Here is a 144,179-nt window from a genome sequence, read left to right as displayed (position 1 = left end):
GGGCAGTTCAGAATCAACCACATTGCTGTGGGTCTGGAGTCACATGTGGACCAGACCAGATGAGGATGGTAGATTTACTTTTCTAAAGGACATTCGCTAACCTGATAGATTTTTTTACAACAGTTGAGAATGGTCATCATTAGACTGGCTTTTAATTCCAGATTTTATTATTGAATTCAAATTTCACTATCTATGACTGTGGAGTTTGAACCCATGAATCGAAAACATTAGCTAACACCTCCCCAGTGTGTGTCAGGATCTGTTGGGGAACAATCTCTCACCCACTGGTGTTTACTTCAAGGAGCTTTGAGCTCCTTGAGATTGATAGCTACAATGACTCAGCAAATGCATTGTCCTGCCATCATGTGACTAACTGAGTAGGGGAAGTATTGTGGTGCAGTGGGTGATACCCTGCTTCTGAGCCAGATGCTGTGGGTTCAAGTCCCACTCCAGGTCTTGAGGACTATGGAAGGGGTGTCAAACTGCAGCCGGATAAATTGCCTATCAACCTGCAAATCCTTCCTAGACACGCCGATAGCAGGCGGTAAGATGGGGAGAGATTCCTGGCCAACTACTGACAGAAAGAAAATTGGAGCGTCTCCCATCACTATCCATAGCTCCAAGTTGCAATGTATTTCCATCCCAAATGGATTTAACAACAATCAATGACTGATATTATCTTTTTTAGTAATCCATCTTTATTAATTGAATTTAAATTCCACTAGCTGCCATTGAAGATATATCCCTAAACCATTACCTTTGTTACTAGCCCATGGACATCTCCAAAAATGTCCAAATCTGTGGAGAAATGGTACCCAGGTTCATTTAATAACTGGCTGAAACCGGCTGGCCCCAGTACAGTATACAAAGGAACCTCAATTACTTGGCATTCGATTATCCCAATATCAGATTATCCGGGGAGATTGCAAGGTCCCGATGCTTGGCTAAATTATGTTACCCGGCATTTGATTATCTGGAATTCGATTAACTGAAGGAAATATTCTCCATCCGTGCCCTTCGGATAATCGAGATTCCTCTGTACAGAGTGTCATTGGCCTGCAACATTCAGTAACACAAGGTAACAAAATATTTATAATGGTTGCAAATCACTGCAGATAATTTCTGTAGGAAGGAGATTGAGACACAGTGTGGTTAAATTAAACTAATGCCGGAACTCATTTACACCACCATAAACATTTCTGGGGTACTTGGTGTAAAACAAAAACTATCATGTCACAAGGAAAGATCCAAAAATGATTGACAAGAATTCATTCATGTCAGAACTAAGAGATACAGTGGTCAGGAATAGACTGAAAAGGTTTGGCTTGTTTTCTCCAGGTTGGTAGCATTGGGCTCTTGGAAATTGCAATTTCTGTTTTGAACTTTTGTTTTACCTTTTATTTTCAGTGAAGTCAATTAAAATGAAATTCAGGTACAGTGTAAAACAGCACTCCATTCCAACTTTGGTTATTTATTCCAAGCATTATAACACCTTTTATCTTTCCTGCTGTCCAACCTATCACATCTCTTCTCTTTTGCTCTTCCTTCTATCACTCCCTTTTAACTTTGCTCAAATCCTACTAGATTTCCATTGTCCCTCAGGTTCTAAAGGAAGTACTTTGACCTGAAACATTGACTTACGAAATTCATTGATTATTTCCAGCATTTTCTGTACTTATTGCTTGTGCTTAAACCTTGAGGAATTAGTGCAACTAATGTTGTCACCTCGAGATGCAAAATAAAGGCAGTAGGTGCAGTTATGCCTTGACCTAACTAAATGGTGGAATAAGTTTTAGGGACTAATGGCCTGCCCGTGTTGGTATTACCATTATGAAATGGTTACCTACCTCTTAGCCTATCTACCTGGCTATGTAGATGGACTACAGAAAAGACAATTACTCTCCATTGAGGAAAGTTATAGAGTCATTGAGACATACACTTGGAAACAGGTGTTCAGTTTTACCAGTCCATGCCAACCATAATTCCAAACTAAACTAGTCCCACCTGCCTGCGCTTGGCCCATATCCCTCCAAACATTTCTTATTCATGTACTTGTCCAAATGTCTTTTAAACATTGTAATTGTACCCACCTCCAACACTTCCTCTGGAAGTTCATTCCACACACAAACCTGTTAAAAAAAATCACCCCTCATATCTTTTTTAAATCTTTCTCCTCTCACCTTAAAAATACACCCCCTAGTCTTGAAATTCCCCACCTTATGGAAAAGCCATCGACCATCACCTTATCTATACTCCTCATTATTTTATAAACCTCTATAAGGTCACCCCCTCAACCTCATACACACCAGTGAAATAAAGTCCCAATCTCTCTCTATCAGACAAATTCTCCATTCCCAGCAACATACTGGTAAATGTCTTCTCAACCCCTTCTGCTTAATAATATCCTTCCTATAATAAGGTGAAGTAAGACTTGATTGAGGTATTCACTATTATCGAGAGCAGTCAGGAGAGAGCAGATAAGGAGAAGCAGTTCCCCTCAGCAGAAATATTGAGAACCAGGGAACACTGATTTAAGGTGCTTGATAAAAGAACCAATGGCAATAGGAGAATTAATAATTGAAATGTTTAGGAGCTGAAATGCACTGTGTGAGAGCAGGGTGGAGGCAGATTCAATTCAGCTTTCAAAAGGGAAATGGATAATTATCTGTAGAGAAAGAAGATACAGGCTATGGGAGAGGAACAGTGCTGTGGGACTAGTGTGATGATGCTGATCCTTTAACAAGGTTAGGTTGTCCTTGGGGTTTTTTTTTCAGAGTGGTCATAAACACACAGATTCCAAAATATCTGGGTTTATCAACTTGAAGAAGCTCTGGAGTTTTTTTTAAAAAAACACTTGTACAATGAAAGGGGAGTGGCCAGTCCTCCTAGCTCAGCTTCTCTCTGGTTTGGTTTGGTTTAGTTTAGTTTTATCAAGTGGTCTGTCTATTCAGAGGCTGCTGGTCAAAGAACCAGCTGATTGGGAGAAGGTGTTCCATGCTGAATCTCTCTGCCATCTCTCTCTGACATCTCTCCTGTAAGACCCTGTGTTTGGTTGCTAAGGGGTGATTCTGGGGATTGTTGCAGGAATTTGGAACAGCATCGTTAAGTTGGGATAGTCCGTTAGGTTTTCGGATGGGTTGAGCTATTCTGTACTCTGTTCTCTCTTGTTTTGACCAGCTGTATCACTCCTGGAATATCACTTTACACCTGCTCAAAGCAATTAGAAAAATGAGGGTCTGGCCTACCTTCTTGCAATGTTTTGAGGGGAACTGGCCTGGTCTAAATCCTGAGATTGCTCCTGGCAACAGGCTTTATGGGGTGAATGGACTCTTTTGTGCTCTCGCAATTCCAGGACTCTTCTGAGTACCCAAACATGGACTGATTTCTTAACTCCACGTGGCTGCCTGTGCTAGCTCAGTCCAAAAACCTGCTCCTGGTTAAACTGTATCTGCATAAACATCTCATGTCATTGACAATCACAGCCTCAAGGTCGGAAAACTGGAAGATAGTGCAACTTAAACAGACGTTCTTAATCAATCCAAGTATTTCAGCACAGTGGAATAAAATATCCATCTTAAGCTGCATAATATATCAGCTTTGTATTTTGATCTTTGTAATTGGAGATTTTTGTTCAGCGACATTAATCGAGCCAACATTTCTGCTTGAAGCCTGAAGTGCTGACGTTAAAAACATTCCCTCACATAAACCAACTTGACTCCTGACCAATGGAATGTAAAACAATGTAAGAATTTTCGCATCTGCTAGAGAATGGTTTATAAATTACTTGATGGTGAAATTGCTTTTCTTACTCATTTAGAATAACCTTGTCGATATAATATGTACCACATTTGGAGCACTTCTGTGAGGTTCAGAACTGTTAGCCAAGACCGGATACATCAGCCACAATTACAGATGAAAGATGTGATCAATGTGCCAACCCATCTGGTCCTGTCTGGCAGCACAACATGGAATTCTGATCCATGAAACATTCAAAGGGCTGGGGAGAGGCTTTGCCAAGACAATAAACTTGTAGAAACACCAGTCATGTTCAGCTCAAGACCCTAATCACTGCAATCCTGTGAACAATCATTGTGAATGTTTTCACCCAGAGAGTGGGGAGCCCATAGAATACTCTGCCACAGAAAGTGGTTGAGGCCAAGACATGTTCGTTTCATTGTTTCCACCCGGCATCTGCTTTCTCCTGACAGCAAGTCTCGACCACCTTCCCGGATACTCCTCCTCCATTTTGGATGGGCTCGGGCCAGTGATTTCCAGGTGTCTGTGGTAATGCCACACATTGCCAGTGAGGCCTTGTGGGTATCCCGGAAGCACTTCCTCTGTCCACCTGGGGTTTCCCTGCCATTTCAGAGATGGGAGTAGAGCTTCTGCTGGGGGAGTCTCGTGTTGGTCATGTGGACGGCATGCCCAGCCCATCGCAGCCAATCAAGGGCCTCGATGCTGGGGATGTTAGCCTGGCTTCCTAGAGGATTTGCAGGATGATGCGTAGGCTGCATTGGTGGTACTGCTCCAGTACTTTGAGGTGTCTGCTGCACACAGTCCATGTCTCAGAGCCATATAGGAGGGCAGGAACCACCACAGCTCTGTAAACCAAGATCTTGGTGTCAGAACACCCTTTTCCTCAGGTGGCTGAAGGATATGCCTGCATCCTAAAGCACTTCATTGGGAGTGATGAGAAATGGGCATTGAAACAGAGAGAGACAGACAGAGGATGCCAGAGGTGAGGTCATAAGTGAGTTTTAAGGAAGGATCCTGGGAAGAAGGCAGAAAGGAGACATCTTTTGTAGATGAGAGCTCCATAGGATGGGGCTTAGATATGGCCAGTGGTAGGATAAATAGAAGAGAGGGTGCTTTTTGATATTCTTTCACAGGATTGGTGTTGCTGGCAGCACCAGCATTTATTACCCACGCCTAACTGTCTTATTGAACGATCATGTGCTCTAGGGACACCCACGGTGCTGTTAGCAAGGGAGTTCCAGCAACAGTGAAGGAATGACAATACTGTTCCAAGTCGAGATAGCATGTGGTTTGGAGGGAACTTGGAGATGGCTGCGCTCCTATGCGTTTGTCCTTCTCGACAGTAGAGGTTGAGAGTTTGGGAGGTGCTATTAAAGGAACTTTGGTGAGTTGCTGCAGTGTACCTTATTGATGGTACAGACTGCTGTCAAGATTAAAGTGGTGCTGGAAAAGCAGAGCAGGTCAGGCAGCATCCGAGGACATCCGTGGTTAGCACTGCTGCCTCACAGCGCCAGAGACCTGGGTTCAATTCCCGCCTCAGGCGACTGCCTGTGTGGAGTTTGCACATTCTCCCCGTGTCTGCGTGGGTTTCCTCCGGGTGCTCCGGTTTCCTCCCACAGTCCAAAGATGTGCAGGTCAGGTGAATTGACCATGCTAAATTGCCCGTAGTGTTAGGTAAGGGGTAAATGTAGGGGTCTGGGTGGGTTGCACTTCGGCGGGGCAGTGTGGACTTGTTGGGCCGAAGGGCCTGTTTCCACACTGTAAGTAATCTGATCTAATCTAAAAAAGCCCTTCATCAGACTGCTGTCACTGAGTGTCAGTGATGGATGGACTGGATATCGAAGATGTTGAGAGGACTTGATCAGAAATGATGAAGAGACTGTAAATGGACTTTTGTTTAGGGTAATAGTGTTGAGATAACAAGGACAGGAAAGGAACTATTGGTGATAGGCACTCTGCAGATGATCAGAGAGGTAACCTTTGATCAAAGTGAGGGTAGGAAAACCATTGTGACCCTGGGAGGCGAAGAGTCTGATCATCATGTGATTGGCTGCTGAGAGACCAAAGAAGAATAATATACCACAAAATTGGTAATTTTGGTGAGGCCTTTACATGGTGTAATGAAAGGGTTGGAAACCAGGTTGGAGGGATTCAGATATGGAGCTATCAGAAAGGGACTTCTCGCTGGGAGATAGCAACATGTTCAGGGATTTTCAATCAGAAACAAATTAAACAAGTTAATTGCAGTCAGAGTTGCAGCAAGGCAAAAGTGAGGACTGCAGATGCTGGAACCAGAGTTTAGATCAGAGTGGTGCTGGAAAAGCACAGCAGGTCAGGCAGCATCCGAGGAGCAGGAAAATCGACATTTCAGGCAAAAGCACTTCATCAGGAACATTCCTGATGAAGGGCTTTTGCCCGAAACATTGATTTTCCTGCTCCTCGGATGCTGCCTGACCTGTTGTGCTTTTCCAGCACCACTCTGATCTAAACTCAGAGTTGCAGCACACCAGTTTAGCTCTCATATTATATTAATGACATTAATATTTCAAATCATGGATTGAATATTGAATAATGACTATGATTCCCAGTCAAATTGAGTCGTGATACTAGAACTCATTTCAAACACTCACTGTTTGTGGTAATTATTCAAGTATCACAATCATAGCTCCAATGGTATCAATCATGGCTCAGTTAACGAATCATAGAGGTACACAAAGGTCCTTTTGTTCCTCTGTACTCCTCAGGGGCTTACTTCATTGTGCCTATCCTTCCCCTATTAGCATGGAAACAGACCTTTCAATCCAACTAATCGATGCTGAACAAGTTGCTCAAAGTAAACTAGTCCCACTTGCCTGCATTTGGTCCATATTCCTATAAACCTTTCCTACTCATGTACTTATCCAAATGCCTTTTAAATATTGTAACTGTACTTGTATCTACCAATTCCTCTGACAATTCATTCCACATACAAACTACCCTCAATGTGAAAAAGATGCATCTCAGATCCCTTTTATATCTTTCTTCTCTCACCTTAAAAATATGGCTCCTAGTTTTGAACACTCCCACCCTAGGAAAAAGTCCTTTGCTATTCATTTATCTATGCCCCTCATGATTTTATAAACCTCTGTAAGAACAAAACAAGAACAAAGAAAATTTATAGCCCAGGAACAGGCCCTTCGGCCCTTCAAGCCTGAACCGATCCAAATCCACTGTATAAACCTATCGCCCAATTCCTAAACATCTGTATCCTCCTGATGAAAGGCTTACGCCTGAAACGTCGATTCTCCTCCTTCACCTTGGATGCTGCCTGACTTGCTGTGCTTTTCCAGCACCACATTCCCGACTCTGATCTCCAGCATCTGCAGTCCTCACTTTCCCCCAGGTTAAAATCATTCCCAGGTAACCAAGAGAAAGGTGTTCCTTGCCCACAGATTCAGTTGTCAAATCATTTCTGACATTTATGGTCATTGGCAAATTATACATCACTTCCAATTAGTCTCTAACAATCCGAATGGAAATGCTGTCAAACATTGCACTCCAGTCACCTCAGACCCCTATCACAGCTTCAGTGTGATCTCCTTACTCAAAGCCAGCTCTTCCTCCCAGTGGACTACACTTGCCAACTCAACTGATTCCTCACTGCAGTCCCCAACTGATCCAGCCCACACGTGTCTCCATAATGCACAATGTTCTTCTCTCTAAATGCTCCAGGACAGAGTGGGGTGGAGTAAAAAATACTGCTATAATCATCCAAAAAATCATTTACTAAAAATTGATACCCATGCCCCTCTGGAACTTCCTCCCCTCCCTTCTTCCTCTGACTCCATCCCCTCTCCCAAACACACCTCCTATTATGTATTTACTATCCCTTCTAACTTTCCGGTGTCCAATGGTGGAAGTTCCATAATCAGCAAAGATCTGAGTTTCATCCCTTTACGTGACCCTACCTCTGTGCCTATTTCTTTGCACAACGGTCGTCTCCTCATTCCACAGACCCCTTCATCCACCTCCAACACTCTCCCTGTTCCTGGACCCCCTCTCTGTTCATTGAGAACTACCAACATAACGATGGTCATCTTAAATTCTCTGCCTCCCTCCCCACTCACCCATTCAAACCTATCTTGTACTGAACTGACTGCACTGTGTGCTCTCAGGTCCAGTCCTGACTTTGTAATCAATCCTGCTGACAAGGGTCATGTTGTTATCATCTAGATTGCAGAGGCTGAGCGCCAGTTCTTGGATTTCTCCTCCTATCTCCCCCTGGACCATAACCCAACCATGAAATATTAGACCATTGCGTTCACCACGGTCACTAACCTCGTTGTTAGTGATGATCTCCTCGTCACTGCTTTCCAGCTGATAGTCTCTCAACCCCATACAGTTCGCTTCTACCTCGTTCCCAAAATACACAGACAGGACTGCCCGGGCAGACCCATAGTTGCTGCCTCCTCCTGCCCCAACAGAACTCATCTCTTCCTACCTTCACTCAGTCTTTTCTCCCCTGGTCCAGTCCCTTCCCTCTTACATCTATTATTCCTCTCATGCTTAATGACAGTTTCAGAATTTCCAGTTTGCAGGCTCCAACTGTCTCCTCCTTCCATGTCCATCCCCCACCAGAATGGTCTCAGGGCTCTCTGCTTATTCCTGGAACCGTCCTTATCCACCACCACCCTCCTCCGCCTGGCTGGGCTTGTCCTCACCTTTTCCTTTAACTCTTCCCACTTTCTTTAGGTCAGAGGGGTGGCCATGGGCATGGTTTTGCCTGTCTCTTTGTGGGGTATATGGAATATTCCTTGTTCCAAACCTACTCGGGCCCCCACACACAACTCTTTCTCTGATATATCAATGACATCATTGGTGCTGCTTCCCTCTCTCATCAGGAAGTGGAAAGGTTTAAAGATTTCGCTTCCAACTCTACATGTCTCTCACCTTCACCTGCTCCACCTCTCACTCCTTCCTTCCCTTCGTCAACATCTCTGTTTTCATTTCTGGGAATAGGTTGACAACAAGTATCCACTATAAACCCACTGACTCCCACAGTTAACTTGACTATACATCCTGACGTAAAAACAATGACTGCAGATGCTGGAAACCAGATTCTAGATCAGTGGCGCTGGAAGAGCACAGCAATTCAGGCAGCATCCGAGGACAGGCAAAATCGACGTTTCGGGCAAAAGCCCTTCATCAGGAATAAAGGCAGAGAGCCTGAAGCATGGAGAGATAAGCTAGAGGAGGGTGGGGGTGGGGAGAGAGTAGCATAGAGTACAATAGGTCAGTGGGGAAGGAGATGAAGGTGATAGGTCAGGGAGGAGAGGGTGGAGTGGATAGGTGGAAAAGGAGCTGGGCAGGTCGGACAAGTCCGGACAAGTCAGGGGATTGAGTTGCTGGAGGTTAGAAACTAGGATGAGGTGGGGGAAGGGGAAATGAGGAAACTGTTGAAGTCCATATTGATGCCCTGGGGTTGAAGTGTTCCGAGGCGGAAGATGAGGCGTTCTTCCTCCAGGCGTCTGGTGGTGAGGGAGCGGCGGTGGAGGAGGCCCAGCACCTCCATATCCTCGGCAGAGTGGGAGGGGGAGTTGAAATGTTGAGCCATGGGGCGATTTGGTTGATTGGTGCGGGTGTCTCGGAGATGTTCCCTAAAGCACTCTGCTAGGAGGCGCCCAGTCTCCCCAATGTAGAGAAGACCGCATCGGGAGCAACGGATACAATAGATGATATTAGTGGATATGCAGGTAAAACTTTGATGGATGTGGAAGGCTCCTTTAGGGCCTTGGATGGAGGTGAGGGAGGAGGTGTGGGCACAGGTTTTACAGTTCCTGTGGTGGCAGGGGAAAGTGCCAGGATGGGAGGGTGGGTCGTAGGGGGGCGTGGACCTGACCAGGTAGTCACGGAGGGAACGGTCTTTGCGGAAGGCGGAGAGGGGTGGGGAGGGAAATATATCCCTGGTGGTGGGGTCTGTTTGGAGGTGGCGGAAATGTCGGCGGATGATTTGGTTTATGCGAAGGTTGGTAGGGTGGAAGGTGAGCACCAGGGGCATTCTGTCCTTGTTGCGGCCTGGATTACACCTCTTCCCACCCTACCTCTTGCAAAAATGCCATCCCGTATTCCCAATTCCTCCGCCTCCGCCGTATCTGCTCCCAGGAGGAGCAGTTCCACCATAGAACACACCAGATGGCCTCCTTCTTTAGAGACCGCAATTTCCCTTCCCACGTGGTTAAAGATGCCCTCCAACGCATCTCATCCATATCCTGCACCTCCGCCCTCAGACCCCACCCCTCCAACCGCAACAAGGACAGAACGCCCCTGGTGCTCACCTTCCACCCTACAAACCTTCGCATAAACCAAATCATCCGCCGACATTTCCGCCACCTCCAAACAGACCCCACCCCTCTCCGCCTTCCGCAAAGACCGTTCCCTCCGTGACTACCTGGTCAGGTCCACGCCCCCCTACGACCCACCCTCCCATCCTGGCACTTTCCCCTGCCACCGCAGGAACTGTAAAACCTGTGCCCACACCTCCTCCCTCACCTCCATCCAAGGCCCTAAAGGAGCCTTCCACATCCATCAAAGTTTTACCTGCACATCCACTAATATCATCTATTGTATCCGTTGCTCCCGATGCGGTCTCCTCTACATTGGGGAGACTGGGCGCCTCCTAGCAGAGCGCTTTAGGGAATATCTCCGAGACACCCGCACCAATCAACCAAATCGCCCCATGGCTCAACATTTCAACTCCCCCTCCCACTCTGCCGAGGATATGGAGGTGCTGGGCCTCCTCCACCGCCGCTCCCTCACCACCAGACGCCTGGAGGAAGAACGCCTCATCTTCCGCCTCGGAACACTTCAACCCCAGGGCATCAATGTGGACTTCAACAGTTTCCTCATTTCCCCTTCCCCCACCTCATCCTAGTTTCTAACCTCCAGCAACTCGATCCCCTGACTTGTCCGGACTTGTCCGACCTGCCCAGCTCCTTTTCCACCTATCCACTCCACCCTCTCCTCCCTGACCTATCACCTTCATCTCCTTCCCCACTGACCTATTGTACTCTATGCTACTCTCTCCCCACCCCCACCCTTCTCTAGCTTATCTCTCCATGCTTCAGGCTCTCTGCCTTTATTCCTGATGAAGGGCATTTGCCCGAAACGTCGATTTTGCCTGTCCTCGGATGCTGCCTGAATTGCTGTGCTCTTCCAGCACCACTGATCTATACCTCCTGACATCCTACATCCTGTAAAGATTCTATCCCATTCCCCCAGCTCCTTCATCTCCAACATTTCTGTTCTGATGATGCCAATTTTGGCAAGGAGGCCTCCGAAATGTCCAACTTTTTCCTCAACCAAGTATTCCCAGCACCATGGTTGACAAGACCCTCAGCCATGTTTGACACATCTCCCGCACTTTGGCCCAGTATGCAGAAATAGTGTGTTTTTTTCCATTGGGGCAGATGTAACGCAACAAGTAATTCTCCTGACAGCTTGTGGAGCAGCATCTTTGCCTGTTATTAGGAGCTTAACCTTCCCTGACGCACCAGGCAGTAAAGCCTTTCAAGAGTTGACGGATTTAGTTAAGGAATATTATGACCCCAAGCCTCCACTAAATTTGAGTAGCTATCAGTTTTACTCAGCAAGAGGTCAAGGGGAATCCGTATTGGGATTTTTGATCTTTTTTTACTTTATTAAACAAAACACTGTTTACAAAACAGTTAACATTAACAGCTATATACAGAGAAACAGCAATTTTACAAGGGAGAGGAATGGCAAAGCCAGGCCCCAAACCCCAACATTCAACCAGTTTCCAGGGAAATGAGGACAAACTTCAAATCCCACTTTCATTGGGATTTTTGATTAGGTTAAGACGACTGGAAGAGGCATGTGACTTTGGTTTAACCCTTAATGAGATGCTAAGAGATCATTTGGTTTGTGGGATTAATTATGCAACCATGTAAAAGTGCTCAACTGGAATTCAGACAGGCTGTCCAACCAACTTTATCATTGGAAAATGCAGCAAGTGGGGCAAATGAGTAACAGGCCATTCCGATGCAAGTGGACACTCTTCCAGCTCGACTGAGCTTGAGGAACAGCATTTGAATGAAGGCAATTGCATAGTCTCGCTCAGGATATATCCTGAACAGAGGGACTCTCATCAGTCCACAGCAGACACCCAAAACAAAGCCAAGCCTCAGCCAAATGGTCAAAATGTTCTTCTGGATCGGGGCTGGAGGGCCATTGTAGTTGCTGCTAGTATGTGTGGGCTTGAGACAGCAAAAGAGTCGCACTGAGAGACCTAAACTGAGTAAGAAAACTCATAGGTTGGTGTCCAGGAGTGTGTACACCCTGGAAAATCCATCTACATCTGGTTTGGAACAGTTACATTGTTTAACAACATCAAAACCAGAAACAATCAAAATAAACATCTGGTTAAATGTTCACCCAGTTCAAATGGAGATCGATACGGGTGAGGCTGTTTCAGTAATCGCAAAACCAGACTTTAACAAAATTCCAACCTTTAAGTTTATGCAAGACCTCAGCTAGACTGCAAAACTATACCGGAGAACCTTTACAGATTAAGGGTCCAACTTTGATTCCGGTCTCTTATGAGAAGCAGTTGGTTCAGTTCCCACTGATTGTAATAAAAGGTTCAGGCCCAAGCTTGATGGGGTGGAATTGGTTGGGAAAGCTTTACCCAGATGGACTCAACATGTTTTGATTAGAAAATGGCTGCCTGAGTGGAGTCCTAATCAAATAACCAGATGTTTTTCAGGAAGGTCCAGGGATTATTAAAGGAGACAAGCCCACCTTCCACATTGACCAGGAAGCAATTCCATGACTCTGCAAGGCCCACCCACTGCCATTTGCGTAATGGACAAAAGGAGAGGCAGGAATCAGGAGACTGGAAAGTGAGGAATCATTGAATCAGTGCAGTTTGTGAAATAGGCAGCACTGGTCATACTTATTGCAAAGCTTTATGGGGATTTTAAACAAATGGTAAACTACTTTTGGCAGCTGGATAAATACCCAAACCCTCACATAGAGGATTTATACATAAAGCTGCTGGGAAGGTGGTGCTGTCCCTCACAAAACTGGACATGAGCCTTGCGTACTTACAATTACAGTTAGCTGAGGATTCCCAGAAATATGCTACAATTAATACCCATAAAGATTTATACCATAATACAAAACTGCCACTTGGGGTATCACCAGCCTGTGCAATTTTTCAGCGGACAATGGAGAACACTTTAGAAGGCCTACCAAGGTCAACATTTGTATAAGTGATGTGCTAATGACAGGGAACACCAATAAGGAGCACTTAGGGAACTTGGACATAGTGCTTAAATGTTTCTCACAGGCAGGCAGCTGCCCTAGAACAGAGAAATGTGTATTCCCGGCCACACAAGTAACCTACCTGGGCTACAGAGTTGACAAGACCAGTTTACACCTATTGGAAAATAAAGTGAGGATGATGAAAGTTGCCCCGTCTCCTACATTAATCCCAGAGCTTAGGTCTTTCCTTAGGCTGGTGAATTAATACAGATAGTTCATCCATAACCTGGCCTCCATTCTGGTACCTTGTTATCAACTCTTAAAAAAGGGTCAGCCTTGGAAATGGTCATGTACCCAAGGGAAGTGAAGAAACTGCTACCATCCTCTAAGGTGTTGGCACACTGTGATCCCAAATGAGATCGGGTATTGAGATGTGATGCCTCCTTATATGGCATGGGGTAGTATTAGCTCATAGGTGGCCCAGTGGAGAGGAATGCCCAGTAGCAAGTGTAATTAGGACTTCAACCCCAGGGCATCAATATGGACTTCAACAGTTTCCTCATTTTCCCTTTACCACCTCACCCCAGTTCCAAACTTCCAGCTCAGCACTGTCCCCATGACTCGTCCTACCTGCCTATCTTCTTTTCCACCTATCCACTCCACCCTCCCCCTGACCTATCACCTTCATCCCCTCCCCCACTCACCTATTGTACTCTATGCTACTTTCTCCCCACCCCCACCCTCCTCTCACTTATCTCTCCACCCTTCAGGCTCTCTGCCTGTATTCCTGATGAAGGGCTTTTGCCCGAAACGTTGATTTTACTGCTCCTCAGATGCTGCCTGAACTGCTGTGCTTAAAGAGGATAAGACAGTGCCTCCTGTAGCTTCATGCCGAATTCAGCTTTGGGCTCTAATACTAAATGCATATAATTGCAAGTTGGAACACCATCCGGGAGGCAAAATGGCATTAAGCCGCCTCCCCCGGCAGCTGCATAACTGGAAGCCTCTATTATGGTTTCAGTTTTCTGAACACAGGCAGGTGTAAAGAAACAGCTTACAGCTTCACTAGATATCAAGCTGCCCTGTGACTATAGGACCACTCCTCATGCAGTACAGGGATAGCTCCAGCAGAGTTGCTAATGGGGAGAAGATTCCATACCAGGGGAGTGAAATGGCATAAAGGTAGACCTTCACCTATCCCCCGTTGTCCAGGAACTCCCCATATACATTTGAGACACCACCCATACCCTCCACCTCCTCCAAGACGTCCGTTTCCCCGGCCCCCAATGCCTCATCTTCACCATGGATATGCAATCCCTCTACACCTCCATCCGCCATGACCAGGGCCTCCAAGCTCTCCGTTTCTTCCTCTCCCGATGACCCCAACAGTACCCTTCCACTGACACTCTCATTCGTTTGGCTGAACTGGTTCTCATCCTTAACAATTTCTCCTTCGAATCCTCCCACTTCTTCCAGGCCAAAGGATTAGCCATGGGCATCTGTATGGGCCCCAGCTATGCCTGTCACTTTGTCGGCTACGTAGAACAGTCCATCTTCCACAGTTACCACCGGCACCACTCCCCACCTCTTCCTCTGCTACATTGATGACTGCATCGGCGCCACCTCGTGCTCCCGCGAGGAGGTTGAGCAGTTCATCACCTTCACCAACACATTCCACCCTGACCTTAAATTCACCTAGACCATCTCTGACACCTCCCTCCCCTTCCTAGACCTCTCCATCTCCATTAATGATGACCGACTTGACACTGACATTTTTTACAAACCCACCAACTCCCACAGCTACCTGGATTACACCTCTTCCCACACTACCTCTTGCAAAAATGCCATCCCGCATTCCCAATTCCTCCGCCTCCACCGTATCTGCTCCCAGGAGGACCAGTTCCACCATAGAACACACCAGATGACCTCCTTCTTTAGAGACCGCAATTTCCCTTCCCACATGGTTGAAGATGCCCTCCAACGCATCTCATCCACATCCCGCACCTCTGCCCTCAGACCCCACCCCTCCAACCGTAACAAGGACAGAACCCCCCAGTCCTCACCTTGCACCCTACCAACCTTTGCATAAACTGCATCATCCGCCGACATTTCCGCCATCTCCAAATGGACCCCACCACCAGGGATATATTTTCCTCCCCACCCCTTTCCGCTTTCCGCAAAGACTATTCCCACCGTGACTACCTGGTCAGGTCCACACCCCCCAACAACCCAACCTGGCACTTTCCCCTGCCACCGCAGGAATTGCAAAACCTGCTCCCATACCTCCTCCCTTATCTCCATCCAAGGCACTAAAGGAGCATTCCACATCCATCAAAGTTTTACCTGCACATCCACTAATATCATTTATTGTATCCATTGCTCCCGATGCGGTCTCCTCTACATTGGGGAAACTGGACGCCTCCTCGCAGAGCACTTTAGGGAACATCTCCGTGAAACCCGCACCAATCAACCAAACCGCCCCGTGGCCCAACATTTCAACTCCCCCTCCCACTCTGCCGAGGACATGCAGGTCTTGGGCCTCCTCCACCACAGCTCCCTCACCACCCGACGCCTGGAGGAAGAACACCTCATCTTCCGCCTCGGAACACTTCATCCCCAGGGCATCAATGTGGACTTCACCAGTTTTGTCATTTCCCCTCCCCCCACCTTACCCCAGTTACAACCTTCCAGCTCAGCACTGTCCCCATGACCTGTCCCACCTGCCTATCTCCCTTCCCACCCATCCACTCCACCCTCCCCTCTGATCTATCACCTCCATCCCCACCCCCATTCACCTATTGTACTCTTTGCTACCTTCTCCCCAGCAAACCTCCCCCCCCCCCCAAATTTAACTCTCCACCCTAGAGGCTTCCTGCCTCCATTCCTGATGAAGGGCTTTTGCTTGAAATGTCGATTTCCCTACTGAGCAGTATGTCTGACACTCCTATCTGTCAGCCAGATTTCCCGACAAAGAGATGGGCATAGCTGGGGCCCATGTGGGTGCCCATGGCTACCCCTTTGGTTTTGCAAAAGTGAGAGGATTGGAAGGAGAAGCTGTTAAGGGTGAGGATCAGTTCAGCCAAACAGATGAGTGTATCAGTGGAAGGGTACTGGTTGGGACAGCATGAGAGGATGAAATAGGGGGCTTGGAGGACTCCATTGTGGTGGATAGACCGCACTGCCCCGTGGCTGAACTTTTCTACTCCCTCTCCCACTCCACCAAGGACACACAGGCCCTGGGCCCCCTCCATCACCAAACCCTAATCACCCAATGCCTGGAGGAAGAAAGCCTCATCTTCTGCCTTGGGACCCTGCAACCCCAAAGGATTAATGTGGATTTCTCCAGTTTCCTCATTTCCCCTCCAGCCCACCTTATCCCAGTTCCCAAGCCTCCAGTTCGGCATGGTCCTCTTGACCTGTCCATCTTTCCCATATATCCGCTCCACACTCCTCTCCAACCAATCACCTTCTCTCCCACTTTCATCAACCTATCACATTCTCAGCTACCTTTCCCCCCAACCCCAACCCCCCCTCCTATTTATCTGTCAGACCCCTGACCCACAAGTCTCATTCCCGATAAAGGGCTTATGCCCAAAATGTCAATTTTCCTGCTCCTCCGATGCTGACCTGCTGTGCTTTTCCAGCACCACAATCTTGACTCTGATCTCCAGCATCTGCAGCCCCCATTTTCTGCTGAAGAAGTTCTGACCCTGATGGGAAAGATATCTTCTCTTATTCTAATCAGAAGAGGTCTCTACTCAGGTTTACCGTACGCAAGTACAAGGGATGGTAAGACAGGACATCTCCTGGGACTTTACAGATATCACTGTGATATATGTCCTTCCACGTATGCACAGTAGCTATTCTTAGAGTCGTAATATAGTCAGCTCATAGAATCATTGAGTCATAGAGATCTACAGCATGGAAACAGACCCTTCGGTCCAACTCATCCATGCCAACCAGATATCCCAACCCAATCTAGTCCCACCTGCCAGCACCCAGCACATATCCCTCGAAACCCTTCTTATTCAAATACCTATCCAGATGATGCAATTGTACCAGCCTCCACCACTTCCTCTGGCAATGCATTCCATACACGTACCACCCTCTGAATGAAAAAGCTGCCCTTTAGGCCTCCTTTATACCTTTCCCCTCTCACCCTAAACCTTTGCCCTCTAGTTCTGGACTCCCCCACCCCAGGGAAAAGACTTGTCTATTTATCCTCTTTATTTCCACATTAATATTCATATATTGAAAGAGTTTGTGCCTATAGGAAACTAAAACCCCAAAAGAAGCCTTTGGTGTTTGCTGAAGGTACACTTAAGCCTTGGAGAAGAATATAAAGAGGTCAATTGCTAGTAACTGATCTTCCACAATCTTGCAACTCCACTTGCCCCCATAACCTTTCTTCTCAGGGATATGGAAGAGTTTATAGCCATGCAAATACTTGTATTGTGGCCTGCAGTGTGTTGTGTGATCTTCAAGGACATTTCAACTCAAGACCTGTTGTACCAATTGGAGCTGAAACAATGCATAGAAACTCTTTGGGTTTAATACTGTCATCTGAACTCCTTTCTTGAAAATGTGCACCATGTAATTTAACATTCTGTTCGTTCTTAGAGCTTAATTATCAGCGCATTAGTGGGATTTGGTTTTTGGCACTTTGATCAAATGTTAGCACTTATGACTGTTTGAGAAACAACTAATTGATATCCTCAGGCATTAAAAACATGGACATTTGATACCAGCTGTGATACTTGAGAACTAAGCTGAGTGATGTGTTATTGTTTACTGTACTTTTTCTTTCCCAGATCTGAGCTTTTACTGGATGTGTGCCAGCCATGTGAAACTAGAGCTCGAGCTTTTTAAAAGAAAGCAGTGCAATCAAAAAGCTACATTTTCTCACAGGATTGACACTAGCCGTACAAAAATTCAGATTGGAGTCCAAATGAGCAAACGTTGGTCACTTAGTTAGAGTTTATGTTTTTTTTTAAGTGATCGCCCTGTGCGGTCTGTGTATTAGTATGCAAGCCTAGCTGTTCCAAGGGACCTGTGAAGGAGATTAGTGGTTGAGTATAACCACTGAAGAGTTTGGGTTCCTTGATGATGAAGATTAGCAACTCACAGGCCTTGAGGATATCACCAGGAATTATTGTGGAGAGCATTTATTTCCCAGAATTCAACTCTCAGCATTTACCATTAATGCTTTCAGTGATGTCATCATGGTCTGTTGCTCAGGGGATATGGGTAAATATGTCAATCAAACTCTGCGACTTGAGTGTTTATTATAATGCTTGCCTTTTTCAGGTAAAGTGGCGTCTCCTGACTCACTATTTGGACTAGAGTAGTGCTGGAAAAGCACAGCAGGTCAGGCAGCTTCCGAGGAACAGGAAAATTGACGCTATTCTAATCTTGACTCTAATCTCCAGCATCTGCAGAACCCACTTTTGCCTCACCATTTGGACTCTTTCGTCACCATCTTATGTTTAGTTTTAAACTTTTTTGTAACTGGTGACGTCTTTCTTTTTATAGATATTTTTATTAAGAAAGAAGATTTTTAACATTTTTTACAAAATTACAGAAATAGTACAAACTAGTGTATTATATTTACAATATAACAACAACACAAATATAAAATTAAACAAAAAACCTAACTATTAATCTATTCTACAAACAGCCAAAACATAAAATAGGATATTATACATTACTAACAATAAACAAAAAGATAGATAAATAACTAGATGCATGCTCAAAATAGATTTATATCAAGTCATAACAAAACCCATATATATATATATACATATATATACGGGAGACCTCCTCCTGGGTGGGATGGGACCATTCGCCGCCGCCAATTGGCCACTGAGGACTATTCGCCAGTTCGCCACCGCGCCATTTTTGGTTTTTGGAACAGGAATGTTTAGTATGGAAACAGATATTATTAGCAAACGTGGAAATAAGAAGTTTTACCATGATGGTTTTATATATATTTTTGAGAAACTATCCAAGAATGATTCAAGTATTAAGTTTTGGCGATGTGAACAAAGGGGCCGATGTAATGGACGGATCCACACCAAGAGTGGCACTGTGATAAAAACCATTAATGGACACACACATTCTCCTTCCGCAGCAAGTGTCCAAGTTGCGAAAGTGAAAACATGTTTAAAACGTCGTGCAGAAGAACCGCAGGAAGTATCTAGTGTTCTTATTAACAAATGTGTTGCTGATGTCCCTCATTCAGTCCTGGCATCTTTACCGACGACAAGCAGCATGAAGGAAATAATTCGACGAAAAAGGAATGATATTAGTTTAGCGCCACCAAACCCTACTGATCTTCAGCATTTGGTGATTCCAATTAGATACAAAGTATATAAGCCGGATAACGGAGCAGAAGAAAAATTTCTTTTGGCGGATAGTGGTCAGGGAATTAATCAAATAATCATATTTGGTAGGGAATCTTGGATACATCATTTATCAGAACCCACCTGGTTTGTGGATGGTACGTTTAACATAGCCCCTATTTTATTCTCTCAGGTATATTGTATTTTAGCAAAAAGACTTGATGGGGTTCATCCAATATTGTATATACTTCTACCAAATAAGCAGCGTTCAACATATGTATGCATGTTTGAAATGGTGAAGTCCTTGGTACATAATCCCAGACCACAGTACATCCATTGTGACTTTGAGCAGGCAGGTATCAGTGCTATGAGAGAATGTTTTCCTGAAGTTAGAATTAGGGGCTGTGTCTTTCATTTGGTGCAAAGTATGTATAGACATATTGCTGCAGCTGGAGCAACTTGTCAATACAACACCGATCCTGATTATGCTTTAAAAGCAAAAATGATAATTGTTTTGGCTTTTGTGCCACTTACTGACCTTGATAACTATGTAGAAGCACTCGCAGATTTTTTGCCTCGAGAACTACAACCACTACTAGATTGGTTTGAATTTAATTATATTGGACTCTACAATAGACGTGGCAGTAGCCGAAGGGCACCTTTGTTTCCCCATGATATGTGGTCGGTCCATGAGACAGCAATAAACGATGAAGATCGCACAAGTAATCACGCTGAAGCCACTCATCAGAGAATTGCTTTTGAACTCGGAGCTCACCACCCAACCATATGGAAATGTATTGGAACGTTAATGAAAGTGCAAAAGGGCGTGATTTATATATGGAACAGCTGATAGAGGGTTACCCACCACAAATAAAGCTAAAAAAGTATTGAAACACAGACGATAGAATAAAAAAAATTGTTGTTGAATACGGTGAAAGATTGTTTGGAATATCTTAGCGGAATAGCGCATAACTATCAAATGAACTGAAATTTCATTGTTTAATATTAATGTGAGATTTTACTGCCATTATAAAGATTTTTAAAATATATTTCCTTTTTCTGGTTAAAGTTTGTAACTCATTTTTATATATAAACCAATAAAATGATATTTATTTTACCTCTTTTTTTTATCAATATGGAGTATGTAGTTGTATAAATAAAGGGGGTTGAGAAGTATGAAAGAACAGGCGGGAGGGAAAACAATCAGTACATATATATATTTCCAGTGACTAATAGTCTCCAGAGGTCAAATGACCCCAGTGGAGAAACGCTGGTGGTGGACCGGCAGTGGCTAATCATCGGCAGCGAATCATCACCAACCCCTCCTGGGGGCCCCTGAACCAGCCGGAACCATCCTCATGGCTAAGCAAAAGCCCTGGACAATATGGCCGAAATATCTGTGTCAGTGTAGTTCAAAAAGGGCTGCCATGTTCTGTAAAATAATTCCGTGTTTTGGTGCACGGTATTCATAAGGAAGTCAAAGGGAATATATTTCCTGTGTGCCAATTTAAAAGTTCCAGGAACCTTCGTATATTCAAATTCATTAAATATTTTCCCTCGCACAAAAGGAAAGGATAGTAAATAATTTTCTCCCGCATATATCCAGAGAGGGAAAATTTGGGGAGCCTAAAAGTAGGGACACTGGATTCAATCCAATCTCCATACCCAAAATCTTTGTCAAGGCATTCGCTACTCTATCCCAATACCTGCGGACCTTATGGCATGTCCATAGACAATGCGTGAGAGTGCCAACTTTGATTTTGCATTTGGGACACATTGGGGATGCCCATGCCTTGAATTTTGCGAATCGTTCAGGTGCCATGTGAACCCTGTGAAGTATCTTCAATTGAGTAGCCTGAGGTCTGTTACAGATAGAGATCCTCCTGGCATTTTCCCAGATGTCCTCCCACATTTCTAAAGAAATTTCCAACCCTAATTCTTGATTCCAGGTTTTATACAACCATTCCATGTCCTTCCATACCTTATTGCATAGTGAGTGGTAGAGAGTACTGACTGAGGGCGGCCCCATCTGCCAAAGCACTCTCCTTTCCCGATCCAATTTATAAGGATTGACTATCAGTGTGGTCTTCTTTTGTATAAAGTCTCATATTTGGAAATACCGGAAGAGGTCCTTGCTGGGCAGTCCAAACCTCTGGCGCAGCTGCTTGAAGGACATCATGACCTTGAACAAGTCTCCCAAATAGGAGATACCTCTGGACTCCCAAATTTTGAATATAGCATTGGTCAACCCTGGCTGAAATCCCAATGTTCCCACAATGGGGGTGTAAGGGAAGGGTTTTTGCAGGTTATCCTCATTTTGTTGCATTATCTACCAAGCTTTAATTGTATTTAAAACAATAGGGTTTTTACAATAGGCTGTGATGAATCTCATCTTGTCCATAAATAGTAGATTGATGAGGGGACAGTTTGCTTGGGAAGTCTCAGTATCTAGCCAGGTTGATTGTGGGTCACAGGAGACCCAATCAGCTACATAAGATTACAGGGAGCTCAGTTGGTACCTCCTGAAATCCAGAAAGTCCAGTCCTCCTCTGACTTGTGGAAGCTGCAGCTTTTCTAATTTGATAAGGGGCCGTTTATGATTCCAAATAAAGGAGCTGAGCCAACCATAAAGTTTATGCAACACCTGCCTTAGCAGCATCAAGGGGAGCGTTCTTATAGGGTATAAAAGACGAGATAAAATATTCATCGTAACTAAGGCTACTCTGCCTAACCAGGATATTGGGAGATCTTCCCAGCGTTGATGGTCCTGTCTTATTTTAAAAATACCTGAGTACAGAAAACCTTCTAGTGATCACCGAAAGGGGAAACAAGATCCGTTCGGAAAATTGGATATACTGGCAAGGCCTCCCAATAGCATGGCCTCCGATTTCAGAAAATTGACTTTATAACCTGAAAATATACCAAATAAATTGACCACTTGAATTAAGCGGGGCACAGATGTCAAAGGATCACGTAAGAAAAGGAGGACATCATCCACATTGAGAGTAATTTTGTGCTTCCCCGATCCAACCTCCGGAGCCGTTATGTTAGGGTCAGTTTGTGTAATTTCCACTAGTGGTTCAATCACTAGCGTAAATAATAATGGTGAGAGAGGACATCCCTGACTATGTGAATAGTTATACATATTTATGAGTGGCCCAGCCAGTTCCCCTATTAATTCTTTATAGAACTCAGCCAGGAATCCATCTGGTCCAGGCGCTTTGCCACTCTGAAACTGCCTAACTGCCTCCTGTACTTCCTGGGTTGTCAGGAGGGCATTCAAGAGCGACACCTGCTGACCCCGGGAGGGCCAGATTTTTAAAGAGAGACTCCATCTTCCTAGTTCTAACCTCACAGTCCTGTAACTTATACAATTCAAAATAGAATTTTCTAAAGGCTGTATTAATCCTTTATGATTACAAGTCAGGGTACCAGCAATCTCTCTGATAGACGTAATGGCTTGGGAAGCCTTTTTCTTTCTGGCAAGGTATGCTAGATACCTGCTAGGCTTGTCACCGTATTCAAATAATCTCTGCTTCGCAAATAATATCTCCCTCTTTGCTGTTTGAGTAAGTACGGTAGTCATGGCTGCCCTAAGGGCTGCGATCCTCTGTAGCTTAGTAATGGAGGGCCTCTCAACATACAGTTTCAGCTGCCTTCAGGGGAACTTTAAGCAAATGCTGTTGCTCTTCCTTTTGTCTTTTCCTGGTCGCACAATATGAAATAACCAAGCCTCGTGTGTATGCCTTAGCAGTCTTCCACATCGTCGATGGGTTACCAGCCGTGCCTGAGTTGATATCCCAGAAGGTTTTAAATTCCTGCAAAAAATATTTTATAAACCTGCTATCCTTCAATAAGAAAGGGTCCATACGCCAATGTTGGGGACCTGTCCCGTCATCACTAGTCTTAACTTCCATGTATACTGTGGCATGATCAGAAATAGTTATATTCCCTATTTTACAAGACAGTATCGAATTCTAAAGCGTCGAGGAGGCAAAAAACGTATCAGTTCTGGTATGACATTTGTGGGGGTTAGAGTAGAAAGTAAAATCTCTGCCCTCAGGATGGAAACACCTCCACACATCTACCAGCCCCAGCTCCCTGTTCAGATCTGCCAATTGCTTAGATCTCAGAGATATGCCTGCAGAACTCCTAGGTGTCCTGATCACCTCTGGATCAATGATACAATTAAAATCTGCTCCTATAATTGTGTGGCAGACCCCGAGAGCCATCAACTTAGAGAACGCTTCCATTACAAATTTAAAAGGATGTGCCGGGGGGCAAAAAAGATTGAAAATCCAGTATTCCTCTCCATATATTAGGGCTTTAATAAATATATATTGTCCAGACTCATCTTTTATCTGACATAGCATTTGGAAGGGAAGACTCTTCTGAATAAGATTGGCTACTCCCCTACTTTTTGAGCTGAAAGATGAAAAGAATACCTGGTCAAACCCACCCTGTTGCAGCTTCGAATGCTCCTCAGAGCCACATCAACTCTTTCTTTTTTAATTCTTGATAATATCTTTTTTCTTTTGATTGGCGAATGAATCCCCTTGACATTCCAGGTGCACCACCTAAATGAATGGCGAGCCATGATCATCCAAGCAAGCCCAAGACCCCCCAGGATGAAGAACCCCATCCAAAAGATGTTGAATAAAGACCAAAAAAAATTCACATATAAAAGAACTCTTTAAAACAGTTAAGTCAACACAATTAAGAACTACTCCTAAGTAAAAAAAAACACAAAACATGTTTAAAAGGAGACTTTCCCCCCTTGCTCCCAGGGAGCACTCCTACCTTCCAATACCCTCACCATAACCTCCACCAGCTAGTGCCCACCCCTTGGCCCAGGCATTACAAAATGGAGTAAATAAATTCCAGTATCTTATAAAGCAGGAGTTAAAAGGGGGTGACCCTCCCCTCCCCACACTATCACCTAGATACGCTTAATAAAACAACACAAGACAGAAATATGTAAGATTACAAAATTACAATCCTATCAAGCATTAAGCAATTAAATAAGAAAAAAAGAAAGAAGACCCCACTCAGAAACATCCCCCAAATGATCAAATAAGCCGCGCGAGCTATAGGTGACAGACCAAAGAGAGAGTAAAGAACAGGACCCCCCCTCCCCGGGGAAAGATGGACAAAAGAAAGATGGAGAAAGAATGAAGGATAAACAAAGAGAAGGGGGGGGTGCAAAATAAAGTTGTTATCCATACAGTTCAAGTCCCGCAGTCTATTTGAGAGCACCCAGGAATTCTTTTACTTTCTCCGGTGATCCAAAGTTATGTACGGATCCTCCATGGCTGAAGCGCAGCGTTGCCTGATATCGCATGGAATATTGAATATTTAAGTCTCTCAGACGCTTCTTTGCCTCATCGAATGCCCTCCTCTTGCGGACCATGGCCGGAGAAAAGTCCTGAAACAACATTATCTTGGAGTCCTTGTACAGCATGGCCTGGGATCCTTCCCTAAGACTCTGATGATTATATTAATAAAAGATTACATCTTAATTAAATAAATTGTGTTTTGATAACAAATCACTAATGTGTTTTTTTGAAGATGCCTGTCTGATAAATCTCTTTATTTCAGCCTGACACGGACCAGATGGTCTGTTGTTCTATATATAAATGACCTCCCACAGAATGGAAACAGCTCTTCTCAAAGTTCCAAAAGGCAAACCTCTTAGTGTTTCTTGACCTGTCTGTACCCTTTACACTCTTGATCACATAGTCTCTTCATCCAAATCATTTCTACAAATTAGAAAAAGCTGAAGGCAAACGCTCTGAGGCCTGTGACAAACCTCTCATTACATCTTGCCAAACAGCAAATAGACTCACTTATGCCTCTTCTCTGTTGCCTGTTAGCTAGTTAATCTTCTATCCACGCCAAGAAGGGGCCGATGTGGTGCAGTGGCAGTGTCCCTACCTCTGTGCCAAGAGGCCTGTGTTTAAGTCCTATCTGTAATAACCTCACATAACAGATTGACTCAAAAATATCTCTCCATGTTGATACATTAACAATGTGTTTTTAATTTCTGCAATAACCTTCGAATTCTACACGTAAAACACCTGAATGTCTGAATTAGATTGCAGTATGTTATCCACACTTTCATATTGAGTATATACAAATCACACTCATGAATACTCAATACACTATAAATATCTCTCTACCACTGATTAAATGCCCAGCCAGGGTTTTGTTCACATTTTAATAGTAGAAGTAACAACTTGTGAAACTGTTTTTCTCCAGTTGATTTCCAATGGTTTTTCCAGCATTTATAGATTATTTTCAACCTTTATGGAAGCAGGTAGAACAGGTGAGGAAGGGTAGAAGCAAGAGAAAAGGGTTTCGCTGAGAGCCCTTTGATAACCACATTCTAACATATGCAAAATTCCTTGTTGCAAAGGTTGACTCTTCCCATGTTGGTTAAATGCCCCAGGTAAGATACTGATTTCCTCTCTGTGTGAATTGATTGAAGTAATCAGACAAATGATTGGAACTGAGGGGAGAAGTCTATACCTGCATAATAAATAGACCATGCAGTGCATTGTAAACAGAAACTGAAGAGGTAATAAATAATTCAGAATCAACCTGAGAACTTTTCAGGTGCCTCCCGCCCTGTGAGTTATACTTGTGTGAGTCAGTCCAGGTAGTTCAGTGATTACACCAGATCCCTGGACAAAATGCATCAAGGCTGTAAACACACAGAGAAGGAGTGAGGGCTGCTGATTCTGATGACGCGTTAATTGAAAAGGGGGTGTTCACATCCTGTGGACTTTACAGCAGCATGATCCTGCAATGGGGGATGGACTGACTTGGAATTTTCAAACCCTGTTTAAGATTCTCTGGATCCTCACTCCTCTGGCCATTGGTAAGATCTATGGGTATGCCCTGTCTGTTCTGCAAACTCATGGGGAAGTACTTTTAAAGTTACAGACTTATAGAACAAAATATAATTTTAAAGCTAATATTTCTAATTGAGTGGTTTCATTGCAAATGATGAAGTGTGTAAATGTATCTGAGCTGCTGCAGGTGAATGTTCTGCAACGTTGTTTGTGTTTGAAAATTTTTAGACATATGATAATTTGGTTAAAGGATGTTTTGAAGTATGGGAAAGTAGTGTGGCGCATTAGGTAAAAGTTTCCCTTTTGCCAACTTTCACTTGAATTGGAGTCTAGCTCAGTGTTGAGTCAGTTCTGTGTTGGCCATAAGAATCGTGGGATAAAGAGATTGAAGTAACAGGCTTCAAGGGGAACTGGTAATGAATGAACATTCTGCTTCCTTAGGAACCACTCTGGGCTGTGACATTTTTCAACTTTGAACATTGCTAAAGATTTAAGTTCCTCCTCTAATTTTATCCCTTCCTATTTCTCTCCTCCTTTCCTGTGACATTGTCAGAATCCTATTCCTTAGTGAAGACAGATACAAAATACTCTTTTAATGTTTCAATGATACCTCTTCCACCAAAGCCAGAACTTGGTGGTTTTATCCATTTGATTCCAATCTGTCAAATCTCTTTTTAATTCACTGAAGTTACCCAGTCTCCCATTGATTCTTATAAGATTTGAATTTCCTTTGTTTCTCATAACTATTCAAAACCTAATTATATGTTATGATCACTATTTCCTAAATGCTCCCTCTTTGAAACATGCTAAATAGCCCCATTTCCTTCCTCAGATCCAAATCTGGCACGATTTCATCTCTTATTTTACAAGAAGCACATAGACCTAGAAGGTTTTCTTGGAGACATATTCAAGAGGGAAAAAATTCTTCATTCCTGAAGAAGGGCTCATACCCGAAACGTCGATTCTCCTGCTCCTTGGATGCTGCCTGACCTGCTGCGCTTTTCCAGCAACACATTTTCAGCTCAGACATATTCAAGAGCCAAGGAAACTCCCTACTGTTTTCCTTCTGCACTATTGTTTTCCCGGTCTATCTCGGAATAATTAAAGTCACCCATTTTTATTCTTCTGTTTTTTATGCAATTTTCTAGAAAATCTTTTTCACTGTACCCTTTCTGTGATTTGTTGGTCTGTTGCGTCCAATCTGCGTGTGACTCTGGGAATAATTCAGGACTCGATATGAGATTCTGCCCATAACCTCATCCATGTCTTCTGAAATTCTGACTCAGCCCTTTACTGCCAATGTCATCAGGGATGGGTAACAAATGCTGACTCGGCCAGTGGTGCTGACATCCCAAACACGAATATAGAAAACAAAACTGCAGTTCTACACATGGCCCTGGTGGTGCTTTCCAAACCAAAAGCCCTTGAGATGCTGTTCCCAGAGTAGAAACTGGGTTTCAGTGTGTCACAATTCTGGAAGAGTCATGAACTGCCTGCCTCTTCTTAACCCGCTGTGGGTGATCACCCCTTCAAACATTCACTGCAAGAAATTCTCGGCCTCCCGAAGATCTCGCAATGATTCAGGCTTGAAAACTCTGAGTTCAGTTTCAGGGAGGTAGAGACACCTCCTACCTGTGTGATTATCAAGGACAAATAAAACAGACTGGTGCACCCAGAACTGCAAATAGCACCTTTCAGCGATCCCATTAATGCTTATCAGTATATCAACTTAATGCTTTATCCATACACTTATTTTAGTGTCACCTTAATAATTGTGTTATTTATTTATTATTTATATACACCACGTTGTTGTTTATTGCAGTTCAACTTGTTTTAATGTTGCTATCTGCAACATGGTTAATTTTAGTTTTATCCACTCAGAATTAGTTATTCTAACGATTTATTTATAAATGAACAGGTGACTGGTTGCAAATTGCAGCTGAGGTGAAAGTCACAGCCCTTGACGTCAAGGCCACATTTGGCCAAGCGTGGCATCAAGGAGTCCTCATAAAACTGGAAACAATGTGTATTTGCGGGCAAATTCTCCATTTGTTGGAGACATACTGGACACATGATTATGGTTCTTGGAGGTCAGTCATCTCAACTCCAGGACATGTCTGCAGGAGTTCCTCAGGGTAGTGTCCCAGGCCCAACCATCTTCAGCTGCTTCATCGATGACCTTCCCTCCATCAGAATTGAGGATGCTCGCTGATGATTGCACAATGTTCAGCACCATTTGCGACTCTTCAGATACTGAAGCAGTCCATGTTCAAATGGAACAAGTTCTGGACAATATTCAGGCTTGAGCTGACAATTGGCAAGTAACATTTGCGCCATAGAGATGTCTCCAATAAGACACAATCTAACTGCTACCCTTGACATTCAATGGTATTACCATCACCGAATTCCCTACTATCAACCTCCTTGTGGTTACCATTCATCAGAAACTCAGCTGGACTCGCCACATGAACACAGTGGCTATCAAGAGCAAAGGCTAAGACTAGGGCGATGTGGTGGCTCAGTGGTTAGCACTGCTACTTCACTGCGCCAGGGACCTGGGTTTGATTCCAGCCTCAGGCAACTGTCTGTGTGGAATTTATATATTCTCCCCGTGTCTGCATGGGTTTCCTCCAGGTGCTCCGGTTTCCTCCCACAGTCCAAAGATGTGCAGCTTAGGTGAATTGGCCATGCTAAATTGCCGATAGTGTTCAGGGATATGTAGATTAGGTGCATTAGTCAGCGTTTAATGTAGAGTAATCGGGTCGGGGAATGGGTCTGGGAGGGTTACTCTTTAGAGGGTCAGTGTGGATTGTTGGGCCAAATGGCCTGTTTCCACACTGTAGTGATTCTATGATTCTATGAATACTGCAGAGAGTAACTCACCTCCTGACTCCCCAGAGCCTGTCCACCATCTTCAAGATACGAGTCAAGAGTGTGATGGAATACTCCCCACTCCCATTGATGAGTGCAGCTCCAACAACACTCAAGAAGCTTGATACTATCTGAAACAAAGCAACCCACTTGATTGGCACCACATCCACAAGTGTCCATTCCCTCCATCACCAACACTCAGTAGCATCAGTGTGTACTATCCACAAGATGCACTGAAGAAAGTTCACCAAAGACTCTTAGACACCCATGACTACTTCCATCTAGAAGGCCAAGGGCAGCAGATACATCAAAATATCACCACCTGTAAGATCCCCCTCCAAGCCACTCACCATCCTAACTTAGAAGTATATCAACATTCCATCATCGTCGCTGAGTCAAAATCCTGGAATTCCTTCCCCAGTGGTATTGTGGGTCAACAGCGGTTCAAGAAAGCAGCTCACCACCAGTTTCTGAAGGGCAAATGGAGAATAAATAAATGTTGGTGGCTGCTCTCACCCATGTTTTACAAATGAATAAAAAGAAGTTGCACCATCTTAATCACGCCTGTATTGAATTCCTGCTCTCACTGAATTCTCATTCTGTTTAGCAAGTTGCTCAGCTCTTTGTGTAGCTCACAAATGGATGGGTCTGTGAGGGGAGAAGGAATCATGAATTTTTAATGTCCATCACACAGGACCTTTGTTCTCCATCTGAGGTTTGGGGTAATGGAATAAAGGCACAATTGGAGTTTAGCAGCTGATCGAGTTCTAACTCTGAATGCTCATGGGTTAATATAAAACTGTTTCTGTCCCAAGAACTGCACATTTCCATTGTTTAGGATTACTCGGTTCCTGTTACATCCTCAAATTTTTCCAAATCTGCTGAACAGTCATGCACCTGAAATGTTGGCTTGGATTTATACCTCTCTAGATGTGAATGGGATGGTTCCAGGAGGCAAAATAATCAGGTGGTTTGGCATTAGAGAGCTACATGCCCACTTGCTGACACTTCACCAACTATGTGGTGGGGACAGATCTGGGGGTAACATTCCTGACCCATCACCAATGAAGGCCCTCAAGCAGAAGGTTAATGACCAGTTAAGAGCTTTCATTGACCATTAGCCTACTGTCCTGCTTTCTGAGTGGATAGCTGCTCTCCTGACTGGGAAAGCCTGGTGGAATGCTTGTGGGTTGTTTATGGTGGGGGTGAGGGGTGGTCTAGTTTGCCCCAATCCAAGAATAATTGGGGGCAGAGATGGGAGCTCTCTCACTCTTGAGGATGTACTTCCAGATTTGCAGTGGAAGTAAGGAAACCCTGGCAGCTCATTCTACTTCTCTCGCCAATGAAGCTGTCTAGCTTGCTGAATACTTCCAAAAGAAAATTCTCCGATTGTATCTGTGAGTCTCTTTCTCACTCAGGTTTGGTCATCCTGGATCCTGAGGAGGTCACATACATCGAGAGCCAAGTGAAAGGGGTCATAGGTCGGTCTGTGGTACTGGAATGTGGCCAGTCTGTGCCCACCATTTACATCTGGGGCTTTACCCGGCCTGGCTTCAGTGACATTCGGGCAGTCCTGTACAATTATGGGATGGGTGCAAAGCTGCAGAAAATGGCTTCCATGTTTGGAGATGTGAAAGTCCTCTCTGACGGTGCGGCCCTAGTGATAGACAACCTACAGCTCGCAGCTGAGGGACGATTCACGTGTCAAAGTTTGTACGATACCAACGATGGGGCAAAACTCGTTTACATCTTTGTGGATTTACACGTCCTGGGTGAGTTATATCTCAATCTCAAGAGGGGCCTGCAGGAGCCTATGGTAAAAGAGGAAATTGCTAACCTAGTGAACCCTTATTGACCATCTACACTATTTACAGAGACATTTAGTTGCATCCATTCGAATGATGTTCCTGTGGGTTCCATTTCCATCTGATCTGACATTACTGCTTTGTACTCTTGCAATGAGTATCACAACTATTAATCCTTTATACTATCAGTTATTCATTTAACTCAAGAAACATCACTGTATCTACATGATGGGCCAAATGGATTCCTTCTTTGCCATAGAGATTCTGTGAAGTGCACAATTTTAATTCTTCCACAGGCAGTTTGGAAAATGCAGCCACCTCCCTCCCCAGCACTGCCTTGTGCTGTCACCACAGTTGTATTTCACCCCCATGGACCCAGCAGTTTGGAGCCATCCCTTGACTGGCTGCTCCTGAACTGAAACAGAGTGAGCAGTCTTTCTGTGATTTTGCATGAACTATTTTACAGAAAGAAAACTCAATCTGAGTAAGCCCACCGCACCATCCAGGGTCTCCCTCGCTCAGTTGCATCATGAGACAGGCAGATATTGGTGAACGGATCACCCCAGCTCATGGTATGTCATAGGCTGGTTTAATCAGGACTGGGATGGAATGTACACGTTCATCTGATGCTAAGTGTGGTCTGTGTTGCCATGAAACTTGTTGATTTGGGTTCTATTCTTAAATTAGAGAAAGGGCTATCATTCTTTCTACTGGTAGTTTGTGGCTGATAATAGTTGTCCCCTTTACCTACAAGTGACTGCTGCCCGACTCTGACAGGTTTATGTAATCGCTTCTATTTACACATTGTACATAATCCTATTCTCTGTGAGTACATCTCCCGGCAATACAGACCATTCCATCCTTTTTTCTCATGCGCTCACCCATGATCGCTGACATCGCTCTTACATTATGATAAACATCACCATCTCGTTATCATATCCAACCTCTTCATAGTATAGTTTGGAGATGCCCCTTCATTTTTGCAAATATGTATATCCTAAAGCCAAATAGTGTTTAATTGCTGAGGATTTAATAGGTGAGTAGATTCATTAGGAGCCTGTAGATATTCTGGCTGTAGTGTTTTGTGTTCTGGGTGGGTTTTGAACTTTTGTCCACTATTGATTCCCTATACACTTCTACAAATGACACAAACAACTGAGATCATGAAGGTCACGTCCGTGATGTGTTCATAAATTACTAGCAATGCAGCCACAGGGTGACTCATTGTAAGTCAAAAGATCTGATTGACAGGAACATCATGCGATAATGGGCCCCAAATTCATCAGTGCTGGAATAGGAAGAGCATGCATATTGTCCATGGTTTAACTGTGGACGAGTACACCAGTCAACATTAAGGTGTTTCAAAAAAACTTGCATGCAGGCTTGTTCCAAGCTGTCCTTGGTAATGCTAGAGGTGTCCATGATCCCTACATGGGGAGAGAGAGAGATAAAGTGATCCAAATCAGAATGGGGAACACACCATGTCACACCATTGATCGAAGATTTGGAATTGGAGTGACTGCAATAAAGGTGGGAGATAAGTAGACTGACCAGGTTCTGTCAAATATGGAATCGACGAGTGGAAATTCACAGAAACTTGTTCCTTGTGCTCTCAGCAATGACAAAACATAAGGGAGTCATCCACACAAATGATAATGAACTGTCTTGGAAACAAATAGTCTTTAAAGTCATTTGAAAAATCATACAGTGGAACAGACTGGAAAAGGAAATAGACACAATCCAATCACTTCAAAAGCCATCATTAGATTATCTCCATTTATATTTTGTTTTAGTGATAAGGATTGCCAGCTAGCAGGTTTAAAGACCACGAACTGTGTAAATGCTGGAGGAATATGTAAGACAATGTATTGTTGAGTAAGTTAATGTTTTAGGAGTTAATGTTCATCTTACCTTAGCTTCACCCATTTTACTGTCAAAACACTGAGTGTATTCAAGAGGTGGCTAGAAAAAGCACTTGGGGCAAATGGGATCAAAGGTTATGGGGAGCAAGCAGGATTAGGCTGTTGAGTTGGACAATCAGCCATGATTGTGATGAATGGTGGAGAAGCTCGAAGGACCGAATGGCCTCCTCCTGGTCCTATCTTCTATGTTTCTATGTCTCACACAATCTATGGGGTGGACACCAGGAGTTTTACTCTATCTTTTAGAGGGAGCAGGTGTATATATACAAAGTCCCTACGGTCCCAGTAATTATGCCTGACCAAATGTAGTTGTACTTATTGCTGTCATACAATAAATTTTCTTGTGACCTAAGGACAGAACCTCTTCTTTAGATAATCTATGGTGGTGTATTGTCCATCATGAGTCACTCAGTACCCAAAAGACAAAGCAAAGGCAAAGGGAGAATCGGTGCAGCATCCCTTAGCCAGCATCACGTATTGGTCAAGGGGTCAAATACCACCAAGTGGCACTAGTGATCATGTTTTTGTTATTCCTTATCTCTCACATGATGTGGGCATCATTGGCATGGTTGATATTTGTTGTCCACTCTTAATAGCTTGCTGTACCATTTCAGAGGGTGATTAAGAGTGTGCCTGGAGTTACATGTGGACTGGAAAAGGTAACAGGTGGCAGATTTCCCTCCTTAAAGGACATTAGTGAACCAAACATTTTTTTATGATATCAACAATGATCGTTTTATTGCCACCATTACTGAGATTTAAATTCCAGATATATTGGTTAAACTTAAACTTAGCCAGCTGCAGTGATGGGATTTGAACCCATGTCTCACAGAATCATGAAGTTGGGCCTACGAATTCTAGCCTGTTGATATTACTCGTACATTGGCTTCTGGGAAAATAACCAACTTGTTCAGTAGTGTGGGTCTGATCTCTACCATGAAGACAGGAATTCAGGGAAAAAAGACAAAGGAAGCGAGTGAGTTTATCACTTGAAGAGCATTTCCACTTTAAGAAGACACAGACAGTGAGTCAACTGCTGAAGGATGATTACCAATGGAAAGGAAGAGAAAACGGCCACCAGGGAAGGAGTCAATAGGCAAGCTCAACAATCTAAAGACAAGATCTCATCCAGAAGCTGGTAAGAAGCACTGGGGCAAGGACATGGGCTTAGACAAGAGAGAAAAGCCCACCACACCTAAATGATACAGAGGCCTGAGTGAAGGAACATCTGTGAGGAACAACTGAAGGCTTCAAGGGGTAAGGTTAGAGATCCTGAAGGGACAAGTGAATAAAAATGGAGCAAAGACCAGAAAACATATGCATGAGAGTGTATAACAGAGTATAACAGTGTTATCATTTCTTATAGTAACATTAGGCTTCACAAAACTCAGTTACAAGGCTCTGTGAAATGTCCAGAAATGAAGTGTATGTCAGGGTTATTGAGTTAGGAAGATCTCAGAATTTATATAAGTTAAAAATAAGCAACTTGGAAGATATATAGTGAAAAGACTAGCAGTAGAATAATACTTATGAAAAGTTAAAGATTTAAAAGTTTAGCTAGGCCACATTCGGAATTTTGAATACAGTTCTGGTCACCAGACTACCAAAAAGATGTAAATGCTTTGGAGAGGGTACAGAGAAGATTTACCAGGATGTTGCCTGTTTTGGTGGGTTGTAGTTATGAGGAGAGGTTGGATAAACTGGAATGTTTTCAGTGAAAAGACAGAGGATGAGAGGAGACCAGATGGAGGTATACAAAATTATGTGAGCCACAGAGAGGGTGAATAGTCAGAGGCATTTTCCCAGGGTGGAAAGGTCAGCTACAAGAGGGCACATGTTCAAGGTGAAAAGGGGAAAGTTTACAGGAGAAGTGTGGGGAAAAAATTTTTACGTCGAGGTTGGTGGGTGCCTGGAACACTCTGCAGCGGAATTGGTTGAAGCCGGCACATTAGCAACATTTAAGGTGTATTTTGATAGAATGGGAGGCAAACAGAGAGGTAGATGCTGCACATTGGCAGTGAATTGTGAGTGTAATTAAGGATTAGGATGGTGTAGGCTTGGCAGGCTGAAGGGCCTGTTCCTGTGCTGTATTGTTCTTTGTTCTTTATAAAGGACTAGGACTCAATAACGAAGTTGTGATTTTGACAGGAGGATTTATAAAGCTCATAGCCTGAAAGCAGTATTTAAAACTTGCGTCAAAGAAGATGCTAAGTATTTTAGATTGTAAAAGATGGGAAAATACCCATTTTATCAGGAAGTACCAGGAAACCACCACCTTGGCCACAGAAGGTGAAGAAAGCCCTCATGGAGAGGGTAGCCACCATTTTGATGATTATAAAAGGTGAAAGATTTACTAGTATATTCATGGACTCAGTTGCAGGTGATGTTGTGAATAGATATGTTTCAAGATACCCTAAAAGATTTTGGTAATTATTTCACTTTAAGAACAAATAAATTTGGTAATTATTTCTATTTAAGTATAAATCAATTTCTTGAAGGAGAAAGATTTAGAAGAGTTCAACTTCATTAATGACTTCCACAGATAGATTCATAGAATCATAGAGATGTACAGCACGGAAACAGACCCTTCGGTCCAAGCCGTCCATGCCGACCAGATATCCCAACACAATCTAGTCCCACCTGCCAGCACCTGGCCCATATCCCTCCAAACCCTTCCTATTCATATACCCATCCAAATGTCTCTTAAATGTTGCAATTGTACCAGCCTCCACCACTTCCTCTGGCAGCTCATCCCATGCACGTACCACCCTCTGGGTGAAAACGTTGTCCCTTAGGTCTCTTTTATATCTTTCCCCACTCACCCTAAACCTATGCCCTCTAGTTCTGGACTCCCCGACCGTAGGGAAAAGACTTTGTCTATTTATCCTATCCATGCCCCTCATAATTTTGTAAACCTCTATAAGGTCACCCCTCAGCCTCCAATGCTCCAAGGAAAACAGCCCGAGCCTGTTCAGCCTCTCCCTATAGCTCAAATCCTCCAAGCCTGGCAACATCCTTGCTTATCTTTTCTGAATTGTTTCAAGTTTCACAACATCTTTCTGATAGGAAGGAGACCAGAACTGCACGCAATATTCCAACAGTGGCCTAACCAATGTCCTGTACAGTCGCAACATGACCTCCCAACTCCTGTACTCAATACTCTGACCAATAAAGGAAAGCATATCAAACACCTTGCAGCTTTGACATGACAATCCATGAGAGACAGAACTGTTTTCAGAATTGATGGTGAAACATTGTCAGATTTCTTCTAGTCCAAGGAAGATTTAACTTTGTAGAAAGCTATCCAGTTCATGTTTGAAGCAGAAGCCATATGGACTCAAAGACAGATCCTGAGTGGAAAATATCAATACAACCCAAAAGGACAGAAGAATCAACTCATTTTATAAGATATGGACACCACAGAGGCACGTGACAAGTCATCACAGAATAAGTCAAACACCCAATGCTAAAATCCAGTGACAACACTGTGGGTCAATAATAGCTTATAAGCACAGGCAATATCCGGTCATCACTAAGTAATACTATATCTGTAAACTGCAGTTCACTTCCAGTTCATATATTAATGAAAGACACAGGTTCAGAACAGTCGAAGGACTAATGGTGACACATAAAGAGGTCTACACAGTAGAACACCCACCTCCATTTGGAAAGATATTTGTAATATCTGAGATACCTCCTTTGGAGAAGACACCTGAGTAATTTCTGGAGGAACTCTCTATTCCAGGCCAGCCTGCAGAGAAAGACTTTTGTCTATGCCAATGGCCATGCTGTTAATTTTGTGTTTGATAAGAAGCAAGTGATAATGTCCAATTAGACCAGTTACCATGGCTGAAGAAGCAGACTACAGAGATGAGACTACATGGTGCATGTGGAATGATTGTCAGGAATGTTGTTATACTATGATGCAACAAATATAACAGAACTGAAAACTTGTGACTTATTCACAATCAACAACGTAAATGTCACCCTGGCATATGCGCCAACCTCAAACTGATCAGAAGGATGGGCAGATCACAAACCATCGGGAAAACTACTGGTCCAGAAACAAACCACTATTGACCAACCTGTCAAGAGGCAATGAGATTTCATTGGGCTTCTCCGGCTCATGGGTTAGGTCCTAATGTATCATACTGTGGAATCATGGGATGGTTCCAGCACACATGAAGACCATTCAGCCAGTTGTATCAATGCTGGCCCTCTGTAAGAACAATCCACTCCCTTTTTTCTCTTCAGTTGCATATTCAATGTTGCTTTGAAAATCGCAGTTGAATCCACTTCACCACATTCCCAGGCAGTATATTCCAGATCCTAACTATGTGCTGCACTGTCAATCACTTTCATCTGTGTTTTCTAGTTTTTGCTCCTATCACCAATGAGAATGATTTTTCTCTATGTAGTGAGCCCAGATCTGTTTTGCGTTTGACCACTTCTAGTCAACTGCCTCCCCCATCCTTTCATAAAACTTCCTTACAGCTTCCTTGCAGTTTACCTGCAGTGCCGAGACGTTCAAAATGCTTGTTCTCAAACCTGTGGTCCTCACAGCACTCTAGCCAACACAATCAGGTGTCTGGCCAACAGCACACAATAGCACAGTGTTGCAGTCAGTTTTTAACTTTACTTTTGTACTGTCCTAGAAAGTAAAGTAGAAATGTTTGCAAGTGGTGGCTTCCTTCTGCTGAGTGGATGAGACCCTTTATTATCGCTTCTTGTTAAATCTCGACCTGTTTGAGGTTTTCCTAGTAAGTTACAGGCGTGACATTCCCTGGACATCATGGTAGCACTTTTTCCAGTTAGTAAACGCACATATATTGATGTTTCCCGTAGCAGTCATAGAGTCATAGAGTTGTACAGTACAGAAACAGACTCAAATCATCCATGCTGACCAGATATCCTGAATTAATCTAGTCCCATTTGTCAGCATTTGGCCCATATCTCTCTAAACCCTTCCAATTCATACAGCCATCTAGATGCCTTTTAAATGCTGTAATTGTACCAGTCTCCATCTCTTCCTCTGGCAGCTCATTCCACACACGCACCACCTTCTGCATGAAAAGATGCTCCTTAGGTCCCTTTTAAATCTTTTCCCTCTCACCTTCAACCTGTGCCCTTGAGTTTTGGACTCCCTTACCCTGGGGAAAAGACCTTGGCTATTCACCCTACCCATGCCCCTCATAATTTTATAAACTTCTATATAGTCACCACTCAGTCTCCGATGCTCCAGGGAAAATAGCCCCAGCCTATTCAGTGTCCCCCTATAGCTCAAACCCTCAAACACTGGCAAAATCCTTGTAAATCTTTTCTGACTCTTTAGAAGTTTCACAATGTCCTTCCTATACCAGGGAGACCAGATTGAACATAATATTCCAAAGGTGGCCTCACCAATGTCGACTGTTTTTTTAGAAAGAAAAACCGTTTGGAATTAACAATAACAATACTGTTATTGTTAGGAATAATAATAGGCAGGAATCCTCCAAGATGGAGAAATAAATGGGGTGGGTGGGGGTGGGGGGGGGGGGGGGGGGGGGGGGGGGGCAGGGGAGAAGGTAGCAAAGAGTACAATGGGTGAATGGGGATAGGGATGGAGGTGATAGGTCAGAGAGGAGGGAGGAGTGGATAGGTGGGAAGGGAGATTGGCAGGTAGGACAGGTCATGAGGACAGTGCTAAGCTGGAAGTTTGGAACTGGGGTAAGGTGGGGGGAGGGGAAATGAGGGAACTGGTGAAGTCCACATTGATGCCCTGGGGTTGAAGTGTTCTCCCCAACAACCCACTCTCCTGTCCTGACACCCTCCCCTGCCACCGCAGAAGTTGCAAAACCTGCGCCCACACCTCCTCCATCACCTCCACCCAAGGCCCCAAAGGAGCCTTCCACATTCATCAAAGTTTTACCTGCACATCCACCAATGTCATTTATTGTATCCGTTGCCCCCGATGCAGTCTCCTCTACATTGGGGAGACTGGGCGCTTCCTAGCAGAGCACTTTAGGGAACATCTCCGGGACACCCGCACTAATCAACCACACTGCCCTGTGGCCCAACATTTCAACTCCCCCTCCCACTCTGCCGAGGACATGCAGGTCCTGGGCCTCCTCCACCACTGCTCCCTCACCACCAGACGCCTGGAGGAAGAACGCCTCATCTTCCGCCTCAGAACACTTCAACCTCAGGACATCACGTGGACTTCACCAGTTTTGTCATTTCCCCTCCCCCCACCTCACCCCAGTTCCAATCTTCCAGCTCAGCACCGTCCCCATGACCTGTCCCACCTGCCTATCTCCCTTCCCACCTATCCGCTCCACCCTCCTCTCTGACCTATCACCTTCATCCCCACCCCATTCACCTATTGTACTCTTTGCTACCTTCCCCCACCCTCCTCTCTGACCTATCACCTCCATCCCCACCCCCATTCACCTATGGTACTCTTTGCTACCTTCTCCCCAGCCCGCCCCCCCACCATTTATCTCTACACCCTGGAGGCTTCCTGCCTCTATTCCTGATGAAGGGCTTTTGCCCGAAACGTCAATTTTCCTGCACCTCGGATGCTGCCTGACCTGCTGTGGTTTTCCAGCACCGCCCTGATCTAAAGTCCATGTAGTAGCTTATTCGGTGAATGTGGATATTCTAATCCTGTGCTAATTCCTAAGAACCTTGTTTGCTTCTACTTTCCTTTAGTTGTTTAACCTTTCTGTGGGAGTTTGATGTTGTACTGCTGATTGATGGAGCACTAAGTAGAAGATTAAGCTTCAAACACTTAACAAATTCCTGCAGATGCTGGAAATCAAAAATAGGCTAATGGTTCTGAAAGGTTTAATGCTGAAGATCCACCCAATCTGATAAGGATTGTTGGAGATGGCAGAATATCTTAAGATCTAAAAGGGAGCAGGGATATTACTGAGGCCTCACTATTGTCTTAGTGACATACTTCAGAAATATGTATTTGGCTTTTGAACACCCCAAAGTTGTGAAAAACGCTTTAGTAATGCAAATCTTACTTTTATTTTTGTTCTTTAATATAATTAGGGTGGAACTAAGTTGTGATCACTTCTATCCAGATTCCTCCCTCATGTTAGTTAATTTACCACTTGATGCATTGCTGTTGGAGTGATACACTGTAGAAATGCACAGATAAATTTGCAATGTAGATATGATTAGATTCTCTACAGTGTGGAAGCAGGCCCTTTGGCCCAACAAATCCACACCAACCCTCCGAAGAGTAATCCACCCAGACTAATGCACCTAACACTATGGGCAATTTAGCATGGCCAATTCACCTGACCTGCACATCTTTAGATGGTGGGAGGAAACCGGAGCACCCGGAGGAAACCCACACAGACACGGGGAGAATGTGCAAACTCCACATAGACAGTCGCCCGAGGCTGGAATCGAACCTGGGACCCTGGTGCTGTAAGGCAGCAGTGCTAACCACTGAGCCACCATGCCACCCACTGTAATAACTGCAAAATCATTGATCTTTTGTTCTCCTCTGAATTTTGTTTTCGTCAGATTAAAGTTTTAGTTGTTAGAGGATGGGAAGAGGAACTAGCTTTATTTCAGTATTGTGAGAGATTTGTGCTCACACAGTGCCCAGCAGTGTGCCACAAAGAGCAGTGCTGGGACCGTTTCTTTTCAACAATTATATAAATGATTTGGATGCATATATAGAAGGCATGGTTAGTAAGTTTACAGATGACATCAAAACAGGTGGTGTAGTGAACAGTGATGCATATTATCTCAGAGTTCAACACGGCCTTGACTAGATGGGCTAGTGGGCCGAGAAGTAGCAGATGGAGTTTAATTTAGATAAATGTGAGGTGTTGCATTTGATAAGACAAACAACTGTAGAATTTACAGAGTTAATGGTAGGACCCTGGGGAGAATTGCTGAATAAAGACCTAGGAGTGCAGGTGTATGCTTCCTTGAAAGTGGAGTCGCAGGTAGACAGGATGGTGAAGAAGGCATTAGACACACTTGCCTTTACTGGTCAGTGCATAGAGTGAAGGAGTTGGGACATCATGTTGCGACTGCACAGGACATTGGTGAGACAATGTTTAGAATACTTTCTACAGGAAAGATGTTGTTAAACTTGAGAGGGCACAGAAAGGATTTACAAGGACATTGCCGGGACTGATGGGTTTGAGTTATAGGGAGAGGCTGAATAAGCTGGGGCTGTTTTTCCTTGAAGAGTCAGAGGCTGAGGGGTGACCTTAAAGAGGTTTACAGAATCATGAGGAGCATGGATAGGGTGAATAGCCAAAGTATTTTACCCAGGGTAGAAAGTCAGGACTACAGATGCTGGAGATCAGAGTTGATAGTGTGGTGCTGGAAAAGCACAACTAGTCAAAGATCAGGAACATATGCTCGAAACATCAATTTTCCTGCTCCTCGGATGCTGCCTGACCAGCTGTGCTTTTCCAGCACTACACTTTTCCCCAGGGTAGGGGAATCCAAAACTAGAGGCCCAGGTTTAAGGTGGGAGGGGAAAGATTTAAAAAGAACCGGACAGACAACATTTTCAGACAGATGGTGGGTGTGTATATGGAATGAGCTGCCTCAGGAAGTGATGGAGACTGGTACAATGACAACATTTAAAAGGCACCTGGATGGGTATATGAATAGGAAAGGTTTCCTGTTACTTGGGCTTACATTGACCATCATTTGAACATTATAGGAGGAGTAATTTACTTATGGTCAGGAGCTGGAGAAGGCTTTAGATTTGAACTTGCAGTAATGGAAGATGTCAGCTTGCTCTGTGGAAATGACCATGTTCCCTTTGTTTTAATAGTTCCGATTACCAAGCCATCCATTCAGATGAGCGTCTCTGCTCCGGTTGAAGGGTCTGCGATTTCACTACTGTGTTCTGTGGAGAATGGAACTAGACCACTGGAGTACATTTGGAACAGGCAGGCAGCTTTGTCCACAGGTCCCATCAATGTCTCTGAGACCACAGATAGTCTGCTGAACCTGACCTCAGTAAACAGGAACCACACAGGCTGGTATACCTGCACAGCCAAGAACGAGGTCAATGAAGTGACCAGTGACCGGGTTTGGCTCGATGTCATCTGTAAGTTCTTTTAACCACTCAGGCTGAAGCTTGTGAGATGATGTTTTTATTGTAAACACTGTAGTGAACTTTGGGTTCTGCACAACCAGTTTCTTTCAACTCTGGAACAGAAATAACTCCCAGGTCCAGGGGAAATCCTCTATCCCTGACATACAGTGTAATTGGTTCTAACTAATAGAATAGAATATCCTTTACTGTCACATGTACTCAAATGCAGATGTACAGGAGTACAGTGACAAAGTTTACAATTAGCGCGCTTTGAAAAGATTTGTAGCTCAGGTTGAGGTTCTAGGTGTAGGTTTGCTCGATGAGCTGGAAGGTATGTTTTCAGACGTTTCATCACCATACCAGGGAACATCATCAATGAGCTTCCGGATGAGGCACTGGTGGCATGGCCCACTTTCTATTTATGTGTTTAAGTTTCCTTGAATTGGTGATGTCATTTCATGTGGTGATGTCATTTCCTGTTCATTTTGGTTTGCTGCTGGCTTCTCTTGCTATTGGTGTTGATTGGGTAGCACTATCACCTCTATGTTGATGTGTGTATGGATTGAATTCCCACTCAAAAGGGAAACCTGATTTGAGAATGTGTGTTGCAATTCCGTGTTATATATAGGTTGGTCTAGATTTGAAGTGATTACTCAGCTGTTGGTATGTTCACACAATAACTAGTTTATCCTATATTAAGGAATTGCCTGCAGCTTTCCATTAGTGTGTCCAAGTCTTAGTCAAGTGAGTTCTCATATCATCATTGTGGAATGTGTTATTCACACCAACCTAGCCATTAATCATTATAACCCTCATGCTGCACTGTGGGAGTTTCTGTTTTTTGGATGAGATGTCAAATCAAGGCCCCTTCAACTCTGTCATGTGAATACACACAATCCTATGGTATTATAGGAAGATAAGGAGGAAGCAATCTCCACAGCATCTTGGGGAATCTGCATATCACAGCCAAGAAAAGATGATTTGTTTATTACTTTACTGGTGTATGTGGAATCCTGGTGTGAGAAAATGAACTGATATTTTTCCTATAGTACTGTAGTGGTTTTACAACCAATCAACCCATTGCCTGAAAAGGGCACTGGGATATCCAGAAGCCATGTTTAGCATGGAATCACAGAGATGTACAAAATCAAAACAGACCCTTCCGTACAACTGGTCCATGCTGACCTGATATCCTAAATTAATCTAGTCACATTTGCCATCATTTGGCCCATATCCCTCTAAACCCTACCTATTTCTGTACCCATCCAGATGCCTTTTAAATATTGTAATTGTACCATCCTCCACCAACTCTGGCTGCTCATTCCATACACGAACCACCCTCTGCATGAAAAAAGTTGCCCTTAGGTCACTTTTAAATCTTTCCCACTCACTTTAGTTTTGTACTCCGCCACTCTGGGGAAAAGACCCTGGCTATTCACCCTATCCATGCCCCTCATGATTTTATAAATCTCTATAAGGTCACCCTCAGCCTCCGACACTCCAGGGAAAATAGTCCCAACCTATTCAGCCAGTTTGTAACATTATTGGGCTAATTCTGGCATTGTCCTAACATAACTCTGTTCAACTGGCAATGTGGGAAGAGAATAATTAGCCTTTGACCACAATTATATTTGTTCAGTTGTCAATATTACGTAGTGTTCGTCAATGAAGTTCAATCTAAAAGTGCAGTTGTCACCTTTAGCAACACATGGTGAAGTTAGTTCATACCTTTTCTTTTCTAGATGGTCCTGATCAGCCAGCCATCAATATCACTCCTTATGCTCTCAACTCTGTTGGTTATGCAGCAATTGAACAGGACACTGTCTCCATGACCTGCTCAGCATCTTCCAATCCACCCAGCCAATACATCTGGTTCCATAATAACTCACAGATCTACACAGGACAGCAGTTTGTCATTGAGAGAATTGCTCGGAGTCAGACAGGAAGCTACATGTGCCTCGCATACAACACGGTGCTCAACGCCAGGACGAAGACTACCATCATACTCACTGTCTACTGTGAGTAGAATTTAATCTCAAATTGTTTGGCTTCAAGAAACTTTCGTTTAGCCTCAACTGTTTCTCTTTGATTTTGCCATAAACTGCAATATTTCTTGATCGGTTTTCAGATTGTAGATTGTCTACAAGATATTTTTAAATCTATAAGGTGAGATTAATAAAGATCTGAGTGCAAGGTGCTGTCTGTATATTGTCGTGATGTCCTATACTAATTTATGATAAAGTATGGAAGCAGTTTACACAATTTCGACAGTCTTCTAACACAATCAAACATTTTGTTCATATTTATAATTATTGATGTTGCACTTTTTTAACTGAAAATTTGTGGTCTTTTTCATTTAATTTCAAACAGTTGTCAATCAGCCACACTCTTTGTAACATCTTTCTCCAGCATACGATGCAGTGCTCAAAACGTACAGTTGATAACAGAAAACAGAATGCAGAGGATTGCGTAGTAGCAAATGTTGTCACCTCTGCCTCTGCCCTACCTAGGATCAGGAACAGCAGCTCACAATGGGACATGGTCACCCAGGCTGCCTGATATAAAGGGACAGAAGAGGGTTATATTCTCCTCTCTATGTCCTCCTGATATGGTCAACATTAGAACAGTGTATATGAATTGGTCACTCCTTTTAATACCATATCTCCAACAAGCTTAATCTGACCCCAGGCAATCGTTTGACGCCTTTGAAGAGCATAGGAATAGAGGACTTAGGAGCAAGAGTAGGCTATTCAGCCCCTTGTGCCTTTTCCTCTGTTCATTAAGATCTGATTGTGGTCTCAACTCCACTTTCTTGGCTGACCCCCTAAACCTTTGACTGGCTGAGTTCATTCAATCGAATAAAATCTTTCCAAAGTTAGTCGCCAGTGACATAAAAATTGTATAACTTGATAGTGTGCCTCCCTCATTCTGCTCCATATTCACTGTTGTCCTACTATTACCCTCGCTAAATGGTTTGGACAATTGGATCATTGAGCAATTCTTTTCTCAAGTACTGCCTCCACTTCAGATGCTGCCAGACCGAGCAATCAGTCCAAGTGAGGTCAAGAAGTCCCAGGCGACATGTCACTCCAGGTTTTGCATAACCTGGAACATAAAGAGGATGCTGGGAAGAGTGACCATATGTGAAGAATGATTAATGATTTGGATAAGTAACTGGTGGAATATTCGAGACAAAAATATTGTGTCCTTTGGAATGGGTCTAGACGTTATCTGAGAATAATGAAGATGAATTTCAATGGGATATCATGTCCATGGATTTTCTTGGTTCCTTAAAGATGTGGTTTCTCCCTACTTTCCCATTTTGTCACTGTAGAAAAATCGATTTCACCGACTCCTTGATATTGAAACCAACATTCACCTTAAAAGTCAAAGAGTGAAGAAGGTTATCTAAGATTGCAAAGAGATTCTTGATCAATTGGGTCAATGGGCTGAGGAGTGCCAGATGGAGTTTAATTTGGATAAGTGTGAAGTATTCCATTTTGGTAAAACAAACAAGGGCAAGACTTATTCAATTAAAAGTAGGGCCTTGGGTAGTGTTGTAGAACAAGAGAGAGACCTAGGGGTTCAGGTACATAAACGTGAAAGAATTATGTCACATGTAGATAGAATGGTCAAGAAGGCATTTAGCACACTTGCCTTCATTGCTCAGATTTTCAATTATCGGAGTTAGGATGTCATGTTGAGGTTGTAGAGGACATTGTTGAAGACTCTTCTGGAATACTGTATGCAGTTCTGGTCGCCCTACTACAGGAAGAATGTTATTAAGATGGAGAGGGTTCAGAAAAGATTTCCAAGGATGTTTCTGGGAATGCAAGGTTTGAGTTATAACAAGAGGCTGGATAGGCTGGGACTTTTTTTAACTGGAGCATAGGAGGTTGAAGGGTGACCTTTATATAAAATCATTAGGGGTATAGATAGCTGAATGACAGGTGCCTTTTCCCTAGGGTGGGGGGGTTTCAAGTCTAGGGGGGGGGTATTTTTAAGGTGAGAAGAAAAGATTTTTAAAAATACATGAGGGGCAACTTTTTTTATGCAGTGGTTCATGCATGGAATGGACCTTCAGAGGAAGAGATGGATATGGGTACAGTTAAATTTAAAAGACATTTAAATAAATTCATGAATAGGAAATGTTTAGAGGGATATAGGCCAAGCATAGGTAAGTGGGACTGGTTTACTTTGGGATTATGGTCATGAGCTGGTTGGACTGAAGGGTCTGTTTCCATGCTGTAAAGGCACCGAGAATATTGGTGGACACCACATTCTCCCTCTCCATGGCCACCTGGGCATGAATGTAATCAGGGAAGGGAGGGCAGGTATCAGCAACCATGAGCCCCTCCAAAGCCGGCCTTCTGGACATGTTAATAGCTAACTTGGTTAGGCCGAGGAGCAGACCCACAAGGAAGTCCTGTGACTCTCCTGTACCCTCCACATTGGACTCCAAAGTTCAGGAACGTGGTGTTGATATGCAACCAAAAACGCAATGAAAGATTTTGTGAATAACAATAAAGAGAGTGAAATTGTCTTCAACCAACAGAAGCCAGCTGTTAGATCCAAATTCCAACCAGTATCACTTGCTCTACTTCAACATCCCTGCGAATACCATTGACCAGAAACTGAATTGGAATGGCCATATAAATACAGTAGCTACAAGAGCAGGTTAGAGGCTAGGAATCCTGCAGCCAATAACTCACCTCCTGACTCCCCAAAGCCTGTCCACCATCTACTCAGCACTTGTACTCCCCAAATGCCTGGATATGTTCATTCCAACAATACTTAAGAAGCTTGACATCATTCCGGACACAACAGCCCACTTGATTGGTACCACATCTGCAAGCATTCACTCCGTCCACCCTAACGCTCAGCAGCAGCAGTGTGTTCTATCTACAAGATGGACTACAGAAATTCACCAAAGATCCTTAGATAGAACCTTCCAAACCCACTTCATCTAGAAGGTCAAAGGTAGCAGATACATGGGAATACTATTACCTGCAAGTTCCCCTCTGAACCACTCACCCTCCTGACTAGCAATTGTATCATGGTTGCTTCAGTGTCAAAATCTTGGAACTCCCTCTGTGGGTTGTGGGTCAACCTACAACAAACAGACTGCAGCGGTTCAAGAAAGCAGCTCACCAGCACTTTCTCAAGGATAGCTAAGAATGGGCAATAAATGCTGGCCAGACAGCAACTCCCATGTCCCATGAGCAAATAAAAATAAATAAGCTCTGAATCTGCTCTGGCTGACCCTTAAAGGAAGCTGCATTTCTAACACCGACAATCATTGCATTCGACACTCACATCCCACCAGTGAATAAAACAAAAAGAAGCAGGTCAGAGAAGGTTCACTTCACAGATTGCTGGGGTGAATGGGGTTTGTTTTCTGAGGAAGGATAGAGTAGGCTGGGCCTATATCCACTGAAATGCAAAAGAATGATGTTGTGACTTTGTTGAAACGTGAAAGCTCCTGAGCTGCCTTGACACGGTGATCGCTGAAAGGATGTAGGAGGAGTGAGAATTAGGGAAGACAATTTAAAAATTAGAAGATGGAGATGAGGAGTTTTTTTTCTTCCCCAAAAGGGTGATGAGTCTGAATTGTCTTCCCCAGAGATCAGAGGAGGCAGGATCGTGGAGTATCTTTCAGGGCAGAGATAGATAAATTATTGTTTAATCAGATCAATCTCATCAAATGGCGAATAAGGCTTGAAGGGTCTAATGTCGTACTCCTGCTCCTGATTCATCTGTTTGTACATGGCTCCATTGGAAACAGGTTGTCCACTGGCTAATTATAAATGGGAAGAGGCGGCTGAAAAAGTGAAGGTAGGATCCGAGGTTCAGCTTTATTCACCGGGTTTCCTCACGTACTCAGTTACTAACCTCTTTAGTCCTTCCTGCCTTGTACAGATCTACCTGACGGGAAGCCCATCTGCACTGTGCTATCTGTTAATGATAATCAGGATATAGCTCTGTGGTGCTCATGGGAAGGTGGGAACCCTCCAGCAACTCTGCAGTGGGTTGACACACAAAGAGATGGCGTTGATGTCGAGGGTCTATCCAGTATTTCAAGAGTAAAGGCGGGATGGGAGACCTCCAACAACAGCACGTACTCCTGCCGAGCCTCTCACCCAGCCCTGAGAGCAGACTGGTCCTGCCGAACCACTGCACGTGAGTATAATTCATTCACAAATGAGGGTCTGGGCAGAATATGTTCATTGCTCTTCTCTCCTACACCATCTCCAGTTCTTTCCCTCTCTCTAGAACGCTGTTAATAGAATCATAGAATCCCCACAGTGTAGAAGCAGGCCACGCGGCCCATCAAATCCACACTGACCCTCTGAAGAACGTCCCACCCAGACCCTTCTCCCGACCCTATCCCTGTAACCCTGCATTTCCCCACAGCTAATCTACCTAGCCTGCACATCCCTGGACCCTATGGGCAATTTAGCATGGCCAATCCACCTAGCCTGCACATAGAGTTGTAGAGATGTACAGCATGGAAACAGACCCTTCAGTCCAACTCATTCATGCCAACCAGATATCCTAAATTAATCTATTCCCATTTGCCTGTATTCATATATCCATCCAGATGCCTTATAAATATTGTAATTGTACCTGTTTCCACCACTTTCTCTGGAAACTCTTTCCATACACCCACCATCCTCTGCCTGAAAAAGTTGCTCCTTAGGTATCTTTTAAATCTTTTCCCTCTCACCTTAAACCTATGCCCTCTAGGTTTGAACTCCTCTACCCTGGAGAAAGGACCTTGGCTATCCATGCCCTGACTGTGGGATCCACACAGTTGAGATTGATCCTGATCCCAGTCAAAGCATTTCACTCAGAGTTCCTAGACGGCACCTTCCAAGCTCATGACCTTTGACACTCAATAGGACAGGGGCAGCAGACACCTAGAAATACCACCAACTGCAAGGTCCCCTCCAAGCCACTTACTATCCTGGCTTGGAAATATATCTCTGTTCTTTCATTGTCACTGGGTCAGAATCCTGGAACTGCTTCCCTAGGGGCAAAGTGGGTACATTGACACCCTCAAAGGATTGGATCGGTTCAAGAAGGTGGTCCTGACTCAATGGACCTAAAGGCTTTTTTTGTACTGTGTGATTCTATGACTCACCATTACATTCTCCAGCGCAATTGGGAATGGGAATAAATAGCCAGTTATGCCTGCGTTCCTTATAAGAATAAAGCCAAAAAGTAAAAGCCACCAACTATTGATAAAGATTGGCAGCCCCTATCTGATATTCTATAATACTGTACCTTAACAAGTCCATTGCTCACTCTCAGAAATGTTCCTGGTTAGTACTGTATTATGAAAATGATCATGAGCTCGCAAAAGCAACTGCAGATTTCCAAAAATCAACTGAATAGCTTACACTGTTCTTCTGCATTACTTTTGCAACAATGGATGAAATCCTGCTGGATGGGGAGCATCTGGCTCTGAGGGCTATTGGTTCAACTGTGCCTTGCACATTTCAATTCCAATTTATTTTGCAGCATGGCTTACTGGAGGTGTGAGTTGAGAATGAGTTGAGTGGGGCTCTAGGGCTTGAGTTAACTGGGACGAACATTACATCTCCTTTCCCCCTGGTGAGCATTGCTCAAGAAACAAGGGAATGACAGAGCAGGAGCTGAAGCAGAGTTAAATCAGAGTAAAATAAAGAGAAAAAGTAAGATTGTGGGAGAGGGAAAACAGGTATAAGATTTTGCACATTTCCGACAGCAATTAACCAATTGCATACATGAGACTTGAGATAAAGTTGTTCCCTTTCTGGGATTCAGTTTGACATTATATTGTCACTTTAAGAGAGTTGTTAAATCTGAGACTGAACTTCCTGCAGGATGTGCAATTGCTTAACAATCCAGCAAGTGATTATTCACAATAGGAAGACATAGGATGTGATCCTCTCAGTCTGGTACATGATGTAATCAATCAGCAAGATCTGGAGATTCTCAATCGATAATGTATCTCTTAATACCCTGAGCTTATTATGGAAGCAGCACACAAATAACCCTCTGATATTCACACAGGAAAATTGACCAAATAATAGAATGAATAAAAGACAAAAACAACAACTGTATATCACTTTTCTGAGGATTGTTGATATTTTATTACACAATTTTATAAGAAAATTCCAATGTGTCCAGGACAAAATTTCTTTTGAAGTATAATTTGTTGTACAGCCACTGGTACAGGAGACAAGACAAGATTGTCATTAGAAATGCGGAATAAGCCTTAAAATACACATCAATTTAGATCTTTGAGAAATTTTTTTTCGGGATACACATGACAATAAACTGGACTTGTGTTTTACAAGATATTTTAGATTCATTCAAAATTACTTTTCTGTTTGTCCTTTCACCCACCGTGACTTTCAGTAACTAAAACTGTTTTATGTTTTCAGTGTTGCCTGAAGGGGGACCTAGTTGTTCCGCTACTGCAGTGAAGAGTTTGGAATACACCATGCTGTCGTGTAATTGGGAAGGAGGCCTACCTCAGGCCTCACTGCGTTGGGCAAATTGGAGAGGCAACGTCCTGGGTAAAGCTGAACGGTCTATCAACAATCAGGTGCTACAGTCTAGTCCAACGTACAGTGGCAAGGAGTTTATATGTCAAGCAACACATCCTTTAAGCAGGAGCAGGGCATGCAGCATCCAACTGGGTATGGAGTCTTGCAGAAAAGTCTTCACTTTAAAGTATTTACTACTCTTAGGCCATCAATCCTGAACATCATACTTTTATTGTCATGTAGGAGAGTAGCTGTTGTGCTTAACTCATCAGTTTTGTTAAAGATGTCACCACAGATACTGAGATAAGCAACCAAAATGGTCTGGTTATCAAGGATCTCAATTATGAGGAAAGATTAGGGTTGATGGCATATAGGCAGAATGCCAATTTGGTGGTCATTTGGAATGAAGGCATAATGTGACAGAAATACTCAGAAGGTCATCCAGCGTCAGTCGGTAGAAATAGCGTTGTGTTCAGATTTCCATTGGAGCTGTCTGATGTGCTGAGTTTTACCAGAATTTTCCAGTATTATTAATAATGTTGGGCCTGTTTACTGATCTACAAAAGAGGTTTGAAGGTCACCTAACTGAGTTTGTCAATATAATGAAGGGATTTTGCTTGTTCACTATGGTAAAATGTTTAGAAACTAAAAATTGTTATGAAATAATGCTAAGCTCTGTTTGAAAATTAGAATCCATTATGTTCATTCTGATTTCAGAGGCACCAGATCTTCTTACCCCGAGAAACAGTGTGACAGTGTTTGAGGGAAGTGATGTCTATGTGACCTGTATCCTTAAGGCTGCATACCCAACTTCGGAGATTGTCTGGCACAATAATAGGAATGAAAGTGTCTGGCTCAGGCCCAAAAAGTACCTGCTGCACCAGGAGACCTCTTGGTCGAATCTCACCATTCGGGAAGCTGATGGAGACCATGACAATGGAACCTACTGGTGCACAGCAAGCAATGTCGTGGGGAGTTCAAGACTCAGCATCCAGCTCCTTGTGAACAGTGAGTGATTGTTACAGTGCAAATTAATGTTTGTATTGTGTACTCTTCAGTTATACATTACATTGAGTGTGTGGATGACTGTATTAGTGTATGTGTGTCCTTGTGGGTGTGTGACTGTGTGAGGGGATGAGTCATTGTGTGGTTATTTTGGTGAGTGAGTGTATCAGTGTGAAGCTGTGGGTATCTTTGTGTGAATGCATGGAATTTTGTGTGTGTTTCTGTGTATTTTGTGTGTGTGAATCTATGTGGTTTTGTATGTGGGTCTGTTGTATTTTTGTATGTGTTTGTGTATGTTTGTGTGCGCATCTGTGTATATAATGTTTGCATGCGGTTCTGTATGGTTTTGTATATTAGTGTTCATGTTTTGTGTATATATTGTGCGTGTGTGTGTGTGAGTGTATTTTTATGTATGTGTGGAATTGTGTCTCTGTGTGCCTGTGTATATTTTGCGTGTGCATTTCTGTACAGTTTGTGTGTGTTTCTCTATTCATTTGTGTGTTTGTGCATGTATGCACACATGCCATTATATATACTATAACACATACCACACAAACCATCACATGCACTACATAAGACATGATATGAACCAAGCATCTATTATCTGTTAATGTATATTTTTATTTCATAACTAAGAAACCCTTAGATGTCTCTTTAAATTTCCCTACAGAAAACCTGGCACTTTCCCTGACTGGAGCTGTTCCTCTCAGGGTTGAGATGGAGATTTGTAGAATGCTTTCATGTAAATTTAATTCAGTGGTATTGAAAGCACATCTTCATCATATTCCCATACCTGGCTGGGTCACAGCCTGTACCTATTCCCCTTCTGATTCTGTTGTAAACCCTCTCTATTCTTTTTAAGTTCATTCACAGAACCTGAGCATCATTGCCTAGGCCAGCATTTATTGCCCTCCTTAAATACCCTTGGAAAAAGTGGTGGGGAGTTGCTGCCTTAAGTTCAGTTGAATGGTTCACTAGGCCACTGTGTGGATAATTGAGAGTCAGTAACATTATTCTGAGTCTGATAGTTATTCCATGTTCTAACCTAAAATGGCACATTTAGATACTTAACCAGAATCAGAGAATCCATACAGTGTGGAAGAAGGCCACTTGGCCCAACAGGTCCACACTGACCCTCCAAGATCATCCCACCTAGAACCACCCCTTTACCCAATCCTTGTAACCCTGCATTTGCCATGGCTAATCCACCTGGCCTGCACATCCCTGGATACAATGGACAATTTAACATGGCCAGTCCACCTAAGTTGCACATCTTTGGACCGTGGGAGGAAACCCACGGGGAGAATGTATAAACTCCACACAGACAGTTGCCCAAGGCTGGAATTGAACCAGGTCCCTGGTGCTGTGAGGCGGCAGTACTAGCCACCTTGCTAGCCCTTCTCCATAGCATCTTTTGGCTGTGGGAAGTTTCATAAATACTCTATGATGCTTTTGGTTTCTTTATCCTTCATGTGATATACTGTAACACTCTTATTCATATCTGTACATTGCAGATCGCTAAGCATAATTCTCAAATGTAAGTGTCTAAGACCTCTCTCTTTACCATACATCATTTAGTCTGATGTCTTCTCTTGGTCTACCTTATGGATATTAGAGTCACATATTTATCTTCACCTTCCATTAAATTATAAGATGTAGGCCAGACTAGGTAAAGATTGCCTCCCATAAAGGGTGTTTGGTGGTATAGTGGTAATGCCATTAGTATTGAGAGTGTGGTGCTGGAAAAGCACAGCAAGTCAGGCAGCATTGGACGAGCAGGAGAATCAAAGTTTCAGGCATAAGACCTTCATCAGGAACCCAGTAGACTCGGAATCGACTGGTGCAGGTGAGTTCTCTGGGGACAGAACTTCATACAGCAATTGATGGAATTTAACTTCCATTGACAAAAATTTGGAATTGAATACTAGAGTCAGTGATGGTGACCATGAAATTGTCATCATTTGTTGTAAAAATTCATCTGGTTCGCTAAAGTCCTTTAAGTTATCTGCCTGGTCTGGTTTATATGTGACTCTAGACCAATAGCAATGTGGTTGAATCTTAACCGCTCTGTGAAATGGGCCTGAGAGTTATTGAGTAGCATCCAGCAATCACAGAGCTGAAAATGTGTTGCTGGAAAAGCGCAGCAGGTCAGGCAGCATCCAGAGAACAGGAGAATCGACGTTTCGGGCATAAGCCCTTCTTCAGGAATCGTGATTCCTGAAGAAGGGCTTATGCCCGAAACGTCAATTCTCCTGTTTTCTGGATGCTGCCTGACCTGCTGCGCTTTTCCAGCAACACATTTTCAGCTCTGATCTCCAGCATCTGCAGACCTCACTTTCTCCTCCAGCAATCACAGAGTCTGATAAAAGAAATGAAACTGGACAGGCTGCCTGTCATCCAGCAAGACACCAGAAATCACAACGGCCCACACAACCCTGGAAAGTCCTCCTTACTAACAAATGGGGGCTTGTACCAAAATTGGGAGAGCTGTCTCACAGACTGGTCAAATAACAGCCTGACATAGTCATACTCATGCGATCCTACCTCACAGACAATGTCACAGATGACACCAGTACCATCCCTGAGTAAATACTGTCCCATTGGCAGGACAGGCCCAGCACAGTGTTGTAAATATTCATCTTGTTCACTCGTGTCCTTTAGAGAAGGAAATCTATCTGGGCTGGCCTACATGTGACTCCATATCCACAGCAATGTGGTTGATTTGGTATGGCCCTCTGAAAAGGCCAGTCCACATGGAGCAATTAAGGATGGTTAATAAATTGCCAGTGCTGGCTAAAACCAATTTTTAAAAAAATGTGTTGCCCGTCCGACCAGTTTCCACCAAAGGTTTTCCTGCATGAAGCTGCTTGATGGCTCTACATTTGTTTGTTGTGGTAATCATGTGTTTTTCTCCCTTTCCATGATAGAGTATCCAACGCCCCCGAACGTGACCATCAGCAAGCTCTTGTACGGCCGCCAGAGAACGGAGGTGGTTCTCGAATGGATGACTCAGGGCTCTGGTGACTTAACAGGCTTCATGATACAGAGGAGGCCTGCGAGACGATCCCTTAGGGTCCGGGGTACAACTGAGCTGGAACAATCCAAGACCGACCCATACACCCCCTGGCAGATTGTCGCCAGTTCCATCGATCCCGCCATCAGAGGTCACAAGCTGGGGGGCATGGACCCCATGGTCTTATATGCTTTCCGAATTCTTGCTGTCAATCACAAGACAACAGGGTATCCTTCAGAAGTAAAAACTCCAGGTAGGGCATGACATCTTTTGGAAGAATTGAAAATGATTTCCTGGGAGAGGCAACCTATTATCTCTGTGGTTTCTATTTTGTACATTACTGAGATAAGGCTAATAATGGTGAGGCACATTTGCTGAGACATTGGTGGGACATCTCAAATTGTCCTTCGCAATTGTTCTTACGAAGGTTTCCTGGGCCATTGTAGGTCACAGGAATGTTTGGACGTGTGGGTCAGCGCAGGCCCACGCTCTTCCTGAAAGACACTAGTTTTTATTTGACACTCTGGCAGCAAACCCATGCTACAAGTAACCAATTCAACCACAACGTGCCATTGAAGCTCTGGTCCAATGATGTACCAATTATTCCAAAAATAAAACTGACAAGTTAACTTCAAGGCAGCTCAGATGGGATTGGCATTATGCTGCGCTGTGTATAGGCAAATGGCTTTGTTCAAATATAAACCCCATAGGTGTTAACACAGCATCAGAAACCATCCCAGGTCCGGAGGTTACTTCCCTACTGTTCTATTGAGGGATTTGTGATGTTATACTGTTGGAAACTGGGTTTTGAGAGTAACATTGAAAGAAACTAATTAATACTGACAGCGGTGGCAGAGATCCTACCTCATCATTAATATTCGTCTCATCAGGTTAAAGACGTTGTCTATAAATTGTACACAATATTCCAAAAGTGGCCTCACCAATGTCCTGTACAACTTCAACATGATGTCCCAACTCCCATAAAGAATACTCTGAGCAATGAAGGCAAGCGTGCTAAACGCCTGCTTAACCACCCTGTCTACCTGCAGTGCAATGTTCAAAGGATTATGTGGCCAAACCCCTGAGTCTCTCTTTTGACAACAGTACCCAGGGCCCTACCACAAACTGTATAAGATCTACCCTTGTTTATTTTACCAAAATGCAATACTTCACATATATCCAAATTAAACTCCATCTGTCACTCCTCAGTCCATTGACCCAATTGATTGAGATCCCTTTGTAATCTTTGATAACCTTTTTCACTGTTGACTATACCACCAATTTTGGTGTCATCCACAAACTTACTAACTGATCCTCTTAAATTCTCATCCAAATCGTTTGTATAAATGACAAACATCACTAAGTCCAGCACAGACCCTGCGGAGCACTCCTCAAAACTCTTCCAGCCACTTTATTGGTAAAGCAAGTATCTTACTATGTAACTGAACCCTCTGCACAGTTCACAGGCTCAATCTCTCGTCTTTACAGAGTTAGCCTCTCTCAGCTGTAATGAGTGGATGAGGAACTTTGTGACACTGCACACTGTGGTTAGACACTGAGAAAAATGAGTCAAGGTTCCATCACTCAGTCAGGTTCCAGTCACTCCTGCCTATTGGGTGTAAATAGCTTTAAGATTTCAAGTGGCACATCCCATTGTGAATGGTTGGGTGGCAATCTTATTGATAATATATGGCAGTCTTGTGAAAGTACTGCAGGATATCCGATATCCCATCAGGCTACACATCTGAGGAAATGAAAGAACCTTCCAGAGAGAAAGAGAAACAAGAACTGAGAACTGCATAAGCACAAAACAAAACAGCAAATAGGGTGAAGGAGGCAAAAGAGGTAAACAGGCAAAATTAATGAATACTGTTTACTTAAATGTACATAGTATTTGGAATAAAAGAAATGAGTATGAGCTTATTAGCACTACTGCCTCACAGCGCCAGGGACTCTGGTTTGATTCCAGCCTCAGGCGACTGAGTAGAGTTTGTACATTCTCCGTGTCAGCATGGATTTCCTCCGGGTGCTCTGGTTTCGTCCCACAGTCCAAAGATGTGCAGGTTAGGGTGAATTGGCCAAGCTAAATTGCCTGTAGTGTTCAGGGATGTGTAGGTTAGGTGCATTAGTCAGGGGATGGGCCTGGGTGGGATACTCTTCGAAGGGTTGGTGTGGACTTGTTGGGCCAAATGGCCCGTTTCTATACTGTAGGCATTCTATGAATTACAGAGCAACCATTACAAGGAGATCAAAGCTGAGAACTAAATAATCCGGGGAATGTGAGTTTTTGAAATGACAGGCAGGAAGGGAAGAGTGGAGGGCTAGCATTGTTAGCGTGTGATGGAATAAACACAATCACAAGAAGTTATCTTGGATCAGATGATGTAGAATCCATTTGGGTGGAGGTAAGAACTTACAAAGGAAAGAAGACATTAGTGGGACTGATCTATAAGCCTGTTAACAGTAGCAGTTCTTGTAGAACAGAGAATGAAACAGAAAATAATGAGGGCATGTGAAAAAGGCAGTACATTAATCATGGGTAACTTTAATTTGAATATGCCTTGGGAAAATCAAAGTGGCAGAGGTAGGAACAAGGAAAATATGTTGTGAATTCAAAGAGGGATCAGGCTGTTTTGGATAGACTCAGAGTCATACAACGCGGAAACAACTTCAATTCAGCTCGTCCATGCCAGCCAAGTTTCCCAAACTAAACTAGTCCCACTTGCCTATGTTTGACCCATATCCTTTAACCCTTTCCTATTCATGTACCTGTTTAAATGTTGCAACTGTATTTGTATCTACCACTTCCTTTGGCAGTTCATTCCACATATGAACCACCCTCAGTGTGAAAACGTTGCCCCTCAGGTCCCTTTAAATCTTTCTCTCACCTTAAAAATATGCCTCCTCCCTTTCAACTCCCCCACCCTAAAGGAAAAGACCCTTACTTATGCTTTTATGATTTTATGAACCTCTAAGGTCACCCCTCAACCTCCTACTCTCCAGTGACAAAAGTCCCAGCCTGTCCAGCCTCTCCACTTAACTCAAATCCTGACAACTTCCTAGTTTTTTTTTCTGAACTCTCACCAATTTGATAATATCGTTCCTATAGCATGACAACTAGAACTTGTATGTCATATTCTACAAGGTAGCCTCACCAATGGCCTGTACAACCTCAACGTGATATCCAAACTCCTACATTCAATGATCTGATCAATGAAGGCAAGTGTGCTAAATGCCTTCTTATCCAGCCTGACTACCTGTGACACAACTTTGAAAGAAGCATGAACCTAAAACCCTAACCTTTCTGTTCGACAACACTACCCAGGGCCCTACCATAAACTGTGTAAGACCTGCCCCCGTTTGCTTTACCAAAATGCATCCACCTGCCACTCCCCAGCCCATTGGACCAATTGATCAAGAACTTTGTAATCTTAGATAACCTTCTACGCCAATTTTGGTATCATCCACAAACTTACTGACCGCTCTTCCCTAAATTCTCATTCAAATTGTTTACATAAAATGACAAACAACAGAGGACCCCCCGCCCCAGCACCGATCCCAATGGTGAAATAAGTGATCTGAGAGTAAAAGATTCCCTAGGAAATCAGTGGGTTATGGACCAAGTGCAGGGAAATGGGATGAGTTGTGTTGGTTGACATTGACGTAGGGGCCGAATGGCCTGTTTCTATGCTGTATGACTCTATAACTCCTTTGCTCAGTTTGTGGAACAGATTACTCAGCAGATCTAATACACCCAATGTATGTAACACCCATTGAATCATTTTAGTGATGTATAAAAGGATACTCATAAGGAAATATGAAATAAAAGCACAGGAGGCCATTCAGTCCCTCACACCTGCTCTGCCATTCACTAAGATCATGGCTGCTCTGACTGTGGTCCTTTTCTGCCTGCTCCCCCCATAACTCTCAACTTTATTGTCAATCCAAAATCAATTTAATTCAACCTTGGATATGTTCAATGAACAAACCCTTAATATTCTCTTGGGGCAGAGAATTCCAAAGATTAATGACTCTCTCTGAAGAGATTCCTCCTCACCTCCTCACCTTAAATGGGAGATGCCTATTTTTAAACTGTGTTGGCTTCATCTAGATTTACCTCAAGAGGAAGCATCCTCTGAGTAGCTACCTCATCAGCCGCCCACAGAATCAGAGACAGTAAATCACCATCAGCCATATCACCTACAGGTTTGGTGTTGAGCGGAGACTCGAGCCAGCTGAGGATGCCCTTACGTAACCTGATTTGTCTAAGGCAAAAAATCTCAAACCTTATGGAAACACAATGATGAAGTAAATACATAAGAAATCATTATTTTTCATTTGGTTGGTATTTACAGTAACCTGACATTTACAGCAAAAGTCATTGTTAAATGCTGAGAGTTAGATTTGGAAACGTTCAGTAATCTTTTTCTGCTGAACATGCTGTTTCTGGGCACATTTTCCTTGTTTCTGTGGTGTGATGTAACATTGCAGAACTTCCTCATGGTCTTTGTGACTGCAGTGAGGGTAACAGGTGAGTGAGTGAGCAGGCATTCACTCCTCTTGCTCTTCAGAGCGATGATCTGCCGTACCTTCCTTCAATACATTTTGTTCACTTTCCTGTTGTTCGCCTCCAAATGCTGGAAGTCACCTCAATGGTTGTCTTAGCTTTGTACAGAAAAGGTAGTGTCTCGACCTTCACAAAGCCATAGAGAGGTAGGGGAAAGGGGCATGGTGGCTCAGCAGTTAGCATTGCCGCCTCACAGTGCCAGGGTCTCAGGATAAAATCCGCCCTCGGAGTTCTGTGGAGTTGCACATTCTCCCTGTGTCCTCGTGGCTTTCTTTTGGATGCTCTAGTTTCCTCCCACATTCCAAAGATGTGCAAGTTAGGTGGATTCGCTATGTTGCATTGTTAGAGTGTCCGGGGATGTGCAGGATGATTGGATTAGCCATGAGAAATGCGGGTTTCCAGGGATAGAGTTGGGGGGTGGATTGGGGTGGGATGCTCTTCGGAGGGTCAGTGCCGACTCAATAGGTCGAACGGCCTGCTTCCACACTGTAGGGATTCTATGATTCTATGACTTTCTTGGACTGTTTTATAACAAGAAGCAACAGCGTTTTGTTGCCATCCACATTGGTACAGACCATCACAGAAAGACACTCCTTGTTTCACTTTTCACCATTACACATTTTATCTTTAAACATTAGATGACAATCTGGTAAAAGAACATTCCAGCTTCATCCATATTAAAAATGACTCTTGCTGTAACTCTGCTGAGGACATGGGCTGAGACCACTGCAGCCATTACTGTAAGGCAAGTGTGCGCACCCGTAGCTACTCCTGAGTTACCAGTCTGGAACTTCTACTTTTCATGGACATCCTTTGATTAGATGTCCTGTCCTTCCAGTGGATGATACCTTCACTAACAGCTGGAGTTGTGGGTTAGCCAAATTTAACTTGTAGTGATTTCACAGTATGTTTCAATAATACCTCCCTTCATTCTTTTAAACTCCAATGTATATAGGCCGAATGTTCTCCACTTTTCCTGATGTGACACCTCATAATTCCAGCAATCAGCCTAGTCAACCTTCTCTGATCTGCTTCCAATGCAAATATATCCCTCCTTAATTAAGGAGATGAAGACTGTACAAAGCTATCAGGTACACTGTCCATATTCCATCCCACATGCAATTAAAAAAAAAACACACTTTCTTAAATACCTGATAACATTTTGTGGCATGTACGAGGACATTCAGATCCCTCTGCACCACAACATTCTGCAGTCTCTTTCCATTTAAATAATTGTCTGCCTTTCTATTTCTTCTACCAAAATGATCAGTCTTGCACTCTTAAATGTTTGCCCACTCACTGAGCCTATCTAAATACCTTCGTAGATGCTCACAATTCCCACCGTGGAGTTGGGTTTCAAGATGGGGACCATTTGATTGATTGAATGCCAGGAACTCTGCCACCTTCCAATCTCCCCCACTCCCCCCTCAATTAATTGTAGCATTGGAAGGCTTGGGTGTGAACTGTGGTCCAATTGAGCAATGAATGCACTAATATCCCCTTCCAGCAGAAGAACTTGCTCTGTGGGAGCCCATCAAGCAAACCCTGTCGTGTGGCCTTCAGGGAGAGGGTGGGGGAGGAATGCATCATTCTAGAGGAATATGTTGGTGAAAAAACTCATAAGTAAAAACGAGGTGCTACAGATGCCGGAGATTTGAAACAGAAATGGAACGTGTTAGAGATGCGCAGCAGGGCTGATAGGATCAGTGGAGAGAGAAACCATTTTGAGTCCAACATGATTCTCCTTCAGAATTGACAAAGGGAAAGTTTTGTGGGCCATACATATCATATGACCAGAGCTCAGGTGAGGCTCACCAAGTTGTTACAGATCTAGATGGGATACCCTGAAATTGTTGGAACTTGGCCGAGCAAGGATAGCTGGATTCTCCTTCTTTATTCTCCTTCAGTTGGTAACAACAAGGTTAATTTCCAAACAATTCCTTCTTTGTGGAGACCATTTTCCCAGACCAAATGAAGCTATATTTTAAAAGGAGACATCAGGATGGTGTGTTGCCTCCCAGCTGCCAGGGTCAAGGATGTCTCAGAGAGGGTGTAGGATATTCTGAAAGGGGAGAGTGACCAGCAGCAGGTCATTGTGCATCTTGTTACCAATGACACAGAGAGGGAAAGGGATGAGGTTCATTGCCATTTCATAGCTGACATAGGAAAGTCTAATATCCAGCCTCACATGCAGCTGCAGAATTATCAGTGATTTCAAAAACATTGCTTGCTGAAACTACAGGAGAAGATAATGATCTTTGTTTTTTGAGCCTGATCAGCTAAGTGTTTGATTTTAAGACTCCTAAAACCTCTAAACCTTAATCTGTTTTGTTTTGTAAATCTATAATAGTGAGTAAGGTGAGGGAATTTTTAAAATTATGTTTATACTGGGATATGCCTCTTGATTGACTTTTAACATTTAAGGATTGATATTAGGTTATCCCAAAGCAGTGTCTTTCAGCAGTAAGACTGTGCTATCGCTGCGTACTTGAGCAATGTGTAGTGTGTTTGTTTTTAGGTAATTTCTGGGTCTGTTAAAGGCACAAAAATGGCTTTAGTAACATAATGTGCTCTTCTTGTCAGATCTGGAAAATCGGGGAGAATTTGATTATTCCTGTAGACTATGACTGCAGGAAGTGTGTTTGGTTGCGAATCCTGTTGGACTGGATGGATCTATTAGAGCAGCAGTTAGAGACAATGAGGATTTTACAATAGCAGAGTGTTGTGATGGATGGCATTTTCAGGAAATTGGAGACACCGCAGATACAGTAGATGGTTGACCCCTAGGAATGTTATGAGACATAGCCAGGACTCTCCTGTGATTATCCCCATTTCAAAACAGATATGTCACTTTGGATACCAGCAGGGGATGGCCTCTCAGGGGAGGATATCACTGACAGCCAAGTTTTCTGGTACTGTAACTGGCTCTACTGAAATAAGGGGGATGTCAGGTTCCAAGCGATCGATTGTATTAGGGACACTCTAATCTTGGGTATAGACAGATGTTGCTGCAGCCATCAGTGAGACATCAGCATGGTGTGTTGCCTCCTGGGTGCCAGGATCAAGGAGGTCTCTGAGAAGGTGCAGAATATTCTGAAAGGGGAGAGTGACTAGCAGGAGGTCGTTGCGGACGTTAGTACCAACAAAGAGGTAGGGAAAGATTAGGGAGTTCTGCAGACAGGAAACTAGGCAGGAGGTTACAAAGGAGGTTCTCGAGGGTAGAAATATCTGCACTACTCCCAGTGTCATTTGCTAGTGAGAGTAGGAATACTTGGTGCAGGGGGCAAGGATTCACATTTTTGGTCTATTGGGATCACTTCAGGGGTTCCACCTAAGTTGGGAGGGGACCAATATCCTGGAGGAGAGACTAGCTAGAATGACTCCGGAAGATTTATCCTCATAAGGTTGGGGGCCGGGGGAATCAAGGTGATAGTGATAAAAGAGAAAAAGCGGAGGCTGATACAGTAGTTAAGAGGAACAAGTCAAATGGTCACGGCAGACAAGAGCTTGACAAAGAACAAGGTAAGACTGGTCAATAAAACTGCATTTACTTCAATATAAGAAGCCTGACAAGTAAGGCAGATGAATATAGGGCATGATTGGGACCATGAGACTGGGATATCATAGCTATTATAGAAACATGCCTCAGGGATGGACAGGACTGGCACTTAATATTCCAGGGTATGGATGCTACAAGAAGGATAGAAAGGGAAGCAAGACAGGAGGGGGAGAGGCGTTTTTGGTTAGAGGCAATTTTAGGGCTGTACTTAGGGAGGATATTCCTGGGAGATTATATGGATGGAAATTAAAAATAAGAAAGGCATGTTCACCTTTGGGAATTGTATTACAGCCCCACTAATAGTCAGCAGAAAATTGGGAAACAAATATGCCAGGAGACATTAGATATCTGTAAGGAAAATGGAGCTGTAATGGGAGGGGATTTTAACTTTCCAAACATAGACTGGTACTTTATAGTCAAATAGTGTGGCACAGGTCAAGCAGCATCCGAGCAGCAGGAGAATCGACGTTTCATAAGCCCTTCATCAGGAATGTGGAGGGGGGAGAGGACTGAGAGATAAATAGGGGAATGGGGCTGGGGGGTGGGGCGGTGGTATCTGAGAAGGTGATAGGTAGATGCAGGCAGGTGGTAATAGTGATAGGTCGCAGGGGAGGGTGGAGCAGAGAGTGGGAAGGAAGATGGACAGGTAGGCCAGCTCAAGAGGGCGGTACTGAGTTGGAGGGTTGGATCTAGGAATGAGGTGGGGGGAGGGGAGATTTAGAAACTGGTGAAGTTGATGTTGCTGCCATGTGATTGAAGGGTCCCAAGGCGGAAGATGAGAGATTCTTCCTCCAGTCATCAGGTGACATGGATTTGGCAATGGAGGAGACCCAGGACTTGCATGTGGGAAGGGGAGATGAAGTGGTCGGCCACAGGGTGGTGGGGTTGTTTGGTGCATGTATCCCAGAGATGTTCCCTGAAACACTTTGCGAGTTGGCGTCCTGTCTCCCCGATGTAGCAGAGACCACATCAAGAGCAATGGACACAGTAGATGAGGTGGGTGAATGTGCAGGAAAACCTCTGCTGGATGTGAAAAGATCCTTTGAGACCTTGGTTGGAGATGAGGGGGGAGGTGTGGGTCCAAGGTTTACACTTACTGGTGCGACAAGGGAAGTTGCCAAGTGCGGAGTGTGGGTTGGTGGGGGGCATGGACTTGACAAGGGAGTTGCGGAGGGAAAGGTCTCTGTGGAATTCAGATAGGGCTGGGGAGGGAAATATATCTCTTGTGGTGGGGTCTGATTGTAGGTGGCAGAAATGTTGGAGGATAATGCGCTGTATCCGGAGATTGGCGGGGTGGAAGATGAGGACCCAGAGGGTTCTATCCTTGTTGCGGTTGGAGGGTTGAAGTTCAAGGGCGAAGGTGCGGGAAGTGGAGGAGATGTGTTGGGAAATGGGAGGCCTTTTAAGAATGAGATAACGGGAGTTAAGGAATAATATGTTCCTATTAGTGTGAAGGGCAGAGCTGCAAGGTGTAGGGAATGCTGGGGGGGTGGAGGGAATGCTGGATGACTTGACAAATTGAGTCTCTAGTCAAGGAAAAGAAAGTGGCATATGTCAGGTATAGACAGCTGGGATCGAGTGAATCCCTAGAAGTGTATGAGTGCAGTAGGCTTATACTTAAGAGGGAAATCAGGAGGTCAAAAAGGGCACATGAGATAGCTTTGGCAAATAGAGTTAAGGAGAACCTAAAGAGATCCTATAAATACATTAAGATCAAAAGAGTAATTAGAGAGAAAATAGTTTCCTTTAAAGATCAACAAGGCTGCCTATGTGTGAAATCACAGGAGATGCATGAGGTACTAAATGAATATTTGCATCAGTGCAGTATTTACTGTGGAGAAGGACATGGAAGCTCAGTAATTTGGAGAAATAGTGATGTCTTTAAAAGAATTAATATCGCCAAAGGAGAGGTGTTGGTGGTCTGAAAACTCACAAAGGCAGATAAATCCCTAGGTATATTCCGGAACTTTGCGGGAAGCTAGGGAAGAGATTGCTGTGCCCCTTGCTGAGATGATTGTATCATCAACAGCCATGGGTGTGTTGCCGCAAGATTGCAGCTTGGATATTGTGCCAGGGTTCTGCAGACCAGTCAGCCTTATGTCACTGGTAGGTAAGTTGTTGGAAGGGATTCTGATGTACAGGTTTTACGTGCATTCGGAAACACAAGGACTGATTAGGGATTTTCAGTACGGTTTTGTGCATGAGAAATTGTGTTTCACGAACTTGATTGAGTTTTTTGAAGAGGAGACAAAGAAGACTAATGAAGGCAGAGTAGTAGATGTTGTCTATATGGTAAAAACAATGACTGCAGATGCTGGAAACCAGAGTCTGGATTAGTGGTGCTAGAAGAGCACAGCAGTTCAGGCAGCATCTAAGGAGCAGTAAAATCGACATTTCGGGCAAAAGCCCTTCATCAGGAATAAAGGCAGAGAGCCTGAAGCGTGGAGAAATAAGCTAGAGGAGGGTAGGGAGAAAGTAGCATAGAGTACAATAGGTGAGTGGGGGAGAGGATGAAGGTCAGGGAGGAGGGTGGAGTGAATAGGTGGAATAGAAGATAGGCAGGTAGGACAAGTCATGGGGACAGTGCTAAGCTGGAAGTTTGGATCTAGGGTGAAGTGGGGGAAGGGGAAGTGAGGAAACTGTTGAACTCCACATTGATGCCCTGGGGTTGAAGTGTTCTGAGGTGGAAGATAAGGCGTTCTTCCTCCAGGCGTCTGGTGGTGAAGGAGCGGCGGTGAAGGAGGCCCAGGACCTCCATGTCCTCGGCAGAGTGGGAGGGGGAGTTGAAATGTTGGGCTACAGGGCGGTGTGGTTGATTGGTGCAGGTGTCCCGGAGATGTTCCCTAATGTAGAGGAGACTGCATCGGGAGCAACGGATACAATAAATGATATTAGTGGATTTGCAGGTAAAACTTTGATGGGTGTGGAAGGCCCCTTTAGGGCCTTGGATGGAGGTGAGGGAGGATGTGTGGGCGCAGGTTTTACAGTTCCTGCGGTGGCAGGGGAAGGTGCCAGGATGGGAGGGTGGGTTGTAGGGGGGCGTGGACCTGACCAGGTAGGCACGGAGGGAACGGTCTTTGCGGAAGGCGGAAATGGGTGAGGAGGGAAATATATCCGTGGTGGTGGGGTCTGTTTGGAGGTGGCAGAAATGTCGGTGGATGATTTGGTTTATGCGAAGGTTGGTAGGGTGAAAGGTGAGCACCAGGGGCATTCTGTCCTTGTTACGGTTGGAGGGGTAGGGTCTGAGGGCGGAGATGCGTGATGTGGATGAGATGCATTGGAGGGCATCTTGAACCACATGGGAAGGGAAATTGCGGTCTCTAAAGAAGGAGGCCATCTGGTGTATTCTGTGGTGGAACTGGTCCTCCTGGGAGCAGATCCGGCAGAGGCGGAGGAATTGGGAATACGGGATGGCATTTTTGCAAGAGGTAGGGTGGGAAGAGGTGTAATCCAGGTAACTGTGGAAGTCGGTGGGTTTGTAAAAAATGTCGGTGTCAAGTCGGTCGTCATTAATGGAGATGGAGAGGTCCAGGAAGGGAAGGGAGGTGTCAGAGATGGTCCAGGTAAATTTAAGGTCAGGGTGAAATGTGTTGGTGAAGTTGATGAATTGCTCAACCTCCTTGCAGGAGCACGAGGTGGCACCAATGCAGTCATCAATGTAGCGGAGGAAGAGGTGGGGAGTGGTGCCGGTGTAATTATGGAAGATCGACTGTTCTACGCAGCCAACAAAGAGACAGGCATAGCTGGGGCCCATATGTGTGCCCATGGCTACCCCTTTGGTCTGGAGGAAGTGGGAGGATTCAAAGGAGAAATTGTTAAGGGTGAGGACCATTTCGGCCAAACGAATGAGAGTGTCGGTGGAGGGGTACTGTTGGGGACGTCGAGAGAGGAAGAAACGGAGGGCTTGGAGGCCCTGGTCATGGCTATGGAGGTGTAGAGGGATTGGATATCCGTGGTGAAGATGAGGCATTGGAGGCCGGGGAAACGGAAGTCTTGGAGGAGGTGGAGAACGTGGGTGGTGTCTCGAACGTATGTGGGGAGGTCTTGGACTAGGGGGGATAGGACAGTGTTGAGGTAGGTAGAGATGAGTTCAGTGCGACAGGAGCATGCTGAGACAATGGGTCAGCCAGGGTGGTCAGGCTTGTGGATCTTGGGAAGGAGGTAGAACCAGGCAGTGCGTGGTTCCCGGACTATGAGGTTGGAAGCTGTGGGTGGGAGATCTCCTGAGGTGATGAGGTTCTGTATGGTCTGGGAGATGATGGGTTGGTGATGGGGGTTGGGGTCATGGTCGAGGGGCGGTAGGAAGAGGTGTCCTCGAGTTGGCGTTTGGCTTCAGCGGTGTAAAGGTCAGTGCGCCAGACTACCACTGCGCCCCCTTTATCTGCTGGCTTGATGGTGAGGTTGGTATTGGAGCAGAGGGATTGGAGGGCTGCACGTTGTGAGGGTGAGAGGTTGGAGTGGGGGAGGGGGGTAGACAGGTTGAGGCAGTTAATGTCCCAGCGGCAGTTGGAAATGAAGAGGTCGAGGGCAGGTAATAGGCCAGTGCGGGGTGTCCAGGTGGATGCAGTGTGTTGGAAGTGGGCGAAGGGCTCCTCGGAAGGTGGGCGGGATTCCTGATTGTGAAAGTAAGCTCGGAGGCGGAGGCAGCGGAAGAAGTGTTCGATGTCACGGCGTGTCTTAAATTCATTGATGCATGGGCGGAGGGGGATGAAAGTGAGTCCTTTGCTGAGGAGTGATCGTTCGTTCGTCCTCAGTGAGGGGAAAGTCTGGAGGGATGATGAAAACTCGGCAGGGCTGGGAGCTGGGATCTGGTGTGGGTATGGAGCTGGGAGTGGGGGCGGAGCCAGTAACTGGAGTGGGTGTGATGGTGGGGGGAATGGGGTAGAGTCATGAACAGGGGTGGTGTTCTCCTCAGGGTTCTGGGGGGTGGAGATAGTGACAGTGGGGTCTGTGGGGGGCGTGTCAGCAGAATGCAGATGAGTAGCGTTGGTGGTGGCAGACACAGCAGTAGGGGTGGCGGAAGTCACTGAGCGTGTGACATCAGCGATGACTGATGGGAGGAAGTGATGTCACGTGTGATGCATGAGGAATTGTGGGGGTGGAAGTGGTTGTGGGAGTGGCTATGATGGGGGCGGAAGTGACATCATCAATTAATGTGGGGGTGGCAGCTGCACCAGCCGTATGGCTAATGGCGTTCAACCAGTTCCAGAGGCCAGGGGAATCTTCTGGAATGTTTGAGGAGCGCTGGTTATGGAGGTGGGTAGATAAAAGTTTGTTGTACTTACAGTTTTTGATGCTTGAGATGAAGTTGAAATACTGTTTGTTGAGAGTATGAATTCTCCTGAGGATGTAGTACAGAGTGGGTCCTTTGCAATTCTGAGAGAGTGTGGCCCTCAGCTGAGGCAGGGCTGACTGTAGAGAGGTTAGGTGCTGGCGCATTGCTGCAAGCGTGGAGCGGAGGAGCTTGAAGGAGAACTGTTGCTGGTGTTTTTGAATCTGTAGTCTGTACTGTTTGTCCTGTTTGGGTCCGAACTGTGCTGGTTTAAAGGTGGTCCGGAGTCTGTGTGGGATGAGTTGGTTACGGAGGCAGGCACTGAGGAAGCAAATGTGGCTGTGGTAGCGAGTTTGTTTCAGGACATGATTGAAGAGCTTCAGGGCAGAGGAAATGACCTGGGAGTTGCAATGGGAGAGGGACTCCCTGAGATTCTTGTAGAGACAGGAGGAAAACTTCTTCAAGGCAGGCGTCTATATGGACTTCAGTAAGGCATAATAGACTGGTTAGTAACGTTAGATCAAGGGATCCGGGGAAGCTAGCCAATTGAATACAAATTAGCTTGAAGGTGGGAGACAGAGGATGGTGGTGGAGGATTGCTTTTGGACTGGAGGCCTATGGTGTGCCTCAAGGATCAGTGCTGGGTCCACTGCTTTTCACCATCTAAATACACTATCTGGATACGAATATGAGAGGTATGGTTAGTAAGATTGCAGATGAAACCAAAATAGGTTGTGCAATGGATGGTGAAGAAGGGTTTGAGCTCTAGGGAGAGGCTGAATAGGCTGGGGCTTTCTTCCCTGGAGCATCAGAGACAGAGAAAATCATGTGGAGCATGGATAGAACAAATAGGCAAGGTCTTTTTCCAATGTTTGAGGAGTGCAGATCTAGAGGGCATCATTTAAGATGAGAGGGGAAAGGTTCAAAAAGGACCTAGGGTTAACCTTTTCACGTAGAGGGTAGTGCGTGCATAGAATGAGCTGCTAGAAGAAATGGTGGAGGCTGGTTCAATTACAATATTTAAAAAAATATCTGAACAAGAAGGGTTTAGGGGGATATGGGCCAAATGCTGGCAAATGGGACTAGGTCAGATTGGGATATCTGGACACCATGGATGAGTTGGACCGAAGAGACTGTTTCTGTTCTGTATGACTACGACTCTTGTGAGTCAGTTTAACCAGGGTTTCATAATTTAACAGAAAACTGATTTATTAGTTTCTAAACATTAGTAGAAATAATAACACAACACGCACACAGATTGCGAATGAGTAATGAATCCAAATAGATAAAAGTTAAAGGATATATGTTTCAATCTGGAGCTTGCTTGTGAAAAGTTCTCAATGGAATGTAAACATGGTCACGTATTTGATTTCAGGATTCCTGTCTTTGAAGGTTAATTGAAACTCTTCTGTTCTGGTTCCTTTTCATGGTGGCTGGCTGCCAGCGCTCAGAGCAATTGAGTCTTTCTTTCATCATGTTCCTCTTTGCCAGGCTTATTAGCTACTGAAAATGTGTTGCTGGAAAAGCGCAGCAGGTCAGGCAGCATCCAAGGAGCAGGAGAATCGACGTTTCGGGCATGAGCCCTTCTTCAGGAATCTGAATTCCTGAAGAAGGGCTTGTGCCCGAAACATCGATTCTCCTGCTCCTTGGATGCTGCCTGACCTGCTGCGCTTTTCCAGCAACACATTTTCAGCTCTGATCTCCAGCATCTGCAGTCCTCACTTTCTCCCCCAGGCTTATTAGCTAGGTGACTTAAAGTATTCAGAGTGAATAATGGTAAAACAGGGGTGACTAGGGATGGTTCTTCAACTGAGATCTTCAGAGGACACTAGAGCTTGAACCAAGCTAATACACACAAATACCTCAGCTCATTAGCCCATCTTCTTCCACTCTCACACACAGGCCAGGGTTGGCCTGGCGTTTTAACATTGTTCTTGTATATTCTTGAAAAGGCACGATTTAAACAAATCTCATGTCCAGACTGTGGTCCTTTGTTCCATCATATTCGCAGTTTGAGAGAACTCCCACCAGGTTACAGTTCAGTTTGTAGTACATTTTTCCCTTTATATGTCCATCCCTTTGAAATGTCTTTAATACTTCTTCAGGTGCAACATTCCAGCCTCCCTCCATTCTCCCTAGACATCCACTGAATTTACATCCTCACTTAAAATATATGCCCTTGCTTGGAAAAATACAGAGTAATCTATGATAATTCCAGGACTGGTAAGGAAAGCCCAAAGATGTGCAAGTTAGGTGGATTGGCCATGGGAAATTGTCCAGGGATATGCTGGCAAGGTGGATTAGCCATAGGAAATGCAGGGTTACAGGGGATAGGGTAGATCTGAGTAGGGATGCCCCTACGAAGGGTCAGCTTGGACTCAATGGGCCGAATGACCTGCTTCCACACCGTAGATATTCTAAGATTCATCAAGAATCTATCTCTGCCTTAATTTAAAGAAAAGATTTAGCATTCATGCCTTCTGAGGAAGGGAATTCCAAAGACTCTCAACCCTCAGAAATATTTTTTCCTTATCGCTGTCTTAAATGGGTGACCTCTTATATTTAAACAATGACTCCCTAGTTCTCCCATAAGAGGAAACATTTGTTCTACATCCACCCGGTCAAATCTCCTCAGGATCTTATACATTTCAATTGAATCATAACTAATTCTTCTAAACCCCAGAGGATACAGGGCCCAGCCTGTCTAGCCTTTCTTCATCAGGCAGTCCACTCATTCCAGAGATTAGCCTGGTACAACCTGCTCTGACCTGCTTCCAGTGCATTAACATCTTTCTCTAAGTACAGTACACAGTACTACTGATGAGGTCTCACTAATGCCCTTTTTAACTGAAACTTATAGAAGGATAAACAAGTTTGTCCTGAACTCATGATTTGATTTAATGGTGAGTATTGTTATGTTCCCAGATCTTTGAACAATTGGATGTCAGATTCCAGAATTTATGATAGCATGTGCTTAAATCCAAAGATGTGCAGGTTAGGTGAATTGGCCATGTTAAAATGTCCATAGTGTTTCAGGGATGCGTAGGTTAGGTGCATTGGTCAGGGTAAATTTGGATAATAGGGTAGAGGCATGGGTCTGGACGGGTTACTGTTCAGAGGGTCAGTGTGGTCTTGTTGGGCCGAAGGGCCTGTTTCCACACTGTAGGGATTCTATGATTCTATGAAAGGTCACTTTTGATAAATTTGACCAAGTTTTTTGGGGAAGTAACTAAGACTGTTGATGATTGTGTTCCATAGGGACTTTAGCATTACTTTTGATAAGTCCATCATGCTAAACTGGTCAAGAAAGTAAGAGCTCATGGGACCCAATGCAAATTAGCCGAGAGACAGAAAGCAGAGGGTGATGGTAGAGGATGTCTGTTTCAAGTGGGGTTTCTTAAGGCTTAGTGCTGGGGTCCTTTCTGTTTGTAGTGTACATTAATGACGTGGAGGTAAATGTAGGTGGTATGTTCGAGAAAAGTTTGTGGATGACACAAAAATTGGTGGTGTGGTAAATATTGAGGAGGATAGCCAAAAACTGTAGGGGGAAATTAATGGATTGATCAAATGGGCAGAGCAGGAGCAAGTAGAATTCAATCTCAAAAAGTATGAGGTTGTGTATTTGGGGAGAGCAAGACAAGGGAATATATTGAATGAAAGTTCAGAAGATTGTGAGCATATCCACAGATCCTGAAGGTAGCAGGGTAGGTAGATAAAGTGGTTAGGAAGGCATAAGAGATTCTCAGCTTTATTAACTGAAGCATAGAATATTTTGGAAATGTATTAAATGCTGGTTTACCATAACTACAGTACTGCATGTATTTCTGGAATCCACGCTTTAGGAGGGATATGATTGTATCACAGAGGGCGCAAAGAAGATTTATCAGGATCCAGACTGGGCTGGAGGATCTAACGAAAAATTGGAGAGGCTGGGCCCATTTTCTTTGGAGCAGCAAAAGTTGAAAGGGGATTTGATAAAGCCAGATAAAGTCTTGAGGGGCATGGATTGGAAGGCACTTTTTCTATTAGTAGAACATAGAACATACAACGCAGAACAGGTCCTTCAGCCCTCGATGTTGCGACAACCTGTGAACTGTTCTCAGCTCGTCCCCCTACACTATCCCAAAATCATCCATGTGCTTATCTAAGGATTGTTTAAATCTCCCTAATGTGGCTGAGTTGACTACACTAGCAGGTAGGGCATTCCACACCCTTACCACTCTCTGTGTAAAGAACTTACCTCTGACATCTGTCTTAAATCTATCACCCCTCAATTTGTAGTTATGCCCTCTCGTACAAGCTGGCGTCATCATCCTAGGAAAAAGTATTTCACTGTCTATCCTATCTAATCCTTTGATCATCTTGTATGTCTCTGTCAAATCCCTCCATAGCCTTCTTCTTTCCAATGAGAACAGACCCAAGTTTCTCAGCCTTTCCTCATAAGACCTTCCCTCCAGACCAGGCAACATCCTGGTAAATCTCCTCTGCACCTTTTCCAAAGCTTCCACATCCTTCCTCTAATGGGGAGACCAGAACTGTACACAATATTCCAAGTGTGGCTGCACCAGCATTTCGTATAGTTGCAGCATGATATTGCGCTTCCGGAACTCAATTCCTCTACCAATGAAACCTAACAGACCGTATGCCTTCTTAACAGCACTATCCACCTGGGTGGCAACTTTCACGGATCTATGTACATGGACTCCAAGATCCATCTGCACATCCACACTACCAAGAATCTTTCCATTGACCCAGTACTCTGCCTTCCTGTTATTCTTCCCAAAGTGTATCACCTCACATTTAGCTGCATTGAACTCCATTTGCCACCTCTCAGCCCAATTCTGAAGTTTATCCAAGTCCCCCTGCAACCTGTAACATTCTTCCAAACTGTCCACTACTCCACCGACTTTTGTGTCGTCTGCAAATTTACTAACCTATCCACCTATGCCTGCGTCTAAGTCATTTATAAAAATGACAAACAGCAGTGGTTCCTAAACAGATCCTTGTGGCATACCACTAGTGACCGGACTCCAGGCTGAATATTTTCCATCAACCACCACTAGCTGCCTTCTTCCAGAAAGCTAGTTTCTAATCCAACTGCTAAATCACTCTCCATTCCATGCCTCTGCATTTTCTCCATCAGCCTACCATGTGGAAGGTTATCAAAGGCTTTACTGAAGTCCATGTATACCACATCAACTGCCCTACCCTCATCTACATGCTTGGTCACCTTCTCAAATATCTCAATGAGGTTTGTGAGAGACAACCTGCCCTTGACGAAACCATGTTGACTATCTGAAATCAAATTATTGCTTGCTAGATGATTATAAATCTTATCTCTTATAATCCTTTCCAAAACCTTTCCCACAACAGACGTAAGGCTCACTGGTCTATAAATACCTGGGTCATCTCTGCTGCCCTTCTTGAACAAGGGCACAACATTTGCAATCCTCCAGTCCTCAGGTACTAAACCTGTAGACAATGACGATTCAAATATCAAAGCCAAAGGCTCTGCTATCTCCTCCCAAGCTTCCCAGAGAATCCTCGGATAAATCCCATATGGCCCAGGGGGGACCTGTCTACTTTCACTCCTTCTAGAATTGATAACACCTCGATGTGTGTAACTAATCTCGATCCTTTCTAGTCTAACATCTCATACCTCATTCTTACCTCCACAATATTCTCCTTTTCCTGAGTGATCACCGATGAGAAATGTCCATTTAGCACCTCTCCGATCTCTGCAGGGTCCACACTCAACTTCCCACTTCTGTCTTTGACTGGCCCGATTCCTGCCATAACCATCCTTTTATTCCTCACATACCTATAGAAAGCTTTAGGGTTCTCCTTTACTCTATTTACTAAAGACTGCTCATGTCCTCTCTTTGCTCTTCTTAACTCTCTCTTTAAATCCTTCCTAGCTGATCTGTAACTCTCCATCGCCTCATCTGTACCATCTTGCCTCATCAACACATAAGCCTCCTTCTTCTGCTTAACAAGAGATGCATTTTCTGTGGTAAACCACAGTTCCCTTACCTTATCACTTCCTCCCCGCCTGACAGGGACATACCTATCAAGGACACGCAATATCTGTTCCATAAACCAGCTCCACATTTCAATAGTCTGCATCCCCTGCATTTTGCTACCTCATTCTATGCATCCTAATTCTTGCCTAATCGCATTGTAATTGCCCTTGTCCCATCGATAACTCTTGACCTGTGGCATGTATCTATCCCTTTCTATCGCTAAACTAAATGTAACTGAATTATGGTCACTGAAGAGTTACTGTTTTTAAGTAAGAAGCAGAAGGGTAAGAGGAGAGTTGAGAAGAATTCTTTTCATTCTGAAGGAGCTTAGAGTCTGGAACTGACTGTCTGGAAGAGAGGTTGGGTCAGAAACTCTCTTAATATTTAAATAGTATTTAGAGATTCACTTCCATTGACATAGCCTCCAGGGTTATGGACCAATTGGGTTAACGTAATCAAATCTTTGTCAACTGGTGTGAACATAATGGGTCGAATCGCCTCCTGTGGTGAAAATGTCTGCATCTATGAGAAACTCATACCATGGGCATATGCCAGTCCCTCAGCTCGCTAGCACACCTTCTTTCACTAACACTTACAGAAAAGAGTTTGGAGTTGGTTTAGCTCAGTTGGCTGGCTGGCTGCCTAGTTTGCAATACAGAATGATGCTAACTGTGTGGTTTCAATTGCCCCACTGCCTAAGGTTATTGTGAAGGATTCTCCTTACCATGTGGTGCCCCTCAGGTTAAACTACCAGTTGTCTCTCTCTCTCGTGAGGAAACCGCCTATTGGTCTGGTAACACTATGGTGATGCTTTACCAGATTGAAATTGGCTTTTAACACATATTCTTGACAAGGAAAGAGACAAAACACATCTCTCACTCAGACCGCTTTCTTCTCTTCCCATCATATTCATGACAACTCTCAGAGGGTTACAGTTCAATTTGTAATACATCTTTCTCTTTTAATTCCAACTCTGTGAAGCTTCCTTGATATCTCACCAAATGTGACATTCCAAGTCTCTCTCTTTCTCTCTCTCCATATCTTGCTGTGTCTCTGTTTTACTCTCTCTGTGTGTCTTTCTCTCTCTAGACAGACACTAAATTTATATCTGAAACCATCTCTTGGCTATCTATCATTTTCTTTTAAAAACACATGCTATTATTACAAGTTCAGATACCGGTAAATATTTTGAGGTCCTTCCATTGCCATGACACATAAAGTAAATAAAATGAAACAGATTCCAGTGATTGAAGGATGTTATGCTCCCGGATGGGACCACTAAATTTATGTAATAGTCTGGCAGGGATCATAAACTTTTTTCAAAGTAGACGAAGACTGAAATCGGAGGTACTTAGAGAACAAAGCAAACAAAATAAAGTTTACTATAGGAATTGAGCTACAGGGAGAGGCTGAGTAGGCTGGGGCAGTTTTCCCTGCAGCGTCGGAGGCTGAGGGGTGAACTTACGGAGGTTTATAAAATCACAAGGGGCATGGTTAGGGTAAATGGACAAGGTCTTTTCCCTCGGATCGGGGAGTCCAGAACTAGAGGGCATAGGTTTAGGGTGAGAGGGGAACAAGTTAAAAGGGAGCTAAGGGGCAACTTTTTCATGCAGAAGATGGTGCGTTTATGGAATGCGCTGCCAGAGGAAGTGGTGGAGGCTGGTACAATTACAACATTTAAAAGGCATCTGGATGGGTATATGAAAAGGAAGGGTTTAGAGGGATATGGGCCATGTGCTGGCAAATGGGACTAGATTAGGTTAGGATATCTGGTCAGCATGGACGAGTTGGACCAAAGGGTCTGTTTCTGTGCTGTATATCTCTATGACTTTCTGACTCTATACAATGCTGAAACAGCAAAGAATCTACTATAAGCATCACAAATAGAATTATCACAAGGTAAATGTGGGTAAGATACAAACTGTGGTCAAACACCTCACCGAGACATCATAACACAATTACAGATCCCAGATTTTAGTGATCCCTGACTTTCGTGAGAGTATGGGTCACCAAATTTCAGTTGAACTTTACAAGGGATTCTAATTCTTCACTTTTTAAGACCTAGTGTGGGGAGTCCCTCAAACGCCCATTCCATCATAGACTGCCTCATGGTCTGCTCAGATCCTGGCAGTTAAACTTTCCTTTTCTGGGACCATGCTTCTCAGGACGCTGAAGGCAGCATTTTACACTTACTCATAGGCATAATTCTACTAAACTGATTCTGCCCTTGGGTTTTGCCAAACTTGGATATTTCTCAGTTTCACAAAACACATACTGTTTCCGGGCTTCCTTCCCCGACACTGCTTGGAATTATTAACAGTTCAAAGGCTCCTGACCCATTGAAGCTCAGGACAGCTTCCAGTTTCTTTCCTGAACCCTGTGTTCAGTACTCAGCTGTATTTATGTAATGGGCCAGACCAAACTCCCTCAAGATATATAAAGGAGGTAGCCTAGACCTTAATTTTTTCATATTTTAAAGATAAAGTGCTGTGTTCCAGATGCAATCTGATTGGTCAAACTACTCAATGTTAAGCAAAACACAATTTATTCATACACTGTAGTTAATATACACCAAAAGAAAAGAATTGACTTAGTTGGAACTTTCGAAATGCTTAGCAAAATAATAGATACAGTAACTATTACTAATTGTTCAAATATAGTAATATCCCATAAACACACTCTTCCTGATGGAGGGCTTATGCCTGAAACGTTGATTCTCCTGCTCTTTGGATGCTGTTGTGCTTTCCCAGCACCGCACTCTCGACTCCTTCACCCTTGGCAAAAGGCAAATTCGGAAAACAGATGGTCTCACATGCAACTCTAGCAGGCCAGAAAGTAAAACATCAAGAGAACTCGAGAGTGTGTAGCAGGGAGAGATATACTGCAGCAACAGACCCAGCAACAACAGCTACTGAAAAAGTACTAAGAAACTAAAAATCAGAGTTTTGTGGGAGCTTGACAATACTCACTCAGTCTGCTTCTATCAGTCCAACTTTAAGAAAAAAATCCCCAAGGCCTCACACGTTTATGAGTTTCAGTAGACATCTTGCTCCTCTGTCTTAAAACCTTTCTTTATTTTTTAAAAAAAGGGACAAAGTAGACCTCTTAAAGCCATAGTTCATACACTTATTTACTTCAGGACATCTCAGCGGTCTAATGGCTTGGAGCATGCTACAACAGCAGCCTTTCTGGCAATGAGACTTTACTCACTGCAGCGGACTCTCTCACTCAAACTCTTGAACAGCTCTTCAATCACCCTGAACTATATTTGAGTGATTGATTGAAAACCTTACAGTAAAGGCTTACCCTTGTTCCTAGGCAAGATCAAATGTAGCAACCACTGCTGCTCCACATTCCCTGCTGTGTACAGTTCTCCAACTAATGTCACCTTGACAGCTGCTGCCAATTCAGAGCACATCACAAATATAGGGGGACACAAATAAAATGAATTTTCTCACAAAGATCTGTAACCAGACAGCTGAGACTTAAGACGATTGGCGAAAGAAGCAGATGAGTCGTAAGAGAAAGGTTTAGGATTTAGACCATGTTGTCCAATAGAGCAGCAGAAATAGATTCAATACCACCTCTTAAAAGAGAATTTTTGATGAAGCTATAGGTGCAGGGTTATGGAGAGAAAAAAACAAGGGAGTGGGAGTAACATAGGAATCAGGAGCAGGCGTAGGCAATTCAGCTCTTTGAGTTGACTCAGCCATTTAACATGATCATGGTTGATCTTATCCTGGCTTCAATTCCACTTTCCCGCCTGTTCCCTGGAGCCCTTTAACCCATCAGATATGTACCATTAGATATGTTTATTAGATTAACAAGGTTGCTGTACAAGAGACAAAGCTAGCACAGCCCCGACAGGCTGAAAAGTCTCTTGTTGCCAATCTGGTATCTTCCCACAGGAACTGCATTGGATACTAAGGTTTATTGGACTGATCCAAAGCGGGAAAGCGGGATTTCTGCCAGAAACCCAAAAATTGCGTTGAAAATTCTGAATCTGCAAAATAATGGATCCCGAAGGGATATTGGTTTTGCTGTGGCTCAAGTTGTTGTTTAGCTTCTCCATGTGATACCTTGTTGGAAGCCATTTCATTCTCTAAGATGCTGCCTATTTCTATTGTTTGGTTTGTGTGGTAGAGTTTGCTGTGATCACCAAACAATGCCACTTGTTATTGATTGTAGTTTAAGAAAGGGCCATTGTTCTATTTAGGCCCTAGTAAAAGGACAATTGCTAAGTGTTTGGAGAACTGTCACTGTACTGCTTGTAATTCAGGCACTCTGATCTAACCCCTTTTCCCACTTATTCCAGTTTGCAGCTGGCCATTGGACTGCCTGTTCCCAGCGGAAGGGATGGACTTCAGTGTCGTGCCTCTTCCCACTTGCTGTTGGTTATGAGTGATAACCATAGTAGCCATTTGACAACCTGTTAGCCAGAAGCTGAGTGTTAAAACCCATTACAGGGAGTGCTCATAGACTAAACAGCAAACGGAAGGTTCTGAAGGGGATCTATGCAAAGGGCTTCGATCACAAGTTATCTGCAGTTGAATACTAATGGCCCAATGGGCTGAATGGCCTCCTTCTGTCTCAGACTTTCTTCAATTTATGAATCACAGAGTCATACAGCATGGAAACAGATCCTTAGGTCTAACCATCACATGCCGACCATAATCCCAAACTATACTAGTCCCATCTGCCTGCGCTTGGTTCATATCCCTCCAAACACTTCTTATTCATGTACTTACCTACGTGTCTTTTGAAGAACCAAAAATGAATCAAAATAAAAATTTATACGACTGGAAGTAATAACTAAGAAATCCAGAAGTAAGCTTGTAATCTCAGGCGCAGCTGCAAGATCCACGCTACTCTCAGTCCACCATTTTAGTCATGCAGAAAATTATGTGTTTGAGCTAGAGTTCTCACACTGGCTGTGCTGAATTTTGATTGTGCTTTGTGGAAATCTGATTTTTTAAACTCTCTCAGTGCAAGTATCTCCTCAAAAGACAAACATTGGGCCACTTTGCCAGCCCAGAGGCAATGTGTGAGCAGCAAAGACTCACACTGGTCTCTTGAAAGATTCAGTTACTTGCTGCAAACTCTGAGTTGATAATAATGAGTGACTGCACATTAATTATGGTTTAGGTCTTACTTTGTGAGATTTCTAGGAATAATGCTACCTGAAGGTGAGTTTGAAATAGAACAGGTTGGAAATGAGAGAATCTGGTCTATTCTTGCCTGTGAATTGTACTTTTTTTTTCTTCAGATTTTGTGGTTAAGCTGTTGGAAGTTGTGTAAAAGACCAGAATACTGACCTCAAACTATTTCAAATGTAATTCAGCCGGACAATATGAGGAATCCCTCTCTTTGATGCAAAACCATATACTCAGTACACTGTATAAAATATCTGTGCACGGATGAGACTTGATAATATTCTGGGTTCAAATGTTGTCCAGTTCAAGCTGCTGAGAATCTGTTGCCTTTGATTATTGTTAACGAAGAAAGGTCAAGAAAATGCAACATGGCCTGTGGAAACTCGCCTTTCAATTATTTCAGTCCTCTTGTACCCCACCTAGTGGACATCTTAACTAGCCAGTACAGTAATTCTTTTTTATCCCGGTGTCTAAAATTCTAACTAATTAATTCACAAATCTCAGTGGTTAAGTATCTTAATCTTGTGATACATTAACTAGCCTGTCCCTTAATACTCCTCATATCATAACAACATGGTCGCTTTAATCCTTTGTCCCCCTCACGAAATTATATCATAACCAGTTAAGAAGCTAACTTTCAGCTACACCAACTGGAAGGATTCCTAATCTTCAGATACCCTATTAATCTGTTAATTTAAACACAGTCTATATTATTACTGTAACTCCCAATTCTCATGTTATAATCAACCATCTGCATTTTGTACTGTACTATCTTGTAACCCCACTGTCCCTCTTGGCAATAATTTCAAAACTCTTGCCAAGTCAGGAAGTTTTCCTGATAATCCTTTTGCATGATCTTTAAATCAGATTACTCATTCTGATGACTAATAATTCAATATTTAGTTTATCTCTTTCCCTCTCTCTGTGTCTCTCTCACAATGTAGCAGATGGTGGGCAGCACGGTGGCACAGTGGTTAGCACTGCTGCCTCACAGCGCTAGAGACCCAGGTTCAATTTCCGCCTCAGGCGACTGACTGTGTGGAGTTTGCACATTCTCCCCGTGTCTGCGTGGGTTTCCTCCGGGTGCTCCGGTTTCCTCCCACAGTCCAAAGATGTGCAGGTCAGGTGAATTGGCCATGCTAAATTGCCCGTAGTGTTAGGTAAGGGGTAAATGTAGGGGTATGGGTGGGTTGCGCTTCGGCGGGGCGGTGTGGACTTGTTGGGCCGAAGGGCCTGTTTCCACACTGTAAGTAATCTAATCTAATCTAATCTAATGAGTTGGAGGAGTTACTAAACAGTGCAGTGGGAGGAAGTCAAGTTAACGTTTACAAAGATGCTATCATTAACTGGAATGAGCTGCAGAACATCCTCAATCAAATATTGATATTCCCACTTTGTCGATCATCTTTGTGCAGCACTGCACTGATCTTCTCTGCACTTGATTCAGAAGCTCAAGAGATCAAGCTCAGCTCCTCCCTGTTGATTCAATTTTGCCTCAATTCTGAGTCTTCGGGCATTTGTCCCTTCTGCTTCTCCTTATTTGCTCTGTCGAAATACTTTACCACTTTGAACACTCCATTAAATCTCCCTTTAGCCCAGTCTAAAGAGAACAACCCTAGTCTCTCACATATATGATAACCGCCATCTACCCATCCCCCATCTCTTGTCGTTTGTTTCATTTCCTCTGCGCCCTCTCCCTAAAGCATGGATCCCAGATTACTCCCACCAGCAATAAGTCACAGAAGGAGGCCATTCAGCAGAAACAAATAGAAGGCTATGTCGATAAGTTCAGACAAAGAGGAACGGATGTAAGCTCATGTGAAGCAAAAATGTTAGCATGATCCATTTGGGGAAGTGAGGACTGCAGATGCTGGAGATCAGAGTCAAGAGTAGAGTGTTGTTGGACAAGCACAGCAGGTCAGGCAGCATCCGAGGAGCAGGAAAATCGACGTTTCAGCAGGAGTCCTTCTCATTCCTGATGAAGGGCTTTTGCTTGAAACGTTGATTTTCCTGCTCCTCGGATGCTGCCTGACCTGCTGTGCTTTTCCAGCACCTCTCTAATCTTGACATTTGGGGAAATTGTCTGTTTCTGTGATATTGGAGCTGGATGACTGTGGAAATTGAGATGGTCTCCAATGGTCTCTCCAGCCTCCAGTCCCCCTTTTCTAACCTTGCATCCATCAGACTTTTTCTAAAGTTTAACCACTTACTTAACAATCCTATGCTTCCACTCTTAATATCAAAACCCCTCTACTGCAGGTATGTAGCTCACCTCCTTCTTGACACAATGTACAACTGCTCATCCTGAATATTCAGATCTGATTTTAACTCTGTAGAAGTGGATGGTGTTTGATGCGTTAAAATCTCATTCTGGATGTCCAATTTGGGCATGAACTGAGTTTCAAACAGTTCATTCAGTCTCTCACAAAGATTGGAATTCACTGCTCTATGTCCTGACCTCATCCACATTATGTAGTTACTACACCATAGTATAGACAGGATCTTCCAGCACAGAAAGGGGCCATTTGACACAAAAGGTCCATGATAGTGTTTACATTCCATATAAGTGTCTTCCATATCCTGTTATTCCGTTCTCTCCGATATATCTTTCTAGCTTCTCCTTAAATATATCTAACTTGCTTCCGCTCGTTCTTACGCTCTAAACTTTACCTTCTAACTACTCTCAAGCTAAAGAGAGCTATAAGGAAGGAGCTGTGATTCCCATCAATCCTGATGAAGAGCTTATGCCCAAAATGTCGACTCTCCTGCTCCTCAGATGCTGCCTGACCTGCTGTGCTTTTCCAGCACCACACTTGCAACTCTGATCTCCAGCATCTGCAGTCCTCATTTTCTACTCCCTGGATTATCAGAACATCTTTTATTTTACATTATCCTAAAATTTCATATGAGGCCTCCATCAGTCCTGTCTTTTCTGGATAGTTTCCCTCCTACCTCCTCAGGTAATTAAAGCCACTCTAAGACATTATATAGACCAAGTGCTACTTGTGAATCCAACAATGGGACCTTTGCCCCAGTCATGCATTAGTCCAATTCCCTCCTAAAGGAGCCAGCACCAACTGAAAATTCAACTATTCTATACTAGCCCTTGTTCACTTATCATTCCCTCTGTTGACAATCTTGATTCCTCACCCCTCAGCAATATTCAGTTCCAAATCCTCATCATTGTCTCCAAATTCCTTCATGACTTCACCTCTTGATAGCTACAGCCCACTTGCCATTTTCCCCACTTTAGCTCTTGGATACACTGTGTAATAATCGGTGTCCTCGGTGACAGCTTTGAACGTACATGGAAGCCACGCTCTGTGATTCCCTCTCCAACTCTCCTGCTCAGGCAGCTTCTCCCCTCTTCTTTGTTGAAGTGCACAATATGATCGATATATTCACAATTACATTTCATTAATAACATTTCTAATGGAGAAATTTCCCATGTTGACTGTTCATATAGATCTGAATAATTTCTGTTGTTGTTTAAATTCCTGTGCATGATTTTTAAAAGAGTTTTTAAAAATTGAGTGAACAATTTTGTTTCAATCATTCCACTTTAAGAAGGCACTACTAAGTTGCCATCTCTGTCTATTTTCAGCGGACCCCCCTTTTAGTGCCCTGCCAGCTGTGATTGGTGCTGCGGTAGCAGGAATGCTGATAGCTGTTGTAGGAACTGTCTTGATGATTCAGTACATTATAAGGAACCGTGAAAGCATTCCATGTAAGTAATTCCCAGCCCTTCCTCATCAAAATGGCACTTCAACTGTCGCCACACACTGGCCTGTGAAAGTAGGCACTTCTTAAAGGGGGGAGCACTTTATAATTTGCTCGAGACCCCAAAAGGCAGAACAGTGGCTCAGTGGTTAGTACTGCAGCCTCACAACATTAGGCACCTGGGCTTGATTTGCACATTCTTCCCGTGTCAGTGTGTTTCCTCTGGTGCTCTGGTTTCCTCCCACAGTTCAAAGATTTTCAGGTTCAGTGTAAAGAAGGAGCTTAACTTTGTACCTAGCCTATGCTGTACCTCTGGGACTGTTCATTGGTGTACAAGAAGATTAACTCGATGCATTAGCCATACTAAATTGCCCATAGTGTCCAGGGATGTGTAAACTATGTGGATTCATCGTGGGAAATGCAGGGATAGGGTATGGTGTGGATCTGGGTGGCATGCTCTTTGGAGAGTCAGTGTGGACTCAATGGGCCGAATGACCTGCTTCTACACTTGATGATTCTATGAATTTCAGCTTAGGGTCTTGAGCCCCAGTTTGTGAAGCCCTGCATTCTAGTGTCCCCATCAAATATCCCAGGGCAGGTACAGCATAGCGTTAAATACAGAGTTAACCAATCTCTACACTGACCCAACAAACCCAGAGCATGTACAGCAAGGGTTAGATGCAAAGTTGATCTTCTTGTACACCGACCCCATTAAACAGTCCCAGAGGTACAGCATAGGTTAGGTATAGAGTAAAGCTCCTTCTTTACTCTGAAAAAGATCAGAGTTTATATTGTGCCTTATCAGACCTCTGATAAATATCTTCCATCCAATACATCTCTGTGAAGGGCAGTTACAGTTGTCTGTTGGCCATACACTAGCTGGTGCCCTGAAACAGCAATGAAATGAATAATCAATTGGTGCCTGTTTTTGGCTGAAAGTGAAATGTGTGTCAGAATATGAGAGAAAGCTTCTTGCTCTTCAGTTAGTACCATTGATATTTAACAGCCATTTGAACAGGCTAAAAGACAGCTCTACTGACAATGCAGCCCTCCCTCAATCAGCACTGTTCTGGAGTGGCAGTCCTAATGAGACACACTCAAGATCCAGAAAAATCTTTGAGCCCTCAGCTTTCCAAGTGAGCCAAGTTGACTATTGTTCCACTGCTCAGACCCCAGGCAATGCAGAGTAAAGCTTCTTCTACTCTGCCTCAAATATGTTTTAGCCTTAATCTCAGAAGGCCTGAATTGATCAGTTAGTGGTTTGCTCTATAGTATGACTGGCTGAAAACTCAATGTCAACAACATTTTTACGATTGGTAAGGATAGCTGCTAGATCTAGAAAATCACACATGTCCACTTTTGGGGTGATAGGGTCACAGTATTCATGGTCAATGCCTAATTGAGTCAGTGGCACCCCCAATCTCACCAATCAGAGGGCTGGCAGCAGAGCAGCCTCAGACATGCCACTATTAGCAGGCACCCAGAGCTAAAGGATGTCCCAGATGCCCTCAATGACAGCTGGGGTGAGTTGGGTGAAAGACTGGCAGTCAGTGTACAGCAAGTGTGAAGGCTGGGAGGGGTCATGGGCCGCTGTTGTCATGGGACAGCCATTGCCAATGAAGAGGTATTCGGTGGGGGGGGTTACTTGGAGTGCACTCAAAGGGGCACTTCTTGCCGCTACCCTGAGCCCTGCACTCCTCACTTTCTCCTCCCTCAAGGAGGTCACCAAGTTTCACTGGACAAACTCCCCAGGAACCTGCCAACATGGGCACAGTGCCTGTGAGGTGGGACATCCCTAAATGACCAAACAATTAATGCATTTAGCCACCTGCCAGGCAAATGATGGTCATGCCCTGGCTCCACCTTCTAGCCTGTCATTAAAGGCCCCAGGAAATTCTGAGTCAATGTCCAAGGTGGGACGGTGTGTCGCTTTGAAGGGAATATGGAAGTGACAGTGTTCCCATGCACCTTGTGCTGCTGAGGTCAGGCCAGTTAGGATCCAAGACAACGCGTAGCCATTGTATCACACAACAGCCAGTATAAATATGGTCATTAATCCAAGATTCGTGGAGTTGATGGGTTCAGATTGCAGGAAATGTATCTGTGACACGGCCTGAAAGGGACTCTATCATCCTGAGCAGTGAGGGAGAACTGATGGAAGAGGACGCTGTTATGAAATCCTGAATAAGGGAGAACTGATAATTTAAAACATTGCATTAAAAATTTATGCTGTGTATCAGAGGAAGTATATTTACTAAAATAACCCTGCATAACTATTGTGTTGTCCTTGGTTAGTTTCTGAGGGAGCTACGGCTCTGTTTTAATGTCCAATTGTCTCTCTTTCTTAGGGCTGCACGATCTGCTATTTCAGCGGTAAGTACTGAAAAATACCATGACCAGGTTTCCAAGGTTTCTGTAGGGGAAATGTTCAGCATTTCCACTTGTTCCTGAGAGCTCACCTTTCACTCCTGACACTGCTTAAAGTGCATGCCTGTCTTGAGAATTTTAATGGCTCCTCTAGCACCAACAGCCTTGACTTTTTGGAGTGAGTTTCAGAAGGCCATTAGTTTGTCTGGAAAATTATCTCCCAATTGCATTCCGGAATGGTATAACTCAAAATGTTAAAATGGTGCTTCCCCACCAGAAGCTATAGTTTCTCATTATAGAAACATAGAAAATAGGTACAGGAGTAGGCCATTCGGCCCTTCAAGCCTGTACCACTATTCAATGTGATCATGGCTGGTCATACAATCTCAGTATCCCATTCCCACCCTCTCTCCATTTCCCTTGCTCCCTTTTGCCACAAGGGCCACTTCCAGCTCCCTCTTGAATCTATCTAATGACCTGACCCCAACAGCTTCCTGTGGGGGAGAATTCCACAGCTCTCTGAGTGAAGAAATGCTTCCTATTCTCAGTTTTGAATGGCTTACCCCTTATTCTTAGACTATGACTCCTAGACTTCCCCAACATCAGGAACATTCTTCCTGCATCTAACCTGTCCACTCTCATCAGGACTTTATAAGCTTCTGTAAGATTTCCCCCCACCCACCCCAGTCTCCTAAATTCCAGCGAGTACAAGTCCAGATGATCCAGTCTTCTCATATGCCATCCCAGGAATTAATCTGGTGAACCCTCACTGGACTCCCTCAATAGTGAGAATCTCCTTCCTCAGACGAGGAGACCGAAAACTGGGAAAGTACTCACATTATGTGTCCAATCCAATCCCAGTGTCATTTCACCACCTCAAACTCAAAGCTTAACAAAACAAACGTATGCAACCTGAAAACTTAATGTAACATTTCAATCCCTGGTGAAATTCTTGAGTTTTCAAAGCTAGATGTGGCTTTGAAATTGGTTTTATCAATGCCAGTAGGTGGTTGAAACCAATGATGTATTGATGGTGTTTGTTTATTCCAAAACCTGCTCAGTACTGCCCTTGGTGAGTCGTTCACTGCTCTATAACAAAAGGTGTCTTACGTTTAAAGTTGAATATAGCACTCACAAGATGAACATATCCAGATATAGACAAATATCATTATAAACTGAAAATGTGTTGCTGGAAAAGCGCAGCAGGTCAGGCAGCATCCAAGGAACAGGAGAATCGACGTTTCGGGCATAAGCCCTTCTTCAGGAATATCATTATAAATATGACCATTAGGATTTATAAAGGAAGAGGGTCAGCAGATTTTTAATCTATTATACAGTTAGCATGAGAAAGGAACTGACCAGCTGAGCTGAATCAATTTTATTATTCAGTGGCTTCTTATGGGGAACGCACTGAGTTGGGAAATGGTTTCAATGAACTGAGATGGTAATAATCAGAACTGTCTCACCTTCCTTTTGATAGACCGACCAATGAATTGCAGGAGCAGATTAATTTTCCAGAGGATGCTGATGTTACTTCCCCAGCTGAGGGTGAAGACGTTGTGGAAAACAGAGAACAGACAGAAGGTATCAGATTTATCATTACTGGCTTTGTTCTCTAAAGGTCTCACCCGGTCACAATCCAAGAGCTGAGCAAATAGCCTCAGTGCTCTCCCTGAACTGACTTCAAAACCTCAAAGATGTCGTCTCTTTGGCTCTCTCATCCTGATTGATTCCCCCACCCTGACTGGCTCCCTTACCCTGACTGGCTCCCTTACCCTGACTGGCTCCCTTACCCTGACTGGCTCCCTTACCCTGACTGGCTCTCTCGGCCTTATTGGTTCCGTCACCCTGATAAGTTACTCCCCTATCCCTGTGGGGAATGCTTTGCATTCCTCCCAACCCTAACTCTCTCCACCCTTCAGCTGCGAGCCCTGGCAGTTCCCATTGAGCTCTGAAGCCATTATTAGGACATAACGGGCTGAACATACATCTGATGCTCAAAGACCATGTACCTGGGCTGTTGAAGTCAGAATAGTGATCAAACTTTTTAATTTAGTTTGTCTTGAGTCACATTGGTCATAGTAACATAGAACTGGAATTCTAATCAAGCTCATGTTTGGAAAATCTATCATCCAGTTCTTTTAGTTCTCCAATGTCATTTCCAAATTTCTAATGAGGGATGGCTCAATGGTCTGTTGAAGGACTAGATAAACACACCATGAAGAGTGTGGTGCTGGAAAAGCACAGTCGGTTAGGCATCATGCGCGGAGCGGGAGAGTCGACATTTCAGGCAAAAGCCCTTCATCAGGAACAGCTTGTTGAAGGCCTGGGGCCTGGTTGAAGCCTCTCCACTGACAAGTAGAGCTTCTCAATCTTTGTGATATTTTAAGGTCAGAAGGGATGCTGGTAAATTCTGGGTCTCAGGATGTGGTTGGGGGTGGATGTGGAGGCATGGGGTGGAAATTCCCTGTTATTCACTGCATCAAATTAACTTCAAGGAAGACACATTCAGAAATTTTGTCAGCACGGACGAGTTGGACTGAAGGGTCTGTTTCCATGCTGTACATCTCTATGACTCGATAGTTGGCCAATGTTTCTCTGAAGATCCCTTCTTGTTTCTTATCAAAGCAAGGGTAACATTAAATCTCTAAATTATATCAAACTTCTTGCAATTATGAGCTAATTCTAAAATGGGTCACTTTCAGGAGTTGTGTATATCACTGAAGTTAGGATGGTATCTTCAACAAACGCTAAACTATTCATAGCCTTCCTGGAAGGAAGATATCAAAAATATATTTTATGCCATTATCGACAAACACAGATTCATAAAGGGGCTGTTGCCTTGTGTTACACTCCAGTCACTGAATGCAGGCCCTGTGTCATTGTATACTTTAATGCCTTCTTTTGACATGGGCATTGCTGGCTAGGGCGGTTTTTGTTGGCCATTTAAAGGTGCTGGGGAGATGTTTTTTTGCTCTGTGGCATTTCCCTTTCTGTGATGTTGCCATTTCAGAGCTTACTGCTGAAAATGTGTTGCTGGAAAAGCGCAGCAGGTCAGGCAGCATCCAAGGAACATTTCAGAGCTTACACCATATTGCCTAGGCCTGGGGTGGGGCCTCATGTCAGTTAGACCAACTAAAGATAGTAGATATTCTTCCCTAAAGGAACGTTAGCGAATCCATTGGGCTTTTTAACAATATTTGCTTAAAATTTCCATTACAGCAATTGGCTTTCAAATGCAGATGTATTAATTGAATGACTCTACATGCCGTGAGCTGCTGTGTTGGGCTTTGAACCTGTGTCCCAAGAGAATGGACATGGGCTTGCTAACCCAGTGACATTACCATTATGTCACCATCTCACCCAATCCTGATAGTGGGAGTTGTGCTTTGTTGAGGAAATCAATCGGTCTCTCATGTGCTGCGAGGGAAACTTGGGATTGCATTTCTCAGGAACATGGGACTCATTCCCAATAGCTGCCTTCCCTCTTGCAGAAACCAGCCCAGATGCTTCAGCTGAGGAGACTCTCACCACTACGGCCACCACCGAATCACCGTCTGCTGGCGCTGAGCAAGGAGATAGCACAGCCCCAGAATCAACCGGCACCTGAGAGTCTGAGATGGAGCTTGAGGAAACAGTGGAGTTCTCTCTCCAGGAGGATAGATTCAAACTTTGATCAAGTCATATTGATGCTTGTGCTTTCTGAAAACATGAAAGGAACACTGGCCCATTGAGCTCCATCGTTTCTGTTCGAGTGCTGAGCAATTTTAGGAAATGATTATATTAATATGTGCTGCAATTGACTGGACTGTGAAAGATATATGAATTTCATTGCAAATGACTTTATGGCTAACAGTGCATGGCCACCTGTGTCACCTTCTCCTTCTCCTGCCACCCTCCCTCCCCCCATTATCTGAAGCTTCTCATTCCAGTGAGATTTCCAGCTGTTGTTCAGGCTGCTGCATTCAGAGGCTGATCCCACAGTGCTTGAATTTAGACCATCATGAGTATCAGTCATTATTGTATTTTATGGCCCTGTACCATTACTGGCAGCATCATCACTTTGGATTGGGGTCAACAATTAATAGCGAAGTCAAGTACAGTACAATAATAAAGCTCTATGCTTACTAGACTAGATATCCAGAGGTCTGGATTTATAATTCAAAGAAATGAGTTGGAATCTTGCTGTGGGTGTTCTGTGGGAGTCTAACACCAGGGGGCACAATTTTGAACTAAGGGATCTCCCATTGAAGATGGAAATGAAGAGATGTTACTTCACAGAGTTGCTAATCTTCCTCAGAGAGACATGGAGTCGGGCAGATTTTTCATTGGCAGGGCAATAAATGCAGCATATTATTTTCCTTCCTCTCTGCTCACTGCACCTCATGTTAGTTTTCAATAGTTTGGGAAAGGCACCCAGACCATTTGGACGTCAACAATTGCCAAAGACATTCACCATTTAAGAAATATTCTACATTTCTCTCTTCCTATATCTTTTTTCACATTATATTCCATCTGTAATGCCCTTACCCACTCACCCAGCCTGTTCCAATCCCCTTGAAGCCTCCTTGCATCCTCCTCACAGCACACATTGCTTTGTGTCATCAGCAAATATAGACATATTGGGAATTATCTTGTATTGGTCTGAATGCTGTGGTCTCAGAGTGATTTGTGACAGAATCGGGTAAGAAATCTGACCAAACCCACCTCGATCTTAAGGTTATCATCTTTCTTTTTTTCTGCACTAGCAGTGAGGCAGGTTTTTCACTGGGCAGCGGTGAGTTGCTGATTAAGGAGGAGGATTCTTTGTAAAATGCCTGATTGTCATAACTCACCTCAGTAATATTCAACTTCCTATCTTAGCAAGCACACTGGACCTTGAGGAATCTCAACATGGAAGTCAGAGTGAGTACTGAGTGACTTCGACTGACTGTGAGGAAGCTCCATATTGCTCAGCATCAATACCTCAGGGCATGAGTCATGGGCACCAGCTGTATGCACCCCTCATCTGGGGGCATTGGCATCTGAGAGTTGCCAACCCTTCATTGTCCTCAAGGCAGCTCTCCGATCCACTTGCCTTTGGAAGTGCTGAGCTGCTTCGCAGGGTGCACCAGCATCTCGTCTAGAGATGGGGGGCACCTTAATCGCAGGGACAGGGACCCAGCTCATGGATCAGACCAGGCTGTACCTCAGGGATAGCCGCTTCCTCCCTTAGCCAGGTCTTGTCGTGGCCTTTGCTGGCCACAGTCCTCAGTCAGACGGACGGACAATCTCACTCCTGCACCATGTACCAGCAGCTAATGCGGCAAAGACACGGCATGTGCACAAAGCAGGCAGCCGCGTCTCCAAGTCTATACAGAATCGTTCTCATCAAAGTCCATGCAGTTATCCATCAGTCATAGAGTCACAGCGCAGTCAGTCCAGGACAGCCTGTGATTCCAGTCCAGGGGATTGGCCACAGTCAAGGCATTCTTTAGATTTAGATTACTTTCCAGTGTGGAAACAGGCCCTTCGGCCCAAAAGGTCCACACCGACCCTCCGAAGAGCAACCCACCCAGACCCATTCCCCTACATTTACCCTTTCACCTAACACTACGGGCAATTTAGCATGGCCAATTCACCTGACCTGCACATCTTTTGGACTGTGGGAGGAAACCGGAGCATGCGGAGGAAACCCACGCAGACACGGGGAGAACGTGCAAACTCCACACAGTCAGTTGCCTGAGGTGGGAATTGAACCCAGATCTCTGGTGCTGTGAGACAGCAGTGCTAACCACTGTGCCACTGTGCCACCTTGCCGCCCACATTCTCTGTTACGGGGTCTGCACCTCTGCAATACAGAGAGCAGGTTATGGTCAGTCCTGTGGTTCTAGAGCAGATAGTCCAGGGGGTAGGGCTAATGCAGTTGGGGAGATGTACAGCCATCAGTAAGGGCTCTGGGCTGTTCGAGCGGCTTATGGTTAGTCCTCTGGGTGCCAGAGGACTGAACTGTTGCTTCCTCAGCCAGATGCAGAACTGAGAGTGCTCACCAGTTTGTGACCCTGTCCCCTAGCCTGTCTACGGTTTGCCCTGAGGTGGCAGTATCCAGGCTTGTGGGGGTACAGGAGGCAGTATTGCCAATGCTTGGTACTCTCATCCTCTCAGAACATGGGTGACCTCTGGTGCAAGCAACCATTTCCCAACAGACAACATGGCCATCCCACTGACACGTGAGTACAGAAGAGAGAGAAACCTCATACCCAGTGATTAGAGGTAGAGCATATAATCAACATCACTGACACTACAGTTAATGGGTGGCTGGCAATGCAGTAAAGAGTGGGACTTGGTCAGTGGGACATTAGTGGAGAGAGTGAGGTCTGCAGATGCTGGAGATCAAAGTTGAAACTTTATTGCTGGAACAGCACAGCAGGTCAGGCAGCATCCAGGGAACAGGAGATTCGACATTTCGGGCACAGGCCCTTCTTCAGGAATCAGCCATTCCTGAAGAAGGGCCTGTGCCCGAAACGCCGAATCTCCTGTTCCCTGGATGCTGCCTGACCTGCTGTGCTGTTCCAGCAATAAAGTTTCAACAGTGGGACATTAGTGTCTCTGTATCCCTGAGAAAGTGGGTATCAGTCTTCTCCTGTGAGTGACATGGTCCTCTCCTCATTGGGAGCGAGGAATCTGATGTCGGGTTCCCCTCCATCTGCTTGCCTGTTGTGGACTGAGAATGAGAGGCAAGAAAGGATTGAGTGAGATAGAAATGAGTGGAAGAGCCATTGGTGGGGGAAAAGTGGTGAGGTGTTCCTGGGGAGTGATAAGACAGCGCAGAGGGCACGCAGGGTTTGCATTATGGGAGGTTTGTGAGTTGGAAAGGGGGGGGAAGTGAAAGAGCAATGGGGGTGGGGGGGGGGGATTACAGGGAAACAGTAGAGGTGGCAGAGCATGGACCTTGATGGGAAGTGGATGCAGTCGAAGAGATAAGTGTGGGGTAGCAGGGTGATGATTATGGCACTTACTCTGGCAGAGAAGGCCCTTGATGCTGTTGGCCAATCCTGCAGACTATGGAAATCGCAGTGTCTCAGGTAGCAACCTCAGACCAGAATGCTTGGCTCTGGGATCATGGCTTCCTCTGACACATCTCGTCTGCACCATCATCACCAGGCTCCCACCAGCAAACTCCGCCCCACCCCAAACATCCAGGTCCATGTTGGGAGAATAGTGGCATCACCTTCCCCTTCTCTGCCATCTTCAGACTGTAGGTCTGTCAGTGAGCAGGGCAGCTGTGGAGCCCCAGTCCTTATATAGGTGCCCCAGTTCTCCTACTGGGTGACCCACTGACAACTATTTTCAATCATTGACCTTTAGCAAGTAGGAGAATAATACTCGAGTGAGCTGTACACTTGAATTTCTCTCATGTGATTCTGTTATCAAGTCATTGAGTCATACAGTATCGAAACAGCTCCTTCAGCCCAATTCATCCATGCTGGCCAGGTTTCCCAAGCTTAACTAATCCTGTTTGCCAGCATTTGGCCTATATCCCTCTAAACCCTTCCTATTCATGCACCTGGCCAAATGCCTTTTAAGTATTGTCATTGTACCTGCCTCCACCACTTACCCTGGCAGTTCATTCTGTAAATGCACCACCTTCTGTGTAAAAAGTTACCCCTTAGGTCCTTTCTTAATCTTTCCTCTCTCACCTTAAACCTATACTCTCTAATTTTGAACTCCCTTACTCTAGGGAAAACACCTTTACAATTTGTCTTACCTATGCTCCTCATGATTTTCTAAACTTTGATAAGGTCATCCCTCAGCCTCCTATGCTCTATTCAGCTTCTGCCCTATAACTCAAACTTCCCAGTCCTGTTGCTTGGAGATCTGAACCAAGATCTGTAGCTCAGAAAATCGATTTACTTACTGCAGCCTTTTGACTCTTGGTGTGGTCTTTCAACATGAGCAACAGATATTAATTACACTTCAGCTGTGCTGTGTCTCTCGAATCCAGTTTTGCAATCATTGCCACATTGATGACTTAACGTATACATGTTTCTTTCACTAAGGAATTACCGCTAAAGTAAACTTAATAACATTTCAGTAAAGCATAACAATGCGTTATTTGACATCTGTGAGGAATCTTTCCAGGAGATCTTTTGTTGCAGTTGGCAGTGTCACTGCCTCCGAACCAGAAGGCCTGGGTTCAAGTTCCAGCCAACGGACAGTATTTTCATAACACAGCCAAACTACAAACTGCTGTCGACTACAGGCCCTTCCAATGTATATCCCTGCCACGCAGAGAGAGAGAGAGAGATTCTTCATCAGCCACGTTCAATAGAAAGAATGGGAGACTCTACCCTCACTATGTTATTATTATTAAACTATATTATTAAACTGACGAAAGTTCAGAAAAGATTTACCAGGACATTGCTGGGAATGGAGGATTTGAGATATAGAAATAGACTGGAACTTTTTTCACTGAAGCATAGGAGGTTAAGGGGTGACCTTAATGAGGTTTATAAAATCGTGAGGGGCATAGATAAGGTGATTGACAAGAGTCTTTTCACTAGGGTGTGGGAGTTCAAAATTAGGGGGCATATTTTTAAGGTGAGAGGAGAAAGACTTTAAAAGGACTTGAGGGGCAACTCTTTTCCAGAGAGAGTGGTTCGTTTAGAATGAACTGCCAGAGGAAGTGGTGGATGCAGGTACAGTTACAATGTTTAAAAGGCATTGGGATAGGAAAGGTTTGCAGGGATATGGGCCAAGCACAGGCAGGTGGGACTAGTTTGGTTTGGGATCATGGTCGCTGTGTACTGGTTGGACCGAAGGGTCTGTTTCTGTGCTGTGTGACTCTATGACTGTATCTCGATCACCTCATGTGTGTAAAGGCAAAGAAAACTGGGACACAGCAGCAGCTGGAAATCTGTTCCTCGACATTTCACTTCGAGCAACTTGGCATCCACTCCATCTCACTGTCAGGTTGTAGGCCAAGGGGAGTCAAAATCACAGCACATGCCTGAGAGAAAGTGCTTTGTTCAGAAAAATTGGTTTGTTCCCAAGAGGCATTTTGCCGCTCCTCCTGTATGTTCAAGGCCAGATTTCCAGTCTGTGGTGACGGCCTGCAATCCTGTTCGAACACGGGTCACCACAGCTCATGACCATCCGCCTGAGCCCGGCAGCAGCCTGAGCTTCCATCACCACAGGCAAATATGTGTGTGGCTTCTGCTTACGTTCCAACAGAGTCAGAGACTCAATGCTGCACCGTGGCTGGGGCTTCAGGTTTTCTCCTGGTGTTGGCTTGGCACATCTACTCCATCAAGAATGAGCTTCAAATGGTGCGGGGTGCCCTGCAACTGCTGGCCTCCTCCAGGCTTTTTGGGGTAACCTGCAGACCAAGCATTCCATTGTGCATACACATCACCCTTAGTCTGTATGCCAACCCATCAATGGGCCTATCTGTATCACCTGGACAGTCCGTGCTGATGATCTTGCTCTCTAGTGAGGTGATGTCTATGTTACTCTTGCCCCCAACATTGTCTGTAGTGCCCTCAAGTCTAGTGGCTCATAACATATTGCTAAGCATGTGTAATGTAAGTATCAGTGTCACAGTGAATGACCTTGTTCCTTACTCACTCTGCCACTACCCTCCCACTCCTCCATTTTTGTCCTTCCACTGACTGGCTCTGGCACAGTCCTTTGGAACCAGAAAAAGGGAGAATGGCTCAAAGATAAGGTCCAAGCTGAGTTGGAGGAGTTGGAACAAGAGGTCCACACTGGTACCCAAATGCAGCACTTAGTGTGGCTGAATGGTTACTTACTGCTCTGAATGTACTTCCTGGTACCCAGCTCAGTTCTCCAAAAGGCCAGTGAGATCTTAATTATTGCTCCCCAATGTGCCCATTCCATTGTAATTACATTTAGATTTTTCTTAACTCGTGCATGAAATGTGGGTATTATTGGCTGGGCCAGCATTTATTGCCCGCCCCTAGTTGCCCCTTGAGAAGGTGGTGATGAGCTGCCTTCTTGAACCACTGCAGTCCCTGAGCTGTAGGCACACCCACAGTGTAGTGCAGAGCGAGGGTAAATATTTATCAAAGTTTCATTGAAAGCCAGGGTTCAACACATGCAGCAGGTAAAACACTGCACATCATTTCTCTACCCACTACATCAAGGGAACAGAGGAAGTGAACTTTCTCAGAATTCAAACACAGTAATGCCAGCCACCCAAAACATTTTGACAAATATATTTTGTGACCGCTGAGGAATTTCTAGCAGAGTCAGTGTGAACTATTCTGAAGAATTGTCTGGACCTTTGGGATGATGTGAGTTCCCTGTAAGTTTAGTTATTGTGATCTTTTACCCTTTGACCTCTGAAGCTGGTGCTCAGGAGGTGCACTGTTTTCTGCTGGCTAACTATCACAGAAGCCCCATATTGTCTCTCAACAGCTTTGTGCCGTGGAATGGAGTAACTGAGCATAACGGCATCATTAATTCTCATGGCTCAATGCAGAGCTCCTCTTTAAGAGTCTTGGAAATACAGAAAGGACAATAAGAAAAAGAAAACTTACGTATATGTGCATGTGTTTTGTGTCTGTGTGTGTGTATGTGTCTCTGTGTGTGTGGGTGTGTCTGTGTGTATCTATGTGTGTGTTGTGTGCATCTGTTTGTGTCACTATGTTTCTGTGTGGTGGTTGTCTGTGTGTGCGTGTGTTTCTCTGTCTCTGTGTGTATCTTTATCTGTGTCTGTCTGTCTCTGTGTTTGTTTGTATGTGTATTTTTCTGGCTCTTGTTCTATACATTTTCCAAATCGATTGAGGTAAAGAAAGTATTAACTTTATAAAAGAAACATCTTGCTGCAGCTTCATCCTGTCACAAGGCTGCGAGAGAGAGTGACTGAACATTAAATCATTCCCTCTGATGATGTGTACCAACTCATTAACATATCACACAGACAGATGAGGAAGCTGAAGGGCATACATAGGCTGAAATGGAGAGATCAAAGTTCCCCAGATATTCTCCCCATCCTTCTCTTCCATGATACACATTCAGGTAAGTTATTAATCCTCTGGCTTGGCAGGCAATCCCTAGGCTTGGGTTTCTGAGTGCACAATTACAGCTGCCTTTGGGAAAGCCAATCTGGAGAGGAATTCTCAGTGAGGCCTTGGGGTTTCTAAAGATTGAGATGGCTGCTTGATGTGATGTTAGCTTCACATGGGGTCAGGAAGGTGAGATCACCTCCAGAGTGAGACACAGCCCAAGTGAGTACATAGTACAGGGAATTTGGAGGCCCGGTGAGAATTCAGTACAGAGGGGAAGAGATACTTTCTGCTTGTTTGGTTTCAGATCATGGTTTGTAAGGTTTTTTTAAAACAGGATAAATTGAAGCTCACGTTCAAAGCCCACCACAATAGAGTCACATTACAGGCAAACTGTAATTTAGTTGGTTGGTGGTAGGTGCTAATTTGACTATCTATTATAGGTTACTTTCAGATTGAAGGTAAATAGGGAAAATATTTACAGGCTACAAACCAAAAGGCCAATACAAAATCTTTAAAAATAAAATTAACAGCTAAGTAATTAAAACAGAGATGCAGGGTCAGGTGATGTGTTGGACGTGGAGCTGATGGACCCCATTGTAATTCATAGTGATCGCATCTGCAGCAAATGTTGGTTGCTTGAGAAACTCTGGCTCAGAGTTGATGAGCTGGAGTCTGAGCTTCAAACACTCCAACACTCCATTGTTGAGGATGAGATTGAGGAATACTCGGAAGTGCATGGTAAAATAGGGTTGGGTCAGCATGGTTTCGTCAAGGGGAGATTGTGGCTAATACATTGGTTAGAATTGAAGAGTGTGTTGCTGGAAAAGCACAGCCGCTCAGGCAGCGTTCGAGGAGCAGGAGAATCGACGTTCCGGGCATAAGCTCTTTATCAGGAATGAGGCTTGTGGGCCAAGGGGACTGGGAGATAAATGACAGAGTTGGGGCTGGGGGTAGGTAGCTGGGGATGTGATAGGTAGATGAAGGTGGGTGAGAAAATGATATGTCAGAGAGGAGGGTGGAGCAGATAGATGGGGAGGAAGATGGATAGGTAGGACAGGTTAAGGGAGCGGTGCCGAGTTGGAAGGTTGGGACTGGGATAAGATGGTGGTGGAGGAACTGAGGAAACTGGTGAAATCCACATTGATCCTGTGTGGTTGGATGGTCCCAAGGCGGAGGATGAGGCGTTCTTCCTCCAGGCTTCAGGTGGTTACTATTTGGCAAGGGTTTGGCCAAAATGTCGATTCTCCTGCTCCTCGGATGCTGCCTGGCCGGCTGTGCTTTTCCAGCGCCACAGGCTTTGACTCTAATCTCTGGCTTCTGCAGTCCTCACTTTCTCCAAATCAGTTAGAATTATTTGGGAAGGTAATGAACAAGTTAGTGAAAGGAGAGCCAGTGGATGTGGTTCATTTGGATTTCTAGAAGCCAGAGGTGCTGCACAGGAGGCTCCTGAATGAAAAAGAGGCTGTGGTGGTAGGGACAAGGAACTGGCATGGATAAAGGATTGGAGGTTGCATGGAAGGAGGATTGGCTGACTGGCAGAAGGTAGATACTAGGGATAAAAGGGTCTTTTTCAGGATGGCGGCTGGTGACTGGTGGAATATTGGGACCACAACTACTCACGTTATGCATTGCTAAGTTTGCAGATGACACCAAGATAGATGGAGGGACAGATAGTGTTGAGGAAGCAGGGAGGCTGTAGATGGACTCGGACAGTCAAGAGAGTGGGGAAAGAAATGGCAGCTGGGATCCGATGTGGGAAAGTATGAGGTTCTGTAACTTAGTAGGTTGAATACAGGCATAGATTATTTTCTAAACGGAGAAAGTCTTTGGCAATCTGAAGCACAAACGGACTTGGGAATCCCTAGGTCAGGATTCTCTTAAGGTTAGCATGCAGGTTCAGGTGGCAGTTAGGAAGGTTAAATGCACTGTTAGCATTCATTTCAAGAGGGTTAGAATACAAGACCAGAGATGTACTGCTAAGGCTGTGTAAGGAGAAAGTGAGGACTGCAGATGCTGGAGACCAGAGTTGAAAAATGTGGTGCTAGAAAAACACAGCAGGCCAGGCAGCATCCGAGGAGCAGGAGAATCGACATTTCGGGCATAAGCCCTTCTTCAGGAATCTGTATAAGGCTCTGATCAGACCATATTTGGAATATTATGAGTAGTTTGGGGCTGTTTATCTAAGGAAGGAGGTGCTAACTTTGGAAGGTGTCCGGAGGAGGTTTACAAGAATGATCCTGGGGTTGAAGGGCTTCTCATATGAGGAGTGATTAAGGAGTGGTCAATGAATTTTAGAAGGATGAGAGGGGAAGGCTCAGATTGAAACTTGAAGAATACTGAGAGGCCGGCACGGACTGGATGTGGAGAAGATGTTTCCACTAATAGGAGAGTCTCGGACCTGATAACACAGCCTCAGAGTGAAGGAAGTCCTTTAGAACTGGGATCAGGGGGAATCTCTTCAGCCAGAGGGTGGTGAATCTGTGGAACTCATTCCTACAGCAGGCCAATTCATTGGGTGTATTTAAGACTGAGATGGATAGGTTCTTGATTGATGAGGAGATCAAGATTTACAGGGAGAAGGTAGGACAAGGCAGGGTTTGAGAAAAGTATCAGCCATAATCCAATGGTGAAGCAGATTCGAGGCCTTATTCTGCTCCTGTATCTTATGGTCTAAGAACGTCTCAGGGTTGTCCAGATGGTATGAAACATACATACATTATCGTCCCGCCATTTTAGGGCTTTAGTGGGTCAGCAGTGATTGGAAAGTGAGACTAATTTCTAGACTATGCTGCTTTCCACATTGAAACACTGACTAACACAATTTTATAATTGTAACAGAACTAATATGAGTGCTGACGCAAGCTGCGTTTTGCTATGGCCACTTATGGTAATGGCATGCATTATTTTTCAGGGCAACTTCTTGCACTGAACACTTGCTCAATGAGAACCTGATAGTGATGTAAACAGTTCACACATAAAACTGTTTGATTCACAGCAATTACTCTAAAATGGAGATTATTTGGTGCATTGTGTCTCTGCCAGTGACATGTTATAGATGAGCAGAAGCATCTGTTTATCATCAGATACTGGGCTCTCTACACTCACACCTTCAGCTCCATGGTTTTTGAATTGCTAGGCTGCAACCCGTCCCCTGTTTCTTGTTTGAGTTTTACACCAGTATTTAGATAAGTTCTGCATCTGTCTCTTGTCAGTCGACTGTTTAATAATGAACCTGACTTGTATTTGAGCTGAATGTTACTGTGAGCTGTGGGATTGCAACGTCAGGGTGAGTAAACTGGACTGAGCCCAGCCAGGGGAAAGATTTGACCATTTCACAGCTTAGGGTGCCCTAATCGGCTCAATCAAAGGGCAACCTGCCTGAGGCCTCAGCAGCACCATGGTGAGAGGCAATCACTGAAGATCACGGGCTGGAGATCACGGAAACTTGGGACAACTAAGTCAAAAACCAAATGAAACGTTCAGGGCGCTGAGAGTTGGAAAGAGAAATCCCCCTTGGGCAAAGTATGGAGGTAGAGGAGGGCATTTTTTCCTGAATATGGACCAGGGAATTTCTGTTTCTGATGGACCCCTGGGTTCCTTTGTGCTGCAGCTTCTCCACATGACGAAATAATGGCAGCTCTGCAAAATGGCCCTTCCTTCCTCCTTTAAGTTTTCAAGTGGGCTGACAGGCTCCTCAGAGGTGTCAACCAATTGCTTCGCATTCGGTTCTTGGGAAACAGTTTCTGGAATCAGCGAGCTATCCTGATTCATCTCCTCACAATTTCACTGCTCCCTCCCATGTCCCCATCTCACAGGCCAGCTGCAGCAGCCTAGTCAAATTCTGCCACGCCCACCACCTCAGTAACCCCTATTCCTCTGAAGTATCTGCACCACATATTCCATAGTTCTAGCTGTCAAACAAATGGGAGAAAGGTCCATTCAGTCAGTGACATCTTGGACAAGGCTTCAAGAGATTGAACCTGAGATTTGGATGCTTTTGTGATATATGCACATGTACAAGCGAAGTGTGTGAGATAGACAGGAAGACTGGAATAAGAAGGAAATTGAACTCCATATCCCGCAAATTTAACTCATCAAATTCCAACTGAGTTTGGCTTCTAGCCCTTTTCCCTGCTTCAGCTACCTTGAAGTTTCTGTATCATGTGCCAGTTTACCCTGCTGCTTGATTATTATCTGATGGCTGCTGGAATTTTCTGATCAACCTTTAAAGGTATGTTAATACACACCCTCTGGAGCAGGTGGGCCTTTAAACCTGCCCCCCTGGCTCAGAGTTAGGGATGATACCACAGTGCCACCTACAGGATGTCCATGAGGTCTCTCCTGGAGTATTGTGTCCAGTTCTGGTCATCCTGTTGTAGGAACGAAAGCATTAAACTAGAGAGAGCTCAGAAAAAATTTACAAGAATGTTGCTAGGTTCGGAGGGTTTGAATTATAAAGAGGCTTTTTTTTTCTCGTGAGGACGTAGGAGATTGAGAGGTGACGTTATAGAGGTTTATAAAATGGTGAGGGGTATAGATGAGGTGAATGGGAGATGTCTTTTCCCTAGGGTGGGGGATTTCAAAACTAGGAGCATGTTTTTAAGGTGAGAGGAGAAAGATTTTAAAAGACACGAGGGACATTATTTTTACACAGAGAGTGGTTTATGGGTCGAATGAACTTCCAGAGGAAGTGATGGACGCAGGTGCAGCACAATCTGGAAGAGAAATTTGGATAAGTTCGTGAATAAGAAACGTTTGCAGGGATATGGGTCAAGTGCAGACAGATAGGACTAGTTTAATTTGGGATTATGGTCGACATGGGCTGGTTGGACTGAAGGGTCTGTTTCCTTGCTGTATGACTCTACAACCTTCTGGAATTCTGTATGCTTGGTGCATCTTTGTTCTACCAAGACCTTCACTAACATCCATGGAATCACAAAGCACAGAAGGTGGCCATTCATCCCATCGTGCCATGCTTGCTCTTTGAAAGAGTAATCTATTTATTTCTGCTTTATTTTTCTAACCCGACAGATTTTTCTTCTCTTTATCAGGTGTAAGATTTTAGAAAGTATTCTTGAATATGTTTTCATCACCCTTTCTGGCAATACATTCCAGATACATCTGGGAATACATCTGGGAATACATTCCAGATCACAACAATTTATTGAACGGTTTTTACTCGTCTTGACCCTGGTTTGCTCCATTGACTCCCTTCACAATCTAACCATCGGAATGACCAAATATAAGTAATTCCAGCACACTTAACAATTGCTACACTGTGATTTCTGAGTCACCTTGGCCATCATTTCCCAATTATCCCTATTATGCATCCACCCATTTCACCAATTAATCCAATTTATAATTCTGTCTCAGGTCCCGAGAGAGAATCTCGTCAGACTTACCACTCTGCCTGGGACCTTCTGAAAATTTTGATGCAAATCAAGTTCCAGAAAATTTCCCAAGTGTGTCACGACCTTGAAAGAATTTAGAAAAATCTTTGCATGACCTGCCTTTCAAAAACCTGTCACTTTGGATTTAACGCTGATTAAATGCTTTGAATGGGCTCTTTCAAGTTCAACCCCAGCACTTTTCCAGTTAGACATGTCAATGTAATTGACTGATAATTCCCAGCTTTAAGTTTCTAATTTTGTGGCAAGGGAACAAGGAGACAAAAGTCTCGAGGGGAATCACCATCCCATTAGTGTCATCACTGTATCGATGAAATTTGTAAAACTCCTGTTATTGTTCATTTCATACATTCCAATGCAACGACTTTACATTTAATGTTAATACAGAGGCTGGTTGGTCTGCTGATAGACCAATAGTTGTCCATCATTTGTGGTTGCGAGATGTCTTTTCAAATACTTTGATAATCAGGGATCTCCTAAGTAAATTGCAATGCTATACAATGGCCCTGAGGGAGTCTTGTAGCACAGTGAGTTGTGCCCTTGCTTCAGAATTAGAAACTCTGGAATCAAGTCCCATTCCAGCACTTAATGACCAAGGGGACTGCATTCCCAAAATGGCTATGCAGGCTGAGTATTTTAATCATCACAGATGGTAAACGTGGAGGGGATTCCTGGTCAGCCAAGAGATAGAAAGTAATTTGAGTTTGCCGGGGCCAGACAGGCTGAGGGAATACAGAGTAAAAAGCAGAGTTAATATCTCCACGTTCCTGAAGCCAGCCAGGAATCAGGAAAGCTTTCGGGAATCATCCCTTGATTTGCTGAGGCTGGAGGTATAACAGCTACGAGTTTGCGCTCGAACTGTATGAAATACTCGGGCACTGTGTACAGTTCTGGTCTGCACAGAAGATAATGAGGGTTTTGCCAGAAATGGAGAATTTTAGCTGCAAGGATTAGATCGCCTCAGTTTGCTTTCTTTGTAACAAAGGCAGCTAATTTGATTGAAGTACATATAATTATGAGGGTTCTGAATCGAGTGGGTTGGAAGCTCCAGTCGGTCTCAGTAGGAAGATGAAAGATTTGGGAGCATAGACCTTTGGCCGAAGGATTAGTGGGAAACGAGGATGAAGTTTTACCCCAAAGGTGGTTTGTCAGAACCTAAAAGGGTGCACAAAACAGAAATGCTCCCAACTTTAAAAAAAAATCTTTTGGATGTGCCCTTGAAGTCGGGTAATTCATGAGAATATGAATCAAGGTCGGAAGGGTGGGAATTGACTGGTTAGCCCTTCTATGGCTGACTGAGACAAGATGGGCCGAATGGTCTCCTTCTGTGCTATATCTCTCTCAATGTTTATTTCAATGCTTCTCCATAAATATTAGAGCAAGTCAGAGGCTGGGAGGTCTGCAACACCAACCTCACTCCCTGACTCCCTAAAATCTTCACAAGCACCAATCAGGAGTGTGACGAAATTCTCTCCATTCGTTTGTATGAATGTGGCTCCAATGACACTCGAGAAGCTCGACACCATCCAGGATAAATTGGCCTGCATTGATTGACACCCTACTAATCACCATTCAATCTGCCCAACTCTCAGTGACAGCACTGTGAACCACCTGGAATAGCAAAGGCAGTGGAACATGGGATACCACTAAATGGAAGCATCTAACATCCTCTGTAATTCAACCCTTCCCCAGTTTGGAACTGCATTGTTGCTTCTTCATTGTCGAACGGTTAAAATCCTGGAACTCCCTCCTTAACAGCACAGTGGGCCTACCTGCACCATGAGGACTCCTGTTCACAAAGGTTCACCACCTTTTACAGAAGGTTAGTGACGGGCAATAAATAGTGACCACAGAAGGAAAGTTTGAGAAATACAGAGCCCATTCTCGGCACCACACTTTGGGAAGGACCTCAGAGACCTTGGAGAGGGTACAGAACAGATTTACCCCAGTGGAATGAGGGACCTCAGTGAGCTGGAGAGTCTGGGTTATCAATGTTACGAGGGATTTCGACTGAACAATAGGGGACAAAACTGACCTCATTGGAATGTGAATCAGAAATGAGAAAACATACATTTAAAATATTTTGTAACACAATCAGAATTGAAATTTTTTTTAACGCAGTAAGTGGTTAAGGTCGAGAACACACTGCCCCAGAGGGTGAATGATAACTTTCAACAGGGAATTTGTAGTTAAAGGAAGAAAGATTTCCATTTCTACATAGTTGCACTTTTACGGACCATGGAGTACATTTGAAGCTTAGATATTGTTGTAATGTAGGAAATGCAGCATTAATTCACTAGTGCACAACCAGTTCCTAAAAACAGCAATATGATGATGACCTGAGAATCTGTTTTTGTGATGTTGGTTAAAGGATAATGAGGAGAGAATCCTCCTGCTCTTCAGTGAAAAGCATCAGGGGGTCTTTCGCTCTGAAGGCGAATAGGGCCTTGGCTTAATATCCCATATGTACCAGAAGGAAGAATGCATGAAACATATAAATGATGCCTGACTTTTCTTGTGTACCTCAGAACAATGCTCTAGAAAAATGAGTATGGTTCATTTCAAGGTGTTACTGATTCCTCCACTGTTTCCTTCCTTCCAGAAAAGGAGACCTTTCAGGATTATGAGGAAAGAGGGTGGGATAATATTTCAAGGAATCAGCATGGCACAAGAGGTCCATTTCTATGCTTTATAGAATCCCAACAGTGTGGAGCAGGCCATTCAGCTCATTGCGTACACACTGACCATCTGAAGAACATTCTACCCCATCCTTGTTACCCTGTACTTCCCATGGTTAATTCACCTAACCTGCACATCCCTGGAAACTACTGACAATGTAGCATGGCCACTCCACCTAACCTGCACATGACTGTGGGAGGAAACCCACACAGACACGGGGGTAATGTGCAAACTCCACACAGTCGCCCGAGGCTGGAATCGAACCTGGCTCCCTGGTGCTATGAGGCTGCAGTGCTAACTACTGAGCCGCCATAATATTTCTCTGATTATTTCATTCCATGTTTATAACTGATTACATGGTGCCTGATGTTCAGATTACCTTACACCAAGACCATTAGGTTACATTTTGTCCACAGCCTCACTATGTAACAGGCACAAGAGTTAACAGCAAGAGTTGAGAGCAACTGACATTGACATCAGGCAGCATCCAGTGGAGTGAGGCACAAAGGAACTCCTACTGAAGCAGAACCTCAGAAATCAGGGAAAACTCGCCAGAGGCCAGAGGCATCTTTCTAAAGGAAGATGGCTGTGGTCACTGGAGTTCAACCATCTCAGCCTGAGAATGAATCACTACAGCAATCACTACTGCTCTTCAGAGTGGTCTCCCAAATTTAATTGTTTTCTGCAACTCATCAATGATCTTCACTCCTTTGTAAGGTCCGAAGTGGGGAATCATGCATAAGGAAAGACAGATGACCGTTTTTTCTTACTTTTATGAAAGTTAGTCAAAGAAGCTTTAATGAGATGAGTGTGAAGGGCATATGGTTACAGATTAAGGGCAACAAAAGTAAATAGGAGGAATCTTTTCATTAAAACCTCAGTAAATATATGGAGCTGATTAAGAGTGTTGCTGGAGGGAGGTGAAAGATGCAGGAAGGAGGTAGGTGGGTTCTTGTCAACAATGGATTCTTTAAGAAACACACAACGGCAACATTGACGAGTGAGGGTTTTATTCTGGCTGAAACTGTTGTTATGATTGAATTTGTGGAGATAGGTAACACAGAGCTCGCTGTAGCCTGTGGTGACTTCACAGTGCTGCACACAGTCAGATTGCAGATGCTTCAATATTGTATGAGCTGCCAAACAAAGCAATGGTTGCAACTGCAATGTCGGAGGAAGTGTCATGTGGTGTAGGATATTCCCATATGATTTATGTTATAGAGTTAAAGATGCTAAGCACCATCAAAGCTTAAATTAGTGAATACAAAACTAACTTTGGACTTGAATAAGCAGAGGACAAAGGTAAGGGAAGACGTTGAGGTTCTGTCTGTTTTTTAAAGACCATTGCCCCGCCTTGCCTTGATGAGCGCATCAGATCAATAGCACTTCACTGAAAGATTTGTGAATAAAGAGGAATGAAATGCTTATTTAACACATTAATGTCCGAGTCAGTCAACACTTCTCCAGATGAAGGCCACTTCTCTGTCAGCAAGGATTGGCTTTGGCCATCACTGGAAGGAATCTCCATCATTATTTGGAGCGACGCTCCTTCACTACCACCACTACCTCCGAAAGCTCGTGTGCTTCCAATTAAACCTGTTGGACTATAACCTGGTGTTGTGTGATTTTTAACTTTGTACACCCCAGTCCAACACCGGCATCTCCAAATCATCTTTGTGATGTGGACAGCACAGGTCTGGAGAGAGAATTCTGGCAGGCACATTCTGCCTGTGTTTCCTTTAATGGAAGGCTCTGGGCACTATGACATTAAAAAGTCTGATTTTTATTGCAGTAGTTTGGTATAACTGTTAACTATGAAAGCCAAGTTGCCAAAAATACTCAGGTAAGGAAGCCTGGAAATATTGAATGCTCTCTGTCCTTTCTGCATTGCCAGTGTTTTGGTAGGGTTATCCCTGACTCCCCCACCCTCACTGTTCACCTGCAGGACAGTTAGCGACCCACTTGAACCAATCTCATTTCTGAGCTGGATGCTTTTGGAGTTGCTAAACTGAAATCTGACAAATGAAAGGTATGAGAGATAGCAGGCCAGAGTGAAGAGTGATTCATGTCTGAGACTGCATATCTCTATCCACTCTTTAATATTGAAGTTAATTTGAATTGGGCAAACTTGCCCAACATAGATTCTTAGTGAGGAACTACAAGAAAACAAAAGGGCACCAGAAATTGGGATAAATGCTTTTGAAGTTACTTTTGAAACCATGCTACCTTGAACTCAAATCGTCCCTCGTCACTTGTGATTAATAAAGTTCTGGACAATGCACTTCTTTAAAAATAGGTCGACATCTTGCACTACATCTATGTTTCTGGTAAACCTGAGTGCATTGAGTTTTGTATGTGGTCCTCTCTGCTGCCATTGTGTGTGATTGATGGAGGGAAAGGTGTTGAATGGGATATCAGTCAAGTGGGCTGCTATGTCCTGGATGGTGTTGGGTTTCTTTGAGCGTTGTTGGAACTGCACTCACCCTATAGGGGGCACCAGTTGCTTTGATCTAACACCGCACAGGAAGAAACAAAACTGGGTTTATTTTCAAGTGATCCGCGTCAAAGCACATCATGGTTCTAAAAACAAAATGGTGATATTTGTTTGTGATGAGGATCATTATTTCCATCCTTTGACATTTCTAATGTTGCAAAGGAAATGGAGCAGCCTTCCCCAAAGAAGGCATTTGGCATGCTTGCCTTTACTGGTTGGGGCACTGAGCAAAAGAGTCAGGATGGAATTTTAGCAGCTTTGTAAGACTTTGGTTAGGCCACGCTTTGAGTATTGTGTTCAATTCTGGTCGCCACATTGGAGGAAGGATATGAGGTTTTGGAGAGGGTGCTGGAGGGTTTTACCAGAACGCTGCCTGGATTAGATGGTATGAGCTATAAGGAGAGATTAGAGAAACTCAGGTTGTTTACTCTGGAGCAGCAGAGGCTGAGGGGAGACTTGATAGAAGTCTATAAAAGAAGCACAGAGAGGTTTGACAGCCAGACTCTTTATCCCAGTGTTGAAATGTGTAATAATAGGGGGCATGCATTTAAGGTGAGATGGATAAAGCTTACAGGAGATGTGAACGGCAGGTTTCTTTTGTACAGAACATGACAGGAATCTGCAACGTGCTGCCAGGGGTGATGGTGGAGGCAGATACATTGGAGGAGTTTAAGGGACTTTTCAATTAGCACATGAATATGGAAGGAATGGAGGGATAAGGACAGATAGAAGGGATTAGTTTAATTTGATGTCATGTTTGGCACAACGTTGTGGGCTGATTGGCCTATTCCTGTGCTGTGCTGTTCTATTTTCTATATATAAACACAGAAAGTATCAGCTGGTGAATGTAGGAGAGAGACAATCTGAAAATTTATAAATTAAATGAAAATTTAAATTAAAGCAAAACCTCCAAGGGTTCTCTCCACAGATGCTGCCAGTCCTGTGGAGTTTCTGCTTTTGTTAAACTAAAACCTAATGGGTGTTTGTCCTCTGACCAATGCCAATAAGTTTGCAGCTGTTGGAATACCCTGGCAGAGTTGTAGAAGCATATGGGCAGTGACTGGCCCAGCATCCCTTCACCAGTCCCTGCTCCTCGAAATCTTCCCTCACAGATAACTGCCCATCTGAGAGCGGGATGTGCTGTGTGTAGAAGGGGGTTGTGATGAGGCAATAGCACCCCCACAGCAAATAACATAGAAACAATTGAGCACATTCTTGGAAAAGCAAACGCTGTCACTAAAACTAACTGCGTGATAAGCTTTAAAGTGATGTCAGAAATATGGCATGCTTCCAGAATCCTTTTCACATCATTACTTCGAGCTGACAGCTTGGCTATGTCATTGAAATGTCTGTGGTCGCTCTAAGCTGAAGATGGCTAGTCTTGTCTGACCATAGGGTATAAGCAGAATCAGGCCTGGGGTAGTACTTGAATGAGAAATTCCCCACCACCCAGCCCCCACCCCCCCCCCCCAACCCCGGGAATACCAAAAGAACAAGCAGGCCCTGTGGCAGGTAGTGTCCCAACTTCTGGACATAGGTTTGTGTCTCAGCTGCTCCAGAGGTGTGTAGGGACGTCCCTAAATTACGAATATCTAGAGTCACCCAATACCCAATGAAGACCATTCAGAGGGAAGTGCTAGAACAGTGGTAATGTCTCTGGACTAATAATCCAGAACCAATGTTGTGTAGACATGGGTTTAAATGCCACCTTAGTGAAGTATGAAGTCAGTAACGATTAAATAAAGAGACCAGCCTAATGGAGGTTATATAATATTGCCAATTGTTGTCAAAACCCATGTGGTTCACCAATATTCTTTAGGGAAGGAAACCTGCCTTCTTTACTTGGTCTGGCCTACATGTGATTCCAGGCCCATAGAAATGTGGTTGACTCTTAACTACCCTCCGGACAATTAATGCTGACTGAGCCATTAACGCCCACATCCTATGAACAGATAAAATACATTCTGCCCATCTTTCCTATTCCAGTTTGTTGGAGGACCTATTGAGTTAGTCCTAGTTCCTCCTTCCTTTCTAATGCCCCTGAATTGTAAAGGGATTCAATAAAAGGGTTGGATGCAATGAAACCACTTCCTCTGGAGTGGGAATCTGGAAGGAGGGCCAATAGTCTTAAAATTAGGCATGGGATATTGGGAATAAAATCAGTTATGCACCTCCTCAGGCAAAAGGCTTGGGAAGTTTGGAACACCCTCAGTCATAGAATCACAACAATATGGAATCAGACCATTCGGCCCATATCAATCCTCTGAACAGCACTCCACCCATTCCCTATATTTCCATTGCTAATCCACACCCCCCCCCTCCCCACACACACACACACACACACACACACACACTATGAGACATTGGTCCACCTAACTTGCACATCTTTTGATTGTGGGAGGAAACGGCAGCACGCAGAATGCAGACACAGTGAGAATGTGCAAACTTCACACAGGCAGTCTGTGAGGCAGCAGAGCTAACCACTGAGCCACTGTGCCACCTTGTTATAAACAAGAGTCTGTTACTCAATGCATTTTGCATTCCAGTCTTTAACAGATTCCTATTAATGCTTTTACCCTCTAAATGTAGACACAATATTTACCACATTAAACCATAATAATGATTTCATGGTGTTTATTTGATTGTTCTATCCATATTCCTTCGAGGAAACCAAGTTGTAGTTTTTGAAAGTTCGAACCAAATTAAAATACTAGAATAACATTTGAAAAATTAGTTCAAAAAGGCTTTTCAATGGAAAGTTACAAGACTGAAACTGACAGACTTTATAAGGTCGAGAGATCAAGGAATATTAATTGCAGGCTGGTCTGTGGAATTGGTGGATAGGTCAGCTGTGATCTAACTGGTCTGTGGGATTGGTGTACAGGTCAGCTGTGGTCTAACTGAATGCCTCCTCCTATTCCTAAAAGATGGACAGTAAAGTGTGTTCTGGCTTCACCCATATCTCGGAATGGACAAATGCTTCCTGAAGCCGCCTGCAGTGTTGGACGGAAATTGTACCTTCGTCCGACTCATCAGATGAAGGAGCAGTGCTCTGAAAGCTTGTGATTTCACATAAACCAATTGGACAATAACCTGTGTCGTATGACCTCTGACTTTGCCCACCCCAGTCCAACACTGGCACCTCCACATCAAGGTGCAAATATAGATGGAGATCCCTAAATTCCATCAAACGTGGCAAGCCAATTTTGGGAAAAGCTGTCTCCTAGCGTGCAACTGGATTGTACAGATTTCCAAGCACTGCACTCTGAGCTGGGCAAGTTGTTGACCTTAAGTGTGTCTGTCTAGGGGCTCTACAATGTTGGATTCAGGGGAGTGGGAAGGACAGCGCAAAGCAAGACCGCAGTCTGTTATCAATCAACCCTGGACGGAGAGCTTTAGGGGAATGGATCGGGGATTCCAGTGATTTATCTGTGAAGGAGCCCACTGTTTGTAGATGGAAGAGAGGAATGCATACTTACAGACAACATGTCGCCTTATCTTTAATGGAGGTGAAATAGAGAACTGGATCTGTAGCACTGATCAAAGTGGTTGACTTTAGACAGGCCCATGTGTGACTGAAGCACTGTCTCCCCTCACAGAAACATTATTATACTATCTTCAGAAGAGAAGGTTTAACCAGGGAAAGGTCACTGCAGAGTGCTAACATATGTTTGCCAGTCACACTCTTAATACATCCCCCGTGGTCAGGAATGCGTTTCCCTTACTTCAGTGTTGTTTCTGTGGTCGGACATGAAGATATTTCCTCAGAGCATCATTTCCAGAAATCCCCCTGCACATTCCTAGACGTCTCGTGAGTGTATACCTGAGACCTGTGGTTGATAATTGGTTCTTTTCAGCATTATCCATGGAATCTCTTTCATCGGTTGGGGGAGGGGTAAAAAGCAGGTGAAATCTATCTTGGTCACTGTCCCTTGGTTATTAGAATTCTCAATGACACTGGGCAAATACATTTATAGTATCTTTGTGGAAAAGCTACAGCAGAACTATAAGATCCACAGGAGACAATGCTATGAGTCAGCAAGCCTTATAGTCTGATCTATAAAAGCCAGCTGTTGACATCTCTTCTCTTGTGTGTGTACAAGAACATGAATAAATTATTAATGGTCATTCGACAGTGCAGAACTGAAATATATCTGACCTGCCTACCTGGTAAAACCTGCTTGGTTTAGACTTTAAACAAAGCCTGGCAGTTAACTGTCAATCATCATCAATGGGTGTACTCTCTTTGGCAATGCGTCTACCAATTAGTTTCAAACAATCTGCATTTTCCTCTCACGTAGTACGAATGTTGTTTATTGGTTTTCTCCTTGGATCCTTGTGATGAGCACATAAAATCTTCGTCAACTAATATCCCCAGCTTTGGTTTCAACAAAGCTGGCAGTCTCAGCTGGTAGCACACTCATGTTCAAATGATGAGGTCCTGGGGTTCAAGTCCAATTCCATGTTTTGAACTCAAAATTCAAGACCTTCCACAGCAGTACTGAGAGATCTTTGCACTACCTTTCAAGAGTGTAGTGGTTATCACATTCACCTAACACTCGAAAGGTTCCCGGTTCAGAACCGGGCAGAACCAGCCATGTTCCAGATATCTCATTGGTGGCTCAGTGGTTAGCATTGCTGCCTCACAGCGCCAGGGACCAGGGTTCCATTTCTGCCTCGGGCAAACTGTGTGGAGTTTACACATTCTCCCTGTGTCTGTGTGGGTTCCCTCTGGGAGTTCCTCCCACAATCCCAAGCTGTGCAGGTTAGGTGAATAGGCCAAGCTAAATTGCCCGTAGTGCTAAGTGCATTAGTCGGAAGGTCAGTGTGAACATGCTGGCCCAAATGGCCTGTTTCCACACTGTGGGGAATCCAGTCTAAAAGTGAGATGTTAAACTGAGTCCCCACCTGCCTGCTCAAGTGGAATCAACAGATCCATGGCACATGAGCAGTTATCTCCAATTCTTGGCCAATACACAATCCTCAATTAATCCTCCTCACAAAATCAAAACAGATGAACCAGTCATTATCAGGCTGTGTGTAGCAATTTGCTGAGTGTAAATTCACTATCGTGCTTCCTACATCATAACGGTGAGACCTTTTCAAAAGTACTTTATTAGCGGAGAGATCTGGTGCCTGTGAAGATTATTTCAGACACAGGTTGCCCGTTCTTTCTCTGGGTTCCCAAGAATATCCCAAAGACCCCTGGAGATGGGAATGTATTTCTGTAATTATAGAAACCTGTGACAGTCAATGGTTCACAGGTCAGCTCCTATATTGTAGCAATACAAATAGAAAATACAGGAAATACTCAGCAGGTCAGACAGCACCTGTGGAACAATGTTATGCTAACCAGATTTTGTAATGCTGTTTGAGGAATTAAATTTGGACAGGATTCTGGCAAGACTCTCTGAAGTAATTCTGTGAAATATTTTGTGTCCACCTGAGGGAACAGATCAGTTATACCAAGACCTCAGAAGGGCAGTGCCTCTGACAGTATAGCTCTCTGTCAGTACTGCACTGCTATGGATCTTGACTCAAACCAATGACTTTTTAACCCAGATACAAGCTGAGACTCCTATTAAACCCTGAAGATCCACAGAAGTTACATCCAAGGCAGGGTTTCGGAATGACACTTGGCACAGTGCACTCAGTACATTTGAACTTCAAGATCACTATGACAGAGTGGAACCACTCCAGTTGAATCAGACAGACATGCAGAGTTGGTGCAGAGAATGACAGCTTGGCTTCTCTCCAGCCCGATTCACCTCGCAGTTTAACATTTTCTGATTCTGCAAGAATACAGAAAGGCTGGATTCAATTTAAGCTTGGAGGCCGTTTACCAGTTAGCTTAGACAATAACTTCCAGATACAGGTCCAAACCACATGATCCTTTCCCTTTGGATCTTTGTTGGAATCGCGTGGCTGATCCTCAGTCCCAGCTCGTGCTCCACTATTGTTTGAATCATAGATTCCCTACAGAGCAAAAGCAGGCCACTCAGCCCATCGCATCCACACTGACCCTCTGAAGGGCATCCCCACCCTACCCTATAATCCTGCATTTCCCATGGCTAATCCATCTAACCTGCATCTTTGGACTGTGGGAGGAAACCAGAGAACCCAGAGGAAATCCACCAGACACAGAGAGAATGTGCAAACAAGTCCTTCAACTCTGTTCTGCCATTCAGTAAGATTATGGTTTACCTGATGTTAATATCAATTCTATACCACTACCTCCCTCCCCCCCACCCCCTCCACCCCGCCACATCCCCCAGCCCCGATAATCTACTGTCTGTGTGGAGTTTGCACATTCTCTCCATGTCTGCATGAGCTTCCTCTGGGTGCGCTGGTTTCTTTCCACAATCCAAAGATGTGCAGGTCAGATGAATTGGCCATGCTAAATTGCTTATAGTGTTCGAGGATGTGTAGGTTAGGTGCATAAGTCAGGGGTAAATATAGGATATTAGGGTAAGGGAATGGGTCTGGGTGAGTTACTCTTTGGCGGGTTGGTGTGGACTTGTTGGGCCAAAGGGCCGGTTTCCACACTGGAAGGATTCTATGATTCTAAGAATCTATCTACATCTGAATTAAAAATATTGAAAGACTCTGCATCCACTGCCTTTTGAGGAAACAGATTCCAAAGACTCACTAGCCTCTAAAAAAGAAAGGTTTCCTCATCACCGTTGTAAATGGATACCCTATTATTTTTAAAACATGACCCCCTAGTTATGCGGCACCGAGCCATACAGGGTGGCACAGTGCCAAGTGCCGATGGTGCTGGCTCAGAGTTAATCTCAGCCTGGATGTTGGATGATGGATGGGGCAAGGGTTGTCAGGAAGTGGGGTGGATTTGGATGCAACTTCTGCACAGATTCAAGACACAAAAGCAATCTCACCCCTGAGTGAGAAAGTTGTGGGCACTCACTTCAAAGAGTTGAGCGTAAAATCGAGGTGGGTTTTCCCGTGCAGTCCTCGGAGACACTGCCTTTCCGATGTCTCATTGAAGCCGATATCACATCTGCTGCCCTGGGACAACATTAAATATCTCATGACACTATCTCAATGAAGAACAGAGATTGTTAGTAGATTGTTGGTAGATTGGGGGTTTAGAAAATCTAGCTTTCTTTTGAGTTGTGGATGCAGGTTCCATCTCACGTCGTGCGACTGACATCCGATTTGAGTGCCCTGTGCTGGAATAAGTTGTTTATTGAGCAATTCTTCTTTTCTAGCATCTATGGATGTTGTTCAAAGCCAGGAGTCATAGCCCAGCCACAAAAGATAGGTCTTGCATTTGAAGAGCACCTCAGATGATCTCAAAGCAACCAATGAAAACACTTCTGTTACCAAATTTTGCCACCTGGTCAAATATCTCCAATTAGGGCTCAGTGTCAAATTTTGATCATCAATATTCCTTTATTGCATTAAGAGTGATACATTATTACAAGATGTTGCATTTGTAAGAAATGGTCATTGATAGGGTGAAGGAAATGCAGCAGTCAGTATAAATACAGCAAATAGGAGTGAAATGACCAGATAGGTTTTCTGGTGATGTTAGTTGAGGGATAAATGTCGATACTAGGGGAGAACTCTCCTGGTATCCTTCAAACAATGAATTTGTTGATAATCCACCTGAAAGGATATTGATCATTGCATTGGAAAATTCAGAGGTGCAGCGCTCCCTCAGCAGTGCACTGAAGGGACAGCCGAAACTGTGAGTCCTGGTCTCCAGGGTGTGACTTTAACCCACAAGCATCGAACTCCGTGAGACGGGTGCTGTGACTGACCAGGAACTGACCAAACAATGGACAAGGGAGGGGATGGAGCAGATTCACATTCAGTGCCGAAGAGTCCCAAACCACTTTGCATTGCTATAATACGAGGTGCCAATAGGTGGTGTGTGCTACCTGGGAATGTGTACTGATCTGGGTAGTCCTGGGTGTTCTGAAGCACTCTCTCAAATTTTGCATAAAGAGAAATACTTCAAAACTGAGCTTCAGACAGGCAGTAAATAAATGCAGAAAATCCGGAATATCTTTATTGGACACGTGGAAAGAGAAAAGCTAATGTTTTGAGTTGAATGTGACCCTTATTTGGAAGTGGGAGGAGCAGGGATTGCCAATGTAGGCTGTAGTTCCGTTTATGTCTATTCCAGTGGCCTTTGTGGGGAATGGGTCTTTCTGGGAAGGATAACTTAGAAGAAGGCTATCTCTGAATGTGCTCCCATTACAGGTTGGGATTGGGTTTGGGATTGGGATTGGAATTGTGATTGTGAATTGTTCTCAGTTTACTGTTTGACCAGCAACGTTTGACCTGCAGCAATTAGAATGACTCTCGCAATGTCTGAAGATTATAAAGAGGCCATCACATCAGGACGATTCTGAAGGGTTCTGACTGAGTAGAACCTGATTGGATGTTTGCTGGAAAATCGCAGCAGGTCAGGCAGCATCCAAGGAGCAGGAGAATCGATTTTCGGGCATGAGCCCTTCTTCAGGAGCTCATGCCCGAAACGTCGATTCTCCTGCTCCTTGGATGCTGCCTGACCTGCTGCGATTTTCCAGCAACACATTTTCAGCTCTGATCTCCAGTATCTGCAGTCCTCACTTTCTCCTGGTTGGATGTTTCCCCTGGCAGGGGCAATCGAAGATGTGGAGAAAGGTGTTTCAGTCTAAAGGGCCAATCGTTTAGGTGGGGACAGTATGGGCCTTTAACCTATGAGTGGCCGAACACACATGAAGTAGCTGCTGGGTCAGAGCTCACAGGGCAGAGTTCAGGCAGGTCATCATGGCCTTTTACAAGTATCCCCTATTGGTGACACTGCCCCCTAGTGTGAACGTCAGCCTGTTGGACACACTGTGCCCGAGTGTGGACATCAGCCTGTTGGTGACAATGGCCCCGAGTGTGAACACCAGGCTGTTGGTGACACTGCCCCCCAGTGTGAACATCTGGCTGTTGGTGACTGTGCCCCCGAGTGTGAACATCAGCCTGTTGGTGACACTGCCCCCTAATGTGAACATCAGGCTGTTAAGTGACACTGACCCCTAGTGTGAATATCAGGGTCTTGGTGAGACTGCCCTCTAGTGTGACCCGAGTGCGAACATCAGGCTGTTGGTGACACTGCCCCCGAGTGTGAACATCAGGCTGTTGGTGACACTCCCCCCTAGTGTGAACATCAGGCTGTTGGTGACACTGCCCTCTATCATGAAGATCAGGCTGTTGGTGACACTGCCCCCTAGTGTGAACATCTGGCTGTTGGTGACTGTGCCCCCGCGAGTGTGAACATCAGGCTGTTGAGTGACATTGTCCCAGAGTGTGAACATCAGGCTGTTGGTGACACTGCCCGCGAGTGTGAACATCCGGCTGTTGAGTGACACTGTCCCCTAGTATGACCATCAGCCTGTTGGTGACACTGCCCCCTAGTGTGAACATCAAGCTGTTGAGTGACACTGCCCACTAGTGTGCACATTAGGCTGTTGGTGACATTGCCCCCGAGTGCGAACATCAGTCTGTTGGTGACACTGCCCCCGAGTGTGAACATCAGGCTGTTGGTGACACTCCCCCCTAGTGTGAACATCAGCCTGTTGGTGACACTCCGCTCGAGTGTGAACATCAGGATGTTGGTGACAAAGCCCCCTAGAGTGACAATCAGGCTGTTGGTGACACTCCGTTCAAGTGTGAACATCAGCCTGTTGGTGACACTGCCCCCGAGTGTGAACATCAGCCTGTTGGTGGCACTGCCCCCGAGTGTGAACATCAGGCTGTTGGTGACACTCCCCCCTAGTGTGAACATCAGCCTGTTGGTGACACTCCGCTCGAGTGTGAACATCAGGATGTTGGTGACAAAGCCCCCTAGAGTGACAATCAGGCTGTTGGTGACACTCCGTTCAAGTGTGAACATCAGCCTGTTGGTGACACTGCCCCCGAGTGTGAACATCAGCCTGTTGGTGACACTGCCCCCGAGTGTGAACATCAGCCTGTTGGTGACACTGCCCGCTACTGTGAACATCAGGATGTTGGTGACTCTGCACCTGAGTGTGAACATCAGCCGTTTGGTGACACTGCCCGCTAGTGTGAATATCAGGCTGTTGGTGACACTGCCCTCGAGAGTGAATATTAGGGTCTTGGTGTCACTGCCCCCTAGTGTGAACATCAGGCTGTTGGTGACACTGCCCTCTATCATGAAGATCAGGCTGTTGGTGACACTGACCCCGAGTGTGAACATCAGGTGCTTGATGATACTACCCCCTAGTGTGAATATCATGATGTTGATGGCACTGCCCCCGAGTGTGAACATCAGGCTGTTGGTGATTCTGCTACCTAGTGTGAACATCAGGCTGTTAAGTGACACTGCCCCCTAGTGTGAACATCAGGCTGTTAAGTGACACTGCCCCCTAGTGTGAATATCAGGCTGTTGGTGACACTGGCCCCTAGTGTGAACATCAGGCTGTTGGTGACACTGGCCCCTAGTGTGAACATCAGGCTGTTGGTGACACTGCCCCCTAGTGTGAATATCATGATGTTGATGGCACTCCCAACGAGTGTGAACATCAGGCTGTTGGTGATTCTGCCACCAAGTGTGAACATCAGGCTGTTAAGTGACACTGCCCCCTAGTGTGAACATCAGGTTGTTGGTTACACTGCCCCCTAGTGTGAACATCTGGCTGTTGGTGACTGTGTCCCCAGTGTTAACCTCAGGCTACTGGTGACTCTGCACCTGAGTGTGAACATCAGCCGTTTGGCGACACTGCCCGCTAGTGTGAACATCAGGCTGTTGGTGACACTGCCCTCGAGAGTGAACATCATGGTCTTGGTGACACTGCCCCCAAGTGTGAACATCAGGTTGTTGGTGACACTGCCCACTAGTGTGAACATTATACTGTTGGTGACTCTGGCCTCTAGTGTGAACGTCTGGCTGTTGGTGATTGTGCCCCCCAGTGTGAACATCAGCCTGTTGGTGACACTGCACCCTAGTGTGTACATTAGGCTGTTGGTGACACTGCCCACAAGTGTGAACATCAGCCTGTTGGTGACATTCCGCTCGAGTGTGAACATCAGGCTGTTGGTGACACTGCCCGCTAGTGTGAACATCAGGCTGTTGGTGATACTACCCTCGAGAGTGAACATTAGGGTCTTGGTGACACTGCCCCCAAGTGTGAACATCTGCCTGTTGGTGATTGTGCCCCCAGTGTTAACCTCAGGCTACTGGTGACTCTGCACCTGAGTGTGAACATCAGCCGTTTGGTGACACTGCCCGCTAGTGTGAACATCAGGCTGTTGGTGACACTGCCCCCGAGTGTGAACATCAGGCTGTTGGTGACACTCCCCCCTAGTGTGAACATCAGCCTGTTGGTGACACTCCGCTCGAGTGTGAACATCAGGATGTTGGTAACAAAGCCCCCTAGAGTGACAATCAGGCTGTTGGTGACACTCCGCTCAAGTGTGAACATCAGCCTGTTGGTGACACTGCCCCCGAGTGTGAACATCAGCCTGTTGGTGACACTGCCCGCTACTGTGAACATCAGGATGTTGGTGACTGTGTCCCCAGTGTTAACCTCAGGCTATTGGTGACTCTGCACCTGAGTGTGAACATCAGCCGTTTGGTGACACTGCCCGCTAGTGTGAATATCAGGCTGTTGGTGACACTGCCCTCGAGAGTGAATATTAGGGTCTTGGTGTCACTGCCCCCTAGTGTGAACATCAGGCTGTTGGTGACACTGCCCTCTATCATGAAGATCAGGCTGTTGGTGACACTGACCCCGAGTGTGAACATCAGGTGCTTGATGATACTACCCCCTAGTGTGAATATCATGATGTTGATGGCACTGCCCTCGAGTGTGAACATCAGGCTGTTGGTGATTCTGCTACCTAGTGTGAACATCAGGCTGTTAAGTGACACTGCCCCCTAGTGTGAACATCAGGCTGTTAAGTGACACTGCCCCCTAGTGTGAACATCAGGCTGTTAAGTGACACTGCCCCCTAGTGTGAATATCAGGCTGTTGGTGACACTGGCCCCTAGTGTGAACATCTGGCTGTTGGTGACACTGGCCCCTAGTGTGAACATCAGGCTGTTGGTGACACCGCCCCCTAGTGTGAACACCAGGCTGTTGGAGACACTGCCACCTAGTGTGAATATCATGATGTTGATGGCACTGCCGACGAGTGTGAACATCAGGCTGTTGGTGATTGTGCCACCAAGTGTGAACATCAGGCTGTTAAGTGACACTGCCCCCTAGTGTGAATAACAGGTTGTTGGTTACACTGCCCCCTAGTGTGAACATCTGGCTGTTGGTGACACTGGCCCCTAGTGTGAACATCAGCCTGGTGGTGACACCGCCCCCTAGTGTGAACATCAGCCTGTTGGTGACACCACCCCCTAGTGTGAACATCAGGCTGTTGGAGATACTGCCACCTAGTGTGAATATCATGATGTTGATGGCACTCCCAACGAGTGAACATCAGGCTGTTGGTGATTCTGCCACCAAGTGTGAACATCAGGCTGTTGGTGATTCTGCCACCAAGTGTGAACATCAGGCTGTTGGTGACTCTGCCACCAAGTGTGAACATCAGGCTGTTAAGTGACACTGCCCCCTAGTGTGAATATCAAGTTGTTGGTTACACTGCCCCCTAGTGTGAACATAAGGCTGTTGGTGACTGTGTCCCCAGTGTTAACCTCAGGCTACTGGTGACTCTGCACCTGAGTGTGAACATCAGCCGTTTGGTGACACTGCCCGCTAGTGTGAACATCAGGCTGTTGGCGACACTGCCCTCGAGAGTGAACATCATGGTCTTGGTGACACTGCCCCCAAGTGTGAACATCAGGTTGTTGGTGACACTGCCCACTAGTGTGAACATTATACTGTTGGTGACTCTGGCCTCTAGTATGAACGTCTGGCTGTTGGTGATTGTGCCCCCCAGTGTGAACATCAGCCTGTTGGTGACACTGCACCCTAGTGTGTACATTAGGCTGTTGGTGACACTGCCCACGAGTGTGAACATCAGTCTGTTGGTGACACTGCCCCCTAGTGTGAAAATCTGCCTGTTGGTGACACTCCGCTCGAGTGTGAACATCAGGCTGTTGGTGACATTGCCCCCGAGAGTGAACTTCAGGCTGTTGGTGACACTGCCCCCAGTGTGAACATCAGCCTGTTGGTGACATTCCGCTCGAGTGTGAACATCAGGCTGTTGGTGACTGTGTCCCCAGTGTTAACCTCAGGCTGTTGGTGACTCTGCACCTGAGTGTGAACATCAGCCTGTTGGTGACACTGCCCGCTAGTGTGAACATCAGGCTGTTGGTGATACTACCCTCGAGAGTGAACATTAGGGTCTTGGTGACACTGCCCCCAAGTGTGAACATCTGCCTGTTGGTGACACAGCCCCCTGGTGTGAACATCAGGCTGTTGGTGACACAGCCCCCTAGTGTGAACATCAGGTTGTTAAGTGACACTGCCCCCTAGTGTGAATATCAGGCTGTTGGTGACACTGCGCCCTAGTGTGTACATTGGGCTGTTGGTGACACTGCCCACGAGTGTGAACATCAGTCTGTTGGTGACACTGCCCCCAAGTGTGAACATCTGCCTGTTGGTGACACTCCGCTCGAGTGTGAACATCAGGCTGTTGGTGACATTGCCCCCGAGAGTGAACTTCAGGCTGTTGGTGACGCTGCCCCCGAGTGTGAACATCAGCCTGTTGGTGACATTCCGCTCGAGTGTGAACATCAGGCTGTTGGTGACTGTGTCCCCAGTGTTAACCTCAGGCTGTTGGTGACACTGCACCTGAGTGTGAACATCAGCCGTTTGGTGACACTGTCCGCTAGTGTGAACATCAGGCTGTTGGTGACACAGCCCCCTGGTGTGAACATCAGGCTGTTGGTGACGCAGCCCCCTAGTGTGAACATCAGGTTGTTAAGTGACACTGCTCCCTAGTGTGAATATCAGGCTGTTGGTGACACTGCCCCCCAGTGTGAACATCTGGCTGTTGGTGACTGTGCCCCCCAGTGTGAACATCAGCCTGTTGGTGACACTGCCCCCTAATGTGAACATCAGGCTGTTAAGTGACATTGACACCTAGTGTGAATATCAGGGTCTTGGTGAGACTGCCCTCTAGTGTGACCATGAGGTTGTTGGTGACACTGCCCACTGGTGTGAACATCATACTGTTGGTGACTCTGGCTTCTAGTGTGAACGTCTGGCTGTTGGTGATTGTGCCCCCCAGTGTGAACATCAGCCTGTTGGTGACACTGCGCCCTAGTGTGAACATCAGTCTATTGGTGACACTGCCCACATGTGTGAACATCTGCCTGTTGGTGACACTCCACTCGAGTGTGAACATCAGGCAGTTGGTGACACTGCCCCCTAGTGTGAATATCATACTGTTGGTGATTGTGCCCCCCAGTGTGAACATCAGCCTGTTGGTGACACTGGGCCCTAGTGTGTACATTAGGCTGTTGGTGACACTGCCTCCCAGTGTGAACATCACTCTGTTGGTGACACTGCCCCCAAGTGTGAACATCTGCCTGTTGGTGACACTCCGCTCGAGTGTGAACATCAGGCTGTTGGTGATACTACCCCCTATTGTGAACATCAGCCTGTTGGAGACACTCCACTCGAGTGTGAACATCAGGATGTTGGTGACACTGGCTCCTAGTGTGAACATCAGCCTGGTGGTGACACTGCCCCCTAGTGTGAACATCAGGCTGTTGGTGACACTGGCCCCTAGTGTGAACATCAGCCTGGTGGTGACACCGCCCCCTAGTGTGAACATCAAGCTGTTGGAGACACTGCCACCTAGTGTGAACATCATGATGTTGATGGCACTGCCGACGAGTGTGAACATCAGGCTATTGGTGATTCTGCCACCAAGTGTGAACATCAGGCTGTTAAGTGACACTGCCTCCCAGTGTGAACATCTGGCTGTTGGTGACTGTGCCCCCCAGTGTGAGCATCTGGCTATTGGTGACACTGCCCCCTAATGTGAACATCAGGCTGTTAAGTGACATTGCCCCCTAGTGTGAATATCAGGTTATTGGTGACACTGCCCCCTAGTGTGAACATCTGGCTGTTGGTAACTGTGCCCTCCAGTGTGAACATCAGGCTGTTGGTGACTGTGTCCCCAGTGTTAACCTCAGGCTGTTGGTGACACTGCCCAATTGTGTACATCAATATCTTGGTGACACTGCCCCCAAGTGTGAACATCAGGCTGTTGGTGACACTGCCCCCTAGTGTGAACATCATACTGTTGGTGACTCTGGCCTCTAGTGTGAATGTCTGGCTGTTGGTGATTGTGCCCCCCAGTGTGAACATCAGCCTGTTGGTGACACTGCGCCCTAGTGTGTACATTGGGCTGTTGGTGACACTGCCCACGAGTGTGAACATCAGTCTGTTGGTGACACTGCCCCCAAGTGTGAACATCTGCCTGTTGGTGACACTCCGCTCGAGTGTGAACATCAGGCTGTTGGTGACATTGCCCCCGAGAGTGAACTTCAGGCTGTTGGTGACACTGCCCCCGAGTGTGAACATCAGCCTGTTGGTGACACTGCCCGCTAGTGTGAACATCAGGCTGGCGGGCAGTGTCCAGGCTGTTGGTGACTGTGTCCCCAGTGTTAACCTCAGGCTGTTGGTGACTCTGCACCTGAGTGTGAACATCAGCCGTTTGGTGACACTGCCCGCTGGTGTGATCATCAGGCTGTTGGTGACACTGCCCTCGAGAGTGAATATTAGGGTCTTGGTGACACGGCCCTCTAGTGTGCACATTAGGCTGTTGATGACACTGCCCCCGAGTGTGAACATCAGCCTGTTGGTGACACTCCAATCGAGTGTGAGCCTCAGACTGTTGGTGACACTGTCCCCGAGTGTGAACATCAGACTGTTGGTGACTGTGCCACCTAGTGTGAACATCAGGCTGTTGGTGACACAGCCCCCTAGTGTGAACATCTGACTGTTGGTGACTGTGCCCCAACCAATGTGAACATCAGCCCATTGGTGACACTGCCCCCTAATGTGAACATCAGCCTGTTTGTGACACTCCACTCGAGTGTGAACATCAGGCTGTTGGTGACATTGCCCCCGAGAGTGAACTTCAGGCTGTTGGTGACACTGCCCCCGAGTGTGAACATCAGCCTGTTGGTGACACTCCGCTCGAGTGTGAACATCAGGCTGTTGGTGACACTGCCACCAAGTGTGAACATCTGCCTGTTGGTGACACTGCCCTCGAGTGTGAACATCAGGCTGTTGGTAGCACTGCCCACTGGTGTGAACATCAGGCTGTTGGAGACACTGCCCCCTAGTGTGAACATCAGTCTGTTGGTGACACTGCCCCGTAGTGTGAACGTCAGGCTGTTGAGTGACACTGCCCTCTAGTGTGAACATCAGCCTGTTGGTGACAGTGCCCCCGGGTGTGAACATCAGCCTGTTGGCAACACTGCCCCCTAATGTGAACATCAGGCTGTTAAGTGACACTGCCCCCTAGTGTGAATATCAGGGTCTTGGTGAGATTGCCCTCTAGTGTGAACATGAGGTTGTTGGTGACATTGCCCCCTGGTGTGAACATCATACTGTTGTTGACTTTGGCTCCTAGTATGAACGTCTGGCTGTTGGTGATTGTGCCCCCCAGTGTGAACATCAGCCTGTTGGTGACACTGCGCCCTAGTGTGAACATCAGTCTGTTGGTGACACTGCCCCCAAGTGTGAACATCTGCCTGTTGGTGACATTCCGCTCAAGTGTGAACATCAGGCAGTTGGTGACACTGCCCCCTAGTGTGAATATCATACTGTTGGTGACTCTGGCCTCTAGTGTGAATGTCTGGCTGTTGCTGATTGTGCCCCCCAGTGTGAACATCAGCTTGTTGGTGACACTGGGCCCTAGTGTGTACATTAGGCTGTTGGTGACACTCCCTCCCAGTGTGAACATCACTCTGTTGGTGACACTGCCCCCAAGTGTGAACATCTGCCTGTTGGTGACATTCCGCTCGAGTGTGAACATCAGGCTGTTGGTGACATTTCCCCCGAGAGTGATCTTCAGGCTGTTGGTGACACTGCCCGCTAGTGTGAACATCAGGCTGGCGGGCAGTGTCCAGGCTGTTGGTGACTGTGTCCCCAGTGTTAACCTCAGGCTGTTGGTGACTCTGCACCTGAGTGTGAACATCAGGCTGTTGGTGACTCTGCACCTGAGTGTGAACATCAGCCGTTTGGTGACACTACCCGCTAGTGTGATCATCAGGATGTTGGTGACACTGCCCTTGAGAGTGAATATTAGGGTCTTGGTGACACGGCCCTCTAGTGTGCACATTAGGCTGTTGATGACACTGCCCCCGAGTGTGAACATCAGCCTGTTGGTGACACTCCAATCGAGTGTGAACCTCAGGCTGTTGGTGACTGTGTCCCCAGTGTTATCCTCAGGCTGTTGGTGACTCTGCACCTGAGTGTGAACATCAGCCGTTTGGTGACACTGCCCGCTAGTGTGATCATCAGGCTGTTGGTGACACTGCCCTCGAGAGTGAATGTTAGGGTCTTGGTGACACGGCCCTCTAGTGTGCACATTAGGCTGTTGGTGACACTGCCCCCGAGTGTGAACATCAGCCTGTTGGTGACACTGCCCTCGAGAGTGAATGTTAGGGTCTTGGTGACACGGCCCTCTAGTGTGCACATTGGGCTGTTGATGACACTGCCCCCTCATGTGAACATCAGCCTGTTGGTGACACTCCAATCGAGTGTGAACCTCAGGCTGTTGGTGACACTGTCCCGGAGTGTGAACATCAGACTGTTGGTAACTGTGCCACCTAGTGTGAACATCAGGCTGTTGGTGACACTGCCCCCTAGTGTGAACATCTGACTGTTGGTGACTGTGCCCCCCCCAGTGTGAACATCAGCCCATTGGTGACACTGCCCCCTAATGTGAACATCAGCCTGTTTGTGACACTGCCCTCTAGTGTGAACATCAGGCTGTTGGTGACATTGCCCCCGAGAGTGAACTTCAGGCTGTTGGTGACACTGCCCCCGAGTGTGAACATCAGCCTGTTGGTGACGCTGCCTCCAAGTGTGAACATCAGACTGTTGGTGACACAGCCCCCTAGTGTGAACATCAGTCTGTTGGTGACACAGCCCCCTAGTGTGAACATCAGTCTGTTGGTGACACTGCCTCCAAGTGTGACATCAGTCTGTTGGTGACACAGCCCCCTAGTGTGAACATCAGACTGTTGGTGACACTGCCTCCAAGTGTGACATCAGTCTGTTGGTGACACAGCCCCCTAGTGTGAACATCAGTCTGTTGGTGACACTGCCTCCAAGTGTGAACATCAGACTGTTGGTGACACAGTCCCCTAGTGTGAACATCAGACTGTTGGTGACACTGCCTCCAAGTGTGAACATTAGACTGTTGGTGACACAGCCCCCTAGTGTGAACATCAGTCTGTTGGTGACACTGCCCCCGAGAGTGAACATCAGTCTGTTGGTAACACAGCCCCTCAGTGTGAACATTCGGATCTTGGTGACACTACCCCCGAGTGTGAACATCAGGTTGTTGGTGACACTGCCCCCTAGTGTGAATATCAGGCTGTTGTTGACACTGCCCCCTGGTGTGAATATCAGGATATTGAATGACTGTGTGAGGCACTTGGATTGATAATATCCTTCTGACATGTAAAGTGTACCGCAAGGTTAAACTCTAATTTTGAGAGTCAATTTATGCCCGTCATATTTTATGAGTAACGTTCCATTAGTAGAATGTTAATTAATAGAATAGAAAGCAGATGGACTGAGCGAAAAACGAGAATTGCTCTGACATTGACATCCATAGCTGGTCAGATTCTCCACCGAGTGTGGAGTGTTTTGGAACAGAACAGAACAGATGTTGGAGCAGGAGTAGGCCGTTCAGTCCCTTGAGCCTATACCGCCATTGAATATGATCATGGCTGATCTATCTTGGCCTCAACTCCATGTTCCTGCCCGCTTTCCTTAACCCTTTAAATCTGTGCTCATTAAAAATTTGTCTATCGCCTCATTAAATTTATTCAGTGTCCTAGTGTTCACTCTGAGGTAGTGAATTCCACAGATTCATGATTCTGAGAGAAGCATTCCTTCTTGTCTTTGTCCCCACCCCAACTCTGTTCAGAGGTTCTTTCCTGCAGTGAGTAAAGATTCTCCCTGTAGAAGGAGTGATGCCTCAAAATCAGCAAACCTCACCTCCCCCCCCACCCCCCCACACTGCATATACCCAATAGAATTGGTCATCAGATCACAACACTCTCAGACACACTCCATTGAGCATGGAACTGAAGGCCAGATTCAACTCCTGTTGATTTTATTTCCTTTTTTTAAATGAAAAGTTATTCTGAAATATGAAGGTGTGGCACACTTCTCTTCATAGGTTAATTACGGGAGTTGGGACGTCATGTTATGGCTGAACAAGACATTGGTGAGGCCACATTTGAAGCAGTGCACACAATTCCAGCCTCCCTGCTATAGGCAGGATGTTATTAAACTGGACATGGTAAAAAAAAAAGATATACAAGGAAGTTACTGAAACTGGAGAGTTTAAGTTATAAGGAGAGGCTCGCTAGGCTGGGGCATTGGAGGCTGAGGGGTGACTTTATAGAGGTTTATAAAATCATGAGGGGCATAGATTAGCTGAATAGTAAAGGTCTCTTCCCCAGGATAGGAGAGTCCAATACTAGAGGGCATAGGTTTAAGGTGAAAGGGGAAATATTTGAAAGGGAACTTGGGGACAACTTTTTCACACAGAGGGTAGTTCATGTATGGAACGAATTGCCAGAGGCAGTGGTAGAGGCAGATACATCTATACCATTTAAAAAACATTTGGACAAGTACATGAATAGGAATATCTAGAAGGATACGGGCCAAATGCAGGCTAATGGGACTAGTTCAGTTAAGGAAACCGAGTTGGATCAGTTGGGCCCAATTGTCTGTTTCGGTGCTGTATAACTCGATGAGTCCATAAGTGTTGCTTAATTTAAAGAAGAACTCTGCAAAGAGACTTGTTTCATGAACACTCCGGACAGATACAGCGGTTCAATAAGTCCTGAATACATCCACCACAAAAGTACTTTCTGTTCACTGTAATAGGAAAAGCAAAATTGTGTCTCAGAGAATTAAGATTTTGTCAGGGTTATGTGCTGAAGAGTGGAGTCTTTTGCCTGGGATGACTGTAAGTGAACCGTCTGTTGTGGGATAGATTGTGAATATAATTGAACACATTCTACCCCTGCTGACCCTTAAGTCAATGCCTATTTTAAGAGGAAGTTTTTAAAATATATTTGTTCCTTCATGGCTTGTGGATGAGAGTTTTCAGATGGAATAGGTATTAATAATGCTGAGCTGGATTGAACAGAAAAAGCGCAACCCGAGATGAACACACCATAATGTTTGAGGTTCCTATTATTTCTTCCACCCTGCTCTCCTTAGCCTGGCCATTGGTGGAGCTTCCAGAATAGCAGATGCACTCTTTCAATCTGTGTACAAAAATAATTACATTAAGGACAGGCCATTGTAATTGAAAATGGGCATTGCATTTGCATGTGCTCTAACGTTACTAGTCAGCTGTAGTTCATTTAGCTCTATCACCAGAATACCTCAGGAAAATAATTTCAAGACATGTCATTGGGATCTCACACTTCTGTCTGAAACATGCAGCAACTTGTCCCTCAGTTTGAAAGCAAATGCTGCACGAATTTTAGAAGATAAAATACTCAGGAGGGATAGACAAGGTGGGCAGGTTTCCAACCCCATGGGTAATGTGGCAGCCATGTTACACTGTTCACCAAGAGCTGGGTGCTAATTGTGGTGTGACTGTACAAGTGCTGCATTTACTGTGTGATAATGTCTGAGTCCACCAAACACACGGAGAGCACTAAGGGATACACTCAGTGAAGCTCCAACATTATCGAGTCTAAAATTTGATTTTTCTCGCATTTTTGGGAACCGGAAAATGTTGCAGGTGGTGCTGGGAAAACCAGAGAACAGGAAGGGTTTTTGCCCTAAACGTCGATTCTCCTGCTCCTCGGATGCTGCCTGACCTGCTGTGCTTTTCCAGCGCCACACTCTTGACTCTTATCTCTGTATTCCCCTTGCAGGATGGCTCGCTGGGGCACACAGTCACATATAAAACCTCGATCTCTTGCGACACAAACCTTTTCTTCCCGTTATTCCACGATGTTTATCCTTCACAACGCAAAGCTGCTGGCTCCGAGTCTTCACAGAATCACAGATTCCCAGCAATGTTATGGTGGAGAAAGAGACCACTCCACCCATCATGTCAATACTGTCTCTCCAAATGAGCATTAAATCTTAATGCCATTTTCCTGCCTTTTCCCAATAACTCTACTCATTATTTCTATTCAAGTTATCAACAGTCTGTCCTTGTCCACTCATGTTGACACAATGGTCAAGAAAGCACAACAATATCTCAGGAGGCTAAGGAAATTCAGTATATCCACAAGGACTCTCGCCAATGTTTACAGATGCACCATAGAAAGCATCCTATCCAGATGCATCACAGCGTGGTGCGGCAACTACTGTTCCCGAGACCACAAGAAGCTACAGAGAGTCATGTACACAGCCCAGTCCATCACACAAGCCAGTCTTCCACCCATCCATTCCATCTATACACCCCATATCTCTGGAAAGTAACAACTTAATCAAAGTCCCCTCCCACCCCAGTTATACTTTCTTTCCCCCTCTTCCATCAGGAAGAAGATACAACAGTTTGAACGCATGTATGAACAGATTCAAGAACAGCTTCTTCTCCGCTGTTATCAGACTTTTGAACGGATCCTCTCAAATGTTAATGTTGATCTTTCTCGCTCTTTGTACCTTCTCTGTGGCTGTAACACTGTATTCTGCACTCTGTTCTGCTACCCTGATGCAGTTTGTATAATAGAATCTACCTGTGTATCATGTAAAACAGCACTTTTCATTGGATCTTAGTTCATGTGACAACAATAAATCAGTCAATCAATCATACAATGCTCCTCTTGAATGTTTCAGTTGAACCTGCCTCCACCACATTTCCAGGCCCTAATGACTCGCTTCTCACAATGCATTTGCTATTTTTGAAAATTGCTTTATATCCATGCTCTCCGGTTCTTGTCCTTCAAGTAACGCAAATTAGTTTCCTATTTGAGATATCACCTATGGCAGTGCACAGAAGATGTTTATTACGCTGCTGTGATTAAACAGGACGATCATAAAGCTCCACCTTTAAGTTACTCTTCCCCTGCTCTTGGAGGTTGACCATTCTAATGGAATGAAATAAGACTCATTTTGACCATGTGGGGGATGGGGGATGGGGGAGAGGGGTGCAATGCAGTGGGGCAAGGGGCAGGGGAGAGGAGGCAGAGAATGGGGGAGGGGCAGGAGAGGTGGATGAGTAGAAGGTAAATGCAGAAGAGGTAGGGACGAGGCAGTGGGGAGGAAGAGGGAGGAGAGATAAAGAAGGGGCAGGAGTATAGGAAAGGTGCGAGGGAACGGGGAGGGGGAATATGGAGAGAGAACTGGAATGGACAGGGAGATTGTGGGGAGGGGAGATGGAAGGGCAAGGAGTAGAGGAGAGAGAGGGTGAATGGGGGGGTGCAAAGGGGAATGAGGAGTTCCACTTGCTGGCAACGCCTTCCCCCTTTGCACATTCTCACAATCAAAATCAATGACCTCCGGTCATCAGCCACTCACAGGCACCTCTGGGGGAATAAGGGACCAGTGGGGTTGAAGAGTTGAAATAAGGATCAGTCCTTCATATACAGGACCATTGACTCCACCCCACTTCCCCCCGCCACCACCCCCTGGCTCCTGCCTGTTTGTAAGTATAAGGAGATGGCAATTGAAAGGAAAGTTGCAAACGTATTCAGTTCTGTACAATATCAAATTAAAATGTGCTTGCAAAAAGATATATATGAGGTAATTTTAACAGACTACAGTGTCTTAATTTAATTACTCTGAAAGTATTTAGGAATCCTTTGAGGCTGGATATAGGAGTTTGAACACTGGAGAGGTGTAAGGAGCTATAATCCACAAAACCCGCTCTCTACAAGAGAACGTGCAGCTCGGAGAACCTTTGCTCAAGAGTGGGGTGAAGGGAGGAGGCAGGGTCTCCATGAACAGCTACAGCTAGCACAGGAATTGAACTCTTGCTGTTAGCTTCATTCTACCATTAGACCATAAGATATAGGAGCAGAGAATAGGCCATTCGGCCCATCAAGTCTGATAGGTTTTTTTAAACCCCATTTTCCCACTTTCTCCCCATAACCTTTGACCCCCGTGGCAATCAATAATTTATCTATCTCTGTTTTAAATATACTCAATGACCTGACCTCCACAGCCTTCTGTGGCAATGAATTCCACAGGTTCACCACTCTCTGGCTAGAAGAGGCTTCTCCTTATCTCCATTCTAAAAGATCTTCCTTTTAGTCTCAGGCTGTGCCCGCGGGTCCTCGTCCCTCCTACCATTGGAAACATCTTCTCAACGTGAACTCTGTCCAGGCTGTTTCGTATTCTGAAAGTTTCAATCAGATACCCCCTCATCCTCCTAAACTCCATGTTCCTGATGTCTTAAGGTTTTCATTCTTGTGAACCTCCTCTGGACCCACTCCAAGGTCAGGACATCAATCCTGAGGTATGGGGCCCAAAGTTGCTCACAATACTCTAAATGCGGTCTGACTAGAGCCTTCTAAATCCTCAGAAGTACATCCCTGCTTTTCTATTCTAGTAACCTCAAGATGAATGACAACATTGTATTTGCCTTCCTAAATGCCAACTCAACCTACATGTTTACCTTAAGACAAACCTGGACTCGAACTCCTAAGTCCCTTTGCCCTTCAGATTTCTGAATTTTCTCCCGTGTTAGAAAATAGTCCATGCCTCTATTCTTCTGACTAAAGTGCATGACGTCACACTTTCCCACATTGTATTTCATCTGCCACTTATTTGCCCACTCTCCTAACTTGTTTAAATTGACTCGATCACTTCAAGGATTAGAAGGGCCCACATCCATATTCATCACAAGCAAGAGAAAGGAGCAACCTGAAATTTTCTTGTGGCAGCACATGAACATTTTCCATCAGGAGTCATTAGGAAGAAAAATCCCAGCAGATTTCCATAAACCCCACATGGTAGGCATTCAGCCAACTGTGCTTCAGCCCCTTCACTGGTTAGAGGGCAGACCAGTGATAATCAGACTGTCTGGTATAAAGCAAGCAGACAGTCCCGCTTGTCGCCCTTCCTCTGCCTTGTTCTGTGGATTGGAGCCCGTACACTGATGGGATACCCAATGAGTCAGCCATCTCTTACCTCAGGGTTTAGATCAGAGTGGTGCTGGAAAAGCACAGCAGGTCAGGCAGCATTCGAGGAGCAGGAAAATTGATGTTTCCGGCAAATGTCCGTCATCTGGAATCTCTTACCTCACTTCATAGTGACAATGTGCACAGAGTATTGGAGCTGGACTGAAGGCCTTGTTTTATGCTATAGAGTTGACCAGGAACTTGCCAGATTTAATTGGTAACCTCTGTTGGAAGTAGATCTTACTTGGGTTGACTGTTGGGAAGTAACATTTGACTTCCTTCCATTGGGCGGTGGGCGATTGGCGGAAATATGCTGGGAATTTTTTTCCCAAACGACTCCTGATGGAAGATGTGCCTGTCCTGTCACAGGAAAATTTCAGGTTGCTCCTTTCATTTCCTTGTGATCAGCATAGATGTGAGCATTTCTAATCCATGAAGTGATTGCGTCAATTTAAACATGCTGCTGCAAGCTTTAGTGAATTTAAAATGAAGCAAAGAATTTCATTTCTCACACACTTTCTCTGGAGGTTACCGAAAATGTAATGTTTCACTCATGAAACGTTTCGAAACTATTACAAACATGCACAAAAATGGAGTCATAGACTCATAAAGCTACAGTCCAACTCATCCATGTTGAACTGATACCCTAAATTAATCTAATCCCATTTGGGAGCATTTGGCTCATATCTCTCTAAACCCTTTCTATTCATATACTCATCCAGATGCCTTTTAAATGTTGTAATTGTACCACCCTCTACCATTTCCTCTGGCAGCTCATTCCATACACGCACCACATTTTGCATTAAAAATTTGCCCCTTAGGTTCTTTTTAAATCTTTCCCCTCTTCCCTCTAATTTTGAACTCTCCTACCCTGGGGGAAATACCTTGGCTATTCACCCTATTCATGCCCCTCGTGATTTCATTAACTTCTATAAAATTCATCCACCAGCCTCCAACACTCCAGGGAAAATAGTCCCAGCCTGTTCAGCCTCTCCCTATAGCTCAAACCCTCCAACCCCTGCAACATCCTTGTAAATCTTTTCTGAACCCTTTCAAGTTTCACTATATCCTTCTTATAGAGGGAGATCAGAAATGAATACAGTATTCCAAAAGTGGTCTGAACAATGTCCTGTATAGCTGCAACATGACCTCCCTACTCCTATACTCAACACACTGACCAAAATTGACAAGCATACCGAATGTTTTCTTCACTATCCTGTCTACCTGCGACTCCACTTTCAAGGAACTATGAACCTGCACCCTCAGGTCTCTTTTTTCAGCAACACTGCCCAGGATCTTACCATTAAGTGTATAAGCCCTGCCCTGAATAAGATAAAACAGTAATTATAAAAATGCAACCTAATTCAGCCTCTATTTCAATGCAGGCCTGATATTTCTTAGACAAGCTTTTGCTTTGGCTGAAGTGAGTATCTTGAAATAAGCAGAGACTTCCTAGCAGCTGTGATGGCTTACAGTTGATCTGCCCAGAAGTGAATTGCTTAACTTGGAGCTTGAAGATGGAACAGGTTAGTGCAGAGAGTCCTTCATTCTCTTTCAAAAAATTGCATGAGGCGCTTTGGCTGCTTAATTGACTGAAGCAGTCAGATGGCTTTGCTTGCTGGACTCCCTCTGACTCTGACACTGCTCTGGTCAGAAGTCAGTTTGAATTTTCTACTGCGTATTTTAGTTGTGTTCCCTAAGTCATCACTTGGTGTACTTTTCCTAAAAGCTACATCCCCAGTGGGAATTTCTCCAACTTTTCTATCACTACTTCACTTTTTAAAAAAAACAAGTCCTCCTTAGTTCCATTGATGCCCTCAACTTGGGATGTTCACTTGATCTGGATGCCTATTAATGGTGTCCCACTCTCAAGCCTGGTTGGAGAATGAGCAGGTGAAAACTAGGTAAAAACAAGGACTGCAGATGCTGCCTGAACTGCTGTGCTTTTCCAGCACCACTCTAATCTAGACTCTGGTTTCCAGCAGTCTAGAGTCTGCAGTCCTTGTTTCTTGTAGATTCTTGTAGAGAGAGGAGGAAAACTTCTTCAAGACAGACATCCTTGCAAGAGGATTCGCAGTAGGGTTAAAATCAACTAGGTAATAACAAGGACTGCAGACTCTAGACTGCTGGAAACCAGAGTCTAGATTAGAGTGGTGCTGGAAAAGCACAGCAGTTCAGGCAGCATCTGCAGTCCTTGTTTTTACCTAGTTGATTTTAACCCTACTGCGAATCCTCTTGCAAGGATGTCTGTCTTGAAGAAGTTTTCCTCCTCTCTCTACAAGAATCTCAGGGAGTCCCTCTCCCACTGCAACTGGCCTGTATTCCTGATGAAGGGCTTTTGCCCGAAACGTCGATTTTACTGCTCCTCGGATGCTGCCTGAACTGCTTTGCTTTTCTAGCCCCACTCTAATCTAGAATGGAGAATGAGCGGGGTGATGAAGCGAATACTGAGGGGGGGAGCAGCTCTGGAACTCAGTAGGGTGAGCTGCTGGCACTTGCAGAGTGTTGAGATGTGCATCTTATCAAGCTGGAGAAATTAACTCCAATCCCCAGGCCTCTCTAGCAGTTGGCCCAAGGGTAAATCCTGGGGTGGGAATGATTGGTATGTCATGGTGGAAAGTCAAAACCCTTCCTCCTGTCTCCTCAGCAACGTTCAAAATCCACCTACCTCCTGATGATCAATGTCCTGTGGTTTCTAAAGTATAATGGGCCAGGAAATACTCAGATGGCCATCAGTCTATGACTTGAATACCTGTGAAGAGGACTAGTGGAGTCAGTTAAGTTGCACAATTGTATGTATAATGATCTCACAGTCCATCAAAGGGCACTCCAGCTACAGTCAGGTCTGATACCTTTCTGCTGGACATCAATTCCCTATATTGGCTCCCATTGTGTCTCATTCTACAATCCTAAAAAAGCTACAAGCTCTCACTGTCGCGCTTGATTGATGATACATTGTCATTTGGGGTTCAGGATGATTTATAAATAAATCCCAGGATAGGTGAGTCCAAAACTAGAGAGCATAGGTGAGAGGCAAAAGATGTAAAAGGGATCTGAGGGGCAACGTTTCATGCAGAGGGTGGTACATGTATGGAATGAGCTGCCAGAGGATGTGGTGGATGTGGGCACAGTTACAACATTTGGGCAGGTACATGGATAGGAAATGTTTTGAGCACTATGGGCCAAATGCAGGCAAATGTGACTCGAAGGGTCTGTTTTCGTGTTGAATGACTCTATGACAGACTGATCAAGAAAAAGACAAAGTCAAGAAATATCTTTAGCCTTAGACCACAAAGTAGCATGATTCATTTTGCATGAATACTGTGTATCGCCAAACATGCACATATATTCCATGTTCTTGTTTCAGGGAGAGGTGATGACCTAATAGTGTTGTTGCTAAATCAGGGACACAGCTAATGTCCTAGTGATCTGACTTTGAATCTCTAATACAGCAGATTGAATTCAAATTGAATAAAAGTTGCATCTTCTCTCATTAAATGCTTAACTCAGTATTTCTGCTACAAGTTGAGACCAGAACCCAAGGCCACAGCCTCAGAGTCAAGGTTTAGAACTGAAATGCGGGGGGAGTTTCTACAGCCAGAGGGTGATAAATATAGGATACTCATTGCCTTAGAAAGCTGGGAGGTGGGGGGAGTGCAGGCAAGTTATTGAGTGCATTTAAGACAGAAATAGACAAGCTCTTGTTTGGTAAGTGGGTCAAAGGTTACAGAGAGAAGGCAGGAGAATGGAATTGAGAAACATATCAACCATGATCAACTGACATAGCAAACCCAATGGGCTGAGTGAGCTAGCTTTGCTCCGATATCTTATAGCCTCGGGAATGGCTAATCTTTTTCTGTGTGTTCATGTGAGTCTTGCAGTCAGGTGGTGTTCTTCCAGAGAGAGCTGCATATTCCTACACACTCGCTCTGTGCTATTTATTTCACAGTGATATGTAGCCCCATGATATCATTGCAAGATGGCTCCAGGGTCTTGAATCCTTTACACAGTAAAACAAGATTTGATTCTTATTCACTGATGTATAGGTATTTTTCCTATTTATCCTGTGGATCCTGTGTTGGGGTAGGGCCCATTCTGCAGATTTTTACTCCAGTGGAGGTACTATCTGAGTGATTTTATTGATTTGTAAGTGGATGGGAGTGATCCCTCTTCTGGGCAGAGTTTCGAAGATAAGGGGGTGTGGGATTGGACATCTCAAGGCAAAGGAAGCGATACATAGCTGAAGATATTCAAATGACTTCCCGTCAGAGACACCAAATGGCCTGACTGAAGGACTGAAGCCTGTGTATGTGAGACTGAGGAGTAAATCTGATTGATTATTCTCTTAGCATCACAAAGCAGCAAGCAGCAGGGAGATGTTTGCCAAAGTTCAGAACTGAAAACATTATTTAATGAAATACTGCAATCTCAAACGTTGCCGGCCCTTCCAGCTCACGCCTCATTATTACTGTTTTTCCCCGGTTGCCAGTCCACTCGCTCTAACTTAGTGTGGATTTCTGTCTCAAACATCTGAAAGACCAGCAGCCAGCACTGTAAACCAAAACCAGATGATGTTTCCACTTTCTGAGGAATGAGACAGCAGTGGCTCACTGATTCTCTTACACAATATCAAAGCGGTACGAAAAGAAAGAATACGAATTGTCTTTATACTGTGCCTTACCCAGCCTCTGCACGTCCCAATAAAGTGCTTTGTGAAGTACTGTGTTATAGGAAAAGACAGATCGTACACAGTAAGATCTCACAAATGGTACATTGATAGCGTGTTACGTTGTTCTCTTCCACGTTAAGATATCAATTTCAACGGGTGAAATAATAATGTAGGTTCTTTTGTTTTTGAAAATAACGATAACATAGAAGCTAGCTATAGTACATCTGACTTCCATTACTGACATGTATAATGTCCAAATTGATGTGTGACTATTAGGATTTGCCATAATTTTATATTTGCTCCCTTAAAGGTGCATCCACTGTTTTTTTTTCACAGTATTGGGTAAGGGACAAATATTGGATGGAAACTTTGTAAATTTTCCTGTCATTCCCTGAACAAAGCCACAGGATTTTATTTACAGGAAATTCCCCCACATTGAACCATAGTTAATATTGGGAAGGGGACAAGGATAGAGGCCTTCTCCCTGTAACCATGGATCCCCTTACCAAGCAAGAACATAGCTATCTCAATCTTAAATACATTCAATAATTTGCCCTCCACAGCCCTCTCAGGTAACGGGTTTCCCCAGATTCACCAGCCTCTGGCTGAAGGAGTCCCTCCTCATTTCTATTCTAAGGGATCATCCCTTCACTCTGAGGCTGTGCCCTCGGGTTCTCGTCTCAACATGGAGCAGGAATACTGAGTTAATATCTGGCTGAAAAACAGCTCACAAAGGAACTGAAAACAACCCTGGACTGTTCTGACTTAAAAGCAGTTACTCCTGTCATTTTGTGAATTTATGAAAAGATTTGTGTTCTGAACCATTGTTCTCCTGCTTGGACTGTTTTGAGAAGTGCCCCAATTAGCTTTCAAAATCACTTTGAAGACTGCAATCATTTTAAAAACATGTTTCTCATGAAGGCCAACAGCTGCCATTTATTTAATATCTCTCTCATCTTTCATTAAAAATATTTGAAATAGCTCAGTGCTTTGGGAATGTCACTTTGTGAAAGCTTGTGTTGGGAGTGTTATGCTACAGTATCTGAGTGTTGTAGCCAAGCCTGCTCTGTGTCTGTATCAGGTGCTTTGTGTTAACTCAGACTTGGTGGAGTGTACTCAAGTATGGCCTGTTCATCATAACTGAGCTGCTGTGTGTGTCTGCACACTCTGCAAGATGGTGTCAGAGCAGGCTCATCAACTCTGACCCCTCTTCGTCTTCCTTTTCTTTTCTCTCCTTTTCTCATTTGTCATTCTCTTTTTTTTAGCTTTAGCATTTTGCTTTAGTTTTCTTTCTCCTAACCTACCTTCTGGAGAGCAGTGGTGGCGGTATCGGGCTCGTTGAATTTGGCGGTTGGCTAAATGTCCAGTGTGAGGCAGCGGCTGGGGATCTGACTGGACACTCGGTGAGATCCCAAAGCCTGGCATGTGGACCGAAGGCGAGACTGAGGCCCGGCACAGATGGAGCCTGGATTGAGTGTTTGGCAGTCTAAGATCCAATGGTCAGGAGAGCAAGGGAGATCGAGCCAGCACAGGGAAAGCGTGCCAAAGCGGAGGTGATCAAACCGTTATGTGAAGTGCACCCAGCATGGCTAAACATTTAAGAAAGGCTGCAATGTTGAGCTTTTAGCTTTATTTCTTTATTTTCATACTAAGAAGGACTATAATGTTTAGCTTTTAACTTTAATGCTTATTTTGTTCTCGCTTGTTCTTAAGTTTTTGCACATAGGCACTTGTACCTAAGATGGCGGGGTGTGTGATGACATTGAAAACTTTTCATTGTACTAATGTTCTTTTGTATTTGAGTACACATGACAATAAAGTCTAATCTAAGCTGCTCTGTGTCCATATTTACCTGCTATGGCCCCTAGCATAACTGAGCTGGCTTGTGTACCAATGGTTAACTTCAATCTCGAGGCAAGATACTATCAGTGACTGGGAGGGAAAGGGATTTGGCTGGGTTTTTATTATAAAACCGGTTTCTACATCTACTGTTGAGAACTGGCATCAGTCTAGGCAGCCTACCTCATCAAAGACTCATGTGGTATTCAGACTTTAGTGATTGAGCCCACTTTGATGATAATTAATGGTTTGTTTTATTTTCTCTAAACTTTCATCAATATTGTACTTTTGAGAAAAGATTACTCAATGAAGAACTTTCTTCAAAAGCCTTTAAAATATTGTTGAGAAGTGCCCCCTCGTGTTTTTTCATTACCATTAGCATTTGAGCAACAGCACTGTCATTCTATAGATATATTGCGTTTTTTCACTATAGAGCTTTAAACAAAAAGCACTTTCCGAATTAAGGCTGCTGAGTCCTGGCTTGGATTTGAAGCATTTGCCTAGCTTGATCCAAAATGGTCATTGAGGTAAGAAAAATGTGAATAAGTGAATTTGAAGAAACAACATTCCTGGTGTGAGGGCTATATTAGCGTGCCAGTGTTTGCTACATTCCAATAGTTCCTTAAGGACATTGAGAATCACCACATATTGTGGGATCACATTCAGCTAGAGAAGGAAATCAGTTTCCCTTCCCTGAAAACACATTGGTGAACTAGTTGGACCGGGACAATTTTCTTGAAATTTCCTTTGCCACTGTTTCTGATGCAAACCCACAAATTTCTACTTTTATTGAATTCAATTATCCCAATTTTCATAGCTGGGTTTGAACTATTGCACCGGAGTGTTGCTGGTCTCAAATCCTGCCCAAAGCCACAACAGGCTTACCCTTCCAGCATCTGGAGAGACACATCAGGCAAACAAAGTACTGCCTTCTATTTGTTTTTCGAAACAGGTCGATAGTCTGGTGGGAGAAGCCTGTAGCTGGAGGGAAGCTACTCCACATCTTACATGGACAAGCAGGAGACTGTCCAGCTCTTACCATCTGCCATGGTTATGATAGAAGAATTTATAAATTGGTAATCGACCTGTTCAGCCAATCCTTCCAGAATTGTGCTCGGAAATGGGACTTGAAACTGGGACTTCTGGCTCAGAGACAGGAATGCTACCCACTGCGTCTCTGGGGCGGCACAGTGGCTCACCGGTTAGCACTACTGCCTTACAGCACCAGGGACCCGGGTTCAATTCCCGCCTCGGGCAACTGTCTGGGTGGAGTTTGCACATTCTCCCCGTGTCTGCGTGGGTTTCCTCCGGGTGCTCCGGTTTCCTCCCACAGTCCAGAGATATGCAGGTCAGGGTGAACTGGCCAAACTAAATTGCCCATAGTGTTAGGTACATTAGTCAGGTGTAAATACAGGGTAGGAGAATGAGTCTGGGTGGGCTACTCTTCGGAGGGGCTGTGTGGACCTGTTGGGCCAAAGGGCCTATTTCCATACTGCAGGGAATCTAATCTAATCATCTCGTCTCAACACTTCCTCCAAGCTATCCCCCCCCCCATCCTGAAAGTTAAAATCAAATTGAAGTTGGTGAGGTAACCAGGTGGTGAGATTCTGTGACGCTTGGCTAGTTATGCTTTCCTGGCTTGTCTAGTTATGACTACAGCAAGCAATGAGGTGGAATGTTGCTCTTCATCAGAGAGGGATTGGAGCATCATAGTACAGACATCCTGCTGTAGTTATGCAGAGTCTTGGTGAAACCTCATCTTGAATATTGTGTACAGTTCTGGACTCCTTAACTAAGGAAGTGTAGACTTGTCTTGGAAGGCGATTGACAGAGGTTCACTATGGTAAAAACAATGACTGCAGACGCTGGAAACCAGATTCTGGATTAGTGGTGCTGGGAGAGCACAGCAGTTCAGGCAGCATCCCTTGGATGTGCTTTTCCAGCACCAATCCAGAGGTTCACTATATTAATCTCTGGAAAAGTGGGATTACCTCGTGGAAATATTCACAAACTAGGTCTGTATTTCCTCAAGTTTCAAAGAATGAGAGGTGATCTCATTGATATTCCTGCAGGGTTCAACAGGCTGGATATAGATAAGATGTTCCACCTGCCTGGAGGAAATAGCGATTAGTACCAGGGGACACAATCCTTAGAATAAGGGTTAGTCTATTGTGATGAGGATAAATTCCTTCACGCAGTGAATCATTGTGATTCTATACCTCAGAAAGCTCAGTTATTGAGTTAGTTCAAGTCAAAGATTACTAGATTATTTGAAGTAATAACATAAAGGGAAATGGAGATTGTGCAGGCGAGCGACATTGAGGGAAATGATTAGCCATGGGCCAATGGAATGGCGGTTCAGGGGCCTGAATGACTAACTTCTGTTCTATTTTGTGCATTTGGGGATCAAACGTCCTACCAAACATTGGCAAATCAAATACTCTTTTGCCGTCAAGGAAACAGGGTTGATCAGAATTGCATGAACACACATTCAGTAATTCTGCAGCTAGCTAAGCATAAAACTATTAACTCTTCTCCCTTTCCCCATCATCAAAAATCATACTTCCATCTTCTTTCAGGTGAGAGGTATCAATCAGGAACTTTAACTCTGTTTCCCCCATTGGTGCAGAGAATTTGCAGCATATCCTATTTTTAATTTAGATTTCCAGCCTTTGTGGTGTTTTGTGGCTGAGGTTTAGATAAATTACATTCAATTAAATTCTGTTAGATGAGGAGGAAAGGGATGTAAGGATCAGTTAATGTGGAATTAAATATTGTTGGAGGAAGGCTTCTGTAAAACATAAGCACTAGTGTCGACCAGCTATAGAGTCATAGAGCTATCCAGCACAGAAACAGACCCTTCGGCCCAACTCATCCATATTGACCAGATTTTCTAAACTGAATTAGCTCCATTTGCCTGCATTAGGCCCATGTCCCTCCAAACCTTTCCTATTCATGTACATGTCCAAATGTCTTATAAATGTTGCAATTGCACCTGTTTCAACCACTCCTCTGTCTGCTCATTCCATATGCACTCCACCCTCTGTGTGAAAATGTTCACCCTTTTAAATGTTTCCCCCTCACCTTAAATATGACTGCTACCTCACAGCACCAGGGACCTGGGTTCGGTTCTACCCTTGGGTGACTGTGTGGCAGTTTGCACATTCTCCCCGTGTCTGCATGTTCCCTCTGCATGCTCCAGTATCCTCCCACAGCCCAACGATGTGTTGTTCAGTGGATTGACCATGCTAAATTGCCTATAACGTCCAGGAGTATGTAGGCTAGGTGGATAAGCCATGGGGAATGCAAGGTTATGAGGATAGGGTACAGCGGTGGGTCTGGGTGGGATGTTCTTCAGAGGGTCAGTGTGGAATCAAAGGGCCAAAAGGCCTGCTTCCACACTGTAAAGATCCTACGATTCTACGTACGAATCCTAATGATTCTACGCTCTCTAGTTTTAGACTCCCCTACTCTATGGAAAAGACTTTGGCCATTCACCTTATTTATGCCCCTCAGCCTCACATACTCCAGGGAAAAAGGTCTCGACCTATCCAGTCTCTTCATATAACTCAAGCCTTTCAGTCTTGGTAACATCCCTGTACATCATTTTTTGCACACTTTTAAGTTTCCTAACAATCGGGCTGAATGGCCTGTCTTCCCTGCGGTAATGTCTGTGGAGCTAGTTATCTGACTCAGCAGCTAAACATTAAAACTTCATTCACACCCAGTCCCTTCAGAATACAATGTATATCACAACCAGGGTCTGGGAGCCTTTGACAGGTGAAGGCTGGGAACCAGACTAGAGTAAACTAATGAACATTTATGAACAGGGCCATGCCTGAGTTGGATTCTGTTAGAACCTTGGGTCTGTGTTCTATATAATCTCACGTCATTAATAATGCATATTAGCTAATGGCATAAAAGCTATTAACCCTTTATACTACACTTAGAAGCAATGCCTCAGGAGTGCTATTAGTCAATCTTTATTGTAAAAATAAGACTTTTAGCACAATTATATTTCCCATCCCTGGACTGGACAAGAGGGCATGTCTTATGAAGAAAGATTGAGGGAGCTAGGGCTTTTCTCATTGGAGAGAAGAAGGATGAGAGAGGTATACAAAATAATGAGCGGTATAGATAGATATGGATATCCAGAGACTTTTTCTCAGGGCAGAAATGGCTATCACAAGGGGCATTATCTAAAGGCAATTGGAGAAAGGTTTAGAGGAGATGTCAGAGGTAGGTTCATTACTCAGAGTTGGGTCCGTGGAATGCACTGCCAGCAGTGGTAGTAGAGTCAGATACATTAGGGACATTTCAGCGATTCTTGGATAGGCACATGGATGATAGTAAAATGAAGGGTCTGCAGATTAGTCTCATCTTAGAGTAAGGTAAAAGGTCGGCACAACATCAAGGGATGATGGGCCTGTACTGTGTTGTACTGTTCTATGTTCTATATCCTCTCCCTTCCTTCAATGCTTTCTCATCTCTGAGTTGAATACTCAGAGGTTTAGGCTGATCCCAGTGCTCTTGGCAATGTCTGGAACTGGTCAACAGGGGGCAGTAAGCAAGGCGGAGCACCCTCTCCACAAATCTCCCTTCCTGGACAGTGTAGCTGAGATCAGGAGCTCAGTCAGCAGATGGTCAGATATTGATGTTGAGAGTGTGTTGCTGGAAAAGCACAGCAGGTCAGGCAGCATCTGAGGAACAGCAGAATCAACGTTTCGGGCCAGAGCCTGATGAAGGGCTTATGCCCAAGACGTCGATTTTCCTGCTCCTCGGAATCTGCCTGACCTGCTGTGCTTTTCCAGCAACACACTCTCAACTCTAATCTCCAGCACCTGCAGACGTCACTGTCTCCCGGTCAGATGTTTACCCCAATGCTTTAAAGTGAGCAAGCAAGAAAGGTTGAGATTTTCAAATCACACCTTTGTGCGAGGATTTAAGCACCACAACCCGTTATCATCATTAGACAAATGGTCAATCCAGCCAACTCCATTCTACACTTTTGTTGGGAAGTGGTGATGTGTACAGATCACTCAAGAAATCCAAATTGTTATAGCAACATGAACATTTATACTAGGGTCTAACAATTGGATGCTGGGACTCTGGGCCCACTGTCCTGAGATGGGGAGCCGTCTACCATAACTGTTGTCCCTGCAGTGACTGAGCTGCATGCTGCACCCTGGAGCTATGCATAATGCTGATGGAAGTTTTATTGTTCTTTCCATCACCTGGCTGGCCAGATCTCTCCTGTTTTGCCACCTGCCATTGGTATGTGTTGAAAGGAAGCTACAAATTGACATTTGACCAGTTTGACTGTATCAGGAATGAGCCTTCGTCAGGCCATAAAGTCCTGGAGTGGGACTTGAACCTAGAACTTTGAGCTCAGAGGCAGTTCCACAAGTTCTCCAACATTGGGAGGCAGGCAAATACAAAGACCTCTTACCATCAGTTTCTTAGGAATCAGGGTCAGTATATAAAGATGTGAGCACAAGGTTTCAGTATCGCTGCAACGCAATACAGCGTACAGTTTAAATTGGTTTGCTTTCAAAAGTTGCTGTGATTTTTTATCCCTCAAACGTCTTCAAAGGCAAAAGGTTAATGCAACCCGTCTGCCTTTTGCTTCTGAAGAAAAGCCTCCATCCTCAGCTGTGTCCTTCATTTGACTGTTGACCGATGGGGTCTCATCCTGTTTTCTGGCCTGTATCTAACCGCTGCTTATTACAGACAGATATCCTCCTGCTGCAGGGTAAATCCAGCTGCCAAACCTGATGACACTCCAGCACTGAAGGGATTGCAGTCTTCAAAGGCCAGACAGCCCGTCTTGTTAAATTCTTCTAACCGCAGCTTTCAGCACTAGTTCAGCAATAGCCCTTGAGCTCCGTCTCAGAGGTTTCTGGGTTCAACTCCTGGTGTGTGGGCTCAAGCACCAAAGCCTGGCTGACATTCTGATGAGGCGGTGTGTGGGAGATGTCGCCTTCGGGATGGGGTTTTTAAAGTGAGGCTCTGTCTCCCCTCTCACAACATATTGGATTCCACGCTATGGGAAGACTTTAATCTGGCCCAGGTGAGCAAGGCATTGAATCAGGAAGGACAATGGGAGCTACTGGAATTCCCTCACCATTCCGACTCCAGTGCATTCCGTTAGTGCAGAGGGAAGACAAGGATAGTCTTCACAACCAGAGGCCAATTGAAGCCTTTAAATAGACAGTGAATGAAGGACCTATTCCACAGCTGAGGAGTCAGCCCAATGTACCCTGGGCGGACTTGGACTGGATAGCAGCAGGATAGGGGGAGGGGCATGGGAGGATGGTGGTGAGGTTAGGATCGATGGGGTAATGGGGGATAGGGAAGATTGTGGGGGGTGTAGCAGGGATAGGGGCATAGAGAGGTTGGAGGGGAATAGAGGGGGAGATGGGGGTGATGAGGGGAATGGGGTGTGGAAACTGTCTTCCTAATTGAGGGGTCAAGCAGCAAGCCTCCTTCTCTCCTCATAGTTAAGGATTACCCCTTACAGAAACAGCCTCTCTCCCTCTAATGTAAAGTCTTAGAGACCCTGGATCAACTTGTAATGATGTCATCAAGTTGCCCTCCACTGGGCATAAATAGCAGAGTGTGGTGGGGATAAGCAGGTGTTGATAGTAGTCTTGGAGTAATGAGGAGAAAGTGAGGTCTGCAGATGCTGGAGATCAGAGCTGGAAATGT

General features: G+C 44.7%; 1 protein-coding gene across 3 annotated transcripts; it reads left to right on the top strand.

The window, feature by feature from the left end:
* The first annotated feature begins 26,056 nt into the window (after nucleotides 1-26,056).
* On the top strand, nucleotides 26,057-89,920 carry vsig10l2 (V-set and immunoglobulin domain containing 10 like 2). 3 transcript variants are annotated; one of them, XM_087976611.1, is made up of 12 exons: nucleotides 26,057-26,238; nucleotides 30,502-30,855; nucleotides 41,611-41,889; nucleotides 43,620-43,895; nucleotides 47,797-48,057; nucleotides 50,310-50,567; nucleotides 51,132-51,422; nucleotides 54,347-54,685; nucleotides 82,611-82,733; nucleotides 85,075-85,099; nucleotides 86,574-86,677; nucleotides 88,588-88,837. In XM_087976611.1, exons 1-12 carry the CDS (start codon nucleotides 26,166-26,168, stop codon nucleotides 88,701-88,703), a joined length of 2,499 nt encoding a protein of 832 aa, XP_087832737.1. In that variant the 5' UTR covers nucleotides 26,057-26,165; the 3' UTR covers nucleotides 88,704-88,837. The 3 variants fall into 3 exon arrangements, with proteins under 3 accessions (XP_087832737.1, XP_087832736.1, XP_087832738.1); XM_087976610.1 differs by lacking the exon at nucleotides 85,075-85,099 and having other exon boundaries at nucleotides 88,588-89,920; XM_087976612.1 differs by lacking the exons at nucleotides 30,502-30,855; nucleotides 85,075-85,099 and having other exon boundaries at nucleotides 88,588-89,919.
* The last annotated feature ends 54,259 nt before the right edge of the window (nucleotides 89,921-144,179 follow it).

Source organism: Chiloscyllium plagiosum, unplaced genomic scaffold, assembly GCF_037043375.1.
Source record: "Chiloscyllium plagiosum isolate Xiang-an unplaced genomic scaffold, Cpla_swu_hap1 HiC_scaffold_29, whole genome shotgun sequence".
NCBI classification, from domain to species: Eukaryota; Metazoa; Chordata; class Chondrichthyes; order Orectolobiformes; family Hemiscylliidae; genus Chiloscyllium; species Chiloscyllium plagiosum.
Note: the sequence above shows the minus strand (reverse complement) of the source record. Positions and strands in the feature narration are given on the sequence as shown.

Coding starts and splice junctions, on each gene's coding strand:
- vsig10l2 (XM_087976610.1), top strand. CDS start 26,166: ATGGGGGATGGACTGACTTGGAATTTTCAAACCCTGTTTAAGATTCTC. Junction 26,239..30,501: donor CCTCACTCCTCTGGCCATTG/GTAAGATCTATG, acceptor TTTCTCACTCAG/GTTTGGTCATCCTGGATCCT. Junction 54,686..82,610: donor TTCAGAAGTAAAAACTCCAG/GTAGGGCATGAC, acceptor GTCTATTTTCAG/CGGACCCCCCTTTTAGTGCC.